This window comes from Rissa tridactyla, chromosome 4 (assembly GCF_028500815.1).
Source record: "Rissa tridactyla isolate bRisTri1 chromosome 4, bRisTri1.patW.cur.20221130, whole genome shotgun sequence".
NCBI classification, from domain to species: domain Eukaryota; kingdom Metazoa; phylum Chordata; class Aves; order Charadriiformes; family Laridae; genus Rissa; species Rissa tridactyla.
The window spans coordinates 94,674,851-94,792,718 of NC_071469.1; the positions used below are offsets into that span (position 1 = coordinate 94,674,851).

At 45.6% G+C, this 117,868-nt stretch overlaps 7 protein-coding genes across 21 annotated transcripts; 5 read left to right on the forward strand and 2 right to left on the reverse strand.

The window, feature by feature from the left end:
* Positions 1-591: 591 nt before the first annotated feature.
* On the forward strand, positions 592-5,228 carry CHST4 (carbohydrate sulfotransferase 4). Its single transcript, XM_054198846.1, has 2 exons — positions 592-1,124; positions 3,241-5,228. The coding sequence occupies exons 1-2, from the start codon at positions 988-990 to the stop codon at positions 4,391-4,393; spliced, it is 1,290 nt and encodes a 429-aa protein (XP_054054821.1). The 5' UTR covers positions 592-987; the 3' UTR covers positions 4,394-5,228.
* Positions 5,229-11,769: 6,541 nt separating this feature from the next.
* On the reverse strand, positions 11,770-13,456 carry TERF2IP (TERF2 interacting protein). Its single transcript, XM_054199314.1, has 3 exons — positions 12,982-13,456; positions 12,777-12,853; positions 11,770-12,213 (listed from the first exon to the last, which is right to left on the reverse strand). The coding sequence occupies exons 1-3, from the start codon at positions 13,454-13,456 to the stop codon at positions 11,770-11,772; spliced, it is 996 nt and encodes a 331-aa protein (XP_054055289.1).
* Positions 13,211-22,373, forward strand: KARS1 (lysyl-tRNA synthetase 1). 2 transcript variants are annotated; one of them, XM_054198845.1, is made up of 14 exons: positions 13,211-13,577; positions 14,229-14,379; positions 14,576-14,741; positions 15,147-15,240; positions 15,512-15,698; positions 15,870-15,995; positions 17,596-17,715; positions 17,902-18,064; positions 18,158-18,331; positions 18,644-18,729; positions 19,402-19,487; positions 19,770-19,896; positions 21,506-21,649; positions 22,236-22,373. In XM_054198845.1, the coding sequence occupies exons 1-14, from the start codon at positions 13,516-13,518 to the stop codon at positions 22,320-22,322; spliced, it is 1,773 nt and encodes a 590-aa protein (XP_054054820.1). In that variant the 5' UTR covers positions 13,211-13,515; the 3' UTR covers positions 22,323-22,373. The 2 variants fall into 2 exon arrangements, with proteins under 2 accessions (XP_054054820.1, XP_054054819.1); XM_054198844.1 differs by having other exon boundaries at positions 13,514-13,741.
* An 88-nt stretch (positions 22,374-22,461) lies between these two features.
* On the forward strand, positions 22,462-52,435 carry ADAT1 (adenosine deaminase tRNA specific 1). Of its 9 annotated transcripts, none has more exons than XM_054201332.1 (10): positions 22,462-22,565; positions 23,023-23,214; positions 24,049-24,117; positions 25,820-25,874; positions 26,615-26,745; positions 27,754-28,360; positions 32,159-32,304; positions 34,660-34,789; positions 38,035-38,121; positions 46,228-52,435. In XM_054201332.1, exons 2-10 carry the CDS (start codon positions 23,046-23,048, stop codon positions 46,358-46,360), a joined length of 1,527 nt encoding a protein of 508 aa, XP_054057307.1. In that variant the 5' UTR covers positions 22,462-22,565; positions 23,023-23,045; the 3' UTR covers positions 46,361-52,435. The 9 variants fall into 9 exon arrangements, 8 of the variants coding, with proteins under 8 accessions (XP_054057307.1, XP_054057306.1, XP_054057308.1 ...); XM_054201331.1 differs by having other exon boundaries at positions 22,487-22,801; XM_054201333.1 differs by having other exon boundaries at positions 22,487-22,712.
* A 140-nt stretch (positions 52,436-52,575) lies between these two features.
* On the reverse strand, positions 52,576-60,752 carry GABARAPL2 (GABA type A receptor associated protein like 2). Its single transcript, XM_054201342.1, has 4 exons — positions 60,565-60,752; positions 60,197-60,252; positions 55,162-55,334; positions 52,576-53,149 (listed from the first exon to the last, which is right to left on the reverse strand). Exons 1-4 carry the CDS (start codon positions 60,596-60,598, stop codon positions 53,059-53,061), a joined length of 354 nt encoding a protein of 117 aa, XP_054057317.1. The 5' UTR covers positions 60,599-60,752; the 3' UTR covers positions 52,576-53,058.
* Positions 60,753-60,823: 71 nt separating this feature from the next.
* TMEM231 (transmembrane protein 231) lies at positions 60,824-78,625 on the forward strand. Of its 6 annotated transcripts, none has more exons than XR_008466410.1 (8): positions 60,824-61,200; positions 61,285-61,454; positions 62,469-62,597; positions 63,955-64,098; positions 64,357-64,438; positions 64,572-64,677; positions 65,540-65,825; positions 78,492-78,625. XR_008466410.1 is itself a non-coding variant. In XM_054201339.1 (7 exons), the coding sequence occupies exons 1-7, from the start codon at positions 61,059-61,061 to the stop codon at positions 65,727-65,729; spliced, it is 963 nt and encodes a 320-aa protein (XP_054057314.1). In that variant the 5' UTR covers positions 60,824-61,058; the 3' UTR covers positions 65,730-67,199. The 6 variants fall into 6 exon arrangements, 2 of the variants coding, with proteins under 2 accessions (XP_054057314.1, XP_054057316.1); XR_008466409.1 differs by lacking the exon at positions 78,492-78,625 and adding an exon at positions 67,228-68,634; XR_008466412.1 differs by lacking the exon at positions 78,492-78,625 and adding an exon at positions 65,193-65,245 and having other exon boundaries at positions 60,826-61,200; positions 64,572-65,068; positions 65,649-67,199.
* Positions 78,515-80,351, forward strand: LOC128909537 (carbohydrate sulfotransferase 5-like). The gene has a single exon (XM_054201338.1). It carries the CDS (start codon positions 78,515-78,517, stop codon positions 79,700-79,702), a length of 1,188 nt encoding a protein of 395 aa, XP_054057313.1. The 3' UTR covers positions 79,703-80,351.
* Positions 80,352-117,868: the final 37,517 nt, after the last annotated feature.

Here is a 117,868-nt window from a genome sequence, read left to right on the forward strand (position 1 = left end):
ACAACTCATTTCAGTCCTTCTCCCCTCCCTGTGGGACAGACCAGTCAGGGCAACAATCATCACTACTTCTTGTATAAGGGTGAAGAACCTGTTGCAGCTGTGTGCTCGCATGAGGCTGTTTCTCAGCAAACACCAACAGCAGTCATGGGGATAGTCTTCATACTCTGTAAAATGTCTAAAACGTCCAGCTGTCCCACCCTACTTTGATTCAAAATAAAAGCACGCCCTTGCTTCCCCCAAAACCTGAATCCATTCTCTTTGCCTCATACTCAGAGTATTCACACACAGGTTTCCGGAGAAATAATGATTTCTGTGGTTTAAATCTGCCTGGATGTCTTAATGCCCGTGTTCATGTCTGCTCGACAGTTTTTCTCAATTAAGAGTTTCTGGCTATAGTCCAGGAACTCTGTCGGGAGTTAAAATAACGATATTAATGGTGCCAGCCGCAAGTGATATAATCAAAGTTCATCTGGAAGCCAGGACTCCTGGTAAACACTGGTGTATTCATTTGCAAGGAGGAAGCTGGTAAATGACTTATTTTTACAACAGTCTTTGTTTGCATCTCTTCCTAGGCTTGGTCCAAATGTTGACCTGAGTCAGCTTCTTGTCAGACCTGAACGCTACGGTCTGTTTGTATAACCAAAAAAATCAGGGGGCTTCTTGTCTGGGAGACCAGAAGCATGTGTTCCCTCGCTAAATGCGCAGCCCCACCCTTGCAAGACATTACTAAAATAAAATTCATATTGTGTCACGTGTGTTGGCCACAACCAGGCTTACCCATTGGGCTGGGTGTTGTCCTGCCTTGGAGAAATTATAATTGGTACCTTATAAACCCTAGGCTCAAAATGAATGCCCAGTGGGTAGGTTAGATAAACAAGCCAATTTCTGCGTACATGCTGGAGGGAAAGATGAGTACTGTTCCTAGTTAGGTTAGCAGCAGTGACTATACTTGGAAATCTAAACAGCAGTGCTACAGGAACTGAAATCATGGGAGGAGGCACCTCCACACAAATTAGTCTGAAAGCTTCGCTGCAGAAGGAAATTGAGGCAGGGCATAAGGAGGAAGTAAGGGAAACTTTGACTGGGAACATTGGCACGTTACCATGGACCCAGAGGATAACATGGTAAGCACATAGCGGGGAAGCAGTGTCTGCATTTTGGCCAGTTGGGGCACACTTTATTCCTCTGCGGCTTTAGCAGGGAAGTGGCTGCTCTGTGGGCACGGCTGCCGGTATTCGGTGCAATCGTGGGCTGCACAAAAGCAGTGTACAAATCTGTAAGGACTTGGGCTCCAGTGCTGCTCTGTCCAGGAGGACTTCCAGCTTGCCCTGAAGGCCCTGCGCTCGCTGTCCTGTCTGGCTGTGGAAGCACGCGGAAGGACTGACCGTGACTCAGAACCAGTAAGGTGTTTTAATTTCACCTTGGGAAATGTAAAGCAGTTGCACTGGCCAGAGGGGCCCATCTCCACTGCAGCACAGCTAAACTGCCAGCGTGCCAGGGGAGCACACCATCCTGTGTGGACTTCGGGGCTGTCTGAGGAGCCTGTCCCCAGGGACAGCCAGTGCTGCAAGCACCCAGCGATACTCAAGGCACAATCAGGCATGGCTGGGGGGATGTACTTCCTGCAGGTTCCTGTGCCAGCCAGTACTCAGGCTGTGAATTGTCCCCAGGCAGCACAATGGACATTTTCCAATAATGAAGTCATCCTCAACAGGCAGAATAGAGGTTTAGCGCAAGAAACAAGGAGCCAGATTTGGGCAGACCTTTCAGTTGGACTAACGCTTGTTGTACCTCTTCTCATAAAAGACCTGCAGGATGAGTGGGGTTGGAGGGAGGGGTAGCAGGAGACAGTCTTTAAAAAGGAGTTAGGCTAAGAGAGGGGTTAGTTGTAGGTAAGCCTGCCTACACAAAGATGGATGCGATAAGCCCTCGTGGGGCTTTCTGGCAAAATTGCCTATGATGCGGTGATTGTGGAGGAGATATTATAGAATCACAGAATGGTAAGGGTTGGAAGGGACCTTCTGAGATCATCTAGTCCACCCCCCACCCCACCCCCTGCCAAAGCAGGGTCACCTAGAGCAGGCTGTCCAGGAATGCATCCAGGTGGGTTTTGAATCTCTCCAGAGAAAGGAGATTTCACAGCCTCTCTGGGCAGCCTGTTCCAGTGCTCTGTCACCTTCAAAGTAAAGAAGTTTTTCCTCATGTTGAGATGGAATTTCCTGTGTTCCAGTTTGTGCCCGTTGCCCCTTGTCCTGTTGCTGGCCACCACTGAAGAGAGTCTGGCCCCATCCTCTCGACGCCCACCTTTTAGATATTGATAAGTATTGCTGAGATCCCCTCTCAGTCTTCTTTTCTCCAGGCTGAACAGACCCAGGTCTCTCAGCCTTTCCTCTTAAGAGAGGTGCTCCATTCCCTTGATTGCCTTTGTAGCCCTCCACTGGACTCTCTCCAGTAGTTCCCCATCTTTCTTGAACTGAGGACCCCAGAACTGGACACAGCACTCCAGACGTGGCCTCACCAGAGCAGAGTAGAGGGGGAGGATGACTTCACTTGACCTGCTGGCCATGCTGTTTTCAATGCACCCTAGGAGACCATTGGCCTTCTTGGCCACAAGGGGAAGCCACATGTATCATTGTGCTTGTATTTATTACAGTGCCAAATGACTTCCTTTTGTATGTGGTTTTTGTCTATGATGACAATAAATGTTTCCTGAAATTCCAAAAGAATATAAGCAAAAGAAACAGAAACCTACATGGTATTTTCACAGCATTCTGGCATAAAAATAATTGTAAATGGCAGAGCAGGAGCTTAAAAGTAGCAATGTGGAACTGTTGAATTCTCCACAAAACCTGTTTGTTCCATCTTCCCCCCATAAAAATTGCTGGGATCATGTCTGTAGGGATCGTGTACACTAAGTACACATTTCTGCATACTGCCTTATTTCATTACACTGAACTAACTCTTAAACTTTGATAAAAGTGCAGACAAGCTTTTTGGTGATCTTCTAAGACTGCATTAGAATGGCTTACTGATAAACAGTGGTTTTGTTACAGAAAACGTTCAGCCCTGCAGTATTTATGTCCTTTCCAAAGACACCTTGTGCTGTGGTTGTCCGAGTAGCACTGGTACTGCGGCAGCTTTCCAAACCCCTGAGCCTGCAGAGGGATTGGCAGGAGCCTGATGCACCACATCTTGCCTTCTTCATGATCCTGTGATGCTGAATTTCCTCTGTCTCTACAGGTCCCTTGCAACCATGATGAAGCGTAGACGGGTGCAGGTGCTCCTGATTCTGGTAGTTCTGTCCTTCCTTCTGATCCACTTCCACTTCCCACCCTGCAGCAACAACGTCCCCGCGGAAGGAAAACCTTCTCCAGTCCACATCCTCATTCTCTCCTCCTGGCGGTCAGGATCTTCCTTCACTGGACAACTTTTCAGCCAACACCCCAGCGTCTTCTACCTGATGGAGCCTGCATGGCATGTGTGGGTTACGATGTACCAGAGCACTGCCAAGGTCTTGCACATGGCAGTGCGGGACTTAGTCAGGTCGGTCTTTCTGTGTGACATGTCTGTGTTTGACGCTTACATGTCTAGCGAGAGGAAAATGTCTAACTTGTTTCAGTGGGAGACAAGCCGAGCCTTGTGCTCACCCCCTGCCTGTGAGTTCTTCAGTCGTGGTGACATAATCAGTTCAGCCAATTGCAAAACAATGTGTAGCAAGCGCCCATTCAGCAAGGTGGAGGAAGCTTGTAAAACTTACAGCCATATTGTCGTCAAGGAGGTTCGGTTCTTTGACCTGAAAGTTCTCTACCCGCTTCTCACTGATCCGTCCCTGAACCTCAAAATCATTCACTTGGTACGTGATCCTCGGGCTGTGTTCAGGTCCCGAGAGAATACAGTGGCAGAACTGAAATATGACACTAACATTGTTATGCGGTCCCATAAGAGGAGGGGAGAAATGGAGTCCTACGACACAATGCAAATCATCTGCAAAAGCCACGTTGAGATGTACAAAGCAGGTAGTCAGGCCGCTCCCAGCTTCCTCAAAGACCGCTACCTGATGGTTCGCTATGAAGACATTGTCAGAGAACCCCTGGCAAAGACTGCTGAGATGTACAGGTTTGCAGAACTTCATTTCACACCAGAACTTCAGACGTGGGTGCACAACATCACCCATGGGAAGGGGCAAGGAGCACAGACCTTTGTTATTGGGTCCAGAGATGCGATGAGAGTATCCCAGGCCTGGAGGAAGATCCTTCCCTTCCAGAAAATAGAAAAAGTGCAAGATGTGTGCAAGGATGCAATGGACTTGCTGGGCTACCGGCTCCTTCAGTCCGAAGAAGAGCAAAAAGATATGTCACTGGATCTTTTGATTGCCCAGAACTCCTCTGAGTAACAAATTCTGAAGGCAGAAAAACTGCTCTCTGCACCTACTCTCTGAAGGCTGCAGAGTGGAGGACTGTTTACTAGAGCAAAGGAGGACAGAGGTGCATGCATACGTGTGTAAGAGCGCATGTATGGATGTTCTATGCAAGGACAAGTAACACAGGAACCCCGACTGCAATCGGGAGAGCTTTCTCAGCAGCACAGCTGTGGTGGAGGGAAAAAGACTTCACTGAGACGTTCAAATTAACAATTTATTTGGACTTCACTCACAGGTCCAATGCGCCACTATTGCAGGTTTTATGGATACAATGGAGGTACAATGGAGAATGCACTATTGCAATTTAAAAAGGAACTTGCATCACTCTCCAAGGCCCCTGGAGGCTCAGCCACAATGCAGGCTGAAGTAATTTGAGTCTGTTTTCCAAATTCAGTCCATGGTTTATGTGAAAGAGGAAGTAAGCAAAAGAGGTTGGAGCAAACAGAATGCTAAAGGTGTGGGACCAGCTAGCAGAGCTCAAACCCCTCGCAGACCACAGCTAAATACTAGTGAAACCACATAGAGCAATTGCACTGCAAAGGAAAAGGAGATTTAAATGGAAGCTGAATAAAGAGAACGTTATTTGTCATGCTGCCATGGCAGAATATGTAATGCCAGGAGGGATGCAAGTATGACCAGACATTGGTTTCTGGAAAGATAACTTTTTTTTGGAATGGTTGAGTTTTCAAGTCCAGTTTTTCTTTTGCTCCAGACAATGTTGGGGAAATGTTTGTGTTCACTTACTACATAATGGGAAAACAGAATAAAACAACTATAGTTGAAAATAAAAGCTCCTGGGTTTGCATATGGCGATCCATTTCTGTGACTATGTGAATCCATTTATTTTTCAGCTGAAGTAATTCTGTCTTCTAGCTTTCAAACCCAAGAATAGTTGTTTCCCTGGGAGTTCTTGCAGTCCACACGAGTGACTGAGAAGAATTCGTGCTAAGGTTGAGACTGTAAAGACAAGGTAAGGACAACACAGATTCCATTGGTATAAATACTGGAACTGGGAAGACAGGTTAACGGCAGGGGACTGAAGAAGCTGAAAGGAGAATGGGAAATTATCCTATTGAATTATTGGGTTGAGAGTATTTCCTGTCTTAGAGCAAAACAAAATTATGTTTAATAGACTATGCCATTCTCCACCATCTCCATTGGAGATGCTGTTCTCCCACCTCCAGTGGGAATATGTAGCTCAAAACCTGAACAGAATTATTTTTACCTGTTTTTAACAGCGTTCTGTAAGACAAGGAGAAAAGCTTATTACCAGACTTGGGGAGTGAAATGCCTACAAATACCTCCTTCCAAACATCCTTTTTCATGTGTAAATTGCAGAGTCCCTTTAATATGCATTTGTTTAACAGTGCATTCAGATATTGGTCCAGAGCCGGAATATTTCCACTACCTTGCAGACAGCAAGGCAGGATCATAGGCATGGGGCTTTATTATTTACTCCTGGCCAGCAGGAGCAGGGAAGTGATGGTGCCTCTGTACTCGGCGCTAGTGAGGCCTCACCTCAAGTGCTGTGTTCAGTTCTAGGCCCCTCTGTACAAGAGGGACATTGAAGTGCTGGAGCGTGTCCAGAGGAGAGCTACCAGGCTGGTGAGGGGTCTGGAGACCAGGTCATATGAGGAGAGGGTGAGGGAGCTGGGCACGTTTAGCTTGGAGAAGAGGAGGCTCAGGGGAGACCTCATTGCCCTCTACAACTCCCTGAAAGGAGGGTGCAGAGAGGGGGGTGTTGGCCTCTTCTCCCAGGTGAGTAATGACAGGACCAGAGGAAATGGTCTGAAGCTGCGGCAGGGGAGGTTTAGATTAGATATGAGGAAGAATTACTTTACTGAAAGAGTGGTCAGGCACTGGGACAGCCTGTCCAGGGAGGTGGTTGAGTCACCATCCCTAGAGGTGTTTAAGAAATGTCTAGATGTGGCACTTCAGGGCATGCTCTAGTGGCAGAGATTGTAGGTTGTTTGGTTGGACTTGATGATCTCAAAGGTCCTTTCCAACCATGAAGATTCTATGATTCTATTCTGAGGATGTGCATCCTTGGGAGAAGGTGATCAAGGCAAGGCTGGCCACTGGAGGTGATCTGAAGAGGCTCCAGGCAAGATCAGGGCATTCAGGGCCACGGGAAGCTGTGTTCCCCTTCCCTCTCCACCACCGCCACCCCACACATCCCCAGGCCCACTTTGCTGCTCCGGTGCTCCTCTTCCCTGTTTGCCCTGGCTGCAGCCCCTTGCCCCAAGGCCCTGTTCACTTCGTTGGTCAGCTGCTCTCCTCGTGCCAGTGTAGCTCTGGTGAGGAGTGCTCGTGTTAAATCTACCAGAAGGGCATCGGGTGCCCACTATAGAAAAGTGACAATGTCTACCTGGAGGACTAGACCTCGTTTGCATGTTATTAAAAAGTTGCAGTATCTTCTTAAAAAGAAACACATACTGCTGAATTTTAAAATTAGAGGATATAGTGACTGTGTTCATGTTTGAAGGTGTATAGGCAAGAAACAGTGTCCAGCCTCTACCTATTGTGTGTGTTTGAAGGGTGGGAGAAAAGGATTCACTTTGGCTGCGTAGTAGTCTCTAACAGGAGGAAGAAGGCTCTTCTGACAAATTCACAGCAGCTGGGTCGGTTGGTTTTTTGTACCAGAGAATGAATGAGGATTTTGTTATGTGCTGATTCTGCTGAGGAGAGCAGGGCAAGTAACCTGACAGACAGACACTGAGCAGTTACGTTGGTTAGCAAGAGAAAGTAGCTGCCAGCTGAAGAGTGGACCTGTGGAGTGAACCGATGAGCCATCCCTGGTTAGCAGTCAGCTCTGAGACCACAAAAGAGCGTCAGCCTAGAGAAGCGGGAGAGCTTCCAGCCCAGAAGCAGCTCTGTAGTCACCTTCACTGGGGTAGGCATCAGCATTCCAGATCCTGTGTGTCCCTTTGGGGTGAGAGACCATCCTGCAGCAGTTGGGAAGAGAGTTGCAGGATGAACTGTGCAACAGCAAGCGGCGAGGAGGGGAGGTTTGCTGCCCAGCCAGGTGGCTCTAGAAGCAGAATTAGTCAGCAGTGGGAAAGATGACATAGGCAGGAGGGAAGAGCCTTTCTTTCAATTTCTGTTACATTCGGTATTATTGTTAATTATTTAGATTTCACAGGCCAGTGTTTTGTTGCAGCATTTCTCTTACCCGTGAAATTCTATTTCTTCAAATGCCCCTGTGTACGCTCATGCCGTCTAAGTGGTGGGTGGGCAGGGGCAGACCTCGGCTTATTACTCAGTGAGCAGGGATTCCCTGGCTTCTGGGTACAGGACTAGTAGAATGTCAGCATTTCTGAAGGAGCCCTCTGAAATTGCATCTAGACATCTCCTACTGCTAAACAGGGCCTAGCACACTGAATTACTCAGGTGCACCACTAAGTCTGTACACCATACAGGCCGAATTTCTCCTATAGCTGTTGGTGATTCCTTCAGCACAAAGTCAGTCACTATCCAAGTTTCACTTTCAGTCATGCTTTTCTTTTGGATGAAGCAATCAGCTCTGATCACCAAGCCTAAAAACACTTTAAAGCAGCTGTGGACAATTACGGGATGTTTGCTTCTCAGGGACATGGTTTCTTTCTGGAGATCCCTAAGATAGGGTTCCTCTAAGTGTGAATCCTACTGTTTAAAACAAAGTTCTTAGTGGTTGGAAAGACTTCAGGTGCAATTTCTGTATCTTTCCAGAGTCTGAATTTCCATTTCATCATCTGTAAAACTGGAATTATAATGACTCAATTCAGAAGGGGCAGATCTCAGTCTTGCACTGTGTAAATGAAAGTTTGCAGCTAGATTTGTAAAGGAGACATCAGAAGTTGTATCCAACATTTAGGCTTCGGTGACACTTACAGATCACCTGCTGACATAGCACTGTGGACGTCTATATTCCTAGAGCTAAACCCCTAATCCCTGCAAAGGGTGGGATGTTGTATATTATGGAAATCATAGTCTTACTCCTAGGGATCCTGCTGCTGAATGACAAAACCCGTGCTGAGCAGGCAGCACTGGCGTTGCGGTAAGAGCACCAAAAGCAAGGTATCTTCCTTTACCCAGTTTCTGAGCAAACATGGACTCTTTTCAGTACATTGCTGATTATATTGCTACGTTAACCAATGTCACCTTGAGTAGTTTAAGTTTTATTATGAATACTTGTTTTCACTGGACTCAATCAATTCCGTGCATCAAATGTTTAACTGGACAAAAGCCTTCATAGTGTTTCCAATCAGCCAGTAAACAACTGACATAAAAATAACATAGGGTGCATTTTCTTAATGTCCTGTTTTGAAAATTACTTTAACTTCTGCTTCCTAAGCTTAATCAGAAAAAGCAGGATCGTTGATTTCAGTGTATCTTTACTAGACTCCTTTAGCTATGTTTCCTCAATACAAGAAGATTCTAAGATTTTATTTTCTCTAGAAGCACCAAAGCCACACAATGTAATCACATGAAAACGTAAAGTTGTCTTAAGACAAGCAAAGATGACTTAAAATACTTTTTGAAGGAGGAAAAAAACCAACAAAAGACCCCCAAACTTTCAAGATGGTGAGCATGACATTTAAAACTATGTCTACATCCTTTGGCATGCGCATAAAATAAAAATCATGAAAGTCTGTTTAGAAACAAATGTCAAATTTACATTGTGCAAGTTCAGAAGAGTAAACTGCTTTTATACCAATAAAATGTAAAATGGAGAAGTCGCCAATCAAAGGGGCATTTAAAGAACAACTCTTCGGTATTCCTGTCTGTTGCTTTTCAACTGCATGCAATCGGTTCTTCACTGGCGACTTTAGTTGTAAAAGGCCGTAATTCATCAATTTTGATGAATGCTGGCTAACTCTGAAAGGAAGCAAATGGGAAATACCCAAATTCCAGCTAATAGCTTGCAGACCTGTTATTTCTGTCTCTGGAATTGTCTTTAGCTCAAAGTTCTGGCACACGCATTGCCACTCTGCTCACCCTTCCAGGTTTACCAATACTGCGGCACCAGGCAATAATACAAAGAGACTTGTATACGGCTTTGAGCTACAAGAAGTGTGTTCCTGATGCTCACCAACAGTACAGGGACCCAATATGAACATGGAAAACCAAACTGTCTCCAGCATACTGGAAGGAATGTAACTGTGTCTTCAGTAAGACAAAGCAAAGAAAAGAAGGATTTTCATCATGGGAGAAGGCACAATCAGAATTCCCTGAAACAGAACCATAAGACACAGGGACATCTCCAGGTCCTGTTAATGGCAAAGTGGACTGAAGAGACCATTCCCATGTGCCTGCACAAGCAAGAGCATGGGCAAGCACTGCCTTTAGGAGTTCAGCACAGACGAAAGCAGGCAACCTGGAGTAGGCTCTACACTTAGATGCTATGCACCAAGTGCATGTGGAAAGGTTCTCAGTGTTAGGCAATGGGTTTGTGTGTCTAATTGCCCTGAAAAAGACAATCTCACTCTTAAAATGTCACTTAGAATTATAAAAAGATATAATAAGCCTTACCCCGATCTTTTTGCGTTGCAGCCATTTAACGTGTTGTACCTCTCACTTTGAATCCTAGAGCAGTTTTGGTTAAACAAGACGACCATTGAATTGTGAGGTTGTGGTGCTGCTGAGACATGTACACCACCCGAGCTAGAACAGGGGGCTGCAGGAGGTGACGGGTCTCCTGTTCACGAACCTGGTCATCAGCAGTCCTTGGGTTTCGAATCCATCTGGTAAAGTTTCTAATTTAAAAAAAAATCTTGCCACTTTATTTCTTATGTTGTCTTGCATTTTCTTGTCAAGTGCTTGTTTGGTCTTCCACACAAGTAACCAGTCTGAGCAGCGTAAATGTACCAAATAATTCTCACTTTTTCAGCAGGAATGACCTGTCCAGGGAAACATTGCATAGTCTGAAACACGGTTTTGGCATTTATTTGGTTACATTGGTTAACTCCCCGAATAATCAGTTGCTGTTTCAGGGCAGCGTTTTTCTGAAGTAGCAATCTCATTATATCAATTTATTGTTGACTTTCAATATAATTTGAATTTGGCTTCAAATTGACAGTTTCCTAATTCAACTTAATTTTTTGAGTGCCACAGTGCAATAAGCAAAAATCCCAAAATATAATTCTAAGGAAAAAAAATAAATAAAAATGAATCTTTGCTTTTACCAGACCATTTTATTTTACCAAAAGAATGAATTCCAGATTTACAGGACTGACTTCAAATAATATTAAAATAGTGATCAGAGCGTGATTTCAGGCTGAAAGTACTGAGCTTTTCAGACTGTGACTGTATACTAGCCATGGTGTTCTCCCTGAAACATGACTTGGGTGATAGATACCTAAATAAACTCTGAGCACTCTTTAATTGTATCTCCTACTTGAACTATTGCATGTGGCCTTGAAACCTGGTCTGCTTTTTCCGACTAGGCTATCTGGTCTGGTATAAGTGTTACTTTGTCTGGATTAAAGAAGCTGGGACTCTTCAATCTGTAGAGATGCAAACTGTGGCAGAGCTATTCATTATTTTTGAAATCACAAAGAACAACGGTGAAGTTGATGTTATTAAACAAACCCTGCAATATTAGCACTGGAGAACGCATGCTGGAAGTGGTAATAACAATTGAGATGACTGTCTACTGGCCTGATGTTTTAACTGACAGATTCTGTAACATTGAGACTGAATATTATAATGTCACAGTAACCTTTTTTGGTCATTCCTGGTACATATGGCCACTCCCGAGACATCTCAGCATTCATTTATGAGACCAAGTGCCTTGCCTTCTGACATTAATATTCTTGATCTCTCTTTATGAACAGTTACATTGTCATTGTTAGAATCTCCAAATGTCTGCTGCTAATCAAGGTTTATTAACAAAAAAAGAGGTAATGACAACAACTGGCGGAGCAGGTTATGAAATGAGCATCCACAACACTTTGAAGTAGGACACATGACAGAGGACAGGCTGCTATTGTGCACAAATAATGTATTATAGGTTAAAGCCCTGAATGTGATTCTGTCAGATTTTGGTGCCAAGCCTGTTCAAACTCCTTTGCGTGCAGCAATGTACAGGCAGGACTGTCAGATGATTTATAGAGTAGATACACACTTTGAAGCAAATTTTCAGTGAAAACCTGATACTGCGTAGAATCTTTCTCTTTACCGTTTTCTACTTTTAAATGTTTAGTGCACTCGGTATTACAAATAAAAATCAAATAGAAAATAGGCCTTTTATAGAAAACTATTTTAAAGGATTTCTGAAACTTCAGAGTGCTGCATCAGATTTTATCACATTTGCATTTCTGAAATGACTTTGTTTTTTTTAAGTTCCTGCCACCGTCCTGCTTTGCTATCTAACTTTTCCTAAATGCCACCCGCTTTGCTACATTTTCAGCTCCAAATTTTGCTATCAATCTATTTCTGACACGTTCATCATCTTTTTGTAATTCCAAATCATCCTCTCTGCTCCATACAGGGTACCCATCCAAGCGCTGCCCCGTCTGCAGAAAGTATAAAGTTGTTTCCACTTCACCAGTGTTTTTCAGGAAGGCCTGTGTAACAGTGAACAGGTCCATACCGAACTTCTCCATGAAGTGCTGCATAGTTTTTACTACTTCTCCCACCAGACTGGAAGAAGAGCAAGTGCGTGCTGGTCTTTCGTCACTTTGTAACTGAGTATCAGGGAGAGCAGAGTCCTCTGGTCGAGTTTTCAAACCAGATGCTGTTTCTCCTGGGGCCTTTCCCTCTCCGTCTCGTGTAGCAAGTTCTTCCGAAATGTCTGAAGTGTCACTTCCTGACTAAAAGTAAGAGAAGTGGTCATCAATCAGACACAGTATTTTCTGGCAAGCTTCTTTTATCACCGCTACACAACCACCTTCCACTGTGACTCTACAGTACATAAACTCATAAATTCACTAGGCATAATAAAATTCAGTGACTGAAGTGAAGCCGTATGCGTTAACGAGGATAAAAAGAAAAGCATGAAATACAAGGGAGAATTTGAACAAACTAAGTATAAAAGGTGAAAGTAAACGTTAATGGCACCGCAGGAACATTTTATGCCTGAGGTGAAAGGATGACTTCCATTTGACAATACAGCTTTTAATGCGACAACGCCATCACATTAATTTCCTCACGTTAACTTGGGCACAGAATCAAACTCAGAAGATGCTCCGCAGCGAGGCACCACGTGTCCATCATAAGCCACGCAGGTCATGGCTCACACGAAGCTCCCCACTAGCCACAGCTGAAGGGATGCCACGCTGCAAAGCCATTTAAAACGCCGAGTTATCGTTGCACCGTTTTGTGACAACCAGGACCGGCCGCTCCCGGCGTGCAGAAGCGCCTGCAGCATACTCACCTCCGTGCTCTCAAACTCCCGGTTGGCTGCCTCGAACAGACCCCCGCTTTCTGCGGGCTCCGTCGTCCGCCGGGGCTCTGCGGGGAAGACGCGGACATCGGCTGCCGGGCCGTAGCAGGGCCCGCGGCCGCGGTCGCCCCCGGCCATCAACCCCCCCTCGCCCCGGCCGCTCTCCGCCCCCCCGCGCCGGCCGCCCCCCGCTCACCCCCGAGCCGCGGCCGCAGGTGCCGCCGGTAGCGCTCGCGCATGGCCTGCCAGCTGTGCCGCGTCAGGCCGGCCCGCTCCAGCTCCTTCCACAGCGCCCGGCCGCCCGCCCGCGCCTCGCCCCGCCCGCGCACCGCCCGCAGCAGCGCCGCGTCCTCCGCCTCCGTGAAGGCCAGGCGGCCGCGGGGCGAGGCGGCGGGCGGCGGGGCGGGGGGCAGCCGGAAGGGCTCCAGCGGCAGCCGTCGATTGCGCTCCACGCACTCCGTCACGTACTCGGTGGAGACAGCCCCGGCGGGCGCCGCCTCGCCGCGCTGCGCCAGGAGCACGGCCCCCGGCTCCTGCACCCGGCACAGCCGTCCGCCGCCCGCCAGCACCAGCGGCGCCAGACGCAGCTTGGCCAGCCCAGGCCGCACGTAGAACCGCATCGGGCTCCCGTCGTCCCACAAGAAGAGGGACCGCGACCGCCCCGCCGCCATCGCCGCCCCGGACGCGCAGGCGCGGCAGGGCCGGAAGGGCGTGGCAAGGAGCGGGGAAGATGGCGGACGCGGAGCAGCGCGCGTGCGAGGCGGTGGAGAGCGAGTCGCGCCTGAGCAAAAAGTGAGGGAGGACGGGCAGGGGGAGCCGGGCCGGGGAGGCCGGGCCGGGACAGGTCGCCCGTCGGAGCCGGCCATGCTGAGCCCTACCGCCGCGCGGCTCCGCGGCTGGGTCTGGAGGGCTGCGCCCGCCCTCCGGTGGCGCCGGGCACTTCACGACCGAAGCAGGTCGGTGCTTTGCGGTCTGGCGGGACCCGCCGCTCTCCTCACGAAGTCCCGGCCGGCCGGGGCGGGAGCCGTGGGGGGCCGGGCCGGGCACCGAAGCCGGCTTCGGGAGCCCTGAGCAGCGCCCGACTTTTTCCAGGGGAGAGTTTGCCTTAAGTGCTGTTTCGCTTGTGTGCTGCGTGGGGTTGCCGGGCACTTGTGTATAAAATGGGCTGTGGAGGGGCCTCGGGCACACGTTCTCAAGGTCTGTTTGCGGGTTGTTTAATTCGGTTTTAACTTTCTCGGAGTATTTGCATCTCGTAGGAGGTAAACTAAAAAAGTTCGAAGAATGAAGTGCTTAGACATGCTTAAGGATTACTTTTACGTTTGGTCAGAGTAAGGGAAACGGCAGGGCCATTGGTGCTTTGTGAGCTTTGGTAGAATCCTGCCGAGCATTTCCTTATCGGAACGTGGGAGTGCCTGCTGCATCCGTGTGCCTTCTCTTTTGCAGTGAGCTGAAGAGACGTTTAAAGGCTGAGAGAAAAACAGCTGAGAAAGAGGCAAAGCAGAAGGAGCAAAGTGAAAAGCAATCAAACAAGCTTTCTGTGACTTCTGACTCCGAGAATAATATTGCTGCTGATGAAGAAAGCTTGGATCCGAACGTGAGTGTCTGGCCTCATGCTTATTACTGTTCTGAGAATAAATGAGATTTACATTTGATTTTTTTTATTCGAGGGGGGTTAAAAGGGGAGAGACTTACATATCCCTACATAAGGCCAGCTGTGTTTCAATTTACAACCTGTAAAATGCTTTCAGTTTCTAACCAAATCGTTTCATTTTCTTTGTTTCTGGTAACAGCAATATTACAAGATCCGTAGCAATGCAGTCCAGCAGCTGAAGGGCACCAATGAAGATCCCTATCCCCACAAGTTCCATGTAGACATATCTCTGACAGATTTTATAGAGAAGTACAGTCACCTACAGCCAGGAGATCACCTGACAGACATTACAGTGAGAGTGGCAGGTAAAGGCTTATCGGGGGTACGGGAAGACGGTCTGTTGCTTTGCCAAGGCAAGTCTTAGCTGCCTTTAGTGATGGGGTGGTCTCTTCTTGAATTTTGCTGATTCCCTGTTACTCAGTCATGAAGTCTATAGCAGTGTTAGACTATTCAGGATGCGTCCTTTCAGACTGAGTGGACCTGCGCAACATCCTTTGTAACTACAAGATCAGATTGTGATACGGGCTCCAAGTTCATACAGTCTTTTGTGCACTGGTATTAACTTTAAGACATAACTGCTACTCTTTCATGGTTGGCAATCAATTCAGAGCTGACGATCCTTTGTCCAAGTGATAATACTGCGGCTTTTGCCCCTATATCCTTTCTGCTAGGGACTGTTGTCCTGATGTCCTGCATGCTTTGATGTTTAGGTCGAATCCATGCAAAACGTGCCTCTGGAGGGAAGCTGATTTTCTATGATCTTCGTGGTGAAGGAGTCAAGTTGCAGGTCATGGCAAATTCCAGGTAAGTAGAGGTATTCCCATCAGCATTCTAAACTGAACTGCGTTCTGGGGCCTAGAGATCTGTATTTGGGCATTCTATTCCTTTACCTCCTTAGGCTATTCATCTATGGGTTGGCTTAGGCAGCTACGTAGTGTTTTGCTTAGGATGTCGTGGTTGGCTTCACTGCTAGAAGAATCCTTTTTTTAAAGGATTTGGTCTGGGGAGAGACTTGCAGGACAGTTTGGAATGTTGAATTTTAGCAAAACTGCTTACATTGTTTTTGTAATTACAGGCTCTACAAATCCGAGGAAGAGTATTTCCGTATTAACAACAAGCTGCGTCGTGGGGACATTATTGGTGTAGAGGGGAATCCTGGGAAAACAAAGAAAGGGGAACTGAGTATTATTCCTTATGAAATAACTCTGTTGTCCCCATGCCTGCACATGTTGCCTCATCTTCACTTTGGCCTCAAAGATAAGGTACTTGTCATACCTGTCACTCTTGGAGGCAGTTTGGCGGACAGGTCTGAATGGATGACCTTTTATATCTGCTGAGGGTATCGGTCAACAACAAAGAAACATTAGTTTCGTTATTTTTTCCTTTGGTAGCACATTTGTCTAGCTTGTTCTAAAGATACTTGTTCTTTTCAGGAAACTAGGTATCGTCAGAGATACTTGGATTTAATTCTTAATGATTACGTGAGGCAGAAATTTATAACCCGTGCGAAGATCATTACATATATTCGGAGCTTTCTGGATGAGTTGGGCTTCCTTGAGGTAAGGCTCCAGTGTTTTATTTCTCTCTGTATACTGAATGTACCTAGAGCTTCTCAGCTTCAAGGATGCTTTATATTCAGACTCATACGCAAAATATTTACAGAAGTGAGAATAATTACCTCAGCAGGGTGTGTTTTATCACTTTAACGTAATGTGAGCCATGCTTCTGGGTCAGTAACATTAATTCTTGATGCTAAGATGTGAGGATACGGACAGGCATACTGATGTTCGTTGTGTTAACATGAAAGCCAAGCTGGTTTGTAAGCACAGCGGTTGACACGTGGCATATCTCACAGAATCAATTAGAAAATTGTTTGCTGCTTCCATCGGCTCTCTGAGTCATTCTGCTACTTTTTCCATCATTTGCAGCTACTTTCTCTTTCAACTTCAGGAGACATGGAACTGTTTCTCATGTAGTTGATAGTGTATATTGCTTGAAGCATAAGTGGTCACCTTCTAAACATCTAAGAAAACGTGCTTCTGTGAAAGAAAATTTGTAATGATTTGAACTAAATCAATTCACTGAAGCCTGCAGCAGGTTGATTGAAATCTTTTTTCTCTTTGAAATTATGTGTGTATTCAGAAATGAATTCATTTGGACTCTGGGATTCCCCATACATACAGACCTTCAGTAACAGCTTTTTAGATAAAGTGAATGTTTCCATATTCCCAGACATTCTCACTGCCAAATATTTTTGAATGCTCCAAATGTAAATAATTCTAATTTTTTCCCCAAAAAGCAATATTACAAAATGGTTTAGGTCTTGCAAAATTTGCAGCATCCATGGCGTTTCATTTCTTTCAGGACTGCTGCTTTACAGCTTTGCCATGGGGACTATCCTAAAGAATTCACGGCGTAAGCAATGATTTGGAGAAGATACTGAGGAAGGCTGCTACTTCTCATAAGTTTTATGAAACGGCTTGCTCTCTTACCCAAGAGCTAGATGCAGTGCTCCAGCTGGGGCCTCAAGAGAGTGGAGTAGAGGCCAAGAATCCCCTCCCTCCACCTGCTGGCCACACTGCTTCTGATGCAGCCCAGGATACGACTGGCTTTCTGGGCTGCAAGCGCGCATTGCCAGCTCATGCCCAGTTTTTCACGCACCAGTATCCCCAAGCACTTCTCGGCAGGGCTGCTGTCAATCCATTCATCCCCCAGGCTGTACTGATACTGGGGATTGCCCCGACCCAGGTGCAGGACCTTGCACTTGGCCTCGTTGAACTTATTTTTCTACAGTGCAGAGAGATGATTTTGTGACAATGCCACAGTCCAGTTCCTGGCTTTGACAATATGAACGCAGCAGGCTCATGTTTATAGTAAATGTGAATGATTCTTGATAGCAACAAGTAGTTTAAGTAATTTGTCTTCACTGACTGCATGGGAGAAACGTTCTTTAGTTCAGAATTGTTTTCCTATTCTATAATGTCAAACAAGAAATGAAATACAGAGATTTTTCATGAAAGCTAGCAGTGCTTTGTTTCTTTGTTTGCTCTACAGAGTTCTGCTTTGGAAACAGATTAGACGAAAGCAGGGCATTGAGGTAGGAGCTTGGAAATATTTATGCCACTGTTAAATTAACCATTTTTTGGTATTATTTTACAGATTGAAACTCCTATGATGAATGTAATTCCAGGTGGAGCTGTGGCAAGACCTTTTATCACATACCACAATGAACTGGATATGAATTTATACATGAGAATTGCTCCAGAGCTTTACCATAAGGTAAAATACAAGCCTCTCGTGGCTAAGCCTATATTCTCCAAACTGTTGTGATCTTATTCTAAAAAAATAAATGTAGCTAAAATGAGGATTATTCTTGAAGAAAGGTGGACTCATTGGGTTGGAGGGAGCTCTCTCTAGTTCTTTTGAAAAATTTTAGTGTGCTTACTAGAATTTCCTTTTGTTTAGATGTTGGTGGTTGGAGGCATGGACAGAGTATATGAAATTGGGCGTCAGTTCCGTAATGAAGGCATTGATTTGACTCACAACCCTGAGTTCACAACTTGTGAATTCTATATGGCTTATGCAGACTACCATGACTTGATGGAAATTACAGAGAAATTGCTTTCAGGTGACGTACGCAATATTAATTAAGAGTAAGAATCTCTGGAAGAATTGCAGATTATGTGGCATACTCTTTCTAAACTTCGGGTTCCTTTTGTAGGGATGGTGAAACATATTACTGGAAGTTACAAGATCACTTACCATCCAGATGGTCAAGATGGACAGGCCTATGAGATAGATTTTACTCCTCCCTTCCGACGAATTAGCATGGTGGATGATCTGGAAAAGGTCCTAGGAGTGAAATTCCCACCAGCTGAGTGTTTTGAAACTGAAGGTTAGATGCTGAACATGAATGTCCTATAATTCTTCCTTAACGATTTTTTTTCCCCCAAATAATACTGTCCAGTTGTGTGCGGTTGTGCGTAACTGTTGCCAGGTTTCTGAAATATAAAATAATTTACATTTTAGTGTAAACTGATTAAAAACAAATACGGGTTTTGCAGAATGGCATTTAAGCTCGTGTTTTCCATTATGTATACCATTAAGATCTTATGAATCACTGTAAGACATGCTGAAGGATGCAGAAAGAAAAAAACCCCGTGGTTTCCTGGGTGGCTTTTCTAATTTTTGTCTACAACAATTTCAGAAACTCGGAAGTTCTTTGATGACCTTTGTGCAGAGAGAAATGTTGAGTGTCCGCCTCCCAGGACAACAGCCAGGCTTCTTGACAAAGTAAGTAAAGGTGGTGTTTTTATAAGCCTAATGCCTTTGAGGATCTATCTGTATCAACAGAAGTCTGTTCAGAGCAAAAGTGTAGCTCTGTCTCGGAAAACACGCTGAAACGCACTTCAGCCATTTCTGTATCGCAGTGGGAAAACTTGCTGTGTCAGAATCTTTTTTTTTGTGTTGTCTCCACCAAAATGTAGTTTACTGTTGCCTGCTTAATGTGAGTGCTAGATGATTTTAGTTTGATAACTAGTCTCTTGTGCTTAAAGCAGATCTGCTTTATCTTATGTCAGTTTTGTCTGCAAGATCTGTGCGTTTCTATGTACCTTACTAAACTGGTAGCTTACCATGTAGTTCTTCTGTCAATTGTATTAAGTCTTTTCCGTTGTACCCAAAATATTGCTTGATAGCTGTTTTTTCTGCTGCTTTTCCTGTTCACCTTTGTTGTAATGTCCAAATGAATTATATTTTCATTTTTTTATACAGTTTTCGCTATGTCATTTTTCTTGTCTCTGTTAATGAAGACATTACCATGATCAAGAATTATTAGTTGGGAAACTTTTCAGTTTTATGGTATCTTTTTGAGTAGTGAAGAGAGGGAAGCAGGATGTTTAGAGAAGGCAGTGCCAGGAAAGTGATATTGTGCTCTACACAATTGTTTTGCTTTTGCTTTCCCAGTTAGTTGGTGAATTCCTGGAAGTCACATGTATCAACCCTACATTCATTTGCGATCACCCACAGATCATGAGTCCTCTAGCCAAATGGTAAGAGTATGAGACACAGTCACTGTTTAACTCTTTAAAATCCTCTACTAGGTTATTAAAAAGAGCCGGGGCGGGGGAGGGGGGTAGCACGGGAGCAGGAGCTCACGTTCCTGAGCTGTGAATCCCATCATCCAGGGAAGAGGTGTGCTGATACGTAGTAGTTTCAGGTTTTGACAGCTGTAACTGCTAAGTGTGGGCAATCCTCCTGAATTGATGTACGTGCTCTTTGCTTCTGTAAAGATGTTTATTTTAAGGAGCGGTTGTTTTATCGCCTTCACATAGGCATCGCTCTCGTCCAGGACTAACAGAACGTTTCGAACTCTTTGTAATGAAGAAGGAAGTGTGCAATGCATACACAGAACTTAATGATCCTTTTCGTCAGCGGCAGCTTTTTGAGGATCAGGCCAAGGTATGGTGTCTTGCTGATAGTGAATCATTGATATTGGCACGTAAGCAAAGAATATTTCCTATGTGTATTCCAAATCTGGCATTATTCCCTACTGCTGAAAGGAGTTGTTACTACTTGGAGCGAGTGTTTGTCACTCAAATGAAAGCCTGCTATTAAAACTTAATTCCTTTTAAAGGAGCTGTGCTCTCGAAGATAAACAAGTCCAAACGTTGCTGCTGATTAGTTTTTTAGTAGTGCGACTTTCTTTTGGAATATCTTCCCGTTTATTCTACCTGAAGTACTAATCTGAAAATGAGCAAATGTGCAAAGGCTTTTCTCTGTCTTGCTCAAGTTGAAGGTTACTTTTCCCCAATTAAGCATTTATCTAGTCATACAACATTATACTTACAGGTTCTTACATTTTTGTGTCTGTTACCAGAGTTTGAATGGTGTGTAAGAAATAGCCTAAATTCCTGAACTGTGTTACTACTGTTTTAAATTTGGTCACAGAATAGAGCTGCAGACTGGAAATTATTAGGCTTGCAAATTTATAGTACTAGGTTTCTCTAGATAAGTCTTAGAGAGGAGTGACTGAAACTGATTTTGTAATTAATTAGGTATACACATCCATGAATGCATGCATGCCCACACAACTGAGGTCAGATGATGCAGTCTGCAGACAGAGCTCCTGGTCTTCCTACTCTTTCTAATGGCTTCACAGTGCTTGAGAAGATTAAACAATTGTCAAACCCAGGAAAATAGAATTATGTTAACTAACTTACTCAATAGTAAACTTCAGAATGTTCAGTTAGAATGAATAATATTACAGATTTCTTTTACCTTTGGTCTGTTGTATATATGTTTGCTGCAGTTGTCTCTCATGATTATAGCCAGACTGTGCAGGCATATTATATGTGCTGAATGAAAATGTGCCCAAAAATTTAATGTTAAGGTGGAAATTGAGATGAAGGATGGCAGCTTGCATTTCAGGATTTTCAGACTCAGGCAGAAAAGTTTGCTTTAACAGTTTTTTGCAAAGTCTTCTGTGAAACTGTGAGCCAAAGTGTTTGTTGCTGTTTCAACACTTGGCATTTTCTAAATTTGAGAGGGAGGGCTAGTCTGCGTTTTTATTATTGTGCCTTTTGGCACTTGGAGGCTGTCAGGGTCAGATGCATTAGTTACTGTCTCAGTGAAGGGTTTTTTAATCTTTCTACTTGAGGGGAAAAAAAACAATCACTAAACTTTGTTTCATGGAGGAACTACTGATGATTCAAACAATTATGTTTATTAGTTGTTTCTGCAAGCATTAAATAGAGGCAAGCAATAAAGAACATGAGAAGCCTTTGAAAGCAATTTATTCCACTGCCATCTGCTGCCACATGGCCCTGGTGATAGCTTTTACTGAAGTGAAGTGCCAGGGCCTTTGTCTAGAAAGGAAACTTACCTCTAGGCTCAGTTCCTTTCTTATCTGTACTTTGGAAGCATCTGTACAGGTGACCTCCACGATTCTCTGTGTACTGAGATTCCTTCATCGGTTACTCACTTATGCAGCTGTATAGGGCTTTGGTTTCATCAGTTACATGGTTGCTACAAATACAACCCACCTTTTGCTATTCATTTTCTCATTTAGGCAAAAGCTGCAGGTGATGATGAAGCCATGTTTATTGATGAAAACTTCTGTATGGCTCTGGAGTACGGCCTTCCTCCTACAGCCGGCTGGGGCATGGGAATTGATCGCTTCACCATGTTCCTTACAGACTCCAATAACATCAAGGTAAATGTTAGAAATGGCAGTGCTTTGTCAGAGAACAGGGAATTGGATTCTGCAAAGAAAACAAATAACAGGCAGCGTAGTTGTTTGAGATTCTTTAAGACGAGAATTCAGAGTGGTAGGGTGTGGAAGGGACATTCAGAGAGCATCTAGTCCACCCCCCACCGCCAAAGCAGGGTCACCTAGAGCAGGCTGTCCAGGAATGCATCCAGGTGGGTTTTGAATCTCTCCAGAGAAGGAGACTCCACAGCCTCTCTGGGCAGCCTGTTCCAGTGCTCTGTCACCTTCAAAGTAAAGAAGTTTTTCCTCATGTTGAGGTGGAATTTCCTGTGTTCCAGTTTGTGCCCGTTGCCCCTTGTCCTGTTGCCGGCCACCACTGAAGAGAGTCTGGCCCCATCCTCTCGACGCCCACCTTTTAGATATTGATAAGCATTGCTGAGATCCATTCCACCTCAGAAAAGCCCTCCTTTGTCGCACTTACAAATCTCCCCAGAGGCTGCCGTGCCCAGACTGGCCCACAGGGCCCTGCTCCCCAGGCCGGGGCGGGGGCGGCGGCCCTGGCGCCCGCTGACGGTGTTTCTTTTCGCAGGAGGTGCTTCTCTTCCCTGCCATGAAGCCGGAGGACAATAAGAAGGAGGCGCAGCCCGACCCGCCCGCCGAAGGCACCTCAGTGTGAGGAAGCGCCTCAGCGTGAAGAAGCCCCTCAATAAACGCAGTCTTTGCCGCCGCCCGTCTCCGTGTCTCTCTCTGCGCCTGCGCCGCCGCCGCTCCCGGCGGGCCCCGCGCGCGGGGGGGACGGGGGAGGAGCGAGCAGCTGCGCGCGCGCGGGCTGCTTGTCGCTGGGGCGGGTGTCCAGCCACGGGGCTTCGGTTGCCGCCGCCCGGCCCGGCGTGGAGCGGCGGCGCGGTTAACCCGGAGGGTAGGGCCCGAGGGCGGCGTGATGTACGCTTGAGTGCTACACAGCGCGTGGCTCGGGGCTGCCCCGGCTGTTGGGGCTCGGCGGTTGCCGGGGCAGTGTGGAGGCCCGGGGGCCTCGGCTTGAAGGCGGTTTCGCCCGGCGCCTCAGGTGCGGTGCGGGGCCTGTACGGGCGCGGTGGTGTGGTGCACGCCGTTGGCCGCTGCCTAATGGGAACCCAGCAATCTCACCTGCTCCTGGTGAGAATCCTAAGGATTCTAGCTTTGGTTTTAATTCCTGGCGATTTGGGAAAAAAGGTTTTTATTTTGTATGTTTCTTATAAACAATCCTGCAGGGGTGATGCAGTTAGGCTTTGGACATTGGACTCTGGTAGGGGAAAGTGTCATGCAGATCAAGGCGGTAGGGTTTGAAGAGATGGGGCTTGTTAATCAGTGCTGTGATGGAATCCAATTCTGTTTAGAACCTGCATTTGCATCGGGAGCCATGTGGTCTGCTGATGAAATTGCCGAGCTGTGTTACCTGCATTATAGGACCAGACTTCCTAAGCAGGGGAAGCCAAATCCAAACAGGGAATGGACTTCACTGGCAGCTGTTGTCAAAGTGGAGTCTGCATTGCGAAGAGAGGTTCTTGCTAGTCCAGGGAATCTGCAGGGTAAGAATGAGTTGGGACTGGGGCGAGAGGGGGGAAGGGGGAGAGGACATGGCAGTCCTTGATGCTTTTTTTTTTTTTCTCTTTTTTTTGAGATACCTTTTAAAAAGAGCATACACTTCTTCGTATCTCATTTCTGCCTCCACCCAGATTCTTTACTCTTGGTCATTGTAAAAGCTCTTACAGCTTCAGTTTGGAAAGAGACAGTTTTAGTGAAACGCTATTCACTGTAACTAAGAAGGTGAAAGCCTGCATTTGGCTGTTCAATAAGTGGCGAAAGTCTAGACAGGACCTGGATTCCTAATGTAAACCATTGCAAAAGTGTGTTTGGCTACTATTTGAAAGAATCCTAAAGAGGTCTCAGTTCGCTCTCCTTTAACACACTGCATTATTACATTGTGAGTTTGTGTTAGTTCACCATCATCTTCCTTTCCCTTACTGGCACTTCCATGTTGTCATGCAGATTATATCCCATGCTTCTTTCTTACGTGTTTGAGGAGTCCCGTGCCAATGTCCACTTTGTGTTGCTTAGCATATCAAGCCTTTGTTAGCACGCCTGTTACAGGAATTGTATACCTTTCCTTTGTGTTGCTTAGCATATCAAGCCTTTGTTAGCACGCCTGTTATGGGAATTGTATACTTTTCCTAGCACTGGTGCTTTTGCCTGTTATGCTCTGTTCTCCAGCTGATACTGTTTCCTTTCTGGAACGTCACATGGCCTGCCTTGCTGTACCTTAGCGTCTACACAATGTTCTGTGTGTTCTTGTATCGGAACGACTGTATGAGAGCAATGTGACTGATGAGAGTTCGCTCAGTTAATGTTGTTTCTTTTTTCAGTAACAAAGGAAGTTGTTGCAATGGGAACTGGAACAAAATGTATTGGACAAAACAAAATGAGAAAAACTGGTAAGTATGGTGTAAAATCCAAGAACTGATAACTAATGCTACCTTCTTTCTTGCTGGTGTCGTAGAATCAATGAAAATGTCCAAGGCATTTTGCTCAGACTTCTGGATTGTAGCTAGAAGCATAAGCCAGACCTCACCTTGCCAAGAAGAAAGGGGCTTAGGCAGCCAGAATGGCTGCCCTGAAAGTTTGCTGCACTTGCTGCCTTAAAGGTGAATAAACTTTCTACGTGGAAGTGTGTAGTTTAGGCCCTGAGTCTGCATACCCAAAGACTTCATAGCTAAAAGCAAAACAAAACATAAGCAAAATAGTTGTGCTTCAGTCACTCATTACAGTCTCATTTTATTGTGATCTGATGCAAGAGATACCACTGCTGAGTTAGGGTAGGGGCGACACCAGAAAGGTACTACCAAGCTTTTTCTCCCTTACCGTATATTCTGTAGCTAAACAGTTTTTTAAGTGTTTGTACAATAAACGTATGGGATAGATGCGTGACTTCCCAGAGCTACCATGTCTTACCATTTATTATAGGGCTTTCCTTGTTTTGCATGTCCATTTTTTTTTTATTCAAAATGTATCTGTCTCCTCTCCTAGGAGAGGGGAGAAGCCATAATGCTGCAAAGTGACTCAGGAGGAAAAGTGTGAATATGTAGGTACAGGGCTTTCTACCTTCTTTAGCCTTCCAAGGGGGAGTAGAGCAAGGTAGGAGCAAATGGTTTTGCGTGCATCAGTTTTAGGCTGTTCCGTGTTCTGTATAATGTCCTTCATATTGAAGTGAATTAGTGGACCAAAAGAGAATAAACTAAATTCTGTATCTTAGACTTTTGTAGATGTTTCTTGTGATTTAGCCATCTTAGAAGAGTATTATTATAGAAATTTTTCTGATTAAGAGAATTGTGGTTAAACTGTTGTATTACTTACAATTTAGGTATTAAGAGTCAAAGTAGAAATTTTAACTAGTAAAATGTAAAGCTAGTTCCTCTCTGTTGCTTGTCTTCAGTGATCTTAAGTTTAGAGAATATTTTACTCTTATAATGTTAATTTATTTTTAAATTAACTTGGTTAGTAGGTCATGTTAATGGTTATTGGCTAGAGAACTTTTAAACTTTTAGAACTGTTAAAGAGGACTTTTATCACCTGGCCTTTTATTCTGGAAATATAAGCTGATCTACAGATCCTGTTCCTATAGACACTGCAATAGGGGGACACTGCAGGAAGTTTGAAGATGAGATTTGTAAGTCTGGTAAATATCAGAATTATTTACAAGAAGATAGTTTAAATTGTAGGACATAGTGCAACAAAATACTTCAACCAAAAGCTTAACGAACACTTGAAACTTTCCAGATGTTGTGCTTAATCTGAGAATATCAATATTTACTATTAAGAACAAAGATCAGGAACATTTTGAAGGAAGCCAGTGTTTATTCAACTCAAAGAATCTCACATATCATAAGAGTTAAAATCTGGTATTTAAACAAGTCTCTGACCCGCTACAGGGTGAAGACTTTTATCAGTCACTTGTGTAGGCTGTTGACCTCCTTTTGTAGTAATTGGAAGTTTAAATATCTTGGAGTAACCTAATACCAACGTTAAACCTTCAATTGCTAACAAATCTGGAGAACTGTCACCTGTCAAATTCTGTTTGCTTTGTTCGTCTCCTTTTCAGTAATGATGCTTATTGTTCTCATTTGGTTGTTGCTTTAGGAGACATTCTGAATGACAGTCATGCTGAAGTTGTGGCCAAGAGGAGCTTCCAGAGGTAAGGCGTGAAGTTCACGTACTGTTGTTCAGTGCCACTTGAGGTTGTTGTGATACAAATGGTTTTGACCTACAGCTGAAACAGCCACACTCTGCAGCTTCAGGGAAAGAGACGGTGTTAACTTTTTTTTTTTTGTGTAGGCAGCCTTTTTTTTCCTTTGCTAGCAGGAGTTTAACCTAATTTTTACATTTCTAGGTGGTGTTAAGGCCCTTTCACAAAAGCTTGTTTCTTCCTTGTTCTTGTAGAGCCTCTGTACGAAGAAGTAGGATCTGATTTCATGTGAAGGCAGTGCTGGTCTGATGACTAGTAAGGGCAGCCTTTTTCTTCCCACATAGCAGTCCTCTTGTTCATGTGGGATAAGCTCGTTCAAGCAACTGAGCCAGGAGAATAGTAATGGTACAGAAACAAGTACATTTCTTGTGGCTTGATGCCACTCAACTGTCTCTCACAGAATCGAATGAGTTGCAGTGCTGGTAAAAATACAGTGTGGGAGGAGGGGACCTTACATATACGATTTGAGGAGATAGTTAATTCCACTGAATCTAACCTGTTGAGGTCTGTTATCAAGGTTCCAATGATGTGTTTGTGTTATGGAGTATGTTGGATGCCATCTGTCTGTGGAAGCGTAACTGACTGGCTGTTCTTAGACTTCATCAGGAAAGAAGAGGCATCTAATTTTTGTTGTTTTCCTATGCATCAAAAATGAAGTGAATGTTTCGTGAAAACTTTCTGCCTAACAGGTATCTTCTCTATCAGATGGGACTGGCACTTTCCCATCAGCAATGCAGTATCTTTATTCCGGGAACTGAAACTGGGAAATGGAAACTCAAACCAAATATCATCTTTGTTTTCTTCTCCAGTCATACCCCATGTGAGTATGCTGGAGTGAACCAATTTCGTGGCTCCCACTTGTATCTTTCCTGCCCCTTTCCTTTCTTTGGTTTCTCTTTGTCTCTTTGATCTGGAGTGAGAGTGAGGCAGTAACTCATGTTATCAGTATGTGCCCTAAGATGTACTTGACTGATCCTCCACAGACACGTTTGCATTTTATCTCACTGGATGTGATTCATGAGAACTCAGTAAATCCGGAAAATGCTCTTTCTGGTGCTATTTTTTTAAAATACACAAAGATGAGGATCTATTGGCAAAATGTAGACTCTTGGTCTACCGTCTTATCAGATGCCTTGATGTTACCAGAACAAAGAAGTCTAAGCACTTTCAAAATTTGCTTCATTAGTACTTTGCATAGTGAATTAGTTGCTCATACATTTTCATGATTTTGGTGGCATTGCTGGAGTATGCTGTGATGGTTTTCTTCGTTAATGTAGTATGAGAATAGAATCTACATCTTCAAATTTAATATCAAGAATAATTTTCTGACTAACTTTTTCTCACATGCTTGCCAGGCTTTGTTTGCTTTGAACTGAGCTTCAGAATTTTGTTTCTGAGCTTGTTTTAGTGATACAGATTAAAATTTCTATCCTTATTTGATAGGGTTATTCTTTAATTATTCTTTTGAGGTTTGTATTGTTTAGTTAGACCAGACTAGTGTTCCTGTGAGGAAACTTCAGCACTACTTGTAGTCTGTCAAATGCCTTTGACACCTTTTGCTTTATAATTTTTGTTTAATTTTTTTTAATTATTATTTCTTAAGTAGAATGCAAAATTCAGAATGAAACATATATTAGCTCAAATTTCAATGAAGTCTTATTTATCATTTTACAGGGCAATGTTGTTAGAAAAGTATGTTGTCATAGGTAGATTTTCCTGAATGCAAGTCTGTGAAAGCTAGTAGTAGCCATAATATGACTGGTGTGATGCGTTCCAATCATGAGAGATGCATTTTTGGCCAATTTTGATATTACTTCTTTTGTTCTAGGTGGAGATGCTTCTATTATTCCAATTAGTGAATCAGAGAAACGGCTTTCTAAGCCAGTGACTGAAGATGATGCAGCTGGACAATCAGCAGAGTGTAGAAGTAACCATGATCATTTGCATCCAGAAGATAAAAGGAAATCAGAGAAAACGGCAAGTAATCATATGATCAAGAGAATGAAAACAGACAGTGGTGGTTATTTTTCCGTAATCACTGAAGACCTGGCTGTTCAGCAAGTATCTGTGAAACAAGAAGACAAAACAAGTACAAATTCTGCAGAGATGCAAACAGCTAATAAGGAGACTGGCTTAGGGAAACCAAAGGTAGTAGATGTTTATAGAACTGGAGCGAAATGTGTGCCTGGAGAGCTGGATGATGCCCGAATACCTGGGGTAGGGTATCACTGTGTGGGATTATTACGAGTGAAGCCGGGTCGTGGGGACAGAACGTGCTCTATGTCCTGCAGTGATAAACTGGCTCGCTGGAATGTGTTAGGGTGTCAAGGAGCTCTTCTGATGCATTTCCTGCAGTATCCAGTGTATCTGTCAGCAGTTATAGTGGGGAAGTGCCCATATAGCCAAGAAGCTATGCGGAGAGCAGTTATTGAAAGGTAAGTGCTCTCCTTTGGAAATCAGGTAGTGTGTGTGGAGACAATGAGTTACGGAAGACAACAGGTGTCACGCAAATACCAGGACTTTGCACCAAAGTCATCTGCAGAAAATGTGAATTTCTGCAAATCCATGTTTTCAGAAAGTAGCCCTGTGTAGTATGGAGTAAAGGTGACTACTGCTGATGAGTCAGACTTGAAGATTCACAAAAGAATTTCCATTAGTTCAGGATCTCCTTGGTTGTCCCTTCACTGAACAGTGAGAAGCTGTTACCCACCTGAGTTTTTCTAGAAGCTTTCCATCAGAAAAAGCAGCTGGAAGGATACAAACTTGGTGTAGTGAAGTTGAATTTTTCTTGCCCTCTTCCTGACTTTTATTTCCTCAGGCAGGCTCAAGAAAAGTTTTAATTGATTTAGTTATCCATACTCCACAAAGTCGTTCTGAATATCTATAGGTTCCTTTTATAGGATTGTGTTGGTGAGCAAAAGCACGTTTTATTTCTTGCAGGACCATTCCTTAAAATTAAATTAAAAAGCCCCCAAATCCATCCATCCTAAAGGCAACTTGACTGAAATGACTCCAAATGAATGCACAGGTAGACTTTTGCACTGTGGAAGGGATGTCTTTCTGGTTGTCCTTACAGATGTTTTTATAACTTAGCCTTAACTGAATTTCTTAGTTCTTTGGAAGCTTTCACTGATTTTTAGACCCTGCTTTCAGACTTACTTTCCAGCAAGTAAAAGGTGCGGTATTTTAAACTTCTTTTGAAGGGAATTGCTGTCTTCCTAAGTTTGGATCCCAACTTAAAATTTTCCAGGAGGTTAATACTGGAGTTATTGCATACGCATACAAGTCCATCCCATGTAAAATTTCAAAATTGTATTGTCAGTCCATTCTCAGCAGAGGTTTTTGAAAACTGCGATTCTAAAGTTCTGACTGTATTGTGTGTTCAGGTGTGCTGCCCAGCCCATGGAAACTGAGTTATAGACGTAACGTGGAAACTGCTGTGGAGTGGTAGAGTGCATATAGGTTTAGAAAGATGAATGCTATTTGACAACCAGATTGGAAAATCATGATTTCATGTCAATGCTTTCTATTAGTGTTTTTTCTATTAGTGTTAATTGTCACTTTGTTGCTTTTTGAGCAAAACTTAGTGCTTCTGGGACACTTTACGCTTGCATGTAAGCTAGCATCTCTCGTTGGTCTATTCCACCACTTACATTCGCACTCATTTGGATGTGCGGTGCAAGTTCACCTTTTGTAGTCTGTGCGTTCTGAGGGATGCACTTCAGAATTCTGCCGTGCTGACCAACTTGAAAAATTTCTGTGATTAAGTGACTGGCCTGGTAGACAAGGGTAGGACAGTGAATATTGTCTACCTAGACTTCGGTAAGGCTTTTGACACTGCCTCTTGCAAGATCCTTGTAAAGAATCTGTTACAGTATGGGCTGGATGAGCAGACCATGAGGTGGATTGAAAACTAGCTGAATGGCTGAGCCCAGAGCGTGGTGATGATTGGACAAAGTGTAGTTGAAGGTGTAACTAGCCATGTACTAGGTCCAGCCCTGTTTAACATCTTCGTTAATGATCTTGATGATGGCGCAAAGTGCACCGCCAGCAAGTTTGCTGGTGATTTAAAACTGGGAGGAGTGGCTGATAGGCCAGGGCATTGTGCTGCCACCCAGAGGGACCTCGACAGGCTTGAGAAAGGTAGGAACCTCATGAAGTTCAGCAAGGGGAAGTGCGAAGTCCTGCCCCTGGGGAAGGAGCGGCCCCATACACCAATATATGCTGGTAGCTGCCCAGCTGGAAAGCAGCTTTGCAGAAAATTGCCTAGGGGTGCGGCTAAACCCCAAGTTGAACGTGAGCCAGCAGTGTGCCCTGGCAGCACAGAAGGCTAATGGTTTCCTGGGCTGCAGGTCCAGGGAGGTGATCCATCCCCTGTACTGGTGAGGCTACACCTGGAGTGCTGTGTCCAGTTCGGGGCTGCTCAGCACAAGCGAGACGTGGACATACTGGAGAGCGTCCATCTAAGGGCCTCAAAGATGTTTAAGGGATTGGAGCATGTCTCCTATGAGGAAAGGCTGAGAGAGTGGGACTGTTCAGCCTAGAGAAGAGAAGGCCTGGGGGGATTTTATCCATGTGTATAAATATTTGAAGGGAGGGTGCAAAGAAAACGGAGCCAGGCTGTTTTCAGTGGTGCCCAGTGACAGTACAAGAGGCAGTGGGCACACGCTGAAGCACAGGAGGTTGGTTCCCTCTGAACATCAGGAAACACTTTTTCAGTGTGCAGGTGATGGAGCGCTGGCAGAGGTTGCCCAGGTTGTGGAGTCTCCCACCTTGGAGATACTCAAAAGCCATCTGGACACGGTGGTGGGCAACCAGCTGTAGGTGGCCCTGCTTGAGCAGGGAGGGGTTGGACCACATGAGCTCTGGAGGTCCCTTCCCACCTCCACTGTTCTGTGATTTAATGAAGTGGTTCAGGACACATAGCATGTGACAGCTCGTACTGGTCAGCTGGAAAAAGACCAAGTGTTGTGTTAGACTGGAAAGGCAAAGCTTATGTGCATTTCCATGGTGGTAAAATTTTGATTGCTTCTTTGATGTAAATTACATCCAAGATTTCCTTTTTCTTCCTGCTGTGAGTAGTAGAGCTGTGTTAACCCAACCTGTCACCTCAGGGAAATTTATGAGAGGAGAAGTGCACTGCTGCTAAATGAGGAAAGTCATCTGCTGTGCACTGGCTTTTTTGCTCCTCAGATCCTTAAGTTCATGAAAACTATCCCAGCAACAAAGGGATAGGAAGTGGGTATTTTTTTTTTTTTTTTTTTTTTGCTAGGAAGTTGTATCAGTGCAACAAAGGAATTCGTAAGCATTAGAGGAGAGTAAATGGAACTGGGCAGAGTGGGGGGGGAAGGAGAGCAAGAAAGAAGCTGGGGAGCTGAACCACTCCCTCTAAGAGGCAGTTACTAGACCAGTTCATCTGAAAGGTTTGACTTTGTTTAGTAACTCCTTTTCTCCGTAGCCTTGCATCCTTCTAGGATAGTTATAAAAGAGGTCATAGTATATTAATAGGGGAAACTCTAGCTACTTCTCCAGTGGAGCTTACTGGAAAATCCGTTCCCGTGTAACACGAGACAAGAATTTGCCCAGCCTCATTCACCTTGGGTTGTAAAGTCAGGCACTTCTGCAGACTATCACATCTGACAATGTGAACCTCAGTCGTAATTCATTCCTGCTCTATGTAAATATTATGATTATTAAACACGTGCCATTTTTTCCTCCTTATATGATGCTAATCCCATTCGGTGTGTAATGATAATTTAAAGTAACAAAGATGAGATTATACATGGAACTCTTAAGTATATTTTGTATCTTTCTGGTCTTTGATTTTGAACCTTTAGGTCCCTAAAACAGTTTTTAATGTAATATGGTTGACTATGTAAATACTTGATTATTGTTTTTTATTGTGTTTGCAGAAGTATATTACAGTTTTTATCCTGTTTTATCTCCATCGATTATACTAGCTTTTAACTAGACCTTTTTTAAAATCAATTCATCATATTTTTTTTTAGGCTGGACAAGGTCTTAATAAACTATGTGGCTTTGTTTTTTTAACAGATACTTTTTTGAAGGGAAAAATGTCCCCAAACCTCCTTGTCTGTCTTTTATAACTCGTGTTCAACTCAGTTCTAACATAAAAGTAACATGTTTTAGATTATGAAGGGAAATTGCACAAAATGGGCTTGTTTGGGAAGACCAGACTTAAAATGACTTGCATTTTTCCGTGTTTACTTTAGGTGTCAGCACATCTCGTTTTTACCAGATGGTTTTCTCGCTCAGGAAGTTAAGCTGCTGCAGTCGGATCTTCAGTTTGAACATAGCCGTCAGGCAATTCATGAAGTTCAAACTAACAGCAAAACAAAACTTGTTCCTTGTAGTGCAGGTGAGTTAACTTGGGCTAGGTGCATAACTATACGCAAAAGTCCAAATGGAAATTATGTGGGTTTAGTGGTTTGCTAAAATGGAACATCATTCATTGCCAGTGCTAGAGGCAAAGTGTGACTTACAGCATTAAATTAATTTCAGGCCAGAACTTAATTGTTAATAATTAATAATATCCAGCTGAGCCTCTAGTTCTCTGTAGGGAGTTTTCAGACTGAATAAACACTTCGTTGATGCCATTTAAGAATTTATAATCTAAACAAAGACAGAAAATAACCAGTGAAAGCAAAAGTTCTGAGGGCATTAAGAAAACAAAAATATCAAAAGACTTCCTGTTTCAGTTAGTTTCATGTTCTGCTTGGTAATGAAGAGAATACGTGCCATGCTGAGTTATGACTATAATTGCTCCAGAAACCTGTGAGCGTAGAAAGAACGCAGAGTAGTATAGTGTAAAGGTTTAATTGATAAAGGTTTTGGACATTGCATTTTTTGTCATGGCGATGAATGAATATGCAAGTCACGTTGTGACTTAGCAACAGGGGCTCATTTGGGTAAAAAAAACTAGTGGAACTGCCACTGTATATGTATGGTTAAGCAGTTTCTTTAAACTTAGACATGCCTACCTTCTGCTGTTGTGATCTTTTCTGGCTTAACTGGAAGTTATTCTATTACAGTAGAGCTGATGATAAAATAGAATGGAAACAAAGAGTTCCTTAATGGAATTCAGATTCATTAAATTGGAGTTATTTACAGGTGCCAGGAAGGAAAAGATTTTGATTCTGTGAGATAAGAAACAAAATCCATCATTGAAAAATTGTGACAGTTCACTTAGCAAAAAAGATCTGAAGTCAACTGTGACTAAATTCCTGTGTGTGCCTTTCTTTCTGTACAGTTACTCAGATAATTTTGTTAAATAAAGATGAATGATGCTTTATCACACATTTTTTTGCCTATATGAATTATGCTGGGATGACTTTTTTCTTCTAGAATAGAGGAGTAGAATAAACTGTAAATTCATGACTGTTACACTGAGTATTGAAATATGCTTGATAGAAACATTTCAGCTGGTATTTTTAAAAAGAAAAATGTGTTCCATTTAATATTTTGAAGTTTGTGATAGCTATAAAGAAATGAAAGAATAGAAAATGTTTTCACTTTTAAGTAAATTTTTGCCTGCTTGTCGGAATCTGATATCCTCTGACCAGGTGGTTTTAGATACTCCACACATGGAAGGTTTAATGTTTAATACCAGTTGTATGTATTTAATGTTGTTTGATGTCACACACAGGACTTTAATTATTAGAGCGATACAGCATTATACCTAAGTCACAGCGCAAGGACAATTCACACTTAGCAGAGTGTGGCAATTGCAGCATAAAGTTGAATCATAATACAAGTGTGATTAACCTAACTAATCTCCATAATATGCTTTATAATATGTAGCTTTTGAGCCTCTTGAATGGCAAGGTGGTATCATGGAGGAGAGAAGCTGTGAAAATTGTCTTTAGAGTTAATGCATGTGCAGCTATTTTGCCTGTTAGGAACACAGAGAAATGGAAGAACTTGGAGAACAAAAATTGTCTCAAGGGAGTAGAAGTTAAAGGCTACGGAGGGACAGATTGAGCATGTTTTTGCTTCTGTTAACGTGCTACTGATGCTTTTAAATCTATAAGGTATGGCATGCAGTTTCAGCATTAGGAAGTTTACAGTCTATGATGGTTATAAGGTTACAAGAATGGGGATAAAGGATGAGGTGGTTGGCACTTGCTATCTCTTCCAACAAATTATTTTTATTTGACTACTAGCTAATAACATTTTTCAAGTAAAGTCTAGAGATACTTGATGTATGTCAGTTATCAAATGTAGCAGACTATTTAGAGTATACAATACACAAATAATAGCACACAATAAATTAATACGGAAAACACAGAATGACTGGTGCAAGTAGCTTAGGGGAGTATTTCATAGACTTATATGAAAATAAGCTGTCTGACTTGGAAATTTCTTCATTCTTTGGCTGAACAGGATGTACAAAAGAAAGTAGAATCCCCCTAAAAAGGGGAGAATTACAAAGCTGGAGGCCAAATATTTAGAGGCATGGATTCTTGAAGGACATGATTAAGATGAAAGCTCTGTGTGTGTATATAATTTTTTTTTTTTTTTTAAATTAAACAGAATTTACCTGTTCTTTTAGGTACTGGAATCCTTGCCCTAGAGAGCCATGGTCTTCTTTCTAGTTTGAATTTTTTTTTTGGAAGCAGCATAGTATCATGTGACCTCATAGAATGGAAGGAACTGTTAAGTTCTGCTTTGGTGATGAGAGCACCTCCCTTGTTCATAATCCTTTCTTCTACAGCTATCAGTTGGAGTGCGGTCCCTGAGCAGCCTCTGGACGTCACCTCAGATGGCTTCCGGCAGGGAACAACAAAGAAGGCAATTGGGAGCCACCAGAGCAGGTGTGAGAATGTTGTGATATCTGGATGCATGTACGTACTTGTTAGTGTACGTGCCTCTGTCAGCTCGTGTGGTGTGTAGTGCATTGTCAGAGCAGAAAGAAATCAAGGGAGTGGGGGAAAGAGGGGAAAGGTAGGGAATGGGGGAAAAGGAAGAGTCACTGTGTAAGGGAGAGTAGGGGAGCTGGAATGACAAAAGTTGAGTGAGGGTTAACAAGTTTATCCTATTTCTTCTTTGTCGCTATTGATTAAAGAGAGCGTTGTAGACAATGGCGGTAGGGTCTATGATCAGTCCTTAATAAAAGACAACTTAGTTATTGGTGAAGTTAGCAGAATTTTTGCGTTGTATCTTTTGGATTGATGACTGTGAAGGAAATGTGTGTGTTGCAGGTTGTCTTTTTACAGTTTTCTTTTCCTGTAAGAGTCAGGCCAGCAGACCTGGATGTATGATTGCTAAAAGGTGTTGCTTTGAAATGTGACTTTCTGCCTTTAAGTTTGAAAATGTTATGAAACGCTTGCAGCAGATTCCTAACACAAAACATGTTACCTTTCCAATTGTAGTCATGACACTGTGCTCTTTAATAAATGTCATAATCTTCTGTCAACTATTAATGTTTAAAGAAACAGTTACAGATTTTTCTTGTGGTTGAGAGGAATTACTTGTAAATATCTGCTTGTAAACATTACTTGTAAACAATCAAATTTCTCCATCTCTCTACATTTTCCTCAGTTTAGGTGAGGTGACCAAAGTTACCATTGCTCTCTGAAAGTTCAGCTTGGGGGTTAAGGTCATGTTTTGGTTGTTGGCTGCTTATAATTTCCAATTTACCAGTGGTCGTATTGTTCACTTTTTCCCAGGCTTTCTGGGAGAAAGAAAATAATCCTGACAGTAGTGAATAAAATAAGTGGAGTTTAGACAATTATTGTGGAGAATTCATTCACATGTCTGCAAGTTGCACATTCTGAGCTTATCAAAGTTAGGCCTGAATTGACTGAAGTTTATCCTGGCATATCTTAGTATTTCCAAATTTTCTCCTGGAAAGAAGAGGACCATGAACTTTGTGGTTGTGGCAAGTATTGGTGTCTGGGGTATTGTTAGCACAGGTGACCTGGGTGACTTAGTGTGTGTTTTGAGACAGGCTTTATGCGCATTGTAGAATATCGGTATTCAATATGTGGTGTGTAAGGTATTCCAGAAGACATGTGAAAGATCAAACAAACCAACCAACTCCTTTTTCTCAGTGGGCTTTAATTGGTTACGTAGCATTTGTGTATCTGCTCTAAAAATTCAGAGCCATCTGATAGCTGCCAGTTTGCACAAAACTGTAGGAACCTAATTATTACCATAGAATCATTTAGGTTGGAAAAGACCCTTGGGATCATTGAGTCCAACCATCAACTCCACTCTACAAAGTTCTCCCTTACACCATATCCCTTAACACCACATCTAAACGAGTCTTAAACACATCCAGGGATGGTGACTCCACCACCTCCTTGGGCAGCCTATTCCAGTGTCTGACCACTCTTTCCGTGAAGAATTTTTTCCTAATGTCCAGCCTAAACCTACCCTGCTGCAGCCTGAACCCATTCCCTCTTGTTCTATCGCTAATTACCTGTGAGAAGAGACCAGCACCAGCCTCTCTACAGTGTCCTTTCAAGTAGTTGTAGAGAGCGATGAGGTCTCCCCTCAGCCTCCTCTTCCTCAAACTAAACAGTCCCAGCTCCTTCAATTGCTCCTCATCAGATTTATTCTCCAGGCCCTTCACCAGCTTCGTTGCCCTCCTCTGCCCTCGCTCCAGCACCTCGATATCTCTCTCGTGTCGAGGTGCCAGAACTGGACACAGTACTCAAGGGGTGGCCTCACCAGTGCTGAACAGGTCTCTCAACACCAGTATTGTTGAGAGATCCTCCTCTCTATTTTATGTGTGTTCAAAATTCACTAAAACATTCAAAAGTTAGTAAAGAGGGCCCACGAGACTGTGTAATGGCAAAGATCTTGTTTCCTGAAGAAATCAGGATTACAAACATCATCAGGGAATAAGTAAACTGTTCACACTTTTGTGATAAACAGTCACAAAAGGAACTTTTATAATAAAAATAAGGAATTTATAGCCTTATTGGGGGGGGGATATTTAATAATAAACAGGACTTGTTTTTCTACCCTATTTTTTTCCCCTCAAGGAATCTCAGGGCGATTGGTAGGGTATGTTGTTTGGGGCTTTTCCCCTCCCCCCTCAATATGCTAGATAACACTAAATATCAAGGAAGGTAAAGCTGACTGACTAAAAGGAATTTGTAGGTAGATGTCTGATATGCGCTTTTGTTAATGCTTAGTTAACTAAAACACCAAAACCTACAGTATGAACTTTTGGCAGATTAACATGAAGATGAAATTTTAAAGCATCTTTGCATGCCAATTTTGGGGTTCTTAAAGAACATACTAGCAAAATGGAAAGGGGTTTTGTTTGGTGGCTTTTTCAATGCTTCTGGAAAATCAGTTTGCACATGCTGGAGAACTGAATCAGTCATTGTGAAGACAAATGTATAAAGAGAATTTAATTAAATAGAGAAAATAGCTGAGGCTTTCAAAACCAAACCTTGCTTTATAAACAGCTCTTCTGATTGCCTTCTCTTTAGAGGAAGAGAAGGGCTTAAAGCTTAGAGATGCGTATGGTATCTTCAAAAGACTTTTCAAACTTTGACTCACTTTATTTTTTAATGAGCCTCTTTGTTTTAAGTGGCCTGCAGCTGTTGCTGAATGTGTCCTCGTCCCCGTTGTGAAAAGGACAGCATTGTTCCAGATATTTCTGATGGTTCTTTTATTAGTTTTGAGTAATACAAAGTTTGCCAGTTTGAACAAGCCTTTGAAGTCTCTCTGTGCTTGTGTGATCAGTTTTGGGACTAGTCCTTCTGTCTCACTCTTGCTGTAGTTGTGGTCTGATGAGGTGCAGTCTCACACGGGTACCAATGTGGGGATGTTAAAACGTTCTCTCTGCAAACTGACAGAGTGTTGGCTGGGACAATGGGGGCAATGCAGCACTTTGTTAATATAATATTTAAAATGAAGCGAAAAGGCAGGTGGACAGCTCAGATGGGGTAGGAAAAGTTAAATTGTGGAGAGCTTTTTACGTTCTTTGGGAAGTGAATATAATTTTTGTTATCAAAAATGTTCAGCTGGGATGTACTACTGTGAGCTGTAAGAGAAAGTGCATTTCTGATTTCTATTTTCAGTCAGAATTTCTGATTTCCCTTTTTTCTTTTTTTTTTTTTCCCATCAGATCGAAGATCTGTAAAGTGGAACTCTTCCATACGTTCCAAAAGCTGGTGACAAGTATTTCACAAGAGGATCTACCAAACACTCTCCGGTAAAGACATTTTCATTATATTTAGAAGAGTGAATTTATCTTAATGAAACTCAAGAATACTGTGATGATACCAGAATCTGCTCATGAATCTCACTTTAGATAAGTTCATTGTTAAAATTTGATACTTGGAAAAATATGGCATGTGCATGATGGGTTAGGAAGACTCTTTTTGGTCTTTTTAATCACCTCCCTGGAGAAATAGCTACTGCATCTCATGTGTTAATGACAGACAGAAGAAATTGCAAGTGGTTTGTTTATTTGGAGTTAAGGTAGGAGTCTGGGACAGCTGGTCTCTTCTGAAGGCTTGCTGCTTTTCAAAAGGGTAAACTCTGTTTCTGATCAGTGGAGCCTTGTCTTTCTCTGGTGCTTGATCTGGTGTCTATTGGACACCTCTGTAAGCCTCTTCAACTTGCTATCTGGGTAGAAAACTCTACATTTTCATTTTTTTTCCTCAGTTAAAGTGGTCGTGTTTGAAAGTGGTGGTGGACAGCTGGGGAAGGAGGAGCGGAGAGGGAGATGAGAGGAGGAAGTAGTATCATTTTTGAAAATGGAAGCTGTTAGATCAGCTGCCTGCAGCACGGTACCCTTGATGGCTTTCAAACCCCCCCATCCCAAAATTGCCATGGCGTTATTGATATCTGGTTGGTGTTTAGTAATTCTATCAAATGCCACTTCTTTGCTTCACAAGAGGAAAGAGTTTGAGTTAAAAAAAAAAAAGAAATTTTTTTCTTTTTTTTTTTTCTGTAGGAAAGTCTAGGCTAAATTTTTTTTTCATCTAAGTGTATGATGGAGTAAGAGCTAGTAAGGTGAAATAGTGTGTCGGGCCCTTTCTGCAATGCATGTATTATGTAGATGGAGACTTTCTGGACAGAAGAGAAAGAAGCTTTTGCCTGAGGAAGGCGTACTTGGAGGTTTCTTTTACATTATTAGAAACAAGTTTGGTTTATCAGACTGGAGTTTCTTGCGGTAACCATCCAGTCTGTCACTTCACTACATGCATTACGTAATTGGTGGCATTCCAGCCCAAATAGCTACTACGGAGCAGGGCATAGTTTCATATATACAGAAACTTAGCTCTTGCTCTGTCTTAGAGATTCTGAGAGATGTAGAAGGTTCCAAATCCAGTGCCTTGGAAGGTTTATTTTATTCTAGACTATTTCCAGGTATGATTTCACCAGCTCTGGGGATGCAGTTATACCAGCTGTTGCTAATTTAACTGGTTGTCGCTGCTGATGGGGTGGTCCTGCAGCAGTCTCTGCTGCTACTTGCTGTAGATTCCTGTTTTCTCCGTTCTGACAGTAGCACTTCTCCAACCCTATGGTAAGCCAGTTCAACTAGCTAACGTGGCAGAAAACAATTTCCTTGTCTTCTATGTTTTCTATTGAATTAATGAGCTGAATTGGCTCCTGGAAAGCTAATACAGATAAAAAAAATCCATGCAGAGGAAGTAGGAGGTATGTGTGGCTCAAAGCAGGGGAGATAGGCCATTACTGCCTTTCATGGTACCGAGACATTTAATGAGATGAACTTAGACAAAGCAAGTGCACCCTGGTTCTTTAATTATTGGATCTTGCTTGCTTTTGAGTTTTTTGAATTAAAGACTGCAGTTACCTTCTGTGTCTGTAGAAGTGTCTCATAACTATTTTAAAGTTCTGATGTCAATATGAGTCATGCTATTGCTGAAATGGTTTCAACTGATTCTATAACTGGAGATACACTTTCTCCTTAAGTCAGTTTTAAATATAGAATTATTAACCTCTTTTGGGTGGGAGTTTGTCCTCACTTGTTTAGCCGTCGTAATTTCCTCAGAGTGTGAGCCTGGTGCGTTGTTGGGTAGGTGATTCATTGTGCTGATCATGTGCTGCTTACGTAAAGTCACTTCACCTCAGGGCTTTTCTAGACTCCAGTGGCTTTGTAATTTCCTTTGACTTTTTTGTCCTCTACCGTTTTTCTGTCTGGGTTTCTCCTGACAAAGTCCAGCTGATTCGCAGATGTGGCATCATTTTTAGGCTGCACAAACTCTATACAGTAGAGGTGCTAGCTCACCAGTCATCCAGTTGCTTTCCTTTTGAAATCTTTGTTTATCCTACTCTTCGCTTAAAAAGCAAAATAAAAAATGTTTTTGTATTCCTGTTTCCTTCTTCTTTTTCCCTTTCTACGCAATATTCTGGTACCTTTTCTTCCTTTCTTCCTTGTAGACTGAATTTGATTGGACTTCAGATAAGAAATCCCACACTCTCAAATTGTTTCCTCTAAACTCCTGTGGATTTAACTGTTTAGGATTTTCTTCCTATTCAAATGCATCTTGTTATCTCCTCCCACAAATGTTGGCTCTAGTGCTATACTGTCACACAGTTTCCTTTTCCCACTTTGCCCCTAAGTTCCTGCCTTGCCTCTTCTAGTCCACTTTTTGGTCTCTTGCCTCCCATCCCTTCTGCTCCATCAAGGGAATCTCATTCTGTATTCCTTTCAAACTGGCTGAGCAGCTTGTCTTGGTAGTTGTAGGGTATATTAGGACACGGATCATTCTTTACGTAACCCTTCCTTCATCAACTGTTGTCCGCTGTCAGACCTAGGATATGGGGGCAGTTAAAGCTTCACATGGAACGAATATACTGATTCTGATCGTCTTTTTTCTTCTTTCCTGTGTCTGAAGCTGCTTCTTCTGTTTTTTGTGCCTGCCTTTCTCTTTCATTCTTCACTTCTCTCCAAAGGATCAGTGTGGGCACTGTTAAATTGGAACAGGTGGAGAGCCTACCAGGGGCAGAGCTGTGGTGGCTCTCCTAAAAGGCACATTTAGGAATTTGTAGTGGTGTAGCTTAGCTAAGATGCTAAGCGTAACATTCAGCAGTTGTTTTTTCAGGATTTAGCTTATTTGCTTTCAGCTGAGACTGTGAGACAGTGGCGGTGTTTGTCTGGCATTATCTAAATGCCACGAAGAACCAGATAATGCAGTATTGTGCTGTCCCAGCTTTTTCTTCCTTTCTCACAAATTCTATGATCTCTGTCTTCTGTGCCTTAGTTAAATTCTCACTCATCTCTCTAGCTAATCTATCTAAAATGTTTCTTTATAACCTCTTACCTCCACCTGCCGTACTTCATCCTCTTTTGTTGACTCCCTCTCACATTGTTTTTTGTAAATGTTTTGAAATTACTCATACATAAATTCACTTTTTTTTCTTTTTTGTGTTTTCTATGCTCACTGTAAAAGGAATGATGGCACACTGTTGGGCAGTGTTGTGCCATTGTTAATGTGAATTGTTGTGTAACAATCTCTGCAGTATTATTATTGTTTGCAGATCACTTGGTGGTAATATGGCAAAGGCAGTTTTTTGCATTGTTGTGGGTTTGTTTTGTGGTGTGTGGTTTTTTGTTTTTTTTTCCCCTGCTGGTAGAAAAAAGACATGCCTTGTTCATCACCCAAGGAAGTGAAACCCTTCTTTTGTCATACAGTGGCATCCACGTACTGTCCCCTGGCATTGCTGTTTGTGCAAGGTGTGTCTGGCCGTGCAACCCTTTGTTTCAATCTCGGAGACTCTTTGTAACATAAACGTGCCCCCAGTTTCATGCTGGGCTTGTTAAACGGATGACTGATCCTCTTTATTCTTAAATTGTAATTGGGAGCCATCACAATTACGATTGTTTTCTTCCAATTTCCCATTCAGTCTGCGGTATGGATGTTTCGAGTTCCTGTGACACCTAATGGGAGGAGTTGGGCTGTGGTACAGAGGAGTGCAAGGACTTTCAGATGGCTTTAAGATCTAAATATCTAGACTGAAGTATAGAATCTTTGCTTGGGCTTCATGTTTAAGACTTTTTGCCCATGTTCGCTTGTGAAAAACAAAAGGATTCTGACAGGGGACCACTAAGTGTTTCCTGCTGGAGTGACTGAGGATGATAGTAAGTGTCAGCCTAAGGGAAGTCACTGTCATGGAAGAGGTGTAGTTTCACTGTTACTGCTGTTCTCCAATTACAAAAACACCAACCACATTTGGCAAGAATTTTGTTGCAATTTTCTGGTCCCTTTTCAATTTTCTTTTTAAAGTTTGTACATTAAACAATTCCTATGATGATCCTACCCCACTGCATAGTGGCCTGCGGGACAGTTAGCTCCTCTGATCTAACTAAAAATCTTTTCTATGCTGCACATCACAGATGCTTGTTAGGTCTTTGAAGAGCCTTTTATTAAGTAGTATTTTCTGACCCATGAAAATACTTTCCGCCATAATTATCTCAAGACTTGATCTTTATTTTTTAACCATTTACTGTATTGAGCTTACACACCTTTTCCTCTGTGTGATTCATTTTTTTCCACATCTCGGATGACATTGGAAAAAGCCACAAAGCTCACATTCCAATTTTTCACTAATGTTTTGAAAATCTGATCTCCCAAGCTAGACACAGCAATGCAGTAACAGTCTTCCAAATGCTGCAAAACCTTACGTTACTGTTAAAACTTGTATTTGAGTGGAACTCAGTCCCTGAGTTAGCTCGCTCTGTGACTTTGTCCTCTATCGTCTTAACAATTGGTGTCAATTACAGTTTTGCCTGCAATGACTGCATTTTATCTGAAGCATTGAAGAAGATACTAACAGAAGAAGATACTAACAGAAGAAGAAGATACTAACAGAAGAAGAAGATACTAACAGAAGAAGAAGATACTAACAGAAGAAGAAGATACTAACAGAAGAAGAAGATACTAACAGAAGAAGAAGATACTAACAGAAGAAGAAGATACTAACAGAAGAAGAAGATACTAACAGAAGAAGAAGATACTAACAGAAGAAGAAGATACTAACAGAAGAAGAAGATACTAACAGAAGAAGAAGATACTAACAGAAGAAGAAGATACTAACAGAAGAAGAAGATACTAACAGAAGAAGAAGATACTAACAGAAGAAGAAGATACTAACAGAATGAGGCCAAGTGTGGTTTCCTGGCCCCCTATCACTATAGATTCACATCAGATTTGTATATATTGAGGATCTGTGGGCTCTTGCCCTCTTAGATGTGATTCATTAGTTTTTGTATAAGAGTAATGTTTTGGTTGATGCCTTATGCTTATGTCAACATTTTTCATGTGTGGTATGTCTGTAATCTCAAAAGTGCATTATGGGGTGAATGTGAATGTTTGAAACTGAATATAGGGTTAAAGGTAGTGTTTGTGGCTGAGAATGAAGTATTGCAGCAGTGTATCCCTCTTCTTTGGGGGCTGCTTTGCTTGTGAGCCCATTTCTGCTCAGCTTTGCACGTGGCTGAGCACACAAATATTCTCAAGCATGATGGTGATTTGGGTAAGGCTTTTTCCAAGAGTGTGATACTTTTCAGAATGAAATCTGTGGATCACCTCTCACGTCTCTGGCGCACAGCCATTGGAATCGCTCTGTGTCTCTCTCACACAATAGTGTAAGGGCAAGATTGAAACAGTAAAAGGAAACACAAAAGGAATGTAGTCAGGCAAACCTGGATAGGCTGGAGATCTTATGATTGTACTGGACTTTGCCTGGGGCAGCAAACTAGTGTTCACTTCTGCCAAAAAAATGTCACAGGTTCTTCATTACTAATGCTCAGAGCCTTAATGGCCCAACCAAAACTGAGATACAGTCAAATCATGTGAGGTTTTTGGGGGATGTTAATGTGCTTTGAATTGGAAGGCATTTTTCCTGTATGTATGTTGAAAATTTATTAGAAGCTTAGTGCAGACGTTGAGCATGAATTAAATAAATCTATTTGATTTTGGCAGCTATTTGAGGAAGCTGTTTAAAATGCAACTTTGTTGCATCTGCTGTTAAATCCTGTAGTGATGTTGTCTGCTTGGAGAGTGAGACCCCAGGAGGCTGTGGTCACGTGTGCTCTTGGAGCTGCTGCAAGAGTGAAAATACTGAGCTGCCCCTTACCGTCTGTCTGCTTTTGTGCTAGCTATGTTTTCCCTTACTGTCTACTGTAACAGGTTCCAAACAAAGGTCTGTTGGAGTAATCTAGGTTAGAAAAATCCCATATGTGTTCTAGTTAAATTGAATCAGACGGCCGGATACGAGCTGAAGAGCTTTTGAATTGCCAGCAGGTTTAGGAAAGAAAAAGAGCAAAATTTAGCAAGTAAGAAATGAAGAACAGCTAGGCATTGGAGTCTTTCTCTTGGCTTAGTGGCAGGTAGAATACATCTAACAGGATCTATCTATGTGCATCCACAACAAATGCAAGGGAACACCTTTAACAAGATTGAGGCAGTCCAAAAATCTGTGTTGTATAATTCTTTTTTGATCTGTGACCTCCTAAGTAGAAGTAGCTGTGTTTTGAAGATGTAAACAGCATCTGATATTAGTTATTCTATGATAAAGGGCAAGTATAAGTGATTAGATGCATTTATAGTGAAGAAGGGCAGGGTCAAAATCTTAAACAAGTATGTCAGACCTACTTCTAGCGGTGCAAGAAGCACGCTAGCATGAGATAATTTCTTCACAAAGCATGATTCGGTCATTGACCTTGAGTGTAAGCATGCATGTTGCTCCCTAGAGAATGGTTTTGAGGTGGATGAGAAGGTGCAGGTGGTTTGTACCGTGTCTGAGGTACATGTTGGAGTACCTGACAGAGGAACAGCTTGCTTATGCTAGAGATTTGGAGTTGGTTGTGGTGGGTTGACCTTCGCCCTTCTTAGACCTGTGTTGTTTCCTGAATGCTGCTTATGCAGGTAGTTGCTGGTCTTTTGCCTGTTCAGTGATGCTCCTAAACCACGATCCACCATTAGTGGGGGTTCTGTGACTGTTCCACTGGCCAGGTGGAGTGGAGTTGCAGTGAGCCCTTTTGTGGAACTTTCCAGAACAGCTCAGAGGTTAGTTACAGACTTCAATCACAGAGTTTGATTAATGTGAAAGAGGTAAAGACAGCAAAATGGATTAGCTGTGACAAGGGTGCAGGCAGGTTTGTAAGAGGGTGTAACATCTCCCATGTTCAGCAATGGCATAGACAGGTTTTCCACTCTTGCACTATTGAATCTAAGGTCTGCAGGATAGAGAATATCTCACAGCTTGCTATGCATGTCACAGTGTTCTAGAAATACATTTATAGCTGAATGCCTGAAATACAGCTTCTGATGGTCTGCTGTTACGTTTGTTGGGGGTTCTTTTGGGGGGTGGTGGTAGTGGTGATAAATATTGCCTTTGAGCATGAAAGCCTGTTCTGGAAGGTTCTGCAGAGGTTCTCAGACTTTTTAGGTTAGGGTTCCTGTAGTAGTTTGGCTCTTCCTCTTTCTCGACAAAGGTCATATTGCCTATGATCTTCCCTTTGTATTGGGTCGAATCTATAAACATGTGCCACATGCAGCTGACAGACTGTTTGGCAAAGGGAGACGAAAGAGGCTGGGAAAGGAAAGCAAGGAAAGGAAAAAAGTCTTGATGAAATTGTCTTAGAGGCACTCGTGTTCAGATACTGTAGACCTGAATTTGCCTGTTTTGAAAATCAATGGTATAAGGCAGTCAGCAGAGTGACCAGTGTTTCTGCTGAGATTGTGGGGAGCAGGTGCTACGTGAGGAGGGGGAACGGAGTACCAGAACTGCTGAGTCTCTTTTGCTTTAGGAAGAAGATTAAAAAAAAAATTTCCTCCTTTGTCTCACTCTTCCCCCTTATTTTATGTTGGAAAAGAAGAACTATTCTGTTCGTCCTTGGCCCCTTCCTTTCCAGACAACAATCCTATCCATTCTTCTAGCAAAATAAGGCTACTTCTACCCAATTCAAAGCACCTCTCTCTAGCCACGTTTTCTGCTTTGCTTCAACATTTTTTGCTATCGTGGGAGTTTTTTGTAACCTATATTCACACAGTCAGACACTGACACCTCTGTCTCTGGAGGAGAGTGTGCATGAAGCATGGTAGAGGAGGTGATTTGCTTGCTTTTGTAAGACTGCTGACAGTGTCTGCATACACGAGCTTCAGGGCCTGGGCCTCTCCAAGTCTCCCTAGAACCTCAAGAGAATTTCACTTAGTAGCATGAAAGAGCTCATAAGGCATCATCATGTTCTTAGATGTTTGATTGGGGTGGGTTTTTTTTATTTTGTGACATTACATCCAATAGGGTAATAGAAATGTTTTTGTTGTTGTGCATTTTCTGTCAGGATGAAGACTCTAGAAACCTACGGGGACTACAAGGAAGCTGCATTAAATTATCAAGAAGCCTGGAAAGTGCTGCGTAGCCAAGCCCTGCCGGGTTGGGTCAAGAATGCCAAGGAATACCTGCAGTTCACATGAGAATACATGTGGCTATGTAAATCCAGCAATAAGCCCCGGTGCACAGCAGATACCTCTGCAGTTCAAGGGCCAGGAAGAGATATCCTCTAGTTTATGTGCTGTAAGGAGACAGCAGCGAAAAGGAAAGCAATTTAGAGAAGTCTTTGTTTTGATTGAGTTGAAGTCCCCTTTTTATTGAAATACAGGAAAGGATCATTGCATGATACCGTATACCTCCAAAAGAAAAGCAGCAGTGATGTGCTATCCTATGTTATCTGAGGATATGATCTGTACTTCCTTTGCAATGGACTATGGCTGAATATCAGCTGAAATTGAAGCAGTGCTGTGGAAGAAATGCTGTCATTGTAAAATTTTAGTGCTGCTTTTTTCTTCCACTCTTCATAATGTTATGGTTGGTTTTGTGTTGCTGGGACAACCCTAATGTATAGTAAGTAATATTTTTATAATTCTTGGCTCTCCTTGTCTGGTGCCTAGAAGAATTTTCTGTGTCCCCCAGCCTCAATGCTTCTAACTGGAAATACTAGTCCTGCTAAAGGGTCTTTTTTCCGGGAGTCCTTTGTATAAGCTTCCATATTCCTAAATACAGCCGAAGCAGAAGAGTGCTGGGGAGAAGGCTGTGTCAAATGATATCGCGCACATCTCTTGTAATTTCAGGACTTTGCTGGATACCCCTTCAACTGCTTTGCTTCTGTGGGCAGGAAAGAAACCTCCTGAATTACGCGGTTCAAACCTGTCAATACTGTGTAATTCTAGGCAAACATTTACGTACTTTTCAGTGTTTCAACCACTGCCCATCCCCCTGTCCCCCCTGTGATACATGGCTAATTAAAAGCAGGGATGCCTTTAGCCATTTATGTCACCGTTTCCTGGCAAGTGTTCGTTAATAGCCTGGCAAAGGTGGAAATGCTCTGGGGGGTTCTGGAAGGAGTCTCTGGCAGTTTTTGCCTTTATGCTTTATTACCAAATAACATCTGCATGGCAAAACAGCCGATATTGAAAGCTGGGGGAAAGCAGCGGGTAATTCTCCTTAAACTTTCCGTTTATTGCTTTCTGTGAGTAAGTTCAGGACTATGTAACTGCTGGTGAGCACACTCGCTTTTTGAACTTTTTCTATTTTATACTACAAATCATAAAATATTTGGACAAGGCAATGGCAGGATGAAAGAAGTGGATAATTTAGAACTTAAGAATTCTTTAGTGATTGAGTTTTCTCTTCATTGGTACCTTACTATAGTTTTGGATTTGAAAAACGGGCACAGTGGTTCTCCGAACAGCCTCTACAGTCAACCTACTGAGCTACAGACGGGACTGAGCAGTACATATCATGTTGCATTCTAAGAATTGATTACAGCAAATCGTTTTACTTCACACTTGGATTGACTTGTCAAACAAGAATAGCTCTCTCTTACTTGTTGAAGAACTAACAAAGAACTTAAATTCTGTGCGTATAAGCCTGTCCTCTCAAATCCAGCACTAACATGCAGAAAGACTAGTTGTATTGGTGAGGGGGGAAGTTGTACACGTTTGTAGAGGGCAGGGGATTATGGAGAACAGAGACTTGCGTGAGTCATCAGAGGATGAAAAATGGCCAGATGCCATTGCGGATGGGATACAGGGTGAACTGCTGAAGAGGAAATGGTAGCAGTTACTGTTAATTGAGCAAATAGCATTCCAAGGGCAGACTCCTGTAGTGTACCAAAACGGACAGCCAGTAAATTTCCAGGCTCCTGAAATTTACCTTTGTCCTTCCCTGAAATCCTGCAGAAACTATACCTTAATGCACCTAGTTTCCCTTTGTTAATCAAAAAGGTCTGTAGTGAACCTGCCGACCAGACTGGAATGTTCCCATTTCCTATCTGGCTGCAATATTAAAACGGGTTACATAAGGCTGGTTGTTCTGTAGTCTTGGCAGCAGACTGCTTTTCAGATGAGCAGTTATATGATGTAAATTCTTTTAACTCTTTTCTAAAATTTGAGCCTGGCTGCTAGGAGAGATTGTTCCTGGTCAGATTTTCCTGGCATTTGTAAAATACTTGTGACCTGCAGACTGCTGCTTTCTGCTGCTTGTCAGGTTTAAAACTAATAGTTTTAGAGGTGCTGAACACTGGTGTTAAACCTCGCATTTTGGATGGAGTTGAGGTCATCCTTAAGCCCAGAGTGAGTCAATGAATATGCGAAGAGAGGGAAGGAGATAAAACAAAGCAGCATTTAAAAGGCTGTGCGGGGCTAAGCCTGCAGGATCTTATACTCAATGGGTAGCATTTCTGGGACTGAAAATAAGTATTTAAACGCTGCATCTGTTTAATTCCAAAATGACAGCAATGGTTAATGGGGACAACCAAACAATTGGTGATGGGAGCAGCAGAGCATGACGGCACTGAAATTCCCAAGGCATGTGTAAAATGCTCTCCAAGAGCATATTTATATTATCCAGGTTGGTCCTTGACTTTCCCAAACTAATATGGGGACCAATGGTCCCCATTTAACCGAACAAAGAAAGTGTAATCCTTATTTTGAGTGGGATGTCTTTAACAGCTTCAATATTAGAGAAATCATTCTGTCTTCAATCACAGTAAGAAGGCAGGGCACACCACCTGCTTATCTTCAAGGAAGTCAAAACCAGAGCATAGGAACAAGTGTTTTTATTCAAGCGTAGCAGTAAACTGTCTGAGCTGGAGGCTGTACTTCCATGAGACAACATGCTAGTGTTCCACTGCCTTTGAAAAAGCAAGGTTTTGATCTTCGCAGTGTGCTTGCACTGCTCACCTTACACAGGCTAGAGCACTAATGGATTTCGGTATGTTCAGAGTAAATTGAAGACTATTTAAATTACTGTCTTTGTAGACAGTACAAAGTTTATAAAGTGAGCCCAAAACAAGGTGTAGCTTTTCACTAGGAGTTAAATCATCTTTGCAGGAAGCCCAGTAAGCGCTAGAGGAAAGGAAGAGGTAGGGCTGTGCTGCGGAGGACAGAAAGAGGTAGAGCCAGGCTTCCTTGCACTTGTTACAAGCATTAGCTGGGTATGAAACCATACCTGGAGAAAATGCTGGAGGCGTGATTATGGAAATGAAGTGTGAGTTACTTCTGGGAAGCTACTGTTGGTAAGGAAGAAAGAAGTGTGTTGGGGTAAAATTGGGAGCCAAATGTAGTTGAGGGGCCCAGCAGTTCTTTCTCTCAAAGCATAACCATCCCAAGAATTTGATAATGTCATTATGAAAATAAGAGGGTTGCAGTGGTGGTTTACAGGTGGAAGCAAGAAAGACCATCTAAATTCATCTAGTACTGGTTTGGTTATATCAGAGATGTCATTTCAAGTTAGCTTAAAGATAGGTGATGTAGAAGTGTTGCTGTGGGAATGCCGAGGTATTTCTTTGTTTCCTGTTCAGTGTGTAACTTGAAATGCCTTCCCAGTCCTGCAGGGTTAACAGAAAGTGAAGATCATGTGGGACCCAAATGCCTTTCATAACTTTACAAGAGCAACTCTATTATCATCTAAGGGGCCGCATTTCATCTGTGTGTTTCAAAAGGAAACCTTTTGATGTTTTATTGCCATTTTGAGCGCATCTGCAGATGTAAAGTAAAGTTACTGCTGTAGAACATTTATCTTTGCATTCTCTGGAATTATTTGCGTACCTGGGCTTCTAAATCTAAACTAATAATTACAGACACGTTAAAGAGAGCGGTTAGGTGGGTTTTTTTAGAGGCTTATGAATGGTATTCCAAAAGTCATCTAGATCCTAACATTGGAAATAAAACTTCATCTTCTCTTGTTATGTTTTGGTATATCTATGTGCTAGCATGTAATTAGCTTTATTTAGCAGTTGTAAGTTACACTTCTTACTCTCTTGTTAACAGTTAGCAAAAAGTATTACTTGATAACCATAGATATAACCAACAGAACATTTCACAATTTTAAAGGGTAATAAAAAGAAATCACAGATAAAACTGCTTTTCTTCATTTTGAATCAAAAATTATGTTAAGAGTAAACATTAATACTAAATGCATGAAAGGGTGCTGGTGGAAGGAATTCATGATGGAAGCAATGACGGAATGTTTACTAAAGCAGTGCTATACATTGCTGTGCTATTCTGAATAATAAAGGCTTACTGAAATCAACAGCACATTTTCAGAAGCAGTGAGCACGTGCTGCACTGCTACTGGGACAAGCCTCAGCAATAGAGTAGGGTCAACATTTCACAGGCTCCTACCTTCTCATTTTGGAGTCCGTCTGCCAGTCCCTGTGGATGGCTCTAGAGCCAAACATAATTCTAGGCATAAAGCGACTTCATGGGAGCTTGGGTTAGTATGAATTTGATTTAAGCTTGGAAAGTGATAAATTTCCACTGTGACTGGAAACATTTTAAAAATTAAACTCTCCTGTACCATGTAGCAAGAAAATTAAGTTAAACTTTTATTAGGAATCTAAAATGTAATTAGTGTTTCCTTGCTGCTTTATGAAGTTCAAAGCAATGCTACTTTTCCAACCCAGTGTTATTCTTTAATATCAAAGCGTGAACTCCAGTACTGTGCAATTAGGTCCACTAGGTGTTTTTTCTGCATGTGCCCACCTTGTTCAGAGCCACAAGTTTGCCTCCTTGCCTGTGGGTAGAGGTAGCTGTGTAACTATGGTAAGCCCATTTGGAGAGAAGTTGAGAGCCTCATGAATAACAGCTTTTTTTGGTTTTGTGGCAAAGCCTCTACTTTTGCTGGGCTGTGTACGTGTTTTGGCAATAGCGCTCATAAACTGGAGGAACTGATCTTGAATTCTTTGTCTTGCATGCAGCATTTCTAATTCTACTTGTCTGCCTCAACTAAGTAGAATCATAAAATGGACCTTTAAAGGTCACCTTGTCCAGCCCTCCTGCAGTGAGCCGGGACATCTTCAACTAGGTCAGCTTTCTCAGAGCCCCGTCCAACCTGACCTTGAATGTTTCCAGGGATGGGGCTTCTACCACCTCTCTGGGCAGCCTGTTCTAGTGTTTCACCACCCTCATTATAAAAAAATTTCTTCCTTATATCTAGTCTGAATCTACCCTCTTTTTAGTTTACCCCTTGTCCTATTGCTACAGGCCCTGCTAAAAAGTTTGCCCCCATCTTTCTTATAAGCCCCCTTTAAGCACTGAAAGGCTGCTGTAAGGTCTCCCTGAAGCCTTCTCTTCTCCAGGCTGAACAACCCCAGCTCTCTCAGCCTGTCCTCACAGCAGAGGGGCTCCAGCCCTTGGATCATTTTTGTGGCCTCCTCTGGACCTGCTCCAACAGGTCCATGCCTTTCCTGTACTGAGGGCCCCAGAGCTGGACACGGTACTGCAGGTGGGGTCTCACCAGAGCACAGCAGAGGGACAGAATCGCCTCTCTTGCCCTGCTGGCCATGCTTCTTTTGATGCAGCCCAGGGTACAACTGGCTTTCTGGGCTGAGAGCACACATTGTTGGCTCACGTCCAGCTTTTCACTGACCAGTACCCCCAGGTCCTTCTCTGCAGGGCTGATCTCAATCCCTTCATCCCCTAGCCTGTATTGATACCGGGGGTTGCCCTGACCCAGGTGCAGGACCCTGCAACTTGGCCTTGTTGAACCTCATGAGGTTCACATGGGCCCACTTCTTGAGCTTGTCCTCTTTGATAGCTTCCTGTCACTCAGGTGTGTCAACTGCAGCACTCAGCTGTATAGTAAAGCTGTTCTTTCACATAATTGGTTTTGTAATGTCCTTACAATATCTACAGAATTTTTACTTGGAAAGAACATGTATATACCTGTAACCTGACTACTGCTTTTATTTTTTTAAGAGCTGCTCATGCAACTCTCTTAATCTGAACTTACCAGTTATTTCTGTCTGCAACAACTCATGTACAAAAGGAGAACCTTCCAGTTCTCCAGCTCTCTGATTTCCTATTTGTATCATTCCTTCTTGTAAGTCCCCTTCCCTTCCATGCTATGTTTTTGTCACCTAGGTCCTGCTTCCCAAAGCCCAAGCTATTTACTCCTCCACTGCTAGGCTGTGGGCAGGCGTAGCTCTTCTGATGAAATCGAGTAGCTCTGAAGCTATTTGGTTTGGAACCTACAGCCAGATCCTTGTATCTTCTCCCATCATCCACATGCTAAAGGCTGAGAAGCTGTACAGTGTCTAGTAAATAATATAAACAGCTGTATCATGTCTAGTAAAAGTGATGTATAACTTATGCCCAAAATTAAGGTAAAGAAATGACAGCACTGCCTGTTTGTGATAGGAATTTTTATTGTACTTGTTTGTTAATTGAGAAAGAGGAACATATTAGCTCAATTCAACATGATCAGCATCTTGCTCCTGCTTACGATAAGCTAGCAAATCCAGTGTTCCCAATACTAATTTAATGGTTTTATTAAACTAACACCTCAAAACAGAATAAATGCATATTCTTCTTTTCATGTTTTAGTAGTCCAACTACTTTGCTTTATTATTTATCAGTGATGTCAAGTGTATCCCCCAAAGGAGTGAGGCTCTGGGAATTCATAGCCATGAGAAAAAAAAATGCACGGAAACAACAAAACTTTCTTTTGATAATTTAACAGTCTAATAAAACAAGACCTAGCAATATATTAAGAAATAAATCCAGTTACAAATGCATGTATATAGAAGGAACTTCTGTGGATGTCAGAACAGAAAATGATCAGCTATTTACAAGATACACAGCAGGATGGAATAGTAGCCAAGACCCACCATTCAGAAACCAAATGTGTTCTCTCCACTGTAGGCAACGTACAAGAATCCATCCTCATCCTTTTCCTTCTCATAAAGTTGTCCCATAGTTAAGCTTGAAGGGGGAAGAAGAGAAATGGTTTGCTTGGATCGTGACAGTTGCAAATGGTAACGATTAGAACCTCACATAAACACGGATTAATAAAAGCTAACACTTTTAAGTCTGCGTGGAAATTAAAATACAAAAATGAAGATATATGAAAAGCAGTTCACTTGTGAGTTACCAAAATGATCCTGGGCTCTCTGCAGAGCGTCTAGGTTTTTGTTACTTCTTCACGAACGCATTTGTCAGAATGCTTCCTTATTTTATTGGAAATTAGTCACTGAATGTATTTCAGGTTCTGAATCACCCATTATTGATGCCTGATAGCACCTTCCTTGATTGCGGCTGCGTTAATGTCTTCCTGCTTGTGTGAGCAACCTCATTTCTCCCTCCCCTTGGTGTAGTCGGGAATGTTCAGTTGGTCTTAAGGCTGTCAAGCTTGTGCTTTTTGGACTGTTTCTTGGAGATCCAGGTTGTTTTGGGGAGTAAAAGATTTGTTTTCTATATTGTTAAAAAGTGATGACCTGAAGTAGTGCTAGTACCAAAATGCATGGGCAATAAATTACAAGTTAGCCAGAAACTAGTGCTTTTTCAGTGGATAAGGTTTTGAATGTTTGATCAAACGAAAATTTTCTTAAAGGGAATAGGCACGTGGCCCTTCACAGTCTAAGCCGTTGTGGTCTCTAGGGCAATGTCTGTATTTTAAAAAAGAAACCCAAGCAATTACTTGGCCAGTACAACTGCTCCAGCCATCTATCTACAGATGAAACACGCAGCTGACATCAGTCAGTTGCACAAATGACGCCTCCTCAGCTCACCCTTCTCTGACTCCCCAAGACTGAGAAAAGGCTAGTGAATTGAAAGATGCAGAGTGAATGTGAGTGATAGGGAAAAAGATTGTGGCTTTTTACCCAAGACTGGAACTGGGAAGAGTTGCAGGCAGTACTTGAAATAGAAGGGAATTGGTGAGTAGTAGATAAACTTCTGGATGAGGAGGGAAGGATGTCAAGAGTTAGTGGTCTATGCAATAAATTCAGCCTACGAGAGGAGCACAGCCATTAACAGATTAGATTTTTGTTTATCTGTTAACAAGTTATCATTTTTGCATTAATACTGAAGGTTCAAGGCCCTATTTTTCCAGCAGGGATATGACATCTCATCATGAACATATGAGACAATGTGCCCTTTCTTTTTCTTTCCTGTTCCTAGCAGTTCTCCATCAGTGTTAAGACGATGACATATAGGCATTCCTAATACTCTTAGAAGAAGGCAAACAGAAAAAGATGGTTCTCACAGGTGCCTATTGTGTAACACAAAGTAAATAAAAAAACATTCCTAACTGAGTCTGGACAGGTTACCTGGAGGGACTGCTACTGTTACACAGGTAAGGATTAATACGAATAATATTACACCTAAGCCACACAATATCATGCTGTCCTATTTCCTCAAATACTATTGAAGTATCTCATCTGGAAAGCAGCTGTAGTAGCTGCATCTGCTATACATTATTCTATATGTAGCAGATGAAACCCTTCTACAGTCATTTTGCATTTTATGTTTATAGAAGAAAATAAGTAATTTTTAAAGCAAGTAACAGCAACTAGCCTGTGACATCATAATTTGTGAGCTGACAAATTAACGTTTTCCCAGAATAATTTATGGCGTTTGCTTTTGAGTATTTAACATGCAGGTTTTTTTGTTACATTGAGAATGATTATTTTTTTGTCACTGATGATGTAAATGTTCTTGCACTCTACCAAAGACAACATAATAACCCCAGAGCTCACCCTCTTGCCATGGAAGTAAATCATAATATATTTTTCAGTCACCTATCCTTTCAGCCTAGCTCAAGAAATAAGATGTTTGCCAAACTCATGAGAAAAAATGCCTATCACAGTGAGATCAAGATGTAACCAAACACCTCCTAAAATCACCAAATAAGCCTCAAAGAGGGGAGTTACTATCTCTCTGATACGCACAGGCTTGCTGAAATTATTCTGAATACCAAGTGAATAGCCTCTCACCTGGATTGTGGGACAGTCTTGTCTACAAAGAGGAATATTGCTTTCTCAGATGGCAGTTGAATCCTCTTCCTGATGATCCACATGAACTGGGCCACAGTGATGTCCGATGGAACTAAGTACTTCCTCTTGTCAATATCAACAATCTGAGATCCTGAGACTTTCTCCACTATGACCTGTAAAGCGCAGGGGTGAGGGTCAGGCTTTTCAGCATTGGTATGAACAGACAGCTTCGGTAAATTGCTTGCTGGTACAGGCTTACAATGGAGAGCAAAGGGGAGGAACAAAAAGGTTTCTTGACCGCACCCAAACGAGAGGTAGGACTGGCTCAGCAGCGTAAAACCTGATTTTACAACTGCACTGAAACCTACATTCATACACACAACAGTTCAAAAACTCCTAAGTCCAAGGTTGACAGTTGTGGGTTAAAAAGATGCAATATGCCTAAAAGAAACCCATGACAGGAAAGTATATATACATCTTTTAACTTTTTGTACACCTGAAGGGAGGGTGCAAAGAAGTTGGAGCCAGGCTGTTTTCAGTGGCGCCCAGTGACAGTACAAGAGGCAGTGGGCACACGCTGAAGCACAGGAGGTTGTTTCCCTCTGAACATCAGGAAACACTTTTTCAGTGTGCAGGTGATGGAGCGCTGGCAGAGGTTGCCCAGGTTGTGGAGTCTCCCACCTTGGAGATACTCAAAAGCCATCTGGACACGGTGGTGGGCAACCGGCTGTAGGTGGCCCTGCTTGAGCAGGGAGGGGTTGGACCACATGAGCTCTGGAGGTCCCTTCCCACCTCCACTGTTCCGTAATTTGGTGATTTATTCATACCAGGGCAGTGATGTCCTATTGTGTTTAAATATGGCTAATTTTCAAAATGTTCTGAAGTTCCCCATGTGTACTATCCAAAAATAGTGTATATTGCAACAAAAACTTGTGGGGGCAGGGGCAAGAGGGGAATTGGCGCCTACTGAGACATTTGAAGCACAGGCAGCTTGAAAACATAAAGTTCAGGAGTGGCTTCTCTGCACTACTCTTAAACTAATTGGTGGTTGAAGGAAGGAGTCCAGGACTTCTGTCTCCTTACTCACCCCAGCTGACAGGAACAAACTGAGAAATGCATTTAACTGTATTGCTTCCTTGCCCCGTTCATCTGTAGTGGAGTCATGAAAAATTCAACTAGACTGCAGTGCTGGTACCTGAGCAATGGCAGGTGATCTGGGGAAGTTCATTCCCTTTGTACAAATGCTGCTTATTTTGTTTTTGTTACTATCACAATGTAAAAAGAAAGTGGAATAGAACAGAGTAGTTCAGTTGCGAGGGACCTACAATGACCATCTAGTCCAACTGCCCTGACCACTATAGGGCTCACCAAAAACTAAAGCACGTTATTAAGGGCATTGTCCAAATGCCTTTTAAACACTGACAGGCTTGGGGCACTGACAACCTCTAGGAAGCCCATTCCACTGGCTGACCACCGTCTCAGTAAAGAAATGCTTCCTAATGTCGTCTGAACCTCCCCTGATGCAGCTCTGCACCATTCCCACGCGTCCTGGCACTAGATACCAGGGAAAATAGGTCAGCAACCCCCTGTCCACGTCCTTGCCCCAGGAAGCTGTAGAGAGCCGTGAGGTGGCCCCTCAGCCTCCTTTTCTCCAAACTAGACAAACCCAGAGTCCTTCACTGCTCCTCACAGGACATGCAAGTGTGACCATCATTGCTTGAAATCTTGTGTTACCCAGAATTCTAGTTTGCAACAAGCATGCCCTACCCTCTTTTAAATCATCTTATGACTAAATAAAATCCCACACTACGAAGAAATACAGGTTTAATGCACACACCACCTCTGCCCTTCCAACCTAACTCTCTTCTTCAAACGATGTCCCAAGTTGCTCCTAACAGATGACAGAACCAGCTGCCATGTAGCAAATGAAAAGAAAAGGAAAGCATATTAGAAATAGATTTCAGTAACACTGAAGCTAAAAAAATCAGTATTTAAGTAAACAGGAGGGAGAACCTCCAGTCTAGTCTAGTATCTAATCTGCTATTTCACCTGTTGTGCACAAACCAGATGCCAAAATGGCTCTCAGGCTCCCACCTAGAGCATTAAAGTATTCATTAATACTTTTTTTTTTTCTCCCTGAAGCCTGTTGTATTCATCCATGCAGCATACTGCACCATTACACACCACGAACCAGTATGTCAGAAACTGTCATGCTAAGTAGAGAGAGGCACAGGTATCCTTCATGTAACTCAGTGGAGAGCTGAAGAAGCCATGTTACATCTGAATAGTCAAAACTCTTGATGGTTCCACGTGTTCGTTTTTGTACAGTGCTTTGCAGTACTGCTTTTGATTTGACATCTGCGCTCTCTGCATTTCTATAATTAATCTGGCAACGACTGTTGACTTCCCACAGCTAGCCACCAAGCATTCCAGTCAGGCTCAACAAGGCCTCAAGGAAGAGAACTGAAGTATGGCTGCAGTATGCTCTGGAATACCAGCTGGCCTGACAAGAATGCCAGTTGAGCACTCCACCAAATCACCAGCAAGGTGCTGTGACGTAGTCTTGTCTGTGTGCCTCTGCTGTACCAGACTTACACTGCCAGATAAGCCAGCAATGTATGCATCTGATGTTAAAAACTACATGATTACAGCTTCAGTTGATTGGATGAAGCTACAGGATGACAGTGAAGCCAAGCTAATAAAGTGTAGGTTTTAGCTATATATGAATGAGAGCCAGATGGGATATGTAGGCTGTAAGGAAAAAATATAAATAATAATAATGATAAAAAAATCACAACCCATGCTTATGCTGCTAGGCCACTGTAGGAATTTGGCTATTCTCTGCCTATACCGGGAGCATTTGGTAACAGAAAGCAGGAAGGAACCCAAGCAGAGATGCCTAGGTAAGATGATGTCTGCAGCATCAACATGCTATTGTTTGCAACTTCGAAAAAAGACTGCCTATGTTAATCGCTATTTTAGGATGTCTGTAGATTCAGGTCTGCAAGAACATACTGATATTATCACTGGAAACCAGAATTTTTTATGATGTGTTATTCTAAGTATAACTGCACTCTAAGGCATTTTGTTCGTTCCACCGTGTTATTGTTACTGATGCCATTCTCTGCTTTGTATTATGCTGAACTGACATCAGAGTATCTTACTTCATACCTTATGAAATTAGAAACTGACTACAAGAAGGAAAGATGACAAGATGGTCACAAACAAAACGAAACAAAAAGCAATAGGTACATGAGGAAGGTAAATTAAGTATTACTTGTGGAAAGGACCTGGCACTTTCGGCTCCAGACAGGCTGGTTCTTGAATGAAAAATGTAGCACGTGGGGAAAAAGGCTTACAAGTGGTTCCAGTGTTTCCATTCCTCAGCTCTGCATTCCCCATTGCTACAGCATACAGGTAATGCTCAAGTAAATTTACAAAATATGCTATCTTATGATCTGGAGAGGGTTTTCCTTATAATTTCTTCAGCTCTGCCTACAGAAACAGAAGGAGGGCATATTAGCCCCCCCCTTGCAATTCGGTATGAAGGAACTGTAAAGAGGACCAAGAACAGCTTGAAAGAAATATTGAAGCCTTAACAACTGATACTTTTTTGCAGTGCTTAGCAAGCATGAATTTCTTTCACCTCCTATTGTATTCCTAAAAGGTCTAGCCTAGGACAGAGGCAGGCTGTTCATATATTATCTTAATAGGTTTGAACCACTGAAACACCTCAAAATCCAGGTAGACAGATACAGCAGCTGAGAACTGAAGTCACTTTGACCTATGTCACTCTGAATGCAGGCTATAACCTGGAAAGCAGGAAACATACATCAAGTCTGAATAACACTTTTGACTATTAAATGCCAAAAATATATTTGATACTAACTATTTTGTGAAAAGTACATGGCTCAATCTGAATCATCAAGCAGAAAACATGTATCGGTCCATTCACAGCCATCACTCGTCAATTTGAGATTTAATTCCTGTAGCCATCCACACCTCGTTGTCCATTCCTGATAGAGCATCATGTAATTCTGACTCAGGCTATCAGTTTCAATATCTCTTTTTCCCCTAACGTTATGAAAGATATTCTTGGAATGGACAAATGGGTATCTGTGGAGATGCACGGTCATTGGCGTGCTACAGTCTATACATGAGGGTGTGGCTAGCCAAGCAGAGAATGGCAAGGATCGGACCAGCTTGCCAGACTGCAACCGGAGAGGATGCCGGGACTAGCTGCAACTGAGCAGCAGAGCAAGTCAGCGGGATTCGAGGTTCTTCTCTGGGCTGCGCTGTCTAATGGGTAAGTCATTTACCAAGAAGTCAGACAGGAGTGGCACTAACTGGCATGTGCTCAGATGGGATGTGAGAAATTTTCCTCACAAGCAGGTAAGCCGAGAATGTGGCCATGTTGCCAGCTGTTACATAAGGATGTGAAGCGTGGTCATTCCGCTGACTGAAACGTGATAGAAGGGATTGCGGAGTGAAGACAGGTCATTCACTATTTAGCAGGTAGGCAGGTATTAATGCAGAAAGGAGGGGTCACTGCTTGCACTGGCTCTTCAAACAATAGGGTCTGCATGGGGAGATTCACCACCATGGCCTGGTTACAGGCATGGAATACATGGGGGAAAAATCAACTTCCTCATAGAGCCAGGATGGAAGATTGTCAAGGTTTAAAGAATTTATGATCTTTCTTTGGATGAGGCACAGAACAAATCCTCAAGACACTCAAGGCATTTGCTGGGATATAATTCCCATTAGAAAAAAACAGGACACTGATAAGCCATAAACATGCTTGGAAAGTGTTTGGAAAGTCAGGTGCTCTTGTTTACTTGTCAATACGTACTGGGGCAGAGGAGGGAATGTTGGATTAGTTTAATGTGTTTGGGGCCTCTTTAAAACATCTAACAGCACAAAAAGAAAGATGCATTTACTTAGTAGGATCTGATCAAAGGAGAGAGGCCAGGATGGAAACAGCTTATCCACCTTTGCCTCTAAGTGCTCAGATGGAGCTGGTGTGGTTACTCACCGGGACACGGTCAGGGTATTTGGCTCGGATTTTTGCCGACTCGACACATCTGTGCTCTGCGAACAAAACTCGTCATTAGTCACTGCATAGCAATAGCATCGCCGGTGTCCTGGGCAGAGGGGGCAGCGCCCGCGGGGATCGCGGCCGTCCTGCCCCCCCGCGGGGGTCTCCAGCTGTTCAGGGAGGCCTTCCCCGGGCATCGCCGCCGCCCTTCGCCGAGGGCCGCGGGCGGCTGTCCGCCCAGAGAGGAGACCCCCGGCCGGGGGAGCCGACCGGGGCGCGCAGAGGCGGGAGGCCGCGGGGCAGATGGCGGCAGCGGAGGCGGCGGGGCCGCCGGCGGGCAGCGGTCGGCCCGGGCCCACCCTTACCCAGCGCATGGTCCTCCTTGAACATCCACTTCATGGCGCGGGCCGGCGGGGAGCGGAGCCAGCGGCGGGAGGGCCCCGTGTGCGGGCGGGCAGGGGCTCGTGCTGGGCGGCCGGGCCTGTCGCTGTCACGATCCCTGTCACAACAACAACAGCCACGGCTCGGCAGGCGGGACTTCCGGCTCGCCCGTTACCCTAGCAACCACCCGAAACGCAGCGCTTCCGGCCGGGGCAGCGAGGGGCGGGGTGGGAGCAGCCGGCCGCGGCGGCAGCTGCCCGAGGCGTTCCCGGGGCGCTCGAAGCCGCATCGCGGGGCCCTTCTCCGTCGGCTCCGTCCCGCTGCCCTTCCCGGCCGCTCTCCCGCCTCGCCGCAGCCGGCGGTCCCGGATTGCGGCCGTGCACGCTCATTGGCTGGCGCGCCCGTCCTCCCCTCGTCTGATAGGCTCGGCGTCCCGTCAGTCCGGCGCTCCGCCGTTGCCGGGGTGAGGGCGCGGGCGATGGCCGCCGTGGAGCTGTTCTCCCACCCCGCGGTCCACACGCGCTACCGGGCCGGGCTCTGCTCTGCCGCCGCCCTGGCCCTGTTGCTCATCACGGTGCTCACCTACGTGCCGCCGCTCCTAGTGGCCTACCGGAGCCACGGTGAGGGCCGCTCCACCCCGCCCGTCCCGGCGCGATGCTGAGGCCCGGCGCGGTGCTGAGGCCTGGCGCTGTCTCTGCCCGCAGGTTTCTGGCTGAAGCAGAGCTCGTACCGGGAGCAGCCCACCGTGCGGTTCCGGTACGAGGTGCTCTTCGTGGCCACCACCGGCCCCAGCCCGGGCAGTTTCTTGGCGTGGAGCACGTTCCCGGCGTTCAACCGGCTTCAGGAGGACCGGCTGCGAGTCCCGCTCCTGTCGGTAGGCCTGCCCGCGGCGGGCCCGGCGGCGGCGGGGGGAAGGAGGGCTGGAGAGGGGGACTAGGGGACGAGTGTTGGCGCCGCCTGTGAGCAGGCGGCCTGTCACGCACGGCTGCCTCCGGGTTGCAGCAGCTTCCCTCGTGCCTCACAGCAAAATCCAACTGGGAGAAGTGACTTTTAGCCAGTCCAGTTTTACTCCCCCTCAGTGTGACAGAATCATTTAGGTTGGAAAAGACCCTTAAGATCATCAAGTCCAACTGTTAACCTAACACTGCCAACTCCACCGGTAAACCATGTCCCTAAGCACCACTGCTGTTTTGCGTGGACACATTAGTTTACTTTCCTCAAATTAGTTGTGCCCCCCACTTTCCCTCTGCCATATGGCTTATCGTGATATGAAGTTTGCAGGGATTAGTAGGTAGCCCCTGGTTTTGAAAGCAGGTCTGTGCTTTCTAAAGCACGTAGCCTCTGGCCTGCAGCCGCAGCCATTGTTCCTTCTGGGATTCAACAGCAGCAGTTATTTTTCTGTGTTACCGCTAAGTCCTGTTATACTTGCAAATAGGTGAAGCGCTGGGCATTTGTGGCACAGCAGTGTAGCAAGCCTTGGCTCACAACCAGGAACTGGCATAGAGAGGCCATTAAGAGGCAGGCTGCAATGGCAAGAGGCAAAAGCCTGACCATCAGTGGCACATTTGCACAGGATATGCCAGAAGATCCAGCACTAAGGCATGATTTGTGGCATGCAGGGGAGATGGTTGGAATGGCATAGGGCAGAAGAGACCTTGAAGAGTCTGATGAGCTTTTCCTCCCTGGGGGGCATATGAGACATTGTATAACAGACAAAATTGCAGGCTTCTTGCTTGTCTCTAGTCCTGTGTCTATAAAATCAGGCAGCTTTTTAATGCGTTCTTAACTATGCAATTTATTTGCTTCTTTAGTATGTGCATGCTGCAGTTGTTTTTTTTTCTAACAGAAATTCCTGTCTTCAAAAAAAATATCTTACTGATTCTTTTAGGCTAGAGAAGAAGACAAAAATCAGGATGGCAAAATGGATCAGTTGCATTTTAAATTGGAACTTCCGCTACAACCTACAGAGGATGTAGTTGGTGTTCATCTGATTCTACTCTTTTCCTACCAGCTTTATGTGAGCATTTTTAGTTTTATTTGTTGTGACATACAGACCCAATATAATATTCCAGTAGTGGTTATGCAAAGATGAAAGAACCTTTCCACATTTGAAATTACTAGCTAAAATATTTATTTTACTAAAAAATATTTAATTTTCTCCTCCTCTGATGGGTCATTCCTAGTCTAGCTCTGTTGCATATTTTGATATGTTTTGTTAGGGTTTTTTTTTTTTTTGAAGCTATGTATTCTCTTGGGCTGTAATGCAGTGTAGAGGACAGAGATGTGCAGCAATGGATATCAGTGTCAATGGCATCAGGAAATAACTGAGAGTCTTGCAGTAGGCAAAAGGATGTGCATTCTTAAATACTGCTGTGTCTTGACATAACTAGTTAGTTTTCTGCCTGGAAGGGCAGGCTGTTGCAGCAGCCTAAAGCTCTATAGATTTTCCTTACTTAACAGCTCTTGAAGCAATGGTAATTATCTGCCAGGATCTTCTGTATCTTGTAACTGGGAGGGGGAAGAAGGTGCTACAGGGAGACAGGAAAATAAAATTCTGCTGCCATTGTATCTCAAGTGGCAGTGCAATTAATACCTAAAGCAATGAGTAAAACGCTAGTGCACAGCGAACCCTTGGATGCATCTGAAAGGAGCAGTAGTATACAGCTGTGTTGGATGCAGCCACACAGACAAGAAGTTGTTTTACTAGGGAAATGAGGCTTAGTGTATCCAAGAGACTCTTGCTGGTTGCTGATGGACAAGCTTAGCAAGCATAGCTGTGTGGTGTGGAAAACATTCTTAAACCTACGAGGCCCAGAGTAGAGACCCACCAGTCCTAAATTTGTGCTGAAGTATTAGGTCAGTGATTAGTATCCCAGAGAGTTCTGATATTCACAACACCTTTGCTTTACAGTAAATGTGAAAATTTTCCTTCAGATTGAGTGGTTGATAAGGGCTGAGGAACTTCCTTGTGTGGTTCTTATTGCAGACCAGGAGTCCTTTAGTTGGCTTCGACTGCTGAGTATTTTAAAGTGTGTCTCCAATGACTGTGTTTAAGCATCTTGCTGCTTTTTGCATGTTACGGCATATAAGTCAGATCTTTCCGTCATAAGCCACAGTCCGTTGGACTTCACTGAATTTATTGTGGAACTTTGGTTTATAAAGTTAGCTAACGAACAACTGAGGTAGTTCACTTAAAAAAAAAAAAGTAATTAATATTTCTTATTTAGTGTTCCCTTGTTTAGACTAATGTTATGAGCCTTGGGACTCAGAACAAAATCAAATCCACACAGAAAATCTGTAGATACAAAGAGGTAGAAAAGTGTTGTCTTTCCCCCCTGCCCTAAATTATCTTTTTCTCCTGTTCACCATTTCAGAGAATGTCAACACTTGTGATGCAGAGCATGGCTTTTCTTCAGTTTTTTTCTCCTGTGCCAGGGTCTCAGCTCTACATGAATGGAGACCTGAAATTGAACCAGAGGCAGTTACTTAACCATTGTGGACTGGATACCAGATACAACGTGAGGAAACTTTTTTTTCTTTCCCCATTGGTTTTCCCCCTTTTTATTCTCCTAGTACCAGAGGTGATAACCCTAATTATTTGTACTCCTGCACAGAGTGGACCCTAGAACTTAGGAACTGATGTTTTCTTGTTAGGCTGAAAGGTCTGATGTTTATCTGCGTTCCTTCAAGGGCATGGTTACTTTGCGTTACAAACTCAGTAGAATTACTTTCTTGAAGAGTGGACAAATAATGCAGGTATCTCCTTGTTGTAACAGGTGTCTGTGGTCAATGGCACAAGTCCTTTTGCGAGTGACTATGACCTAATGAACATCATTGCAGCATATCGGGAAAGAAATGGTAAGCCTGCATGTATAGCTGTGAATTACAGGGCAGCAGGAGTTAGCATGTTGGCAGCTGTTCTGTGAGGATTTGAGTTCTGTGTTAAGACTAAAAAGCCTCTTAACCCAGATGTTTCCTTTCCCCATTTTAGTAACAACCGTCTTTTCAGATCCCAACCCTGTTTGGATGACTGGAAGAGTGACAGATACACCATTTATCATTAACGCCACTATTCGTTACCCAGTGGAAGTTATCTTATATCCTTTGAAAACTGCATAAACTGTGACATAACTGGGTTGCATTATTTGGGTCTTCACATACCAGCCAAGTGAAAACTTTTTTCTTCTAGACTTGCTGCTAGGATTTTCCTTTGTTAGCTAAGCAAATGCTGTAGTTCTATTTGCCCCTTCCTCCAGATGGTTCTGCTTGCATAACCACTTTTTGCGTTTCTCTACTGGGACCCTGTGGTGCTTTTCAGCCTTGCTTAACTGGCCTTTGAGGCAGTTTCTTTGCCATTCACAGTGAATATCCTTAGTCTTGCTTTGCTCCTGCAGCACCTGCTGTCCCAATCTGTCATGGATGCCACTAAGCAAAGCATGATACTATATTCTGTGACCTAAAGCAAATCATTAGAAATCTGTATGCAAGGTAAGCTCGCCAAATAATAACCCCTCAGTGGATGTGGCAGATATGTTGCATGCACAGACAGATGTGATTTTTTTTCCCCACAAAATAATTCTTTTTTCATTATGTTCTTTATTCATTTTATCAGACAAGAACAAGCCTGTGTTTAAAAGAACCTGTATGGAGCACATTTCTTACAAGGTTTGTTTACCTGCTTAAGTATTACCGATAACTACTTTCTGGTGAGTCAGGAATGAAATAGGCACTTTCCACAGAATTGGTTTAAATGTCTTCTAGGACAGACGTTCTCTGCAGCTTTTGTTACATACTACAGTAAAGGGCTTTTAGGGGTTTCCATGCCTCAAAGGCTTTGCATTTGCCACACAAACTGACGTCTAATGAGTTTTGTACCTTTCCACCTCTGAGTTCCTTTGTTTAGTTATTGCAGTGGTAGTATCAGAAGCTTCTTCATTAACACTCCTTGACTTTCTTTAAATATCAGCCAGGATTTTGGGAAATGATTAAATTTGCCTGGATCCAGTATGTCAGCATTCTCCTTATCTTTCTTTGGGTGTTTGGTAGGATTAAAATGTTTGTGTTCCAGAATCAGGTGTTGACTACAACTTCAGTATCACCAGTTCTGCCAGTGTCTCCAGTATTGTCCTACAAACTGCACCAGTCCTGAGGAGATGCCTAAGAACACTTTAAAGACATGCAGTTCAAAAACAGTTACTTGCTTTTATTCTCTATACAGTTTTTTACTTTGGAAGATCAGAACTTTGTAAGTATGTTCCAAGTATATTCTGTTCATGCTTCCTTTTTAAAATACATTTTCATTCATCGATTCCTCTGGGAACACTGCTTTGGGACTGAAAATTTTGATATTTTTGACAGTTAAAGAAGAACCTAGTTATTTTTTTGGACTGGAACACGCTTCAAAAACCAGTAGAAAGCAATGAGACTGCTTTTGCATGATCTTAATTTTCCTAAACCTTGAAGACTGAAAATAATACATTAACAGTAACAACATAAGCCGTTTTTACTGTCTTGTAAATTAATTCACTGCTAAGTTAGAGTTCTGTCAAGAGCTATTTGTACATGCATTTACATGCACCATGAAAGGAAAAAACATAAGAAATGTGAAAAAATGTATGGATGAGTTGGTGTCAGAGCCACACTTCTGTAACTGTGGCTATATGTGGTCACTGGTTTAATTATTAAATGGGATGGTGGATAAATTCAAGGTTGATGTGAGAAACTGGGTTGTGGGTGATAGTGTCTGCAAGGTTTGCACAATCATTTACTATTGGCATTATTCCTGTAGCACTAGACCATTAATTGTGAATTTGGAATGGTAAAACAGAGACGCCTGGTATTTATTTAAAGGAAAATAATAAAAAAAAACCCTACCAGAGAAGCTTCAGAGTTCCAAAGCAATTAAATAATTACTTTCAGAAGTTAAATGATAACCTAGAACAGATAAAAATGAAATCAATTACAATCACCTGGTGAGCACTGAAAGATTTTGTCCCTTATTCTTGATGGGGGTGGTAGGGAAGATTATTTAATTCTATCTTCTCTTTCTGTGCTTACTTTTTACATCAGACAAGCTTAAAAGGAAAAACAACAAGATTTCCATTATGTTTTCAGTTTTGTAGTTAAGATTTAATTCTAGCAAAGCAGTCTTATGGCAGGAGAGCGTCTAAAACAATTCTAGATGCTAGTTAACAGCATTCTGAGTGTCTTTGGTTCTCTTGAACTCCTAAGACATGGTGCAGCTATGAAATGTGAAAGAGCAACTTGTACAGCAGTACCCCATCTTTAGGCTGTTGTCCTCTAGAATTCAACATCCCGGCAGCTTGAAGACCTGCCTATTGCTTTTTCTGTTCTCCTCTCAAAACAGACAGCTTCTTTTTGAACTTCTCTTATGGCTTATTTTAAACTTTGTAGACTTGCAGCTCGCATTTCTCCCGACTTTTACATGCTGGACGGACTCCAGCCTATTCTTCAATGCAAGTGAAACATTACTGTGGGGAGCCACATCTTGGTTATTCAGCACACTTTTGCGTTTGTGAAACTTATGTACTTACATGTGAATTGTAAATTATTGCAAAGAGCATTTGCTGTACATACATATATGTATTTTGGTTTGAAATCTCCAGTTTGCTTTTTGATCTTTGCAGTCTGTACCTGGCAGCCTAGGACTACTGATAATTGGCTTCGTACCGGAGTGCACAGAGTCAAAGCATCCGCCTACTGCTTTTTAGTGTTTCTAGGCACTACACAGGATGAACGAAGGGGCCTGTGAGCTTGTCTCCCCAACATCTCAAGTTGATGTACATCTGGTCTGCTGTAGTCCCAGCTCTTCTCCCTTGCAGTGGCGATGGTGCTTGTGTGACTGCAGGAGTTAATTCGGGGAGTTCGTTATGGTGAAGATAATCGTTAACAAATATACTCACTTTTTCACACTAGTCAGTTCCCTGAATGAACTTGGTATGTGTCTGCATGAGTGGGCATAAGCAAGGGACAGAAATCTCCTGAGAGACCATAGAAACTCCATTTTAAGGGTTTGAGCTGTTGTAGTCCCACAAAAATGGAATGTGTAACAGTCCTTCAAACTGAACAGAAGCCTTTTAAAGGTAGCAACTGGAACATGAGAGAAGATAATGCCAGAAAACAACAATAATACCGGCAGACTCCATTAGCCATATTTCACTTTTCTTTCCTATTGTATCCTTCCACATTAAATGATGACAAATGACACTGACTGCTCAGAGCACCAGTTTAGGGAGTACTCATGAGATAGGAAATGGTGAATAGGTCTTGTTCAGGAAATACAGAGAAAAGTATCCTTATGTTCTATTTGCCTTCAGAAGGAGAAAGCTGGAAAAAATCCTCTACAATAATTTAAGAGGAGAACTATTTAAGTTAAAAGGAGGAAATAAAAAAGAGGTAATTGCTTGCAGGTGGAATTTAACTGTTTAGTATGACTGGAATCAGTCGCTCTGTTTCTTTTGAAAGAGGCGAGTTTCGTGACTGAGACCACTAAGTGAACGCAGTGTAAAAGGAGTAGTAAAGGCAGATGTGACTACAGCAGGGAAAAAAACCTGTTTGTGATACCTCTGGGGTGGTAACTCCCTGGGTCGCTTTTATACTGACCGTAGTTCTTGGTTCATAGTTCTGACTGCTTTTCAAGTTCAGAGAAGCATTCTAATTCTGTGAGGAACCAAGCAATAGAAAAAAAAGATAAGTAAGATTTTATGTGTGTAGCAACCAAAGTACAAGGAAAAAATATTCCTGAGAATCCACTGCACTAGCATTAAAGGAGCTTTGAGGAGTCTTTCTGGGAAGGCTCTCTGTAAGGACTCTTCCTTTAGCCTGCTAAGCAACAGAAAACAAAAAAAAAAAATAGAAATACCACTGCATTTCACCACAATGCTGCTACACAGGTCTTCTGCGTACACGTTGCTAGAGAGCAATCTAAACGCTGTTCACTGAGGAAGGACAGGGAGACGTGGTGGGATTAACCAGTTTTCTGGGAGAGGAAAAAGTAGCTGTGAATAAATAAAGGTGGGAATGGGGAGGTGCAAGAGCCGTGCTTCAGGAGGTTTTTCAGAGGTGATGCTAGCATGAAAGAACCCGCCTCTACGCTTATACCTCAAGCGGCCTGTCCGGGGGGGCGTCCCTTCCCCTCGCCCCGGGCCGGCAGGATGCGGCCGGGCTCCGTGGGGGGGCGGGCCCTGGGGCCGGCCGGGGGAGGTGGCGGCGGCGGCAGCAGCTGCGCCTTGGCCCGGGGGATGCTTTGGTGCGGGGCGGATCGGCTCCTCGCCGGGCTCCTCCCGCTGCCGCGGCGCTTCGGCCACGTCTGAAAGCGGCTCATTGTCGCTGCGGGCAGCTGGGATCGGCGGTGGCGCCGGGAGGCGGAGGGGGAGGTAGGGGCAGGCGGGGGCAGGCTGCCCGTGTGCGCGCGCGTCTCTATCTCTGTGTGTGTCTCTCTCTGTGTGTGTCCCACAGGGCCCGTGAGGCGGGCGGTGACACGCCGTTTTCCGCTGTCTAACGAGGGTGTCGGTGCTCGCTCGCCCCGCGCCCCGGGGGATGTTCGAAGGCGTTCGGGAAGGCTCGTGCTGGTGAGATAACGGTAACGGCCGGTGAGGCGGGAGCCGCGGCCCCGCGCCGGGCGCTGCCTGAGGTGAACGGGTTGTTGACTGAGGTCAAGCTGTTGAAAAACAGCCTTTTTTGTTATCTCCCCCCCTTCCCCCCTCCCCTAGAGAACATGGCTGATGCGGCTTAAACGGGTTTAGGTGGTTTTGTGTTTTTAGGCGGTGAAATCAGGTGCTTTAGAAAACGTCATCCCGGGAAATCGCTTCCCGTTTTTCTGATACGTCCAGGTGAAAGTGACATATTGGAGGGAAGAAATTGTCCTTATTTCTCGGTGGCAGCGGTGGGTCCCGTGGGGCGCGGGGGGCACGGACCCCTCAGCCCGCCCACCCCGGGCTCTCTGGGCTTGCGGGCCGGGTCGTACTGCGGTCAGAGTCCCACGTAACCCAGCGGCACGGCCGGCGTCCTTCGTCACCCCGGTTTTGCCGTCCTTAAAACCAGTACAGATTCCTAACGAAAACTGCATCCGAGCAGACCCTCACTTCGTGGGCGCCGGTAATTCGAGTAGCTGAAAGCGCTTTGTGATCTCCAGCTGCACTGCACGGAGAAATACATGTTGTAGGGCTCTGCCTCGACGCTGCCATCTGTTCACGCTGGACAACTTTATCTAACTCCAAACAATATAAAGGAAAAAAAAACCAAACCACCCCAGTACCTTCTTTTTTTTTTTTAATAATTTTATGGTCATATCATGAAACCTGTGGTATGTTTCATTGTACTATAAAGTATTTAAGCCTGATGATTACCTGGAAGCAACTCTTCCAATCTCATTTTCCACTAGATTGTAAAAGGAAGTACATTTTTCAAAGCTAAATTAACACTATCAGCTGAAATGCTAATATAATGTCAGAATTCAAAATGTCTGCTGACAGTGCATCTACTGTACTTTTATTATTTCTGTTGTGGTTTTACTGTTATATTAAAAAAATTAAGCAGGCTTATTATTTCTTTCGACTATTCAGCAATAATCAGCTGTTGGAAAGACTTTTAACTCTTTGAAGTACCAGTTGTTATAGAAGGCACCCTTCAAACTAACTTTTTTTTTCCCCATTTGAAGACTAACCTGCATGTTGTTGGCAATACAGTAAGCTTTTGCCGTGTGATGATGTGTGATTTCCAGCTGTGGGAGAACACTGGAAAGTGGCGTTTTGTCAGCTGGGTGATTTATAGCAAGAATTACTAGCAATACCGTTGTGCGTTTTCCTTGGATCAGCTTTGTCACGTTCCTGCGTTTCACTTTGTTTCTAATATTAGCGCATAGAAGCCATTCTGGCGGTGGTTGTGTTGGTGCGATGTCTTATAGGTGAAGTATGTAGTGAGGAAGGTTCTCCATAAGGTATAGTAGACCTCCACGTGATCTTTGTTCTGTTTATCACATCATGCACAAACATTTTCCAATTCTATAAAATGCATGAGGATACTTACTATTACCCTTCTTTTCACAGTCAGTACTGAGGTGTTTTGGTGAATTCTAAGTACGTAAGTGATACTTACATTCAGGTCATATGATTGCTCTGAAAGTCACCATTTAGTGTATGACAAGTATACAGGACAAAATAATTTTTGGTTAGCAAAAGATTGAGCACATAGAGCATTAGTTATTAATTTTTCAGTGGAAGAGATCTATCTAGGAAACTAATTGAATGATTATTTTTGCATTTTGTGGAAGTTGAAGTAATTTCTGTGTAATCTATAAAGACTTCAGCTTTAAAAGTGCTGCATAAACTGTTTTAAGTGAAAGTGTGCTGGAAATTTTCTCAGGCACAAAATGGCCGGGGAAGACTTTGGCAAAGACAGCTAAGATTCAGTTGCTTAGAAGTCATTTTAGGGGAGCAGGTACTTGTAATTCTTCTCTCAGTTGTTTTGCTTTATTCCAGCCAGATTTTTCAGTCTTCTTGCAACAGACCCAGACCTGTTTGTTCTGAGGGAGTCTTTCATCCCAGCCTTTTGTCCCAAGCTCAAAGAGAGCCCATGTTTCTTAACAGCTCTAATGTGAGGCAATCTCTGTCTCAAAAAAAAAAAACCCAACCCAAAAAAAACCCAGCGTTAATAGGAGTTTTTTTTTGTGGGAGTTTTGTGTGGTGGGTTTTTTTGTTGCTGGGTTTTGTTTTTTAGCTAAAGTTAATTTTTAATTTACTAGATCTCTTCAGGTCGAATTCTCTACTGAAAGGAAGTTCACTGAGCAGTCGTGCTCCTTTCAGTGCTGACCTGCAAAGTGCTGATTACTGGCTTCCAGCATTACTTACCTTATGTGACAAACAAATAAAAAGTCCCTGAAAGCAAGAGCTAAATGATCATCCACTGCAAAATGTACTTCTTCCCTTCTCCGTTCTTTTCTACCATTCTGGGTCTGAAAAGTGCTCTGTTTAGAAAGCAAGCTTTCTGGCATCAATACTACTGTTCACTGTATTTTTACCCTGCCTGGTAAAACTGCATAGCTTTCTGTAATGTATCTAGTCTCTTGGCAAGCAGTGGCAGATGCTAGTGGCCCTGCAGCTCGGCATTCTGTCAGAGACAGTTTAAATGATGAAGAAAATCATTGCTCTGTTGGCCAGCTTGTATTAATTTCATTTGCACAATATGTAAGAACAGTTTTTCTGGGGCAGACCCAGGGTTCTTCTAGTCCAGGATCTTGTTTCCATTAGGAGTCATTAGCGGACAAGCCCAGTGACAGAGCTTCACTCGGGACTCTCACCCAAACCGTATGTGCAGGTGCTTTTCGGACCGCGTTTTAAACATTTGCATTGGTTTGCGAAGAGATGATTCTGCCTCAAGAATTCGTTAAAATTAGACTCTTGAGTATTCTGCTCTTTGCCAGAGCTCTCCCTGAAGAAACAGCATCACAAAAGAAGTAATATTACTATCACAGAAAAGGAGTAACATTGTAACTGTTATGAAAATAGTTTATACTTTGCAGTATTCATTAAGCATGTATTGTGATACCACCAAGTATCGCAATGCTTCAGGCATCGCAGCTGAGAGGTGCGACCTGCTGTCCCTCACAGTCTCTTTGTCTGCCTCTTGCAGCTCCCTCGCCACTTCTGGTCAGGCTGATTTCACGAGTCGATGAGGAGGTTCTTGCTGGAGGGCTCTGTCACTGAGATGGCAGCTGAAGTGTCAGTAACGCTAGGACATCTGGCCCCTCTGGTGCTTCCCCATTCACCCACGTTTTTAGTCAGCAGGCCTGCGGTGGTCAGGCAGCTGCAGCCAGAAGGAAGCACTGCAGCGAAGCGAAAAAGGAAGAAAGGAGGCGGAAACAGGCCCCTTTTCGCTCTCCTGAAGGGAGCTTGCTGAGCGGTAGGTGGAGGAGAAAGGCACTGGGAAAAAGAGAGGTGAGGCAATGCAAGTCACAGACTAGTGTTTCACCTAGTAGCTAATGAAGTTTTGGCATATTGCCTTTCTGTGCTGAAAGAGCAAGCTTGCCTAACAGCACCCTCTGCTGAGTTCTGCAATGGAATAAATAGAGGATCAGAAGCAGCAGCCTGTATCGCAAGGTCCTGTCCCTCATGATTAAGGTAATGATATTAGGTAGTCTGTTCAGTAGATTTATAAATATATATACGTGTTTATAGATATTCAGCAACTTTATGAGAAGGTGATTCTTCAGAGTACTCAGGAGCTGCTTTCTGACTCAGATGTTTGTCAAAAATCATGAAAGAGCTCGGTGGATTATAAAGTTGCACATTAAAGGGGTGTAAATTTAATCTGGGCTCAAAGCACTTTAGCTGCAGAATGCAACTGCAAATGGTAAGGGGTATTTACATGCAGATAGAATTATACATGCCCAATGTGAGAAATGCAGAAATAAAAGGCACTGTTTACAGAGAAAATCCAGTGAAATGGGTGTGTATTTGGCCTCATGCACTGGAAACTGCCTGAGAGAGTACTCTTACAGATGCTGCATTTTGTTGTGTAATCATTCATTTCTTTGTGATGTCTGCGTGCATGCATATTCCTTAGAAACATCCCAACTTTCCCCAAAGGATAGAAGATGAATCTTAGATAGCGAAAAGGGGTATCTATGTAGTGCTTTACTTTGATATCACACTTCTTCTGGCAGTTTATGCCATACTGAAGAGTAAGGAAATACTTTAGCTTCAGTCATTTTACATATTATTTGTAGCGCTTATCGTAGGCAGACTAGTTCAGACACAAATTATGGACTAATACTCATGCTAGCAGGTTTTTTGTTGGCACAATATTGTCTGCAATCGTACTTGGGTGGGAATCAGAGCGAGGAGAGTTCCAAGAGGCAGTCAAGGCAAATGTGAATTTCAAAAAATGGCTCCTGGTTTGACATCTACATGTTTCGTTCCTCGCTCCCCCACCCTTGACCAATAAGATATAAAGAACAGTTAGTGTTTGCATTTCTGCAGAGTGATCTTGATCAGACTGGAGCAGCAGGTCTGTGTAGCTAGAATAGAAACATACTAATTGTATAGAAAGCATCATTGTGTCTCTAAAAGCGACTGTGAGGAGCTGCAGAATGCAGTCTTAGAAAATGGCTAACATTTTGCAGCCAAGAAAAAGATGTGACGTAGTTATAACTGACTGGCTTTCAGGCATAGGATCTGTTTCAGGAAAACTCCATGAACTAGCAAATGCAACTGCTCTTCCCTTTTGCTTAGATTCTTTCATCACCTCTGTTTGATGAAGCATCAGTTCAGTGCAGGCTGCTGAATTGCTGATAATCCTCATGGCATAGAGAAACTCATAGATGCTTCTGGTGACATAATATGCAAAAATTCAGTGTTTGAACGAGGCAAATCTTATCTATGAAGAATGACCATGCTGAATTCAACCAAAGGTTTTTCTGTCTGCTCTTGTGCCTGACAGTAACAAGTAGGGGATTGCTAGGGAAAGAGTTAAATAATACAGTAAAGATGATTTCTCCTAGTATACCTGCCAGACGCAGGCAAATACCTCGGGCCGTATACAATTTAGGTAATTGCTAAGCCACCAGTTGTAGCCTCATCTCTGCATTTAACGGTCCTTGGGAGGCTACTCTTCTATTAATTATTTTCAATCAATGTAATAATTTGTTGAACTCTTGTGAACTCTTGCTGACACAGCATTTTGAGGCAGAGTTTCACATTTTTATGATAAAGTGTACAAAAGGGTTTCATTGTGAGTGATTATTTAATTGAATTCTCCAATTTTTCTGGTTTTAAGCAGTTGTGAGAGAGAGTTTTTGCAGTTGCTGTCTCCAGGCCAGTTGTGATTTCCCTGTCCAGGGAGCCTCTCTTCCAGGCTGAGGAGTGATAGTCACTTCAGTATTCCTTTTACGGAAGTCATTGACGGTCCTTTTGTTTGATCTTTACACCATACTGTAGTATTCTGCTATATTGTCTTGAAGAATTATTGTGGGCAAATCAGCATGCAAAATACAATGCTCTGAAAAAAGTCATTGGTCCCTGAAAGAGTCAGGACTTGTTGGGATCTCAGTGAGGAGATCTTGGAGGTACGCCAAGGGCCCAATAATTCATGGTTTAGTGCAGTGCCAAGGTATCAGTTTATAGACCAGACTACACCTGTCATTCACGAGTTCCTTTTAAAGTACAGCTTTCATACCGATTGTGCAGTAAAATACAAAAGCCAACTCACAGTGTATTTGGTCCACAGACACCCTGCCCAGCCCATCCCACTGACAAAAATTGGTGGCATATTTGTTTGCTGTCCAGACACCATTGCCAGACAGAAATGGGGGAGACTGGGCTACTTTTTCCATGCTTGTCTGCCTGGATATATTAGTAGCGATTTGAGTGAATACATTGACATATAGGTCTTGTAAAAAGGTATGCCCTTTTTGTGGCTTTGAATTTGCTCATGAACCTGGCCCTGAAAAATAAGGTTGTTCTTGAGCACTCTATTTGTTGTTTTGTAACTATCCTCTCAGATGGGAATATGGAAATACACCCGTGTATTTTTTTGTCCCATTTTGCTATTTAGAAAAAAAAAGGCATCTTGAAGTGAAAACAATAAAGGTTGCTGTATAGAGAAGCTGGTGAAGTATGGGTTGGAGGAGCAACAGTGAGGTGGGATGAAAACTGGTTGAAGGCCAGGCCCACAGGGTGGCAGTCAGTGGGATGAAGACTTGTTGAAGGCCAGTAAGTAGTGGGGTTAGTACAGGATCCCGTCCTGTTCAACATCTTCATTAACGATGTGGATGATGGAGAAGAGTGTACCCTCAGCAAATTTGCTGATGATGGGAAACTGGGAGGAGTGGCTGATCTTATCAATGTTTATAAATATCTGAAGGGAGAGTGTAAAGAAGTTGGAGCCAGGCTCTCTTCAGTGGTGCCCAGTGACAGTACAAGAGGCAGTGGGCACACGCTGAAGCACAGGAGGTTTGTTCCCTCTGAACATCAGGAAACACTTCTTTACTGTGGGAGTGATGGAGCGCTGGCAGAGGTTGCCCAGGTTGTGGAGTCTGCCACTTTGGAGATATTCAGAAGTCATCTGGATATGGTCCTGGGCAGCTGGCTACAGGTGATCTTTCTTGAGCAGGGAGGGGTTGGACCAGATGACCTACACAAGGTGCCTGCCACCCTCAACCGGTCTGTGATTCTGAGAGATGAACCAGTGTCCTTTAATTGCTGTTTTGAAATGACAAAAGAATTGTAGCAGCTTGATGAGAAAGATGTGGGTTGTTTTTTTTTTTAAGTTTGTTTCACAGAAGTTGTGTGGGTTATCACTTTTGCTGTTCATTTGTGTTTTGTAGGCTCGGCAGTTAGCTATGTGCTTCCGTAATGTGAAGTGACCCAGTAGGCTCGACAGACTGATCGTAGGGGAGGCCTAGCATGACTCAACCTGAAAAATCTATGTAAATGATTTTTGTGACACAATTACGCAGTAGATGGGCAAAAGATATATTCCTGACTAATTTGAAGACCTGAGTGCATGGCTCAAGCTGCCTTCTGTTGGCAGTCATGGTCTGGGGCTCCCTTGCTCTCTTTCCTTTCTATGTGTTTTTGTTCTCTACCTTCTTCCAGCCCCGGTACTGGTCTGTGCTGTGCTGAGTTGTTTCAACGCTAAAGAGCTAGGTGAAGAAAAACAAGCGGGTAACTTTCTTCTAGGCTAGCAGACTGAAACAGCTTGGCAGAGCATCTCATGAACACTGGGATTGTGCAAGAGAGGCTTGGGGGGGGGGCATGGTTTTCATTGTAGGAGGTGCTATTGCAGTTGTGTGTCACAGATATTTTCTCAGAGCTGATGGGAATGTGGAACCACTGGAGAAAAGGGCCTTGCCTCAAAGGGCAGCACAACCACTAAAAACTCGGTGATAACCATAGCTTTAGAGATAAATAAATGCTGTTGCTTTGCTACAGTAACAGGTTGTATGGTGAAGTAGGGAAATAATAAAACAGTAAAAAGGCATTTTTAGCTGATTGGGTACAAACTAGAGTGGATGTAAAGAGTATACAGAACTTTGCGTCCAGAGAAGACCAATGAAGCTGGTGAAGGATCTGGAGAACAAGTCCTATCAGGAGTGGCTGAGGATATTGGGTGGTTTAGTCAGAGGAAAAGGAGGCTCAGGGGAGAGCTTATCACTCTCTACGACTACCTGGAAGGAGGTTGTAGCAAGGTGGGGGTCAGTGTCTTCTCCCAAGTAACAGGCAACAGGATAAGAGGAAACGGCCTGAGGTTGTGCCAGGGGAGGTTTAGATTGGATACTGGGGAAAATTTCTTCACCGAAAGGGTTGTCAAGCATTGGAACAGGCTGACCAGGGAAGTGGTAGAGTCACCATCCCTGGCAATATTTAAAAGAGGTAGAGTAGATGTGGTGCTTAGGGACATGGTTTAGTGGTGGACTTGGCAGTGCTAGGTTAACAGCTGGACTTGGTGATCTTAAAGGTCTTTTCCAACTTAAATGATTCTATATCTTGGAAGCGAGAGGTGCTACTTTGGTAGAAAAACTTCCACAAGCAAGTTAGTACCTTACTCGTTTGCCTTACTCTCCTTACAAGATACAGTATGATACCAAAGGTAGGCTTTTGTTGACTCCTTTTTCCTACTCAGCTCATATTTCTGCTATTTTTCTTAGCTTACAAATGAAAATTTAGTAGCAAAATTATGTTTATTTAACACAGAATGCATTTCTTTATATTGTGAAGTGACATTTAGGCAGTGGAAGGAGACGAAACTGCCCATGTCTACTGTCTCTTTCATTTGGCCACTTATATCAGCTTTTGGTACTAATTAATAGTCCTTTTTCATGTTTCATTAGGCTAGCACTAAGAACTTAATGCATTTATTATGTCAAATGTGTATGTATCTATTGTGTATGTATCTATATTTGTTAGTTTGCATGGTTTACTTTCAAGAGTCCAGAGTGTGTTGATATGTGTACCTTTCACTGTTAAAAGGAAAAAAGTTGTCTAAATGCAGCTAGATAGCAAGTGCTGCTTATATGTAGAACTCTTGAGATAGTCTTCATACACGAGGATTCTTATTTTCCTAATACCATGCCCGCTAATGTGTATTAACTGCTTACAAGTGGAGTCTGCAAAAGTGAGAGCATGAAGGGGTGGGTGCCAAAAACCTCTAGTAAAAAGTTTGTGAGGCGTGCATGTGGCTTGAACTTTGACTTCAAAGTAAAACAGAAATCCATTTGGGGTTGACAAGCCTAAAATTTCCCAGGAGTTAATTCTAACACACAAATGGATAATTCCTTAAATGCAAACTCAGGGTATTCAGTCATGAAGTATATGTGCTCCAGGCCAAAGACACGTCAGCTGCTTTTTCATTTTAACATCTGTGGCCAGATGCGAGTTTTCACCCATCTCCTGCAATTTGGAAAATAGAGGGTTGTGCACAAGCATCAATCGGTGTAGCGCCCAACTATCACTGCAGGGTGCAGCGCTCACACTAGGTAAGATGATGATTTTTATTTCAGTAGCCAGAGTTACTGATGTTCCCGTCTACTGCTTTTAAGGGATAGAAACCTTATGTTGGACTCAAATGTAAATCCAGTATAATGATTCAGAAAGGTTTTTTCCTACAGCAGGTGAGCTGCATCGGCCCAACGTTTCCTTCAGCATCAAACGTTTACTCCAAACTTATTTGTGCTGTGATCTTGCTGTCATGCATTGCTTACTTTCAGTATCCAACATGTCACCTGCAGATGATCATCTCCCAGTGCCACTGATCAAGAAAGCAAATAGTGCCAAATACATATATGCGTATTTGAAGAAAGGTTTTACTAATGCAAGAGTTTGTATTGTGTAAGTTTTATCATTACTGTGTCACAGGAGCAATGGTTCACCAGCATTTTTCTTCTCTTTTTCAGCTTTTTTTAATTGCATTTCCTCAATGAGAATGGCAAGGATTCGGATTCCTAGCACAATCGTTATACTTGTTGTTATGGTACAGACTGGATTCTTACTCTTCATGTACGCGCGGTACAGTAACTTCATGCCTCGGTCTGAGGAGAAACCATCTCAAGTCCACATCCTCATTCTTTCCTCCTGGCGTTCGGGATCTTCTTTTGTTGGTCAACTTTTCAGCCAGCACCCCAATGTCTTCTACCTGATGGAGCCTGCATGGCATGTGTGGGTTACGATGTACCAGAACAGTGCTAAGGTCTTGCACATGGCAGTGCGGGACCTAGTCAGGTCGGTCTTTCTGTGTGACATGTCTGTGTTTGATGCTTACATGCCTTGGAAAAGAAACTTATCAGATCTTTTCCAGTGGGCAGTGAGTCGGGCTCTGTGTTCAGCTCCTGCTTGTGACTCCTTTCAACGTACTGACATAACCAGTGAAATGGCATGCAAGACTCTTTGTGGACGGTACCCATTCAGCAAGGTGGAGGAAGCCTGTAAAACTTACAGCCATGTTGTCATCAAGGAGGTTCGATTCTTTGACTTGAAGGTCCTCTACCCTCTTCTCACTGATCCATCCCTGAATCTCAAAATTATTCACTTGGTCCGTGATCCCAGGGCAGTCGTCAAGTCCCGGGAACAATCGGTCAAAGCATTAGCCCGTGACAATGGAATTGTTTTGAGTACCAATGGTACTAACGTGGAAGACGGCAAATACAAGGTAATGCAAGAGATTTGTAGAAGTCATGTTCAGATTTATGAAACAGCTACTCTAAAACCACCTAATTTCCTTAAAGATCGCTATTTAATGATCCGTTTTGAAGATCTGGTAAGAGATCCGTTGTCAGAAATCTCAGAAATGTATAAATTTGCAGATCTTAGTTTGACCCCCACGCTCAAAAGCTGGATCTATAATATCACACATGGACAGGGATCAGGAAAAAAAAAAGAAGCCTTCAAAATCACATCTCGAGATGCAGTTAGTGTTTCACAGGCCTGGAGAAATGTTCTCTCCTTCCAGAAAATTAAGAAAATACAGGAAGTTTGCAAAGGTGCTATAAACATGCTCGGCTATCAGCTGCTGGATTCAGAAAAAGAACAAAAAGATCTGTCATTGGACTTAGTGTTGCCAAGACGACAAAATCAATTCAGTTGGTCATCATTTAATGCAAAGCACTGAGACATTATTTTTGAGAGATCTGGGGGGTGGGTGGGGGGTGTGTAGGTGGCTGAGTATTTGTCTACTGTGCAGCATATAGGTAATTTGAAAATCCTTGGGTGGAGAGTTTAACTTCTTCTGTCTGCTGTTTTACTGTAATGGAAGGCATTTTTTTCCCCCAAGTTTCTTACACCACAAAACCAAAAAAAAGCATCAGAAATGCCGCGAGATACTTGTCAGATCGCAAATTTACAACTGAGCTGTGCTGTTCTCAAATTGTTTTAAAAATATAATTTAAATACTATTAAAAGATGAATTGTCAAAGATGTATTTGTTCATTGATAATAGTTCACTTCTGTTTTCATGCTTTAAATATTTAAGAAACTTGGTTCTTAATTTGTATTATTGGAACAATAATATCTAGCCAAGATGTAATAATGACAAGGGATAATAGGAGTTGCACTTTTCTAAGGACGATTCTTGGGCCAAATTCTAACACATTTTGCAAGTGTTGGGAAGTAGTACCCCTGAAAGCCAGAAGGTCAGTCTTTCTGATGGGTGCTGGCTTCTTACCATTGTGCCACCACCAAGCACAAACAACAGATATATTTCTCCTAAACCCATTCTCAGAGGCAGTTGTGAAAATAAACCATTTTCAGCCCAGCCTGAGATAAGCACTTGAAACGTTAGTCCAAATTACTGTTTTGGAGACAATGGTGGGAAGTGCCAAGCAACTTACAACCAGTGCAACCTATTTTGCCTCTAATACAAGAGGTCGTTAGCATTTGGACAGGGTATTTACACATTACTCTGAAAAATGCGCACAAACACACATCTCAGTTAATTTGTATTATTGGAACAAAGTAGAAACTAAATTATTTCACTTTCTTCCAGAACTGCTTGACTCTTCTTTTGCTTTAAAGTTGTTGTGCGGTTGAGTATTTTTTTAGACTTCCTTCGACGTTTTAATTTTTAACATAAAAGTTCTCCCATGGCTGGGGTCGCCCACTTGTGCCGTACAGCTCGACTGCGCATGCGGGGCGTGCTGCCTGCAGTATCGTATTCTGTCCACAAAGTGGCAGCAATGAGCGCTGTGCCATAGGGCTGTACTGCGCATGCGCGCCCCTTCGGGCTGTACAGCGCTACTACGCATGCGCGCCCTTGTGTGCCGTATGCCTGTACTGCACATGTGCGCCCCATGGTGCCGTACAGCTCTACTGCGCATGCGCCCCCTCCCCGCGCCGTATGACTGTACTGCGCATGCGCGCCTCCCCTGCCAATGGAGTGGCGCTGCTCCAAATAAGGTGAGTGGAGGGGGCGGGTGGCAGGCAACGGGCGCGCGTCGTGGGCGGGGCGCTCTGGTAGCAGAGGGGGATGGGGGAAAGTGCCGGCTGGCTCGAGAGCGGAGACGCGTGGTCCGGGCGGACAGTGGGGCCCCCGCGAGCACGTCGTGAGGTAGCTGGACCGCGTGAAGGTGAGCGAGGGGCGACGGGGAACGTGGCGGGGAACGGCGGGGGGCTTGAGGGGGCCCCGAGGGGTGATTGGGGGGGCTGGGGGGATCCCGAAGGGAATTGAGGGGGCTGAGGGTGGGACTTGAGGGAGGCTGGGTGGAGCGGGGGGGCTGTGGTGGCCCCGAGGGGTGATGGAGGGAGCTGAGGCGGGGGGACATGGGGGTTCTGAGGGGGAACGGGGGCGCTGAGTTGTCCCTGGGGAGTGGCTGAGGGGGGAACGGGGATCCTGAGGGTAGTGGGGAGGCCTCGAGAGGGGCTGGGTCGTCCTGAGGTGTCTGCGAGGGGGACTGAGGGATGATGGGGGGGCTGAAGAGACTCGGCGGGGGGAAACTCTGGGGGGGAACGAGGGGGCTGAGGGGGATCTAGAGGGGGGCGAGAGGGCCGCGAGGGATGAGGGGGACCTTGAGGGGGGCTGGGGGAACGGGGGAGCTGAGGGGGCCGGACGGTGGGGAGGGCGGCCCTGAGAGTCTGATGGGGGCAAACGGGGAGGTCTGAGGGGGTGGCACTGAAGGGGGTTGGGATGGGGACGAGGGGGCCTGAAGGGAGCCCTGGGGGGCCCGTGGTGGTGGGCATGAGGGGAGCCCTGAGCTGGGGGTTGGGAGGTGTATGCTGGAGGAGCCCTGAGTTTGGGGAGGAGGGCTGTGGTCTGACGTGGGTGCTGAGTTGGAGAGGGGCTGTGAGGGGGAGATGGATACAGGCTGAGGGGTGATGGGGGGGTGCAGGGGGCCTGGGGGTGGGAGGGGAGGGTCGAGGCATCCTCCGGCGTTTGGGGGTCCCCATGACCCCCCACCATGCCCCCTCCCGCAGGATGAGGAGTCCTACAGCGAGCTGTACCTGAGGGTCTGCGAGGGGCTCAGCAACTCCTCCAAGGCCATTGTCTTCAGCTTCAAGGGAGTGTCACAGGATCACAGAATCTTCAGAGTTGGAAGGGACCTCTAGAGATCATCTAGTCCAACTCCCCTGCTAGAGCAGGATTACCTAAAGCACATCCCTCAGGGCTGCATCCAGGCGGGTCTTGAAAATCTCCAGAGAAGGGGACTCCACAACCTCCCTGGGCAGCCTGTTCCAGTGCTCTGTCACCCTCACTGTAAAGAAGTTTTTCCGTGTATTTGAACGGAACTTCCTATGTTCTAGCTTGTGCCCATTGCCCCTTGTCCTGTCGCTGGGAACCATTGAAAAGAGCCTGGCTCCATCCTCCTTAAACCCACCCTTTAGGTATTTGTAAACATTAATCAGGTCCCCCCTCAGCCTTCTCTTCTCCAGGCTAAAGAGTCCCAGCTCTTTCAGCCTTTCCTCATAAGGGAGGTGCTCCAGTCCCATAATCATCTTGGTTGCCCTTCGCTGGACTCGCTCCAGTAGTTCCCTGTCCCTCTTGAACTGGGGAGCCCAAAACTGGACACAGTACTCCAGTTGTGGCCTCACCAGTGCAGAGTAGAGGGGGAGAATGACCTCCCTCGACCTACTGGCCACAGTCTTCCCTATGCAGCCCAGGATGCCATTGGCCTTCTTGGCGACAAGGGCACACTGCTGGCTCATGGATAATTTGCTGTCTACCAGGACCCCCAGGTCCTTCTCCTCAGAGCTGCTTCCCAGCATGTCCGCCCCTAACATATACTGGTGTTTGGCATTCTTCCTTCCCAGGTGCAGGACCCTACACTTGCACAGTGTCCCCTGTCACTGTCACGTTTCCCCCCACCCAGCGCAGGCTGCCCCCTCCACACCAGTTGTTCTTTGGGAGCCTGTGCCATCGCCATTCATGTCACAGGTATGGGGATGCTGGGACCCTTCCGGAGCTCTCTGAGACAGCCTGGGACCCCCCAGAGCCCTCTGATACCCCCTGGGATCCCCCAGGATCCCCCTGAGATACCCTAGAATCTCCTGGGACCCCCTGCCCCCCGCCAAGAGTTCTGCGGGATGTCCTGCGACCCTTCATCTCCCAGGACCCCTCTGGGACTATCTGGGACCCTCTAGGACCTCTTATGTTCCCCCCAGGGCTCCCTGGAGCCTTCTGGGAACCCCCACATTCCCCCCAGGACCCCTCTAGGACCCTCCAAGACACCACAGATCCCCCTGGAGTCCCCCAGGAAAACCCCAGAGCCCTCTGGGACCCCCTGGAGCAAATCCCCAGTACCCCCCATGTCCTCCTGGGACTGTCCTGGGACCACCGTCTTACCCCCTGAGAGCCCCCTAGAGGCCTCCAGGACCCCTGGGACCCTCCCCCACACCTTTCAGGACCTCCCTGAGCCCACCGCACCCCTCCAGAGCCTTTTGGGAGTTCCCCCCAGTACCCCACACATCTCTATGGGACCCTTGTGGGAACCCCCACACTCTCTGAGAGCACCCCAGGATCTTCTGGGACCCCTCATGTTACCCCCAGGGCTCCCTGGAGACTTTTGGGAGCCCTCCAAGCCCTCTTGGAGCCCTGTGGGTCGCTCTGACACCTGCTGTAGGATCCCCTAGAGCCCCCCAGAGCCCTCTGGGACCCACTGGAGCCTGCCCCTGGTATCCCCCACATCCCCCTGGGGCCCTTCTGGGACCTCTCCCCAACCCCATGAGAGCCCCTCAGAGTCCTCCAGGACCTCCTGGGACCCTTTGTCTTCCCCCAGGACTCTCATGGGACCCCCCACATTCCCCCAGGACTTCCTGTAGCCCCCTGGGACCCTCCCACACCCTCTCCAGCACCCCACAGATCCCCCCCCAGGACACCCCAGAGACCTCTGGGACTCCTGGAGCACCTCCTGCTACCTGCCACATCCCGTTGGGACTCCCCACACCTCCTGAGAGCGCCACTAGTGCCTTCCAGGATCTCCTGGAGTCCCCTGGGACCCTCCTACATCCCCCCCCAGAGCCCTCCAGGACCCCATGATCGTGGATAATAATACATATTTATGGAAAATATGGAAAATAAATACATATTTATGTATGTATGTAAGTTCAAAATAAAAACCTCTATGTCTAAGGATTCTATGATTCTGTGCTTCTGTGTTATATAAAAGATCCTAGAATATAAAAATATTTTAAAAAATGTATTTGTAAAAAGATATTAGTGTCAAAATAGATGTGTAAGCAGACAGTCTAAATAGATATTCTGTATCATAAATGTTAATGTATAAGTCTAAGCAGATTTGCTACATAAGTGCAAACAGGTAATATAAATTCCCTAAATAGATAATGTGTAAATAATTGAGGGGGTGCTGCCGCCCGGCGGCTGAAGGCTGTTCCTGCAGGTGTGCGCTCCTCCGTGCGCTGTGGCACCGCCCCCGGCGGCGCTGTGCGTTGGTTCCGCAGCGCGTGCGCGGCTTCGCGAGGGCCGTTCCGGCGCCGGTCTCGAGAGCGCGGCGGCCGGAGGGCGAACCAGGACCGCCGGGACTCCGCCGAGCTCCGCGCAACCTGCAGCGCGATCGGTGCCGCCCGCCCGGCCTCGAGAGCGGCCGTCGGCGCTCCAGTATCGGCTCTTACGCGTTACCGCGCCCCCGTCAGTGCCCGGCAGTTTTCCTGTTGTCCATTTCCATAGCCCCTCAGTCAGCCGACGCGCGTCTCTATGGCACTTTGGTCCTCCGGGGCGCCGCGCAGTCAGCCGACGCGCCTCTCTATGGCACTTTGGTCCTCCGGGGCGCCGCGCAGTCAGCCGACGCGCCTCTCTATGGCACTTTGGTCCTCCGGGGCGCCGCGCAGTCAGCCGACGCGCCTCTCTATGGCACTTTGGTCCTCCGGGGCGCCGCGCAGTCAGCCGACGCGCGTCTCTATGGCACTTTGGTCCTCCCGGGCGCCGCGCAGTCAGCCGACGCGCGTCTCTATGGCACTTTGGTCCTCCGGGGCGCCGCGCAGTCAGCCGACGCGCCTCTCTATGGCACTTTGGTCCTCCCGGGCGCCGCGCAGTCAGCCGACGCGCGTCTCTATGGCACTTTGGTCCTCCGGGGCGCCGCGCAGTCAGCCGACGCGCCTCTCTATGGCACTTTGGTCCTCCCGGGCGCCGCGCAGTCAGCCGACGCGCCTCTCTATGGCACTTTGGTCCTCCGGGGCGCCGCGCAGTCAGCCGACGCGCCTCTCTATGGCACTTTGGTCCTCCGGGGCGCCGCGCAGTCAGCCGACGCGCCTCTCTATGGCACTTTGGTCCTCCCGGGCGCCGCGCAGTCAGCCGACGCGCGTCTCTATGGCACTTTGGTCCTCCAGGGCGCCGCGCAGTCAGCCCACGCGCCTCTCTATGGCACTTTGGTCCTCCAGGACGCCGCGCAGTCAGCCCACGCGCCTCTCTATGGCACTTTGGTCCTCCCGGGCGCCGCGCAGTCAGCCGACGCGCGTCTCTATGGCACTTTGGTCCTCCAGGGCGCCGCGCAGTCAGCCGACGCGCCTCTCTATGGCACTTTGGTCCTCCCGGGCGCCGCGCAGTCAGCCGACGCGCGTCTCTATGGCACTTTGGTCCTCCAGGGCGCCGCGCAGTCAGCCCACGCGCCTCTCTATGGCACTTTAGTCCTCCAGGACGCCGCGCAGTCAGCCGACGCGCGTCTCTATGGCACTTTGGTCCTCCCGGGCGCCGCGCAGTCAGCCGACGCGCCTCTCTATGGCACTTTGGTCCTCCGGGGCGCCGCGCAGTCAGCCGACGCGCCTCTCTATGGCACTTTGGTCCTCCAGGGCGCCGCGCAGTCAGCCGACGCGCCTCTCTATGGCACTTTGGTCCTCCAGGACCTCCCTCAGTCCTCCGAAGCTCGTCTCAATGGCACTTTAGTTCTCCAGGATCCAGGAAGTGCTCATCAGTCTTCTGAAATCACCTGTTTCCAGCACTCTTCCAAAACCATAAAACACGATTAACAATTAACCACAAAAATATCTGAAGATCGCAAAAATAAAGCAACACCTACAGAACTCTCTTCTCTACAGCAACAAGCAGATGGCACTCAAACAAAAGCGGTAAGAGAATCACCACAGGCGAGTGCCCAAGAGAAATAAAAATGGCTGTTGCTTTGCCTGATGGGAACTTAAGGCAGAAGGAAAGGAGCTGTGGCTTCTGTGGCCACCTTTATGTCTTCTGGGGGTTTGGCCCCGCTCTTCCCCAGGGGACTGTGGGAAGGGCAGTGGGCGGGGCCCAAGGGTAGTGGGCGGGGCCCAGGGTATATGAGCCACAGGCTCGGCTCAGGAGCTTGTTTGGCTGCTGGGCTCCTCTGGGGTCAGTGCTCTGCTGGTCCTTCACTTGGTTGCAGCTTTGGGGCAGGCTCAGCTGTTTGGGCAGGTGTGTTTTGGCATTTAGGGAGGCAGAGGTAAGAAGGCTGAGCTAAGACCTTCAGGACCATTATCAAGATATAACAAAGATTATCAAGATATAGCAAAGCTATGCAGGGGGAAGATTAGAAGGGCCAAAGCTCAATCAGAACTCAGCTTGGCCACTGCAGTTAAAGACAAGAAGAGATTTTTCCAGTATATCAACAGAAAAAGGAAGACTAGGGAAAATATAGGTCCACTGATGAATGAGACGGGTGCCCTAGTGGTGGAAGACACAGAGAAGGCAGAGTTACTGAATGCCTTCTTTTCTTCGGTCTTCACTGATAAAGCCGTCCCTCACGAATCCCATACCCTGGAGGCAAGGGGGAAGGTCGGGAGAGAGGAAGATTTTCCCTTAGTTGAGGAGGACCGGGTCAGAGACCACTTGGCCAAGCTGGACATTCATAAATCCATGGGCCCTGATGGGATGCACCCGCGAGTGCTGAGAGAGCTGGCAGATGTTATCGCTAGACCGCTCTCCATTGTCTTTGCAAGGTCATGGGGAACAGGAGAGGTGCCTGAGGACTGGAGGAAGGCTGACATCACTCCAATCTTCAAAAAAGGCAAGAAGGAGGACCCAGGGAACTACAGGCTGGTTAGTCTCACCTCTGTCCCTGGGAAGGTAATGGAGCGACTCATTCTGGATGTCATCTCCAAACACGTAGAGGAACAGGAAGTTATTGGAAGTGGTCAGCATGGATTTACCAAGGGCAAATCACGCCTGACCAATCTGATAGCTTTCTATGATGTTATAACGGGTTGGCTGGATGAGGGGAGAGCTGTAGATGTCATCTACTTTGACCTTAGCAAGGCTTTTGACACTGTCTCCCATAACATCCTCATTAGGAAGCTGAGGAAGTATGGGCTAGATGAGGTGACAGTGAGGTGGATCGAGAGCTGGCTGAGTGACAGAACTCAGAGGGTTGTGATCAGCGGCACAGAGTCCAGTTGGAGGCCTGTAACGAGTGGTGTCCCTCAGGGGTCAATACTTGGACCAATTTTGTTCAATATATTCATTAATGACCTAGATGAGGGGACAGAGTGTATCCTCAGCAAGTTTGCTGATGATACCAAGCTGGGAGGGGTGGCTGACACTCCAGAGGGCCGTGCTGCCATCCAGCGTGACCTGGACAGGCTGGAGAGAAGAACCTAATGAGGTTCAACAAAAGCAAGTGTAGGGTCCTGCACCTGGGAAGGAAGAATGCCAAACACCAGTATATGTTAGGGGCGGACATGCTGGGAAGCAGCTCTGAGGAGAAGGACTTGGGGGTCCTGGTAGACAGCAAATTATCCATGAGCCAGCAGTGTGCCCTTGTCGCCAAGAAGGCCAATGGCATCCTGGGCTGCATAGGGAAGACTGTGGCCAGTAGGTCGAGGGAGGTCATTCTCCCCCTCTACTCTGCACTGGTGAGGCCACAACTGGAGTACTGTGTCCAGTTTTGGGCTCCCCAGTTCAAGAGGGACAGGGAACTACTGGAGCGAGTCCAGCGTAGGGCAACCAAGATGATTATGGGACTGGAGCACCTCCCTTATGAGGAAAGGCTGAAAGAGCTGGGACTCTTTAGCCTGGAGAAGAGAAGGCTGAGGGGGGACCTGATTAATGTTTACAAGTATCTAAAGGGTGGGTTTAAGGAGGATGGAGCCAGGCTCTTTTCAATGGTTCCCAGCGACAGGACAAGGGGCAATGGGCACAAGCTAGAACATAGGAAGTTCCGTTCAAATACATGGAAAAACTTCTTTACAGTGAGGGTGACAGAGCACTGGAACAGGCTGCCCAGGGAGGTTGTGGAGTCCCCTTCTCTGGAGATTTTCAAGACCCGCCTGGATGCAGCCCTGAGGGATGTGCTTTAGGTAATCCTGCTCTAGCAGGGGAGTTGGACTAGATGATCTCTAGAGGTCCCTTCCAACTCTGAAGATTCTGTGATTCCGTGACCAGTACACATCCTGCCACCTGTGTAGTAGAAAACTGACTTGTATGCTGCTTTTTTGTTTCCCTTTTTTTCAGGTCAGTAACTTTGTGATGAGTGTTTAGGGGATGCCCAGACGGTTTAATAGTGTGCTTTTGTTTATTCTAGGAGTCCTGCATTTTCCTAGAATTCCTGACTTTATTGAAGATGGACCTGTGGTTTTTTCCACCAGTTTTGCCATATGCTGTGTGAGTTGCTGATACTGTTTCTCTTAATTGGGTTGATGATGAGATTATATTGTAGGGCTTAGGGTGAGCATTTTGTATGCATCTGCATATTGCACTTTAGCACTTCTCAAGAAAGCAGCAGGGATGTAAGGCATAGTGTCATTCAGGGTATGGCATGGCTCATCACCTTTCCCCATTGCCCAAAGAGTGCCATGGTGTCCCTAGAGTTTTTGCAGCTTGCAGCAGGCCCCTCATAGATTGTGTCAGGGCATTACTTATTTTGTGGGTCTACAGCAGAGCCCAGAGTTTGTGGGAAGACAGAATATGGGAGGTGCCTGCTGAACACAGGGCATGGCTCAGAAGAACAGCTCCTGAGGAGTGGCTGACACAGGGGTTTCAGGGTTGCAAATATGGAATGGGAGCTGTCAGGAAGAGGTGGGGATCCTTCCCTGACAGTTGAGGAGAAGGGGTTTCCAAAGTTTTGGTGCTGGGGGTTGACTAGGAAATGGAGGCACGTTCATCAGTCTTTGTCATATCGGTTTTGCACTTGGATTTGGGCGTCAAGAGGATCTGGTCTGTTCTAGTCCCTTGCATTTGAGGTGAGCTGGATAGTATTGAGGAGGAGCATGGGACTGGTGATTTCACAGAGATGCAATGGTAATTTTGTGTTTGTTGGTATCTTAGGTGTCATAAATAATTGTTGCTGCAGCCCCTGACTCTGGAATCGGCGTGAAGCAGGTGAGCGGATTGCCATGACACCTCTGAATATGAGGGTGCTGTGGAAGATGTTGGTTTCTACTGTCATGGTGGTCACTGCTGGAGCCGTGATTTCTTCTTGTTTTACAGATGAAGAGGAACCTGGTGACTGCAGGAACACATCAGTTAGCAGTTTGTTGTGGGTTTTTTGTCAAGGATGAATTCAGACCCCTGGCTGTCTGAAAGCTAAGTAGAGGCACAGGCACTGGGGGGGGACCAAGATTGACAGTTTCAGGGAGGAGTTTTCAAGTCAGGGTAGAGCAGAGGGCTATCGAGGAGGAGTCTCCTCTGAGTAGGTAAAGGGAGTGGGTTACTCTTCAGCACAAAGCTAGTGTCTGATGGGCAGGGCAGTTCTGGTCTGTCTGCTGTTCTGTAGTTTGTGTGCTCTGTCTTCTGTGTCTTGGACTTTCCTTAGGTTTTGATGTCCTTGTTTCTCTTTGCACTCAAGGGGCACAGAATGTGCCTTGGGCAGCCCCTGTAGGGTCTCAGATGCCTGTGCTAATTGGCATAGCGCCCAATGGGCACTTCTTTTCTTGCATAGCAATTTTAAAGTGCAGATCGGACTTGCCTCTCAAAAGTTTCTGGATGGTCCTTTTCTGCAGCATCATTCCTGGCTGCATGAGCAGCTCTGTTCTCTGAGCTATAACAGCTCTAGCCATCTGCTTTTATGAACTGGGATTTCTTCCCTGCATCCTTACGTTCTCAGGTCTTGAAGCCAGGCTTCCTGCACATACGTCATCTCTGTTTTGACAGGAACTTCTTGGAATGGGCCATTACATTTGACTCTTTTATGATTTTTATGACTTTGCCATAGAGCCTCCTCATGTCTGTGCTGTGGCTGTCGGTCTTCTTGCCCGACAGCATCTCTTGTCTGAAAGTCGTTCTTCTTGTGAAGAGTTTTCTCTCGTCTTGGAGTCACATTGTTGTCTATAGTGCTGTGTGGTGTTGGGCTGCACATGGGTGTGTTTGGTGTGGAGCTGCCCTGCCTGGGGGTGTAGAGTCAGGGGTAGGTGGAACAGCAATAAGAGTCTATGGGTAATATGTTGATCTGCCAAGACTGTTTAGCCAAAGGTTGTACGGTCATCTGGGATCAAGCAGCCATTGGCAGGGACAATCATTTCCATAGTGTTTTATGGAGATGATTGGAGCCTTCTGGGAGGGCCTGTTTGGCAGTAGTGAAGCAGATTGAAGGTGTTAAGGCTTGTATGTGTGGGGATTAACATTGGGTCCAATTTTTTTTTAACGGCAGGCTGTAGTTTGAGCCTAGATGATATTCCTAAATGGAAACAAGACCCCTGGAATTGTTCAGCTACTGATCAGCATCTGGGTGACTTGTTTACTAATTTTTTCAGATGCAGAGGGACAAGATGTGCACCAAAGAGTCATGGGGAAGGCAAGTGGGACCCCGTAAGAAGGTGGGTCAGTGCATGGTGCTGGAGGGAAGATGTGACTGGTGGCTATGTGATTATATTATGGCTTGGTGGTGGGGTGGTGTGTGTGTGTTTTTTTTTTTTTTTTAATTTTGAAGGTGCAAAGTGATGAGTAAAGCAGGATATTGGCACCCGACATGACTCGGGCAAGGTGGTCAGTGACTAGTGGGCTGAAGCAGCAATTCTTCTCAGATGTTATATTGTGGGTGGAGTTTTTAGTGTCCTTTGGGTCTGTTTTAGAGGTGGTCTGTGAGCCTCAAAGTGGCAGCCCAAAACCATGGAGGGCAGGTGGGTGAGAGGCCAGGGTAAAGGAGTAGGAGACAGGAATGGCTGTAGGCAGGCTGAGGTTTTGGGCAGTATCTCAGCATATGCCTTTTGTTTGGCTTTTTTTTTTTTTCAGGTGCAGGACGCAGGCTCAGAGGCTCTAAGCCACATGCTGATGAGCGGGCTGAGAAGGTGAGGCGGTTGTGGGCCGTATTGGTGTCTTAATAGTGAAGTATTATATGGCAACTTGGTTAAGTATTTATCTTCTGGTTTTGCAGGTGCCCTGTGAGCCATCTTTGGAAGCGGATGAGCATCAGAGGTGAGCTGAGGCAGTAGTGAGGAGGAGCTTGTGGCTGGTGACTTCTCACATATGCAACAGTAATTTTGTTTCTTGGTATCTCAAGCAATGATGGCCGCAGCGTCTGACTCTGGAAGGAGCAGGTGAGTGGAATCCCATTGTGCTTTTGAGGAAGGGGAAATTGTGGAAGAGGTTGGCGGTGGCCTATCTGAAACTTCTTGCTGTCACTGTTTGGTTTTCTTTAATTGTAGATGATGAGGAGGAACCTGGTGACTACAGAAATATCCTAGATAGTTAATGTGCTGGTTTTGTTGTGTGGTTTTTTTTTTTTTTGTCGACATGGGATTTAAGACCTCCATCCCTCTGAAAGCTAAGTTGAGTGGACAGGGCTAGGGAGGGGGGCTGGGAGGGGAGAAGTTTGTGATTTGCAGGGAGGCGTCTTAAAGTTAGAGAAGGGCAGAGGGCTGTCCTGGAGCTGTCCCCTTTGGTCAGGTAAAGGGAGCGGGTTAGTCTTCAGCACAATGCTAGCATGAGCCGGGCAGGGCAGCTCCAGCCTGCATCTGTTATGGTGTTTGTGTGGTCTGTCTTCTGGGTTTTAAAACTTCCTTGGGTCTTGATGTCCTCTTTACACTTGAGGAGCACAGCCTGTACTTCAGGCACCATCCCAAGAGTCTTGAATGCCAGTACGCATCAGCATTGCCCCAGTCAGGCCCCGCTTTTCTTGTATTGTAAGCTTAAACAGTGGATCGGCCTTGCATCTCGGAAGTTTCTGGGTGGTCCTCGTCTGCCGCATTGTTACTAGCTGTGTGAGCAGCTCTGTTCTCTAGCCATCCATTTTCAGTGACTGGGACTTCTTCCCTGCATCCTTAAGTTCTTAGGTCTTGAACTTGGGCTTCCTGCACGTACATCTCAGTTTCAGAGTCACTTCTTGTCCCAGAACATTACATTGTACTCATTTCCTGGGGTTTCCCTAGAGCCTTCTCATGTCACCATTGTGGTCTTGCAGGTCTTCTTGCCCAACAGTCGCTTATGTTGGTGTCATTCTTCTCACTGAGAGTTTTCCCTCATCTGTGAGGTGCATTGTTTGTAGTGGTCTGTGTAATGTCGGTCTGTGCTTGTGTGTGTTTGGCTTGGAGCTGCTCTACCCGGTCAAGTAGAGTCAGGGGTAGGTGGAACATCAATAGGAGTCTATGGTTAGCTTGTTGATCTACCTAGACTGTTGAGGCAAAGGTGGTACAGTCAACTCCCATCAAGTAGCCATCAGCAGGTGGCGTGGGCAGCTTTTTAATTAACGGGGTTGTTTTGGGATGAGCAGAGCTATGTGGGAGGGGCTGTTCAGCAGTAGTGAAGCAGACTGCATCTCGAAGATGTTAAGGCTGCTTTGTATGGGGTGTAATGTTTGTAAGTTTTTTTTTTTAATGTCAGGCTGTAATTGTACTCCAGATGGTATTTCTAAAGCAAAACAAGATCTTTTTGAGGGTGTGTGTGTCACATGGAGTTCCCCCTAAAAGAGGCAGTTCACAGCCCAAAAATGCCTGAAAATTCATGTGGGGAATGTGTGTTTAGAAAAAATAATAAAACCTGTATATATGGGTATCAGGCATTGAAATAAAGAACAATTTCTCATTTTTATACATATTGAAAAACATGAGTGTATGTATATAAAAAAGAGTTCAAAATAAAAACCTATATCTACTATATTATATAAAGGATGTTATCATATTAAAAGATCTGTCCCATAGGCAATTTTTGCCTTCATGGTTCTCTCTGTCTTGCTCCCTCTTGCTTCCTCCTGTCTGATCTGTAGCCCATAGCTGTTTTCTTTCCCCTGTGGCTCCCTTTCCCTGTTTTTTCACACCCCACCCCCCCCCCTTCTCTGCCCCGTAGTAGATTGCTGTTGTATTAAGTGACAAGGCTTTGTTGGCTGAGTTGTGGGGACAGGTGCTGCAGGGGTGGGTTCTGTGAGAAGACACCAGAAGCTCCCCCCATGTTGGGCACAGCCAGATCAGAGAGGGACCTGCCACAGGTCAATGCCGAGCCCATCAGCAACACTGGCCAGGAGCGGAGCAGAGAGTCCCCTGCAACCCGTGGAGGCCCCGCTGTTGGAGCAGAAAAAGAGGGCGAGGAGGAGGGAGCGGCAGAGACAATGCGAGATGAACCGACCACAGCCCTGACTCCCTGTCACCCTGCGTTGTCCGGGGTTACGATGTAGAGAAGTCGTGAGTGAAGATGATCCCAGAAAAAGAGAAGGGTGGTGGGAAGGTGTTTTTTAAATTTGTTTTTATTTCTGATTATGTGATTGGCAATAAATTAAATGAATTTCCCCAAACTGAGTCTGTTGCTTAATGTACAAGCTTTTTGATTTTAATTTCTCCCCTTGTCTCGTTGAGGAAGGGCAGCGACAGAGTGGCTGGGTGGGTACCCAAGGGCCAGCCAAGGTCAATCCACCACAGATGACTTCTACTACGCTCCCTGTCCTTGTTTTTTTCATGCTTGACTAAGTTTCTTGTACCCGATCTCTTTTGAAACTCAATTTCTTACTTTCCATCTCTTTCTTTCTAATTCTTATGTTTCTTGATCCCAGTTAGTTTTCAGTTATTCTTGCTGCCTTTCCCTCTATCTGTCTCCCCAAATAAATTTTAATTTCTTTCCCATGTTTCTTGTACCCTGTCGCTTTTCATAATCGTCTTCCTCCCTCTCTTTCTGTGCAGTCCTGCGTACCTATCTGTTAAGTCTTGGGTATGACTCTTGTATCCTGTGCCTTTCAAAATTTTGTGTCTCCATCTCCTTCTAACCATTTCCCTGTCTATAACTCCCATTCTTCCCTCTCTGTCCTGCACCCTGTCACTTTTTTCCTTTTTTTTCCTACATCTCTCTTGTGCCCTGTTTTTCGAAGTTTTCTTTCAATGTGTACTTCTGTCGGGGTCCCTGTTTCTCCTTTTTATTTCTTCATGATGTTACTTTTCCCCTGCTCCTTTGTCTCGTCTCTGTCGTCTTGTCCTGCTGGTCCCTTCCGCCTCTCTCTCCTGCACCCCGTCTCTCTTCTTTATCCTTCCATCTCTCTGTCCCTGGGCTTTTTTGCACAGTCTCTCCCCTCTCCTCTCTCAGCTCTTGTTGGCGGCATCCCCTTTCCTGCCTTCCTGTCCCAACCCCCCTTCCCGATGTCCCTCTGTTCTTCCTCCTGCCTTTTCCTTCCCTTTTCTCCCGCTGTCCTGTCGCCTTTGGGCACTGAGCCTTGTAGCCAACTCACTGCCGGGATTTCTTGGGCACATGAAGGAAGAAACACTTCCTGCCTCCTCTGTGCCCCTGGATGCGTTTGCTGTCCCCAGGGTCCAGAGCTGGCTGTCTGGGAGAGGCTCAGGGGAGGGGGTGATGTGCTGTGGGGCTTTGGCAATGGCCCCTGTTCCCAATGGGGTCCAGCTGGGGCTGAGGCAGCCCAGGTGGGACCCATGAGGTGAGCATGGGCTGGGCCAAGGGCTTAAAAAGAAAGGCTGCCCTGGGGATGGGTCTGCTTTGCCAAGGGCCTCTAACTTCTAAGGGGGCTGCCTGGGCACAGCTGCCTGCCAGTGCTGGCTGAGGAGTCAAACAAAGGGGGTTCTGACAGGCAGGTGCCTCCAGCCAGGAATGGACGGTCCCCGCAGCGAGGAAGGATCCCTCCCAGCCATCCCTGACCGAGGGCACCACCAGCACAGAGCGCCGGGAGCTCGCTGCCTTCGTCGGCTGCGCGTGTGAGCTTCATGGGACAAGAGCGTCGAGGCACCCCCTGCCCGCTCCTAGGTGGGCAAGGGTCGTCAGGCCGCCCGTACCACAGAGGACGAAGGGGCAGAGAGAGAAGCCTGTGAGCAGTGAAGGTCTCCCACACGTGCCAGGAGCTGCGGTGAGTCATGTGCCCTCTTGTGCATGTCCAGGCCTTTCCCTGCCGTGCCTCTTCTGATCTCTGCCTGCCGCCTTGCTTGTCCCGGCTTCTGGCTCCCTAAAGCTTTTTGCTCTTCTGCTTAATGCCAGCATGTTCTTTCTCCCCTTCTCCATTTCCTTTCTGTGCCTCTGCCTTCCCAGCTCCCCTTCCGCTCTTATTTTATTCTTCCCCCACTGCCTTCTTCGCAATTGCTTTTGGAAATTGCGTTTGTAGGTCTCCCTCTACCCAGCAACCTGTCTCTAATTCCAGTGACTCCCTCTGCTCTGAACCTGGTGAAGCGCTGTCACGTGCACTGCTACCTTTGTTGAATCCCTGTGTGTGTGTTTCTAAATGTTTCTCCCCTTCTCTCTTAGGAGTGAAGTGAATCGCTCTGCCCGCCACAACTGCATCTTGCCTTGTCTGTCGCCGTGTGGTGTTACGTCTTGCGTTGTGTGGCTCTGTTGTTGTCTTGACCGTCATCTGATCTATTCTGCCATTGTATGCCACCATATTGTCACTTCCTTCATCAGCTGTTTTCTATTTGACGGTGTATGGCACTGTACTGCCATGTACGCTGTTACGCTGTCTCGCATTGTATTGTCCTGTCATTGTCGGGTTTGTGACTTTAGACTTTGTGTTTAAAACTTTCACAGTCCACTGCAGTCCGACAATTGGCTGTTGTTTATTGAACTGTGTATTCGTTAAACAATTCCCCATCCTGTGCGGTCCTAGAAATGTTTGCTGATTATTTGAGCGGGTATTGGGTTGTGCTGACCCGTATAGTGCTATGTCTGGTGTTGGATTACCCTGTCATTGTTTGGATTGTCATTTCAGCCATCGTGTTAAAAAATTCTCAAGACCGTGCAGTTCTGCGCTCGTTTTCTTTTTCTTTCACGGTGTATCATATTGTAGAGCCCGGTATACTGTTAGGTCTTGCATTGTATTGCTCTGGACCCGTCTTGATTGATATCTGACGTGGTCTCTCATTGCAGTGCGCTGTCTCGTCAGTTATGTATGCAGTTCTGGACTCGTTTTCTTTTTATTTCGCCGTGTATCGGATTGTACTGCCCGGTATACTGTTAGGTCTTGCATTGTATTGCTCTGGAACCGTCTTGATGGATATCTGATATGGTCTCTCATTATAGCGCGCTGTCTCGTCAGTTTTGTAATGGGTTGTTCTCTGTTTGACTGCATATTGCGTTCTACCGCACCGTATAATGTTATGTCTTGGATTCTATTGCTCAGTCATTTTATGGAGTGCCATCTGCGACCGGGATTGCAGCGCGCTCGTCTGTGGGTTTTCGATCGGCGGTTCATTATTTGACTGCCTCTTGCCTCGTCCTGCCCCGTGTTGTGTTTTGTCTTGCATTGTATTGCCCTGTAATCGCCCTGACGACCGTCTGATCCATTCCGGTATGTGCCGCTCGGTCTTGCGGTTTTTTTAAACGTTTGTTCTTGATTTGGCTGCGTATTGCCTTGCAGTGCCCTGTATGGCGTTCTGTCTTGCGTTGCATTTCCCTGTCGTTCTCTTCACTGTCATTGTAGACACTCTGGGATAGTAGCCATCTGTATCGTGGGGGTTTTACCGGGTGCTCTTTCTTTGACCACCGTGTATTGCCATGCTACCGCCTTTGTGTTGGGTCTCGAATTGTATTGCCGCGTCATTGTTTTGACTGCCATCTGATGCGTCTGAGCATTAGACCGTCCTCTGTTGTCTTACGTTGTGCGCTGTATTGCTCTGTCGGTATCTTGCCTGCTGTCTGACATCTGTTGGCGTTGGAACGCGCAGCGTTGTGGGTCCCTTCGCGGGTTGTTTATTTGACTGACTATTGCACTGACATTGCGCTGTGTAATGTTACGTCTCGGATTCTGTTGTCCCGTAACTGTCTCGACCGCCACGTGACGCCCTGTGGGATGGTACTGACGGGTATGTAGGGGTTTTGTCAGGTTGTTCTTTCTTTCGTTCTGTTTTGCATTGTGCTGCCCTGTGTTGTGTTACGTTTGGCATTGTATTGCCATGTAATTGTCCTGAGTGCCACGTGATGCATATTCTGGCAGGGTGCTGCACTGAGCTGTCGTTTTTTTTTAAGGGGCGGTTGTTGATGTGAGTGTGTTTTGCCTCGTAGTGCCCTGTATCGTGTTTCGTCTTGCGTTGTATTACCCTGTCATTGTCTAGACGGTCTTTTTATAGACGTTCTGTCAGAGGACTGCACTGTATTGTGACTTCTCTAATAGGTTGTTGTTTCTTTGACCGTGCAGTGTCTTGTAGTGCCCCGTATTGTGTTACGCCTTGCGTTGTGTTGCTGTGTCGTTGTCTCGACTGCCATCTGAGTGATAGTCTGGCATTGTATGGCACTGTACCGTGAATTCTTTCCTTGGCTGTTCTTTATTTGATTGTGTATGGCGTTGTACTGCCCTGTGTAACTTTGTCTTGCATTGTATTGCCCTGACGTTGTCTTGCTTGTTATTTTAGCTTGTCTGGGATTGTACTGCGCTGTATTGTGAGTTTCTGAATGAGTTCTTGGGTTGTGTGTTCCATCGTAGCGTCCTGTATTGTTAGGCATTGCATTGCGTTGCCCCATCGTTGTTTTGACGGTCACTTGAAACATTCTGTCGCAGGACTGCACTCTATCGTGGGTGTGTTGATCGGTTGTTCTTAATTTGGCTGCGTATTGCCTCATGCTGCCCCGTGGTGTGTTATGTCTTGCATTGTATTGGTCTATCATTGTTTCGACTGTTGTTTTAGACTGTCTGGGATTGTACTGCACTGTGTTGTGAATTATTGAATCGGTTGTTCTTTGTTTGACCGGTGTGGTGGTGCGGTGCCCTGCCCCCTGCCGCTTCCCACCCCGTCACCCCCCCCAACCCCCCTTTCTCTCCTCCCCGCAGGCAACGGAGTCAACACTCCTTCTGGAGTGGGGACTGAGCTATTTTGTTCCCAGGCTGATCTGACTAGAAGTCAATTAGCTGCCTCTACAGATAGTGGACAGGAAGAGAGCCCTTGGAGCCTTCCTGCCCGGCAGCGGCCTGTTCGCCACCTCCTCCGCTTGAGCGGGGACGCTCACGTAAGTTTCTGCTCCTCGAGGTTGAGAGACGCCTTGCCGCAGCAGAATCTGGGTAAGTGACTAATAGCATGCAGAGCTTTGCAATCTTAGCTGAGTGATAGAACGGGTTGATGGCGCAGATAGAATCCTTTAGAGGGAAAGGGTTGCCCAAGGCCGGGGCAAGGATGGGATCCAGCCGCAGCTAGACTCCTCTCGGAGAAGGAGTTTAGAAAGCAAGGGGGTCCTTTCCGCGCCTCGTGACTCAAGGGGAGAGGGTCTCCCTGACAGCTCGTCTGACCCTGGCCCCTAGGCAGTAAATAACCCGGGGTACGTGGCCGTGCAATCTGGTGAAGCGCTGTCACGTGCACTGCTACCTTTGTTGAATCCCTGTGTGTGTGTTTCTAAATGTTTCCTTCTCTCTTAGGAGTGAAGTGAATCGCTCTGCCCGCCACAACTGCATCTTGCCTTGTCTGTCGCCGTGTGGTGTTACGTCTTGCGTTGTGTGGCTCTGTTGTTGTCTTGACCGTCATCTGATCTATTCTGCCATTGTATGCCACCATATTGTCCCTTCCTTCATCAGCTGTTTTCTATTTGACGGTGTATGGCACTGTACTGCCATGTACGCTGTTACGCTGTCTCGCATTGTATTGTCCTGTCATTGTCGGGTTTGTGACTTTAGACTTTGTGTTTAAAACTTTCACAGTCCACTGCAGTCCGACAATGGGCTGTTGTTCATTGAACTGTGTATTCGTTAAACAATTCCCCATCCTGTGCGGTCCTAGAAATGTTTGCTGATTATTTGAGCGGGTATTGGGTTGTGCTGACCCGTATAGTGCTATGTCTGGTGTTGGATTACCCTGTCATTGTTTGGATCGTCATTTCAGCCATCGTGTTAAAAAATTCTCAAGACCGTGCAGTTCTGCGCTCGTTTTCTTTTTCTTTCACGGTGTATCATATTGTAGAGCCCGGTATACTGTTAGGTCTTGCATTGTATTGCTCTGGACCCGTCTTGATTGATATCTGACGTGGTCTCTCATTGCAGTGCGCTGTCTCGTCAGTTATGTATGCAGTTCTGGACTCGTTTTCTTTTTATTTCGCCGTGTATCGGATTGTACTGCCCGGTATACTGTTAGGTCTTGCGTTGTATTGCTCTGGAACCGTCTTGATGGATATCTGATATGGTCTCTCATTATAGCGCGCTGTCTCGTCAGTTTTGTAATGGGTTGTTCTCTGTTTGACTGCATATTGCGTTCTACCGCACCGTATAATGTTATGTCTTGGATTCTATTGCTCAGTCATTTTATGGAGTGCCATCTGCGACCGGGATTGCAGCGCGCTCGTCTGTGGGTTTTCGATCGGCGGTTCATTATTTGACTGCCTCTTGCCTCGTCCTGCCCCGTGTTGTGTTTTGTCTTGCATTGTATTGCCCTGTAATCGCCCTGACGACCGTCTGATCCATTCCGGTATGTGCCGCTCGGTCTTGCGGTTTTTTTAAACGTTTGTTCTTGATTTGGCTGCGTATTGCCTTGCAGTGCCCTGTATGGCGTTCTGTCTTGCGTTGCATTTCCCTGTCGTTCTCTTCACTGTCATTGTAGACACTCTGGGATAGTAGCCATCTGTATCGTGGGGGTTTTACCGGGTGCTCTTTCTTTGACCACCGTGTATTGCCATGCTACCGCCTTTGTGTTGGGTCTCGAATTGTATTGCCGCGTCATTGTTTTGACTGCCATCTGATGCGTCTGAGCATTAGACCGTCCTCTGTTGTCTTACGTTGTGCGCTGTATTGCTCTGTCGGTATCTTGCCTGCTGTCTGACATCTGTTGGCGTTGGAACGCGCAGCGTTGTGGGTCCCTTCGCGGGTTGTTTATTTGACTGACTATTGCACTGACATTGCGCTGTGTAATGTTACGTCTCGGATTCTGTTGTCCCGTAACTGTCTCGACCGCCACGTGACGCCCTGTGGGATGGTACTGACGGGTATGTAGGGGTTTTGTCAGGTTGTTCTTTCTTTCGTTCTGTTTTGCATTGTGCTGCCCTGTGTTGTGTTACGTTTGGCATTGTATTGCCATGTAATTGTCCTGAGTGCCACGTGATGCATATTCTGGCAGGGTGCTGCACTGAGCTGTCGTTTTTTTTTAAGGGGCGGTTGTTGATGTGAGTGTGTTTTGCCTCGTAGTGCCCTGTATCGTGTTTCGTCTTGCGTTGTATTACCCTGTCATTGTCTAGACGGTCTTTTTATAGACGTTCTGTCAGAGGACTGCACTGTATTGTGACTTCTCTAATAGGTTGTTGTTTCTTTGACCGTGCAGTGTCTTGTAGTGCCCCGTATTGTGTTACGCCTTGCGTTGTGTTGCTGTGTCGTTGTCTCGACTGCCATCTGAGTGATAGTCTGGCATTGTATGGCACTGTACCGTGAATTCTTTCCTTGGCTGTTCTTTATTTGATTGTGTATGGCGTTGTACTGCCCTGTGTAACTTTGTCTTGCATTGTATTGCCCTGACGTTGTCTTGCTTGTTATTTTAGCTTGTCTGGGATTGTACTGCGCTGTATTGTGAGTTTCTGAATGAGTTCTTGGGTTGTGTGTTCCATCGTAGCGTCCTGTATTGTTAGGCATTGCATTGCGTTGCCCCATCGTTGTTTTGACGGTCACTTGAAACATTCTGTCGCAGGACTGCACTCTATCGTGGGTGTGTTGATCGGTTGTTCTTAATTTGGCTGCGTATTGCCTCATGCTGCCCCGTGGTGTGTTATGTCTTGCATTGTATTGGTCTATCGTTGTTTCGACTGTTGTTTTAGACTGTCTGGGATTGTACTGCACTGTGTTGTGAATTATTGAATCGGTTGTTCTTTGTTTGACCGGTGTGGTGGTGCGGTGCCCTGCCCCCTGCCGCTTCCCACCCCGTCACCCCCCCCAACCCCCCTTTCTCTCCTCCCCGCAGGCAACGGAGTCAACACTCCTTCTGGAGTGGGGACTGAGCTATTTTGTTCCCAGGCTGATCTGACTAGAAGTCAATTAGCTGCCTCTACAGATAGTGGACAGGAAGAGAGCCCTTGGAGCCTTCCTGCCCGGCAGCGGCCTGTTCGCCACCTCCTCCGCTTGAGCGGGGACGCTCACGTAAGTTTCTGCTCCTCGAGGTTGAGAGACGCCTTGCCGCAGCAGAATCTGGGTAAGTGACTAATAGCATGCAGAGCTTTGCAATCTTAGCTGAGTGATAGAACGGGTTGATGGCGCAGATAGAATCCTTTAGAGGGAAAGGGTTGCCCAAGGCCGGGGCAAGGATGGGATCCAGCCGCAGCTAGACTCCTCTCGGAGAAGGAGTTTAGAAAGCAAGGGGGTCCTTTCCGCGCCTCGTGACTCAAGGGGAGAGGGTCTCCCTGACAGCTCGTCTGACCCTGGCCCCTAGGCAGTAAATAACCCGGGGTACGTGGCCGTGCAATCTGGTGAAGCGCTGTCACGTGCACTGCTACCTTTGTTGAATCCCTGTGTGTGTGTTTCTAAATGTTTCCTTCTCTCTTAGGAGTGAAGTGAATCGCTCTGCCCGCCACAACTGCATCTTGCCTTGTCTGTCGCCGTGTGGTGTTACGTCTTGCGTTGTGTGGCTCTGTTGTTGTCTTGACCGTCATCTGATCTATTCTGCCATTGTATGCCACCATATTGTCCCTTCCTTCATCAGCTGTTTTCTATTTGACGGTGTATGGCACTGTACTGCCATGTACGCTGTTACGCTGTCTCGCATTGTATTGTCCTGTCATTGTCGGGTTTGTGACTTTAGACTTTGTGTTTAAAACTTTCACAGTCCACTGCAGTCCGACAATGGGCTGTTGTTCATTGAACTGTGTATTCGTTAAACAATTCCCCATCCTGTGCGGTCCTAGAAATGTTTGCTGATTATTTGAGCGGGTATTGGGTTGTGCTGACCCGTATAGTGCTATGTCTGGTGTTGGATTACCCTGTCATTGTTTGGATCGTCATTTCAGCCATCGTGTTAAAAAATTCTCAAGACCGTGCAGTTCTGCGCTCGTTTTCTTTTTCTTTCACGGTGTATCATATTGTAGAGCCCGGTATACTGTTAGGTCTTGCATTGTATTGCTCTGGACCCGTCTTGATTGATATCTGACGTGGTCTCTCATTGCAGTGCGCTGTCTCGTCAGTTATGTATGCAGTTCTGGACTCGTTTTCTTTTTATTTCGCCGTGTATCGGATTGTACTGCCCGGTATACTGTTAGGTCTTGCGTTGTATTGCTCTGGAACCGTCTTGATGGATATCTGATATGGTCTCTCATTATAGCGCGCTGTCTCGTCAGTTTTGTAATGGGTTGTTCTCTGTTTGACTGCATATTGCGTTCTACCGCACCGTATAATGTTATGTCTTGGATTCTATTGCTCAGTCATTTTATGGAGTGCCATCTGCGACCGGGATTGCAGCGCGCTCGTCTGTGGGTTTTCGATCGGCGGTTCATTATTTGACTGCCTCTTGCCTCGTCCTGCCCCGTGTTGTGTTTTGTCTTGCATTGTATTGCCCTGTAATCGCCCTGACGACCGTCTGATCCATTCCGGTATGTGCCGCTCGGTCTTGCGGTTTTTTTAAACGTTTGTTCTTGATTTGGCTGCGTATTGCCTTGCAGTGCCCTGTATGGCGTTCTGTCTTGCGTTGCATTTCCCTGTCGTTCTCTTCACTGTCATTGTAGACACTCTGGGATAGTAGCCATCTGTATCGTGGGGGTTTTACCGGGTGCTCTTTCTTTGACCACCGTGTATTGCCATGCTACCGCCTTTGTGTTGGGTCTCGAATTGTATTGCCGCGTCATTGTTTTGACTGCCATCTGATGCGTCTGAGCATTAGACCGTCCTCTGTTGTCTTACGTTGTGCGCTGTATTGCTCTGTCGGTATCTTGCCTGCTGTCTGACATCTGTTGGCGTTGGAACGTGCAGCGTTGTGGGTCCCTTCGCGGGTTGTTTATTTGACTGACTATTGCACTGACATTGCGCTGTGTAATGTTACGTCTCGGATTCTGTTGTCCCGTAACTGTCTCGACCGCCACGTGACGCCCTGTGGGATGGTACTGACGGGTATGTAGGGGTTTTGTCAGGTTGTTCTTTCTTTCGTTCTGTTTTGCATTGTGCTGCCCTGTGTTGTGTTACGTTTGGCATTGTATTGCCATGTAATTGTCCTGAGTGCCACGTGATGCATATTCTGGCAGGGTGCTGCACTGAGCTGTCGTTTTTTTTTAAGGGGCGGTTGTTGATGTGAGTGTGTTTTGCCTCGTAGTGCCCTGTATCGTGTTTCGTCTTGCGTTGTATTACCCTGTCATTGTCTAGACGGTCTTTTTATAGACGTTCTGTCAGAGGACTGCACTGTATTGTGACTTCTCTAATAGGTTGTTGTTTCTTTGACCGTGCAGTGTCTTGTAGTGCCCCGTATTGTGTTACGCCTTGCGTTGTGTTGCTGTGTCGTTGTCTCGACTGCCATCTGAGTGATAGTCTGGCATTGTATGGCACTGTACCGTGAATTCTTTCCTTGGCTGTTCTTTATTTGATTGTGTATGGCGTTGTACTGCCCTGTGTAACTTTGTCTTGCATTGTATTGCCCTGACGTTGTCTTGCTTGTTATTTTAGCTTGTCTGGGATTGTACTGCGCTGTATTGTGAGTTTCTGAATGAGTTCTTGGGTTGTGTGTTCCATCGTAGCGTCCTGTATTGTTAGGCATTGCATTGCGTTGCCCCATCGTTGTTTTGACGGTCACTTGAAACATTCTGTCGCAGGACTGCACTCTATCGTGGGTGTGTTGATCGGTTGTTCTTAATTTGGCTGCGTATTGCCTCATGCTGCCCCGTGGTGTGTTATGTCTTGCATTGTATTGGTCTATCGTTGTTTCGACTGTTGTTTTAGACTGTCTGGGATTGTACTGCACTGTGTTGTGAATTATTGAATCGGTTGTTCTTTGTTTGACCGGTGTGGTGGTGCGGTGCCCTGCCCCCTGCCGCTTCCCACCCCGTCACCCCCCCCAACCCCCCTTTCTCTCCTCCCCGCAGGCAACGGAGTCAACACTCCTTCTGGAGTGGGGACTGAGCTATTTTGTTCCCAGGCTGATCTGACTAGAAGTCAATTAGCTGCCTCTACAGATAGTGGACAGGAAGAGAGCCCTTGGAGCCTTCCTGCCCGGCAGCGGCCTGTTCGCCACCTCCTCCGCTTGAGCGGGGACGCTCACGTAAGTTTCTGCTCCTCGAGGTTGAGAGACGCCTTGCCGCAGCAGAATCTGGGTAAGTGACTAATAGCATGCAGAGCTTTGCAATCTTAGCTGAGTGATAGAACGGGTTGATGGCGCAGATAGAATCCTTTAGAGGGAAAGGGTTGCCCAAGGCCGGGGCAAGGATGGGATCCAGCCGCAGCTAGACTCCTCTCGGAGAAGGAGTTTAGAAAGCAAGGGGGTCCTTTCCGCGCCTCGTGACTCAAGGGGAGAGGGTCTCCCTGACAGCTCGTCTGACCCTGGCCCCTAGGCAGTAAATAACCCGGGGTACGTGGCCGTGCAATCTGGTGAAGCGCTGTCACGTGCACTGCTACCTTTGTTGAATCCCTGTGTGTGTGTTTCTAAATGTTTCCTTCTCTCTTAGGAGTGAAGTGAATCGCTCTGCCCGCCACAACTGCATCTTGCCTTGTCTGTCGCCGTGTGGTGTTACGTCTTGCGTTGTGTGGCTCTGTTGTTGTCTTGACCGTCATCTGATCTATTCTGCCATTGTATGCCACCATATTGTCCCTTCCTTCATCAGCTGTTTTCTATTTGACGGTGTATGGCACTGTACTGCCATGTACGCTGTTACGCTGTCTCGCATTGTATTGTCCTGTCATTGTCGGGTTTGTGACTTTAGACTTTGTGTTTAAAACTTTCACAGTCCACTGCAGTCCGACAATGGGCTGTTGTTCATTGAACTGTGTATTCGTTAAACAATTCCCCATCCTGTGCGGTCCTAGAAATGTTTGCTGATTATTTGAGCGGGTATTGGGTTGTGCTGACCCGTATAGTGCTATGTCTGGTGTTGGATTACCCTGTCATTGTTTGGATCGTCATTTCAGCCATCGTGTTAAAAAATTCTCAAGACCGTGCAGTTCTGCGCTCGTTTTCTTTTTCTTTCACGGTGTATCATATTGTAGAGCCCGGTATACTGTTAGGTCTTGCATTGTATTGCTCTGGACCCGTCTTGATTGATATCTGACGTGGTCTCTCATTGCAGTGCGCTGTCTCGTCAGTTATGTATGCAGTTCTGGACTCGTTTTCTTTTTATTTCGCCGTGTATCGGATTGTACTGCCCGGTATACTGTTAGGTCTTGCGTTGTATTGCTCTGGAACCGTCTTGATGGATATCTGATATGGTCTCTCATTATAGCGCGCTGTCTCGTCAGTTTTGTAATGGGTTGTTCTCTGTTTGACTGCATATTGCGTTCTACCGCACCGTATAATGTTATGTCTTGGATTCTATTGCTCAGTCATTTTATGGAGTGCCATCTGCGACCGGGATTGCAGCGCGCTCGTCTGTGGGTTTTCGATCGGCGGTTCATTATTTGACTGCCTCTTGCCTCGTCCTGCCCCGTGTTGTGTTTTGTCTTGCATTGTATTGCCCTGTAATCGCCCTGACGACCGTCTGATCCATTCCGGTATGTGCCGCTCGGTCTTGCGGTTTTTTTAAACGTTTGTTCTTGATTTGGCTGCGTATTGCCTTGCAGTGCCCTGTATGGCGTTCTGTCTTGCGTTGCATTTCCCTGTCGTTCTCTTCACTGTCATTGTAGACACTCTGGGATAGTAGCCATCTGTATCGTGGGGGTTTTACCGGGTGCTCTTTCTTTGACCACCGTGTATTGCCATGCTACCGCCTTTGTGTTGGGTCTCGAATTGTATTGCCGCGTCATTGTTTTGACTGCCATCTGATGCGTCTGAGCATTAGACCGTCCTCTGTTGTCTTACGTTGTGCGCTGTATTGCTCTGTCGGTATCTTGCCTGCTGTCTGACATCTGTTGGCGTTGGAACGCGCAGCGTTGTGGGTCCCTTCGCGGGTTGTTTATTTGACTGACTATTGCACTGACATTGCGCTGTGTAATGTTACGTCTCGGATTCTGTTGTCCCGTAACTGTCTCGACCGCCACGTGACGCCCTGTGGGATGGTACTGACGGGTATGTAGGGGTTTTGTCAGGTTGTTCTTTCTTTCGTTCTGTTTTGCATTGTGCTGCCCTGTGTTGTGTTACGTTTGGCATTGTATTGCCATGTAATTGTCCTGAGTGCCACGTGATGCATATTCTGGCAGGGTGCTGCACTGAGCTGTCGTTTTTTTTTAAGGGGCGGTTGTTGATGTGAGTGTGTTTTGCCTCGTAGTGCCCTGTATCGTGTTTCGTCTTGCGTTGTATTACCCTGTCATTGTCTAGACGGTCTTTTTATAGACGTTCTGTCAGAGGACTGCACTGTATTGTGACTTCTCTAATAGGTTGTTGTTTCTTTGACCGTGCAGTGTCTTGTAGTGCCCCGTATTGTGTTACGCCTTGCGTTGTGTTGCTGTGTCGTTGTCTCGACTGCCATCTGAGTGATAGTCTGGCATTGTATGGCACTGTACCGTGAATTCTTTCCTTGGCTGTTCTTTATTTGATTGTGTATGGCGTTGTACTGCCCTGTGTAACTTTGTCTTGCATTGTATTGCCCTGACGTTGTCTTGCTTGTTATTTTAGCTTGTCTGGGATTGTACTGCGCTGTATTGTGAGTTTCTGAATGAGTTCTTGGGTTGTGTGTTCCATCGTAGCGTCCTGTATTGTTAGGCATTGCATTGCGTTGCCCCATCGTTGTTTTGACGGTCACTTGAAACATTCTGTCGCAGGACTGCACTCTATCGTGGGTGTGTTGATCGGTTGTTCTTAATTTGGCTGCGTATTGCCTCATGCTGCCCCGTGGTGTGTTATGTCTTGCATTGTATTGGTCTATCGTTGTTTCGACTGTTGTTTTAGACTGTCTGGGATTGTACTGCACTGTGTTGTGAATTATTGAATCGGTTGTTCTTTGTTTGACCGGTGTGGTGGTGCGGTGCCCTGCCCCCTGCCGCTTCCCACCCCGTCACCCCCCCCCAACCCCCCTTTCTCTCCTCCCCGCAGGCAACGGAGTCAACACTCCTTCTGGAGTGGGGACTGAGCTATTTTGTTCCCAGGCTGATCTGACTAGAAGTCAATTAGCTGCCTCTACAGATAGTGGACAGGAAGAGAGCCCTTGGAGCCTTCCTGCCCGGCAGCGGCCTGTTCGCCACCTCCTCCGCTTGAGCGGGGACGCTCACGTAAGTTTCTGCTCCTCGAGGTTGAGAGACGCCTTGCCGCAGCAGAATCTGGGTAAGTGACTAATAGCATGCAGAGCTTTGCAATCTTAGCTGAGTGATAGAACGGGTTGATGGCGCAGATAGAATCCTTTAGAGGGAAAGGGTTGCCCAAGGCCGGGGCAAGGATGGGATCCAGCCGCAGCTAGACTCCTCTCGGAGAAGGAGTTTAGAAAGCAAGGGGGTCCTTTCCGCGCCTCGTGACTCAAGGGGAGAGGGTCTCCCTGACAGCTCGTCTGACCCTGGCCCCTAGGCAGTAAATAACCCGGGGTACGTGGCCGTGCAATCTGGTGAAGCGCTGTCACGTGCACTGCTACCTTTGTTGAATCCCTGTGTGTGTGTTTCTAAATGTTTCCTTCTCTCTTAGGAGTGAAGTGAATCGCTCTGCCCGCCACAACTGCATCTTGCCTTGTCTGTCGCCGTGTGGTGTTACGTCTTGCGTTGTGTGGCTCTGTTGTTGTCTTGACCGTCATCTGATCTATTCTGCCATTGTATGCCACCATATTGTCCCTTCCTTCATCAGCTGTTTTCTATTTGACGGTGTATGGCACTGTACTGCCATGTACGCTGTTACGCTGTCTCGCATTGTATTGTCCTGTCATTGTCGGGTTTGTGACTTTAGACTTTGTGTTTAAAACTTTCACAGTCCACTGCAGTCCGACAATGGGCTGTTGTTCATTGAACTGTGTATTCGTTAAACAATTCCCCATCCTGTGCGGTCCTAGAAATGTTTGCTGATTATTTGAGCGGGTATTGGGTTGTGCTGACCCGTATAGTGCTATGTCTGGTGTTGGATTACCCTGTCATTGTTTGGATCGTCATTTCAGCCATCGTGTTAAAAAATTCTCAAGACCGTGCAGTTCTGCGCTCGTTTTCTTTTTCTTTCACGGTGTATCATATTGTAGAGCCCGGTATACTGTTAGGTCTTGCATTGTATTGCTCTGGACCCGTCTTGATTGATATCTGACGTGGTCTCTCATTGCAGTGCGCTGTCTCGTCAGTTATGTATGCAGTTCTGGACTCGTTTTCTTTTTATTTCGCCGTGTATCGGATTGTACTGCCCGGTATACTGTTAGGTCTTGCGTTGTATTGCTCTGGAACCGTCTTGATGGATATCTGATATGGTCTCTCATTATAGCGCGCTGTCTCGTCAGTTTTGTAATGGGTTGTTCTCTGTTTGACTGCATATTGCGTTCTACCGCACCGTATAATGTTATGTCTTGGATTCTATTGCTCAGTCATTTTATGGAGTGCCATCTGCGACCGGGATTGCAGCGCGCTCGTCTGTGGGTTTTCGATCGGCGGTTCATTATTTGACTGCCTCTTGCCTCGTCCTGCCCCGTGTTGTGTTTTGTCTTGCATTGTATTGCCCTGTAATCGCCCTGACGACCGTCTGATCCATTCCGGTATGTGCCGCTCGGTCTTGCGGTTTTTTTAAACGTTTGTTCTTGATTTGGCTGCGTATTGCCTTGCAGTGCCCTGTATGGCGTTCTGTCTTGCGTTGCATTTCCCTGTCGTTCTCTTCACTGTCATTGTAGACACTCTGGGATAGTAGCCATCTGTATCGTGGGGGTTTTACCGGGTGCTCTTTCTTTGACCACCGTGTATTGCCATGCTACCGCCTTTGTGTTGGGTCTCGAATTGTATTGCCGCGTCATTGTTTTGACTGCCATCTGATGCGTCTGAGCATTAGACCGTCCTCTGTTGTCTTACGTTGTGCGCTGTATTGCTCTGTCGGTATCTTGCCTGCTGTCTGACATCTGTTGGCGTTGGAACGCGCAGCGTTGTGGGTCCCTTCGCGGGTTGTTTATTTGACTGACTATTGCACTGACATTGCGCTGTGTAATGTTACGTCTCGGATTCTGTTGTCCCGTAACTGTCTCGACCGCCACGTGACGCCCTGTGGGATGGTACTGACGGGTATGTAGGGGTTTTGTCAGGTTGTTCTTTCTTTCGTTCTGTTTTGCATTGTGCTGCCCTGTGTTGTGTTACGTTTGGCATTGTATTGCCATGTAATTGTCCTGAGTGCCACGTGATGCATATTCTGGCAGGGTGCTGCACTGAGCTGTCGTTTTTTTTTAAGGGGCGGTTGTTGATGTGAGTGTGTTTTGCCTCGTAGTGCCCTGTATCGTGTTTCGTCTTGCGTTGTATTACCCTGTCATTGTCTAGACGGTCTTTTTATAGACGTTCTGTCAGAGGACTGCACTGTATTGTGACTTCTCTAATAGGTTGTTGTTTCTTTGACCGTGCAGTGTCTTGTAGTGCCCCGTATTGTGTTACGCCTTGCGTTGTGTTGCTGTGTCGTTGTCTCGACTGCCATCTGAGTGATAGTCTGGCATTGTATGGCACTGTACCGTGAATTCTTTCCTTGGCTGTTCTTTATTTGATTGTGTATGGCGTTGTACTGCCCTGTGTAACTTTGTCTTGCATTGTATTGCCCTGACGTTGTCTTGCTTGTTATTTTAGCTTGTCTGGGATTGTACTGCGCTGTATTGTGAGTTTCTGAATGAGTTCTTGGGTTGTGTGTTCCATCGTAGCGTCCTGTATTGTTAGGCATTGCATTGCGTTGCCCCATCGTTGTTTTGACGGTCACTTGAAACATTCTGTCGCAGGACTGCACTCTATCGTGGGTGTGTTGATCGGTTGTTCTTAATTTGGCTGCGTATTGCCTCATGCTGCCCCGTGGTGTGTTATGTCTTGCATTGTATTGGTCTATCGTTGTTTCGACTGTTGTTTTAGACTGTCTGGGATTGTACTGCACTGTGTTGTGAATTATTGAATCGGTTGTTCTTTGTTTGACCGGTGTGGTGGTGCGGTGCCCTGCCCCCTGCCGCTTCCCACCCCGTCACCCCCCCCAACCCCCCTTTCTCTCCTCCCCGCAGGCAACGGAGTCAACACTCCTTCTGGAGTGGGGACTGAGCTATTTTGTTCCCAGGCTGATCTGACTAGAAGTCAATTAGCTGCCTCTACAGATAGTGGACAGGAAGAGAGCCCTTGGAGCCTTCCTGCCCGGCAGCGGCCTGTTCGCCACCTCCTCCGCTTGAGCGGGGACGCTCACGTAAGTTTCTGCTCCTCGAGGTTGAGAGACGCCTTGCCGCAGCAGAATCTGGGTAAGTGACTAATAGCATGCAGAGCTTTGCAATCTTAGCTGAGTGATAGAACGGGTTGATGGCGCAGATAGAATCCTTTAGAGGGAAAGGGTTGCCCAAGGCCGGGGCAAGGATGGGATCCAGCCGCAGCTAGACTCCTCTCGGAGAAGGAGTTTAGAAAGCAAGGGGGTCCTTTCCGCGCCTCGTGACTCAAGGGGAGAGGGTCTCCCTGACAGCTCGTCTGACCCTGGCCCCTAGGCAGTAAATAACCCGGGGTACGTGGCCGTGCAATCTGGTGAAGCGCTGTCACGTGCACTGCTACCTTTGTTGAATCCCTGTGTGTGTGTTTCTAAATGTTTCCTTCTCTCTTAGGAGTGAAGTGAATCGCTCTGCCCGCCACAACTGCATCTTGCCTTGTCTGTCGCCGTGTGGTGTTACGTCTTGCGTTGTGTGGCTCTGTTGTTGTCTTGACCGTCATCTGATCTATTCTGCCATTGTATGCCACCATATTGTCCCTTCCTTCATCAGCTGTTTTCTATTTGACGGTGTATGGCACTGTACTGCCATGTACGCTGTTACGCTGTCTCGCATTGTATTGTCCTGTCATTGTCGGGTTTGTGACTTTAGACTTTGTGTTTAAAACTTTCACAGTCCACTGCAGTCCGACAATGGGCTGTTGTTCATTGAACTGTGTATTCGTTAAACAATTCCCCATCCTGTGCGGTCCTAGAAATGTTTGCTGATTATTTGAGCGGGTATTGGGTTGTGCTGACCCGTATAGTGCTATGTCTGGTGTTGGATTACCCTGTCATTGTTTGGATCGTCATTTCAGCCATCGTGTTAAAAAATTCTCAAGACCGTGCAGTTCTGCGCTCGTTTTCTTTTTCTTTCACGGTGTATCATATTGTAGAGCCCGGTATACTGTTAGGTCTTGCATTGTATTGCTCTGGACCCGTCTTGATTGATATCTGACGTGGTCTCTCATTGCAGTGCGCTGTCTCGTCAGTTATGTATGCAGTTCTGGACTCGTTTTCTTTTTATTTCGCCGTGTATCGGATTGTACTGCCCGGTATACTGTTAGGTCTTGCGTTGTATTGCTCTGGAACCGTCTTGATGGATATCTGATATGGTCTCTCATTATAGCGCGCTGTCTCGTCAGTTTTGTAATGGGTTGTTCTCTGTTTGACTGCATATTGCGTTCTACCGCACCGTATAATGTTATGTCTTGGATTCTATTGCTCAGTCATTTTATGGAGTGCCATCTGCGACCGGGATTGCAGCGCGCTCGTCTGTGGGTTTTCGATCGGCGGTTCATTATTTGACTGCCTCTTGCCTCGTCCTGCCCCGTGTTGTGTTTTGTCTTGCATTGTATTGCCCTGTAATCGCCCTGACGACCGTCTGATCCATTCCGGTATGTGCCGCTCGGTCTTGCGGTTTTTTTAAACGTTTGTTCTTGATTTGGCTGCGTATTGCCTTGCAGTGCCCTGTATGGCGTTCTGTCTTGCGTTGCATTTCCCTGTCGTTCTCTTCACTGTCATTGTAGACACTCTGGGATAGTAGCCATCTGTATCGTGGGGGTTTTACCGGGTGCTCTTTCTTTGACCACCGTGTATTGCCATGCTACCGCCTTTGTGTTGGGTCTCGAATTGTATTGCCGCGTCATTGTTTTGACTGCCATCTGATGCGTCTGAGCATTAGACCGTCCTCTGTTGTCTTACGTTGTGCGCTGTATTGCTCTGTCGGTATCTTGCCTGCTGTCTGACATCTGTTGGCGTTGGAACGCGCAGCGTTGTGGGTCCCTTCGCGGGTTGTTTATTTGACTGACTATTGCACTGACATTGCGCTGTGTAATGTTACGTCTCGGATTCTGTTGTCCCGTAACTGTCTCGACCGCCACGTGACGCCCTGTGGGATGGTACTGACGGGTATGTAGGGGTTTTGTCAGGTTGTTCTTTCTTTCGTTCTGTTTTGCATTGTGCTGCCCTGTGTTGTGTTACGTTTGGCATTGTATTGCCATGTAATTGTCCTGAGTGCCACGTGATGCATATTCTGGCAGGGTGCTGCACTGAGCTGTCGTTTTTTTTTAAGGGGCGGTTGTTGATGTGAGTGTGTTTTGCCTCGTAGTGCCCTGTATCGTGTTTCGTCTTGCGTTGTATTACCCTGTCATTGTCTAGACGGTCTTTTTATAGACGTTCTGTCAGAGGACTGCACTGTATTGTGACTTCTCTAATAGGTTGTTGTTTCTTTGACCGTGCAGTGTCTTGTAGTGCCCCGTATTGTGTTACGCCTTGCGTTGTGTTGCTGTGTCGTTGTCTCGACTGCCATCTGAGTGATAGTCTGGCATTGTATGGCACTGTACCGTGAATTCTTTCCTTGGCTGTTCTTTATTTGATTGTGTATGGCGTTGTACTGCCCTGTGTAACTTTGTCTTGCATTGTATTGCCCTGACGTTGTCTTGCTTGTTATTTTAGCTTGTCTGGGATTGTACTGCGCTGTATTGTGAGTTTCTGAATGAGTTCTTGGGTTGTGTGTTCCATCGTAGCGTCCTGTATTGTTAGGCATTGCATTGCGTTGCCCCATCGTTGTTTTGACGGTCACTTGAAACATTCTGTCGCAGGACTGCACTCTATCGTGGGTGTGTTGATCGGTTGTTCTTAATTTGGCTGCGTATTGCCTCATGCTGCCCCGTGGTGTGTTATGTCTTGCATTGTATTGGTCTATCGTTGTTTCGACTGTTGTTTTAGACTGTCTGGGATTGTACTGCACTGTGTTGTGAATTATTGAATCGGTTGTTCTTTGTTTGACCGGTGTGGTGGTGCGGTGCCCTGCCCCCTGCCGCTTCCCACCCCGTCACCCCCCCCAACCCCCCTTTCTCTCCTCCCCGCAGGCAACGGAGTCAACACTCCTTCTGGAGTGGGGACTGAGCTATTTTGTTCCCAGGCTGATCTGACTAGAAGTCAATTAGCTGCCTCTACAGATAGTGGACAGGAAGAGAGCCCTTGGAGCCTTCCTGCCCGGCAGCGGCCTGTTCGCCACCTCCTCCGCTTGAGCGGGGACGCTCACGTAAGTTTCTGCTCCTCGAGGTTGAGAGACGCCTTGCCGCAGCAGAATCTGGGTAAGTGACTAATAGCATGCAGAGCTTTGCAATCTTAGCTGAGTGATAGAACGGGTTGATGGCGCAGATAGAATCCTTTAGAGGGAAAGGGTTGCCCAAGGCCGGGGCAAGGATGGGATCCAGCCGCAGCTAGACTCCTCTCGGAGAAGGAGTTTAGAAAGCAAGGGGGTCCTTTCCGCGCCTCGTGACTCAAGGGGAGAGGGTCTCCCTGACAGCTCGTCTGACCCTGGCCCCTAGGCAGTAAATAACCCGGGGTACGTGGCCGTGCAATCTGGTGAAGCGCTGTCACGTGCACTGCTACCTTTGTTGAATCCCTGTGTGTGTGTTTCTAAATGTTTCCTTCTCTCTTAGGAGTGAAGTGAATCGCTCTGCCCGCCACAACTGCATCTTGCCTTGTCTGTCGCCGTGTGGTGTTACGTCTTGCGTTGTGTGGCTCTGTTGTTGTCTTGACCGTCATCTGATCTATTCTGCCATTGTATGCCACCATATTGTCCCTTCCTTCATCAGCTGTTTTCTATTTGACGGTGTATGGCACTGTACTGCCATGTACGCTGTTACGCTGTCTCGCATTGTATTGTCCTGTCATTGTCGGGTTTGTGACTTTAGACTTTGTGTTTAAAACTTTCACAGTCCACTGCAGTCCGACAATGGGCTGTTGTTCATTGAACTGTGTATTCGTTAAACAATTCCCCATCCTGTGCGGTCCTAGAAATGTTTGCTGATTATTTGAGCGGGTATTGGGTTGTGCTGACCCGTATAGTGCTATGTCTGGTGTTGGATTACCCTGTCATTGTTTGGATCGTCATTTCAGCCATCGTGTTAAAAAATTCTCAAGACCGTGCAGTTCTGCGCTCGTTTTCTTTTTCTTTCACGGTGTATCATATTGTAGAGCCCGGTATACTGTTAGGTCTTGCATTGTATTGCTCTGGACCCGTCTTGATTGATATCTGACGTGGTCTCTCATTGCAGTGCGCTGTCTCGTCAGTTATGTATGCAGTTCTGGACTCGTTTTCTTTTTATTTCGCCGTGTATCGGATTGTACTGCCCGGTATACTGTTAGGTCTTGCGTTGTATTGCTCTGGAACCGTCTTGATGGATATCTGATATGGTCTCTCATTATAGCGCGCTGTCTCGTCAGTTTTGTAATGGGTTGTTCTCTGTTTGACTGCATATTGCGTTCTACCGCACCGTATAATGTTATGTCTTGGATTCTATTGCTCAGTCATTTTATGGAGTGCCATCTGCGACCGGGATTGCAGCGCGCTCGTCTGTGGGTTTTCGATCGGCGGTTCATTATTTGACTGCCTCTTGCCTCGTCCTGCCCCGTGTTGTGTTTTGTCTTGCATTGTATTGCCCTGTAATCGCCCTGACGACCGTCTGATCCATTCCGGTATGTGCCGCTCGGTCTTGCGGTTTTTTTAAACGTTTGTTCTTGATTTGGCTGCGTATTGCCTTGCAGTGCCCTGTATGGCGTTCTGTCTTGCGTTGCATTTCCCTGTCGTTCTCTTCACTGTCATTGTAGACACTCTGGGATAGTAGCCATCTGTATCGTGGGGGTTTTACCGGGTGCTCTTTCTTTGACCACCGTGTATTGCCATGCTACCGCCTTTGTGTTGGGTCTCGAATTGTATTGCCGCGTCATTGTTTTGACTGCCATCTGATGCGTCTGAGCATTAGACCGTCCTCTGTTGTCTTACGTTGTGCGCTGTATTGCTCTGTCGGTATCTTGCCTGCTGTCTGACATCTGTTGGCGTTGGAACGCGCAGCGTTGTGGGTCCCTTCGCGGGTTGTTTATTTGACTGACTATTGCACTGACATTGCGCTGTGTAATGTTACGTCTCGGATTCTGTTGTCCCGTAACTGTCTCGACCGCCACGTGACGCCCTGTGGGATGGTACTGACGGGTATGTAGGGGTTTTGTCAGGTTGTTCTTTCTTTCGTTCTGTTTTGCATTGTGCTGCCCTGTGTTGTGTTACGTTTGGCATTGTATTGCCATGTAATTGTCCTGAGTGCCACGTGATGCATATTCTGGCAGGGTGCTGCACTGAGCTGTCGTTTTTTTTTAAGGGGCGGTTGTTGATGTGAGTGTGTTTTGCCTCGTAGTGCCCTGTATCGTGTTTCGTCTTGCGTTGTATTACCCTGTCATTGTCTAGACGGTCTTTTTATAGACGTTCTGTCAGAGGACTGCACTGTATTGTGACTTCTCTAATAGGTTGTTGTTTCTTTGACCGTGCAGTGTCTTGTAGTGCCCCGTATTGTGTTACGCCTTGCGTTGTGTTGCTGTGTCGTTGTCTCGACTGCCATCTGAGTGATAGTCTGGCATTGTATGGCACTGTACCGTGAATTCTTTCCTTGGCTGTTCTTTATTTGATTGTGTATGGCGTTGTACTGCCCTGTGTAACTTTGTCTTGCATTGTATTGCCCTGACGTTGTCTTGCTTGTTATTTTAGCTTGTCTGGGATTGTACTGCGCTGTATTGTGAGTTTCTGAATGAGTTCTTGGGTTGTGTGTTCCATCGTAGCGTCCTGTATTGTTAGGCATTGCATTGCGTTGCCCCATCGTTGTTTTGACGGTCACTTGAAACATTCTGTCGCAGGACTGCACTCTATCGTGGGTGTGTTGATCGGTTGTTCTTAATTTGGCTGCGTGTTGCCTCATGCTGCCCCGTGGTGTGTTATGTCTTGCATTGTATTGGTCTATCGTTGTTTCGACTGTTGTTTTAGACTGTCTGGGATTGTACTGCACTGTGTTGTGAATTATTGAATCGGTTGTTCTTTGTTTGACCGGTGTGGTGGTGCGGTGCCCTGCCCCCTGCCGCTTCCCACCCCGTCACCCCCCCCAACCCCCCTTTCTCTCCTCCCCGCAGGCAACGGAGTCAACACTCCTTCTGGAGTGGGGACTGAGCTATTTTGTTCCCAGGCTGATCTGACTAGAAGTCAATTAGCTGCCTCTACAGATAGTGGACAGGAAGAGAGCCCTTGGAGCCTTCCTGCCCGGCAGCGGCCTGTTCGCCACCTCCTCCGCTTGAGCGGGGACGCTCACGTAAGTTTCTGCTCCTCGAGGTTGAGAGACGCCTTGCCGCAGCAGAATCTGGGTAAGTGACTAATAGCATGCAGAGCTTTGCAATCTTAGCTGAGTGATAGAACGGGTTGATGGCGCAGATAGAATCCTTTAGAGGGAAAGGGTTGCCCAAGGCCGGGGCAAGGATGGGATCCAGCCGCAGCTAGACTCCTCTCGGAGAAGGAGTTTAGAAAGCAAGGGGGTCCTTTCCGCGCCTCGTGACTCAAGGGGAGAGGGTCTCCCTGACAGCTCGTCTGACCCTGGCCCCTAGGCAGTAAATAACCCGGGGTACGTGGCCGTGCAATCTGGTGAAGCGCTGTCACGTGCACTGCTACCTTTGTTGAATCCCTGTGTGTGTGTTTCTAAATGTTTCCTTCTCTCTTAGGAGTGAAGTGAATCGCTCTGCCCGCCACAACTGCATCTTGCCTTGTCTGTCGCCGTGTGGTGTTACGTCTTGCGTTGTGTGGCTCTGTTGTTGTCTTGACCGTCATCTGATCTATTCTGCCATTGTATGCCACCATATTGTCCCTTCCTTCATCAGCTGTTTTCTATTTGACGGTGTATGGCACTGTACTGCCATGTACGCTGTTACGCTGTCTCGCATTGTATTGTCCTGTCATTGTCGGGTTTGTGACTTTAGACTTTGTGTTTAAAACTTTCACAGTCCACTGCAGTCCGACAATGGGCTGTTGTTCATTGAACTGTGTATTCGTTAAACAATTCCCCATCCTGTGCGGTCCTAGAAATGTTTGCTGATTATTTGAGCGGGTATTGGGTTGTGCTGACCCGTATAGTGCTATGTCTGGTGTTGGATTACCCTGTCATTGTTTGGATCGTCATTTCAGCCATCGTGTTAAAAAATTCTCAAGACCGTGCAGTTCTGCGCTCGTTTTCTTTTTCTTTCACGGTGTATCATATTGTAGAGCCCGGTATACTGTTAGGTCTTGCATTGTATTGCTCTGGACCCGTCTTGATTGATATCTGACGTGGTCTCT

Bases quoted from the DNA above. Each gene is read 5' to 3' on its own strand.
- TMEM231 (XM_054201339.1), top strand. From the start codon at position 61,059: ATGGCCGCCGTGGAGCTGTTCTCCCACCCCGCGGTCCACACGCGCTAC. The intron at 64,439-64,571 runs GTAAGCCTGCAT...TCCCCATTTTAG, and splicing joins AGCATATCGGGAAAGAAATG to TAACAACCGTCTTTTCAGAT. The intron at 64,678-65,539 runs ATATCCTTTGAA...GACTTTCTTTAA, and splicing joins TACCCAGTGGAAGTTATCTT to ATATCAGCCAGGATTTTGGG.
- TERF2IP (XM_054199314.1), bottom strand. From the start codon at position 13,456: ATGGCGGCGGGGCGGTCGCGGTCCCTCTTCTTGTGGGACGACGGGAGC. The intron at 12,854-12,981 runs GTGAGCGGGGGG...TCTTCCCCGCAG, and splicing joins CCTGCGGCCGCGGCTCGGGG to AGCCCCGGCGGACGACGGAG. The intron at 12,214-12,776 runs GTGAGTATGCTG...TCTTACTTTTAG, and splicing joins GGGAGTTTGAGAGCACGGAG to TCAGGAAGTGACACTTCAGA.
- LOC128909537 (XM_054201338.1), top strand. From the start codon at position 78,515: ATGAGAATGGCAAGGATTCGGATTCCTAGCACAATCGTTATACTTGTT.
- GABARAPL2 (XM_054201342.1), bottom strand. From the start codon at position 60,598: ATGAAGTGGATGTTCAAGGAGGACCATGCGCTGG. The intron at 55,335-60,196 runs GTGAGTAACCAC...TGCGCTTTACAG, and splicing joins AATACCCTGACCGTGTCCCG to GTCATAGTGGAGAAAGTCTC. The intron at 53,150-55,161 runs GTGAGAGGCTAT...TCCCCCTTCAAG, and splicing joins AAGACTGTCCCACAATCCAG to CTTAACTATGGGACAACTTT.
- ADAT1 (XM_054201332.1), top strand. From the start codon at position 23,046: ATGTGGTCTGCTGATGAAATTGCCGAGCTGTGTTACCTGCATTATAGG. The intron at 25,875-26,614 runs GTAAGGCGTGAA...TCTGCCTAACAG, and splicing joins GCCAAGAGGAGCTTCCAGAG to GTATCTTCTCTATCAGATGG. The intron at 26,746-27,753 runs GTGAGTATGCTG...CTTTTGTTCTAG, and splicing joins CTTCTCCAGTCATACCCCAT to GTGGAGATGCTTCTATTATT.
- CHST4 (XM_054198846.1), top strand. From the start codon at position 988: ATGGGAGGAGGCACCTCCACACAAATTAGTCTGAAAGCTTCGCTGCAG. The intron at 1,125-3,240 runs GTAAGCACATAG...CTGTCTCTACAG, and splicing joins TGGACCCAGAGGATAACATG to GTCCCTTGCAACCATGATGA.
- KARS1 (XM_054198844.1), top strand. From the start codon at position 13,650: ATGCTGAGCCCTACCGCCGCGCGGCTCCGCGGCTGGGTCTGGAGGGCT. The intron at 14,380-14,575 runs GTGAGTGTCTGG...TTCTGGTAACAG, and splicing joins AAGAAAGCTTGGATCCGAAC to CAATATTACAAGATCCGTAG. The intron at 15,699-15,869 runs GTACTTGTCATA...TGTTCTTTTCAG, and splicing joins ACTTTGGCCTCAAAGATAAG to GAAACTAGGTATCGTCAGAG.